General features: G+C 41.4%; 1 protein-coding gene across 2 annotated transcripts; it reads left to right on the forward strand.

The window, feature by feature from the left end:
• Positions 1-7710: 7710 nt before the first annotated feature.
• LOC140732819 (adhesion G-protein coupled receptor F1-like) lies at positions 7711-110418 on the forward strand. 2 transcript variants are annotated; one of them, XM_073055450.1, is made up of 18 exons: positions 7711-7811; positions 20297-20413; positions 22572-22626; positions 23209-23370; positions 28213-28386; positions 54759-54868; positions 61210-61268; positions 65400-65536; positions 70043-70261; positions 80364-80591; positions 81296-81442; positions 86320-86525; positions 94899-95090; positions 100325-101659; positions 101747-101788; positions 101883-101918; positions 107173-107236; positions 109290-110418. In XM_073055450.1, the coding sequence occupies exons 2-17, from the start codon at positions 20318-20320 to the stop codon at positions 107233-107235; spliced, it is 3261 nt and encodes a 1086-aa protein (XP_072911551.1). In that variant the 5' UTR covers positions 7711-7811; positions 20297-20317; the 3' UTR covers position 107236; positions 109290-110418. The 2 variants fall into 2 exon arrangements, with proteins under 2 accessions (XP_072911551.1, XP_072911552.1); XM_073055451.1 differs by having other exon boundaries at positions 107173-107231.
• Positions 110419-111858: the final 1440 nt, after the last annotated feature.

Raw genomic sequence — 111858 nt, forward strand, 5'->3', positions numbered from 1 at the left:
GAACACCTTCCAATAATTTACCTACTACTGATGTCAGGCTCACTGGCCTATAATTACCTGGTTTACCTTTGGAGACTTTTTTAAACAACAGAACAACATGAGCTATCCTCCAATCCTCCGGCACCGCACCCATGGCTAAGGACATTTTAAATATTTCTACCAGGGCCCCTGCAATTTCTACACTAGTCTCTCTCAAGGTCTGAGGAAATATCATGTCAGGCCTGGGGGATTTATCTACCTTTATTTGCAGTAAGGCAGCAAGCACCTCCTCCTCTTTAATCTCTATATGTTCCATGACACTACTGCTTGTTTCCCTTCCTTCTCATGTATGCTATGCCAGTTTCCTGAGTAAATACTGATGCAAAGAAATAGTTTAAGATCTCCCCCATCTCGTGAGGCTCCATACATAGACAACCACTCTGATCTTCTAGGGGACCAATTTTGTCCCTTACTATCCTTTTACTCTTAATATACTTGTAGAAACCCTTCGGGTTTACCTTCACATTATCTGTCAAAGCAACCTCATGTCTTCTTTTTGCCTTCCTGATTTCCTTCTTTAGTATTTTCTTACATTTTCTATACTTTTCAAGTACCTCATTTGTTCCTTGTTGTCCATACCTGCTATACACCTCTCTCTTTTTCTTAACCAGATCACCAATATCCCTTGAAAACCAAGGTTCCCTATGCCTGTCAACTTTGCCTTTAATCCTGGCAGGAACATGCAAACTCTGCACTCTCAAAATTTTGCCTTTGAAGGTCTTCCACTTACTGAACACATCCTTGCCAGAAAACAACTTATCCCAATCCACTCTTCCTAGTTCCTTTCTCATTTCCACAAAATTGGCCCTTCACCAATTTAGGACATCAGCTCGAGGACCAGACCAATCCTTATCCATAATTAACTTGAAACTAATGACATTATGGTTACTGGGCCCAAAATGTTTGCCTACACATAATTCTGTCGTCTGACCGGTCTGGTTCCCTAATAGGAGATCAAGTATTGCATCCTCTCTCATAGATACCTCTATATATTGATTTAGAAAACTTTCCTGAACACATTTGACAAACTCCAAGCCATCTAACCCTTTCACAGTGTGGGAGTCCCAGTCAATATGTGGAAAGTTAAAATCCCCTACTATTACAACTTTCTGTTTCTTACACTGGTCTGCTATCTCTCTACAGATTTGCTCCTCCAGTTCTCTCTGACTTTGGGGTGGTCTATAATACAACGTTGTTAGTGTGGTCACACCTTTCCTGTTCTTCAGTTCCACCCGTATGGTCTCTGTAGACAAGCCTTCTGGGCTGTCCTGTCTACGCACAGCTGTGATATTTTCCCTGACTAGTAATGCCACTCCTCCCCCTTTCATATCTCCTCCTCTATCACGTCTGCAACAGCAGAACCCCGGAACATTAAGCTGCCAGTCCTGCCCCTCCTGCAACCAAGTCTCACTAATTGAAATAATGTCGTAATCCCACGTGCCAATGCACACCCTAAGCTCATTTGCCTTAGTTTACAATACTCCTTGCATTGAAATAGATGCACCTGAGAACATTTCTATCACATACAAACCTTTGAATTCTGTCTATACATGCAGTCCTCGCATGACCTTTATCCTCCTCCACCTCACTACTTGCTCTAACACTCTGGTTCCCCTCCCCCTGCAAATCCAGTTTAAACCCCCCCGGAGCAGCACTAGCAAATCTACCCGCAAAGACGTTAGTGTCCCTCCAGTTCAGGTGCAAACTGTCCCGTCAGAACAGGTCCCACTTTCCCTGGAACAAAGCCCAATTGTCCAGAAACATGAAGCCCTCCCTCCTGCACCATTTCCTTAGCCACGTATTTAGCTGCATTATCTTCTTATTTCTAGCCTCACTAGCACGTGGCACGAGTAGCAATCCTGAGATTGCAACCCTGGAGGTCCTGTCTTTCAACTTGGCACCTAATTCCCTAAACTCTCTTTGCAGGACCTCCTCCTCCTTCCTATCCATGCCATTGGTCCCTATATGGACCATGACATCCGGCTGCTCACCCTCCCTCTTGAGAATACTGAGAATCCGAGATATCTCAGACCCTGGCACCAGGGAGGCAACAGATCATCCGGGATTCTCGATTGCTCCCACAGAACCTTTTATCTGTCCCTGTAAATATCGAATCCCCTATCACTACTGCTCTCCTCTTTTCCCACACTCAAACGCATCTCTCCCATTTCCCGCACATCTGCCCTCACCCCATCCACCCGCCACCCCACTCGGGATAGGGTTCCCCTTGTCCTTACCTACCACCCCACCAGCCTCCAGGTCCAACGTATAATTCTCCGTAACTTCTGCCACCTCCAACGGGATCCCACTACCAAGCACATCTTTCCCTCCCCCCACCTTTCTGCTTTTTGCAGGGATCGCTCCCTATGTGACTCCCTTGTCCACTCGTACCCCCCATCCCTTCCCACTGATCTCCCTCCTGGCACTTATCCTTGAAAATGGAACAAGTGCTACACCTGCCCTTACACTTCCTCCCTCACCACCATTCAGGGCCCCAGACAGTCCTTCCAGGTGAGGCGACACTTCACCTGTGAGTCGGCTGGTGTGGTATACTGTGTCCGGTGCTCCCGGTGTGGCCTTTTATATATTGGTGAGACCCGATGCAGACTGGGAGACCGTTTCGCAGAACACCTACGCTCGGTCTGCCAGAAAAAGCAGGATCTCCCAGTGGCCACACATTTTAATTCCACATCCCATTCCCATTCTGATCTGTCTATCCATGGCCTCCTCTTCTGTTAAGATGAAGCCACACTCAGGTTGGAGGAACAACACCTTATATACCGGCTGGGTAGTCTCCAACCTGATGGCATGAACATTGACTTCTCTAACTTCTGTTAATGCCCCTCCTCCCCTTCTTACCCCATCCCTGACATATCTAGTTGTTTGCCTGTTTTCCATCTCCCTCTGGTGCTCCCCCCCTTTCTTTCTCCTGAGGCCTCCCATCCCATGATCCTTTCCCTTCTCCAGCTCTGTATCACTTTTGCCAATCACCTTTCCAGCTCTTAGCTTCATCCCACCCCCTCCGGTCTTCTCCTATCATTTCGCACTTCCCCCTCCCCCCACTACTTTCAAATCTCTTACTATCTTTCCTTTCGGTTAGTCCTGATGAAGGGTCTCGGCCTGAGATGTCGACAGCACTTCCCCCTATAGATGCTACCTGGCCTGCTGTGTTCCACCAGCATTTTGTGTGTGCTGTTGTTTGAATTTCCAGCATCTGCAGATTTCCTCGTGTTTGCTCTCCTCTTTTCCCTCCTTCTTTTCTGAGCTGAGAGTCCAGTCTTGGTGCCAGAGACACGACCACTGCAATTTGTCCCTGGTAGGTCGTCCCCACCAACAGTATCCAAAACGGTATACTTATTGTTGATGGGAATGGCTACAAGGGTGCTCTGCCCTTCCTGTCTATTCCCCTTCCCTCTCCTGACAGTCACCCAGCTACCTGCCTCCTGACTTTTAGGGGTGACTATCTCCCTGAAACTCCTGTCTGTTTCTGCCTCTGCCTCCCGAATGATCCGGTTCATCCAGCTCCAGCTCCCTAACTCAGTTTGTTTGGAGCTGCAGCTGGATGCACCTTTTGCAGGTGTAGTTATCAGGGACAATTATGCTGTCCCTGACTTCCCACATACTGCAAACGGAGCACTCAACTGCCCTAACTGCTGCCTCCATTACCTACTCCTAAGTTAATTAAATTAATTAAAGGAACTTACCCAGCCTTACCTCACTGGGAGCAAGCTCGTCCTCAGCCTCTGCTCACCGAAGCCTCTCGAGCCAAAGCCTCAAAACTCCACTCTTACCCTGAGCCACTCACACACTGGCCACTCTTCTTCAGTTACCCCTCCTTTATTTGTCCCTCCCAATTATCTCAAGTACTCACTCCCTCTAATAAACTAATCAACACTCTGTTTAACCCTTCAGTTGCTCCCCACACTCCTTTTAAAGCACTCTCATCTCAGCTCCTCGGCTGCTTCCCAGCGCTCAGCGCTCTCCCGAGCCCCTGGCTCCTCCTCCGGATACAATGTGGAACAAGCCCTTCTGGCCCAATGAACCACACTACTCCGTAACCCGAGCTTAATCATGGGATAATTTACAATGACTAATTACCTACTAACTAGTATGTCTTTGTACTGTGGGAGGAAACCAGAGCACTCGGATGAAACCCACATTCTCATGGGGAAAACATACCAACTCCTTACAGATGGCACCAGAATTGAACTCAGAACTCCAGAACACCCAAACTATAATAGCATTTAAACTTCGTTTCAAACTTATTAACCTTATTAATCATGTTCAATAAATTAATTCTTCTTGATTGCTTTAAATTCTAGAGAGCATCGACCCCATCCATTAACCTTTCCTCAAATAATGCAGGGATCAATCTGGTGAACTTTTGCTGCATGCCCTCAGCAACCTCCACCTCCAAAATACCAGGATAAATTTCCTCAGGTATCCTGATATGCTATAACAATCTCTTTGACCCCGTACCACCAGGCAGGAAGTACCATAGCATCAGGACAAGGACATGGGAAACAGTTTCTTCCTCCATGAAACTACGAAACTACTGAACTCTTCCCGTCGCCACCCAGCTCTCACCACATTTCAAATGCCAGTAGCATTATACTGTTTACTTTTTTTAATGCACCTTACTACCAGTTAGTTTATTTGTGGTAATATTACCGTATGTGTTGTGTGTGAGTTATATGTATTTCCTCAGTCTCATTTGCCAGTACTGTATACATGTACGCAGTTGAAATGTCAATAAGCTTGAACTTGAACTTGGGTCTGGTATGGCATTTTGAATGTAAGAAGCTGCAGTGGAGAGTGGATTCTGCCCAGTAAATCATAGACACTTCCCCCCCCCCACCCCCACCAGGAGGTGCTACCTGAAGAAGTCAACATTTATTAGCAAAGATTGCCATCATCCAGGCCAGGCCAGCTTTCCTCAGCTAGCACTGGGCAAGAGGCCTAGAAACCTGAAGACCTGCACAACCATATTCAAGAACAGTTACTTCCCTTCAATTATTTAGTGCTTGAACCAACCGGCAAAACCCTAATCGCCATATTTTAGCAATGCCATGACCACTTTAATTACCATGCTCTAAAACAGACTGTTTCTGTTCTAATGGTATGATTCATTTTATAATTTTCCTGTGAATGACACTGTGTGCCTAGAAGTCAAGTCTCTTTGAATGTTTAAATCCAAGCCTTGAACATTTATCAACGATGCAACATACTGGTTAGATAGATAGATAGATAGATAGATAGATACTTTATTCATCCCCATGGGGAAATTCAACTTTTTTTCCCAATGTCCCATACACTTGTTGTAGCAAAACTAATTACATACAATACTTAACTCAGTAAAAAAAATATGATATGCATCTAAATCACTATCTCAAAAAGCATTAATAATAGCTTTTAAAAAGTTCTTAAGTCCTGGCGGTAGAATTGTAAAGCCTAATGGCATTGGGGAGTATTGACCTCTTCATCCTGTCTGAGGAGCATTGCATCGATAGTAACCTGTCGCTGAAACTGCTTTTCTGTCTCTGGATGGTGCTATGTAGAGGATGTTCAGAGTTATCCATAATTGACCGTAGCCTACTCAGCACCCTTCGCTCTGCTACCGATGTTAAACCCTCCAGTACTTTGCCCACGACAGAGCCCGCCTTCCTTACCAGCTTATTAAGACGTGAGGCGTCCCTCTTCTTAATGCTTCCTCCCCAACACGCCACCACAAAGAAGAGGGCGCTCTCCACAACTGACCTATAGAACATCTTCAGCATCTCACTACAGACATTGAATGACGCCAACCTTCTTAGGAAGTACAGTCGACTCTGTGCCTTCCTGCACAAGGCATCTGTGTTGGCAGTCCAGTCTAGCTTCTCGTCTAACTGTACTCCCAGATACTTGTAGGTCTTAACCTGCTCCACACATTCTCCATTAATGATCACTGGCTCCATATGAGGCCTAGATCTCCTAAAGTCCACCACCATCTCCTTGGTCTTGGTGATATTGAGACGCAGGTAGTTTGAGTTGCACCATATCACAATCTATCTATCTATCTATCTATCTCTGTGGCTGTACTCAGCAAAGCATTACTTCAATATCCATAAGGCTGTACATCTCAAAAGGGAAGTTATGCATCAGTTACATAGGGCATGGGTGAGAGTGCATCTGGAGTATAGTGTACAGTGTTTGTCACCTCCTTTCAGGAAGGGTGACAATCCAGTGGAACCAGTTCAGAGTGGATTTACTCGACAAGTACCTGGAATGCGGGTTCCTCATCAGGAAGGCATGTAACCACTGAAGTTTAAGACAGTGAAAGGGGATATGAATAAAATAGGAATGCAATTTCAGGTTACAATCAGACAAATTGCAACTAACAGCAGAAATTGTTGGTTCTGATACCAAGAGGGCGAGGTTATCTGACATTATGATATTCTGATATTCAATTATGAAGGCTATCCACCTGTAATATTAATGTTTTTTTTATCTCCACAGAACTTTCCAAAGTTCTTTCTTTAAGGTTCAGGGTCACCTACATCCCTGATCTAACATGCCTTTTTGTTGGTTTTCTCTCTCACTATCTTTCTTCATTAGGCAATTAGACAGATTGCTTCATAAATATAGAAAACATATTGACAACCTTGACCATACTCTATCAAATATATTCTATTTGGTTTATCCTATTCCCCCAATTTTTGCAACTTAAAACTAGCTTGTGTTCTCTTTACCCTATTGAGAAGAAACTTTAACTCTGTTTTTCCTCTTCACAGAGTCTGTCTGTCTGACCTGAATTTTTTTTTTAATTTGTAAGACCTGTGGTCAGCCAGACCACTGGGTTAAGAGAAAAAAAGTGAATTTAAAACCACCCCACCAGATTCTGATCTGTGAACTAGAGTAAAGATAACGCTGTTTGGGAGTTTGTATGAATTCTCACACACACACACACACACACACACACACAATGTAATCTTTCCTTCCCTCTTTTTTTTCTCTTATTATTTATCTAAGTTGATTCCAATACTTCTTCATAATTCTGCAAAACTTTGGTTGGTATGACTGATATTCAGTCCCATCATTTTCCAGGCTCCAATTTTTCAGTTTATCCTCTTTGCACTACCATCAGCTTCCTCTTCTAGATACTGTACTAAAGGGCAAAGGAATAAAGTACTGAAGAATGATGGAGAGGATAAGAACCAGGTTTATCGGAGTTTTATCCACAGTTTCCCACAAGGAAACTATGCATATTCCCCAGCCCTTACAAACAATTGCAGATGAGAGTAAATCATGTTAAAAAAATTTAAAAATTGGTACTTTCTTTTAGGTGTTTAATTATTTGTGTCTGTAGTAAGTGTTTGTAAGGTAATTGTTTAATAAAGAATTAAATATAATGTATCTTTTTTAGTTTAAAAATATTTTCTAAATTTCACTGCGAATAGATTTTAACTGCTTTGAATATCATAGATGGTGTTGTCCAGTTTGTCACAGTTTGCTAAAAGGTGTCGTGCATAGGGATACAGTATTCATATTACGGAATTGCATCACATCACATTAATGAATATATGCCATTCTTCCACATGCAAATAAGTTTTTTTCTAATATCCTGCTGAACACGACCCACAGAGGTTCTATTGTAAAATTCAAGGTTACAGTCCACAGATGATCAAGTAAACCGGTAGATTGTTTAAATCTGTACTTGTTTAGTACATCTATTGTGAGGGGAATGGTGAAGGATTGAGCACAGCAAAGCAGAACCTACAGTCCTTACAGAAATTGTAAGTAAAAATTATTGGTTTTTAAATAACATTAAGAAATTAAGGCACTTAATTGACGAGGAGGCATAATTTTAAGGTGATTACAGGATATGATCGGGGAGAGGTCAAAAGCATGTTTTTTTTTGATAGATATCGGTGGGTGTGTGAAACGTTTTACCAGGGATGGTGGTAAATAGCATTAAAAGATTGACAGATGGGTGGGTAGATAATAGAAAAATGGAGGGCCAAATGGGGGTGAAGAGTTAGGTTGATCTTAGAGTAGGTCTGATAATTCTGTTGAAAAGTTCAGAGTTAAATTATTTTATTCTTGGACAGAAGGAATGTTCATGTATATTTTCCTAAAATCTCAATCTTTAAATAAAAATCCTCACCACAGCATACCCTGCATTGGAATATAATCTTATTACTCATAAAAATGGGTGAATTATAGAGTTGTAAAAACATTATGGTCTTGCAGCCCAGTAGAATTGTGGTTAGCACAACACTTCACGGTACAGGTGACCCAGGTCCAATTCCCGCTGCTGCCTTTTGTATATTCTTTCTGTGATCACGTGGGTTTTGTCCAGGTGCACTGGTTTCCTCTCACAGTCCAAAGACATACCGGTCTATCGGTCATTGTAAATTGTCCTGTGAGTAGGTGAGCGGTGAGTTGGGGGATTGCTAGGAGGTGCGGCTCGAAGGGACAGCAGGACTTGCTCCGCACTGAATCTCAATCAACCAATCAATAAATAGCAGCCTATAACATCTATGTTGGCTGAGTAGAAGTTTTCCAGGCTAATCCCACCTTTAAGCACTATTTGTAAGCCTGCTGGTCACAGGTTAAGTATAGACCCGGAGATCACATACCATCTTTACCATCCTTTCATGCTTTGCATCTGGACACATAACATTCCCTGAATCCATCCTTCTAGTCCTTCTACCAGTTACTTTAAATCAATGCCTCCTATTGTTTTTACACCATTGCCAAGGGAAAGGAGTCTTCCCATTTTACTTTAAACCCTACGTAATATTATAGATAGATAGATAGATACTTTATTCATCCCCATGGGGAAATTCAACTTTTTTTCCAATGTCCACTCACTCAGAACCAACCCTGCCCACAAAGAATTTTATACAATTATTATTAAGATCTAAGCATTTCTAGCAAAACCTTTATTTATTTACTTATTTTCCATGTGAAGCTGATACAAGAATTATCTCTTATTTTGAAGATGGAGTATCAAATGCTACAGATAGAAGCACTGAGCAATTGTTCAGGTACACTATAGTGAAGTTCCTTCTATTCTGCTCAAGTAATATCTGACTCTACAAGAACATCTCACATCACTGCACTATAATATGATTTTTGCCTCCAACTCTAAATATCAGTTGGCTTTTCTAAATGATTGTTAATTTGTGGGAGTTCATTTTGCCAAGGTCCTATGACAACCTCGATTTTTCAGACTTGGCAGTATTTGTTCAGGCTACGGTTAATACTTCCACACAGTTGCGATGGGTTCCAGGCAAGCTGGGACTAAATGAGACAGAATCAGAGGAGAGAATCGAAAAGGATCTCTGTAAGACGGTGGAAAATGTAAAGCAGTCAGTAATAATCCAAAATAGTTGAATTCAACATTGCATGGAGTGCTGTAAAATGCAGCAACATTTCTCCAAGCATCAGTGAGCTAAATTGAAGCAGGTCTGCAGGCCAAGCATGGGCTGTGGATGGGACGGTCAGGGCTCAGAGATTAGATGAGGTGACAGTGTGGCACGGTGAGTAGAGCCTCACACAGTTATGATCAGTCTTAACTCCTGGTGCTGTGACTGTGCTATTCTTACTGTTATCATCTTAGGTCCCAAAGGGACACCAATTTCCTTTCACTTTCCAATTCTGCACTAGCCTGTAGGTTTTGGGTTCTCGTTAAAATTACTGCTGGTTAGGTGGATCGTAGGAAAATTGGGAAGAGTTCATGGGAATGGATTGACATTGATGAAGCAGCAGTTTAGATCTAGGCCACTGCACTGAGAAATGTGGTGGCATCCAGTCCAGTATAATCATGTTTCTTTGTGAGTGGTATGACTCTAAACTTTGGAGAATTATTCCTTTGAACTCTATTAACCTCAGTGGTGTTCTTGGGATAACTCTCAATAGGTTTGTTAATTCCACAATCAGTGAGGTCCTGCCTGGGTGTCAATAGTAGCCATTTTTGCCTCTTTCCTGCATTTGGGACATGGCCCTAATGAGGTCTGAGACCAAGTAGACCAGGCAGAACCTCATCTAAACATTTGTAACCAGATTATTGGTGAGTAACTTCAGTTTCTGTTTGATAGCAGGGTAGATGGAAATTTCCAGCAGATGGTGGAATAGATGACTTTGTTACTAAGTTTGCAGATGTTATGAAGATTGGTGGAGGGGCAGGTAGTGTTGAGGAAACAGGTAGGCTGCAGAACATAGAACGTAGAAATCTGCAGCATATTACAGGCCCTCCAGCCCACTATGTTGTGCTGACCATGTAACCTACTCTAGAAACTGCCTAGAATTACTCTACTGCATAGCCCTCTATTTTGCTAAGCTCCATGTACTTATCTAAGAGTCTATCCTCCTCCACCACTGTTGCTGATGGTGCATTCTACACACCCACCACTCCCTGTGTGAAAAAACTTATCCCTGACATGCCCCCTGTACCTACTTCCAAGCACCTCAAAACTGTGCTCCCTTGTGTTAGCCATTCAGCCAAAAGCCTCTGGCTATCCACACGATCAATGCCTCTCATCATCTAATACACCACTATCAGGTCACCTCTCATCTTCCATTTCTCCAAGGAAAAAAGGCCAAGTTCACTCAACCTATTCTCATAAGGCATGCTCTCCAATCCAGGCAATATCCACGTAAATCTCCACTGCACCCTTTCTATAGTATCCACATCCTTTCTGTAGTGAGGTGACCACAGTACTTCAAGTGGAGTCTAACCGAGGTTTTATCTAGCTGTCATATTACCTCATGGCTCCTGGACATAAGGACTTTACCTCAAGGACAGACAGATTAGGAGAATCGGCAAGAGCGTGGCAAATGAAATACGATATTGGAAAATGCATGGTCATGCACTTTGGTAGTAGAAATAAATGTGCAGACTATTTTCTAAATGGGGAGAAAATCCAAACATCTGAGATGCAAAGGGACTTGGGAGTCCTTGTGCAGAACACCCTAAAAGGTTAACTTGCAGTTAAAGTTGGTGGTGAGGAAGGCAAATGCAATGTTAGCATTCATTTTGAGAGGTCTGGAAAACAAGAGCAGGAATGTAAAGCTGAGGCTTTATAAGGCACTGGTGAGGCTTCACCTTGAGTATTGTGAGCAGTTTTGGGCTCCTCATCTAAGAAGAGATGTGCTGGCATTGAAGAGGGTTCAGAGAAGATTCACAAGGATGATTTCAGGAATGAAAGGATTATCATACGAGGAATGTTTGATAGCTCTGGGTCTGTTTTCACTGGAATTTAGAACAATGGGGGGGGGGGATCTCATTGAAACCTTTCGAATGTTGAAAGGCCTGGACAAAGTAGATGTAGAAAGGATGTTTCCCATGGTGGGAGAGTCTAGGACAAGCGGGCACAGCCTGAAGATAGAGGGACATCCATTTAAAGCAGAAATGTGAAGAAATTTCCTTAGCCACAGGGTTGAGGAATTTATTACCACAGGCAGCTGTGGAGGCCAGATCATTGGGTGTATTTAACACAGAGCTTGATCAGTTCTTGATTGGACATGGTTATGGGGAGAAGACCGGGAGTGGGGCTGAGGAGGGAAAAAAAGGATCAGCCATGATCGAATGGCGGAGAAGACTCGACGGTCTGATACTGCTCCTATGTCTTATGACCTTATGTTGTCAGAGAGATGATAGACAGAGTTTATTCCAGGCAAGTGTGTGATGTTGCACTTTCAGAGATTAAGTGTAAAAGGATAGCACACAATTAGTGACAGGACCCTTAATCATCAACACAGTTGCTGTACAGCGGGAATTTCAGGTCCAAGTCCATAGCTTCATGAAAGTGGCTGCACAAGTCAATAGGGTGGTGTGATAGCCTTTATTGGTTGAGCCGTTGAGTTCAAGTATCAAGAAATGTTGTTGCAGCTTTATAAATCTCTGGTTAGGATGCATCTGCAGTATTGCATCCATTTCTGGTCTCCACTTTACAGAAAGAATGTGTAGACTGTAAAGGATGCAGGAGAAGTTTACTGGGATGCTGCCTGGATTAGAGAGCAGGTGCTATAAGGAAAGGATGGTAAACTGGGGTTGTTTCCTCTGGAGTGGCAAAGGCTGAAGTGAGACCTGATAGGTTTATAAAGTATTTATTATGATCCAGGCATTTCTAGCAAACCATTGCTTAGTGATAACAGTAGGGCAGAAGCTGTATTGAGTTCTGTGGTTTGTGTTCTCCGGCTTTTGTATTTTCTGCCTGATGAGAGAGGAGAGAAGAGAGAATAACCAGAGTAGGAGGAGTTCGTGATTATGTTGGCTGCTTTCCCAAGACAGCAGCAAGAGGAGATGGAGTCACTGGAGGGGAGGTCAGTTCATCAAGTTCAAGTTAACCATTCAGCCATACATGAATAAGCCGAATAAAACAGTGCTCCTTCGGGGCCAAGGTGCAAAACATACACAGCACAATATAGTACATACAAGACAGCAAGCAAGCATACAGTGATGCAAAAAAATGTATGTATAGCCCAAGTCCCTGAGTGACATGTCCCACAAACTAATGGTGCATGGGTGTCACCAGTAAGAAAAAACAGACACCAGCAGTCAACAGATGATTGCACGCGTGCGCACGCACGCACACACACACACACACACACACACACACACACGTGCACGTGCAATCCAGCTTGTCACTCCATTGATCAAACACTGGAGGGCAGCACCGAGGGAGAGGCCAACCCCAACTGAGTATGAAAGCCCTGCTACATTGCCTTTCCTGGACTGCAGCAACAGGCAAGCCCACAGCATGGGGCGCAGTCCCCACTACGACCAAGGCCATACAGCTCCCCTCCTGTCTGTTGCACCAACAAATACAGGAAACAGGCCTGACGTATCTTACATTATCAAAGTCCAACAGAGTCTTGTGATGACAAGGGAAATGTCTGAGACAATCACTCGCCATTCTACTGCATGCCACCTTCACGCACCAACTCTGATGCCTTCAATACCTTCCTGTAGCAGGCCACAACAGGCCGCAGGCGGATTGGACAGGCTAGATGCAGGAAGATTGTTTCCGATGTTGGGGAAGTCCAGAACGAGGGGTCACAGTTTAAGGATAAAGGGGAAGCCTTTTAGGACCGAGATGAGGAAAAACTTCTTCACATAGAGAGTGGTGAATCTGTGGAATTCTCTGCCACAGGAAACAGTTGAGGCCAGTTCATTGGCTATATTTAAGAGGGAGTTAGATATGGCCCTTGTGGCTAAAGGGATCGGGGGTATGGAGAGAAAACAGGTACAGGGTTCTGAGTTGGATGATCAGCCATGATCATACTGAATGGCGGTGCAGGCTCAAAGGGCCGAATGGCCTACTCCTGCACCTATTTTCTATGTTTCTATGTAACATGGCCTATGCCAAGTACAGCTCATCTGCCAAGGAGCAGCTCACTGAAGGGGTAGACCTGCAGTACAAAAAAATTCTTAAAGTCCAGCATTGTCTTGCGATTGTAAATAAAGACAAAAACACCTTTGGTTGGCCTGCAGGAGGTCATGGCGTCTGAGCGCACCACCATCCATGTTTATATTGAATGGTGGAGAACATGAGGGCAATGAATAGCTCATTTCTGTTTCTATATTCTTTCAATGTTCCTTTCTGAGAAGATAAATTTTAATCCCAAGGTCTACAATGAAGTTATCATACCCTGCATGTATTTCCGCAGTCTTACTCATCTGGACTTAATACGCTGATTAATTTCCACATTGCATACATTTGAGGAACTCGTCTGTTTTGGAAAAGCTATTCAATGTATGTTTCAGATAATTTTAGCATTGGTGGTGATGAAGGAGTGAGGGAATTTTTGCATCTGAAATGCCAAATGTCTACAATATTCAATTCTGCACACAACAGCTCATGGATCCCAAGTTTTAAACTGCAAGCTCTATTTTCACAGTGATCATAGAGTCATAGAATGGTACAGCAGAGAAAAAGGCCCTTGTGTTCCAGCTCATCCAAAATGATCTCACGATCCAATTTTTTTAGCATGAATCCATATCCCCTTGAAGTCTCCCTTTCTAAGTACCTGTCTAATTAGACATATTAATTGTACCTGCCTTTGCTCACTCTTCTGGCCCCTCGGATATTCTCCACCCACCGTGTGGAAAGTTTACTCTCGGACTTCTTTCAGATTTCTCCCTTTTCACTTTAAGCCTGTGCCCTCTGGCTTTAGACTTGTCTGCCTTGAGAAAAGCATTCTGACCATCCAATCCATTCCCCTCATACTATAAAACTCCCTAAGTTTACCCATCGTCCTCTATATCCCACTAAGAATAAACTTAGTCTATTCAATCTCTCCTCATAACTACAGTCCTCCATTCCTGGCAATATCCAAATGAACTTCTTCTGCACTCGTGCACTCAAAATAAAGACAAAACTTTATTTCGATAATATTTATGTGACAGTCACACCTATCAACAACGGCATGATTAACTACATTTGTGAGAGTCGGCAATGTAAAGACTAGATGAAGAAAGCTATATCCTTGTGTTGGTTACTTCCATGCAGCCAAGTCTAGAGGTCAGGCAGAACAGTCACTGGTGGTACAACTGAGCCACTTTTGGTAATGGATAACAAAGATTTCTCAGAATGATACACAAAGCGGAAGGAGCAATGATGCACCCCAGGTTTCTTTGCACTTTAAAACCAAAAGACCCTGCAGTTCAGGGATTCCCAAGAGACCATACGCCTTCTTAACAACATTGCCAACCTGCACAGCAGCTTTGAGTGTCCTATGGACTCAGACCCCAAGATCTCTTTGATCCTCCAAACTGCCAAGAGTCTTACCATTAATACTATATTCTGCCATCATATTTGACCTACCAAAATGAACCACTTCACACATCTGGATTGAACTCCATCTGCCACTTCTCAGCCCAGTTTTACATCCTATCAATGTCCCGCTGTAACCTCTGACAGCCCGCCATACTATCCACAACACCCCCAACTTTTGTGTCATCAGCAAACTTACAAACCCACCCTTCTACTTCCTCATCCAGGTCATTTATAAAAACCACGGGGGGAGGGGGTGGTCCCAGAACAAATCCCTGTGGAACACCACTGGTCACCGACCTCCATGCAGAATATGAACCATCTACTGCCACTCTTTGCCTTCTGTGGGCAAGTCAATTATCTGACTATCCTGCTGACTATCCCTCTCTAAATGCTCATAAATCTTGCCTCTTAGGAGCTTCTCCAACAACTTGCCCACCACTGATGTAAGACTTTCTGGTTTATAATTTCTTGAATGGTTCCAGAAGACTGGAAAATTGCTAATGTTACTCCACTCCAAGAAGGGAGAGAGGCAGAAGAAAGGAAACTATAGGCCAGTTAGTCTGACCTCAGTGGCTGGCAAGATGTTGGAGTTAATTATAATGATAACGATTACTGTATAAAGACTTCTATAATTTCCTGGGTTATCTCTTCTCCCTTTCTTGAACAAGGGAACAACATCCGCAATCCTCCAATCCTCCGGCACCTCTCCCATCCTCATTGATGATGCAAAGATCATCTCCAGAGGCACAGCAATTTCCTCCCTTGCTTCCCACAGAAGCCTGGGTTACATCCCGTCTGGTCACGGGGACTTATCCAACTTGACACTTTCCAAAAGCTCCAGCATATCCTCTTCCTTAATATCTACATGCTCAAGCTTTTCAGTCTGCTGCAAGTCATCACTACGACTACCAAGATTATTTTCCATAGTGAATACTGAAGTAAGGTATTCATTATGTACCTCTGCTATCTCATCTGGTTCCACACACTTTTCCAATGTCACACTTGATTGATCCTATTCTCTCACGTCTTATCCTCTTGCTCTTCACATACTTGTAGAATGCCTTGGGGTTTTCCTTAATCCTGTCCACCAAAGCCTTCTCATGGCCCCTTCTGGCTCTCCTAATTTCTTTCTTAAGCTCCTTCCTAGTAGCCTTATGACATTCTAGATCTCTATCATTACCTAGTTTTTTTAAACCTTCTGTAAGCACTTCTTTTCTTCTTGACTAGATTTACAACAGCCTTTGCATAACATGGTTCCTGTACCCTACCATCCTTTCCCTGTCTCATTGGAATGTACCTATGCAGAATCCCATGTAAATATCCCCTGAACATTTGCCACATTTCTTCCGTACATTCCCGAGAACATCAGTTTCCAATTTATGCTTCCAAGTTCCTGCCTGATAGCCTCATATTTCCCCCTACTCCAATTGAACGTTTACCTAACTTGTCTGTCCCTATCCCTCTCCAATGCTATGGTAAAGGAGATAGAATTGTGATCACTACCTCCAAAATGCTCTCCCACTAAGAGATTTGACACCTGACCAGGTTCATTTCCCAATACCAGATCAAGTACAGTCTCTCCTCTTGTAGGATTATCTACATATTGTGTCAAGAAACCTTCCTGACCACACCTAACAAACTCCATCTCATCCAAACCTCTTGCTCTAAGGAGATGCCAGTCAATATTAGGAAAGTTCAAATCACCCATTGCACCATTCCAGAATCTGCCTCCCTATCTGTTCCTCGATGTCCTTGTTACTATTGTGGGATCTATAAAAACACCCAGTAGAGTTATTGCCCCTTTCTGTATCTGATCTCGACCCACACTGACTCAGTGGACCATGCCTCCATGACTTCATCCTTTTCTGCAGCCTTGACATTATCCCTGATTAGCAAAACCATGCCCCATCTCATTTGCCTCCCCTGAGGTCCTCTTTAAAACATCTAAAGCCTGGCACACTCAGCAGCAATTCCTGCACCTGAGATATCCAAGTCTCTGTCTCACTTCTACAGGCCACCCCTTCCTCAGAAAAGGTTCTAATGATCCAAGAATTTGAAACCCTGCCCTCTGCACCATCTCCTCAGCCACTCATTCATCTGTGCTATCTTCCTGTTCTGTCCTTCCCCAGCTTGTTGCACCTGGATTAATCCAGAGATTACCACTTTGGAGATCCTGCTCCTTAGCCTCTTCCTAACTCCCTACACCTACTGCACAGGACCTCTACACCCCCACCACCCCCTGTGCCTATGTCACTGGTACCAACATGTACCACAACCTTTGGCTGCCCACCCTCCCCTTCAAGAATATTCTACAACCCCTCAGAGATATCCTGGCTCCTAGCACCTGGGAGGCAAAACACTATTCTGGTGTTCCTTTTACGGCCACAGAATCTCCTCTCTGTCCCCCTAACTATCGAGTCCCCTATGACTATTGCTCCGCCTGGTTTCACCCTACCCTTCTGAGGCTCAGAGCCGACCACAGTGCTGCTGCTGCCTTGCCCAGAGAGGTCATCCCCCTCAGCAGTATCCGAAGGGGTTTACCTGTTGCTGAGGGGAATGGCCCCGGGGGCCCTGCCCTGACTTCCTTCTCCCTTTACCTCTCACGGTGTTCACCCATTTCCTCCATGAATTCTGCACTCTGGGTGTAACCAACTGCTCAAAAGTCTTAGCTATCAATTGCTCTGCCTCCTGAATGATCCTAAGTTCATCCAGCTCCAGCTCCTTAAAGCCCTCTTTCAGGGGCTGGAGTTGGCTGCACTCCTCACAGGTGTAGACATCAGGGAGACATCAGGTTCCATGAGTTCCATAATCGTACGGGAGGAGCATTCCACTGCCATATCTGTTGTTCTGCCTGCACTGTACTACGGTCAACCAAGACCAAATCAGCAATAACAAAAGGAAAAACCTACCCTTCTTACCTGTTTCTTTGGCCTCAGCCTCTTCTCGTCAGAGCCTCTTGAGTCAAAGCCTCCAAGTTCCCACTCTGACTCTAGCCCCCACTCTGATGATGGCCACTCCACTAGACCCTATCTGACTTTTATGGTTTAAAAAAATCAGAAAAACCCCTACACAAGGAGAAAGAACACACTGCGTTTGGTGGTGCTCCCCCTTCCTTCCACTGCCACCGATGTCTCTGACACTTCCCGCGCCTGCGCACTGGCTACTGTTCTTAAGAAAAACCGCCACGCAAGGAGAAAGAACTCAGTGCATTTGGTGGTGTTCGATCTGCCTTCCGTTGTCATCAACATTTGACGGATTCACAATCCACATCATTATAACCTTGCACCTTATTGTCGATTTGCACTGCACGCTTTCTGTAGCTATTACACTCTATTCTGAATTCTGTTACTGTTTATCCCTGAATGTACTGTGAAATGAATTGATCTGTATGAATATGAGGCAATATAAGCTTTTCATTGTACTTCAAAACATATGACAAAAATAAACAGTGCCAATTGCTAGCTTAATTTGTTCAGTGGAAAATCGCAGGTGATATTAAACAAGAGGATATGCTGGAGATTTCGGAAAATGTCAATTTGGATAAATTACTGGGACCGGACGGGATGTACCCCAGGCTACTGTAGGAGGCAAGTGAGGAGATTGCTGAGCCTCTGGCGATGATCTTTGCATCATCAATGGGGATGGGAGAGATTCCGGAGGATTGGAGGGTTGCGGATATTGTTCTATTATTCAAGAAAGGGAGTAGAGATAGCCCACAAAATTATAGACCAGTGAGTCTTACTTCAGTGGTTGGTAAGTTGATGGAGAAGATCTTGAGAGGCAGGATTTATGAATATTTGCAGAGGCATAATATGATTAGGATAAGTCAGTATGGCTTTGTCAAAGGCAGGTCACCTTACTAGCCTGATTGAATTTTTTGAAGATGTGACTAAACACATTGATGATGGTAGAGCAGTAGATGTAGTGTATATGGATTTCAGCAAGGCATTTGACAAGATCCCCCATGTAAGGCTTATTGAGTAAGTAAAGAGGCTGGGATCCAAGGGGACATTGCTTTGTGGATCCAAAATTGGCTTGCCCACAGAAGGCAAAGAGTGGTTGTAGACGGGTCATATTCTGCATGGAGGTCAGTGACCAGTGGTGTGCCTCAGGGATCTGTTCTGGGACCCCCACTCTTCGTGATTTTTATAAATGACCTGGATGAAGAAGTGGAGGGATGGGTTAGTAAATTTGCTGATGACACAAAGGTTGTAGGTGTTGTGGATAGTGTGGAGGGCTGTCAGAGGTTACAGCGGGACATTGATAGGATGCAAAAATGGGCTGAGAAGTGGCAGATAGAGTTCAACCCAGATAAGTGTGAGGTGGTTCATTTTGGTAGGTCAAATATGATGACAGAATATAGTATTAATGGTAAGACTCTTAGCAGTGTGGAGGATCAGAGGGATCTTGGGGTCTGAGTCCATAGGACACTCAAGTCTGCTGCGCAGGTTGACTCTGTGGTTAAGAAAGCGTACGGTGCATTGGCCTTCATCAATCATGGGATTGAGTTTAAGAGCCAAGAGGTAATGTTGCTGCTATATAGGATGCTGGTCAAACCCCACTTGGAGTACTGTCTTCAGTTCTGGTCACCTCACTACAAGAAGGATGTGGAAATCATAGAAAGGGTGCAGAGATTTACAAAAATGTAACCCGGATTGGGAAGCATGCCTTATGATAATAGGTTGAGTGAAGTCAGGTTCTTTTCCTTGGAGTGATGGAGGATGAGAGATGACTTGATAGAGGTGTATAAGATGATGAGAGGCATTGATCGTGTGGATAGTCAGAGGCTTTTTCCCAGGGCTGAAATGGCTAGCACGAGGAGACACAGTTTTAGGGTGCTTGGAAGTAAGTACAGAGGAGATATTGGGGTAAGTTTTTTACTCAGGGAGTGATGAGTGCGTGGAATGGGCTGCCGACGATGGTGGGGGAGGCGGATATGATAGGGTCTTTAAAGAGACTCCTGGACAGGTACATGGAGCTCAGAAAAATAGAGGGCTATGGGTAACCCTAGGTAGTTCTAAGGTAAGGACATGTTCGGCACAGCTTTGTGGGCTGAAGGGCCTGTATTGTGCTGTAGGTTTTTCTATGTTTCTATGAACAGTGTGTTCCTATGCTGTATTATTCTGTGATCTGTGTTCTTAGAGAAGATGCAGTTCTTTCAAGGAAATGCAAATAAAAGATCTGCTGTTTTACATTTGTTGCTGAATTTACTGTCACTCTGCTTCCAGGGCACTCAATTTCAGGATAAGAAGATCCACAGTCAGTTTACCTCGGGGCTTGTTCTGTATTCCAACCACTGTGCCGCCCACACCACCTTTGCCTTCTTCTCTAATTTTCTCTTTATCTCCAGGTGATTAGAAACATCTAACGGAATAAAATAAGGATGTCTTAACACTTATAAATTATAGCACTAATAATTTGCAATGAACAGCTAAAGGAACATCATTAACTCCATATTAACTTAGTCCCCTTAATGTTTTTCTTTACTCTAGACAAAGGCTGAAGTGCTGGAAATGATGCTCCATATAATCTTTGCCTTTTGGCTTTTGCTGCCCTTTTCTGATTCAATGGCAGAAGCAAATCAATGTTCTTCAGCTCAACCATCAATGGTAAGATATCACAGTTTTTAATATAGATTTCGGTGAAACTCAGTGAAGATTAAGGGTTGCTTTATCCAGCATCCTTGCTCCAACTGCCAGATCAACCAGGATCTCTCAGTGGCCAAGCATTTTAATTTGATTTCCAATTCCTATACCAGCATATCTGTCTTCAGCCTCCTCTACTTCCACGTTGAGGTTAGACACAGACGAGAGGAACAGCATCTCATATTCCACCTTTGTAGTCACCAACCTGATAGCATGAGCATTGATTCCTCCGAGCTCCCTTAATCTCATTCCACTCTGTCCCTTTTTCACTCTTATCTCACTGTCCTCATTACTGCATTTCTTTAGTCTCCACTGCCCTCTCACAGATTCTCCCACCAATCTTCCCCTTTACCTTCTTCCCTTTATTCCACAGTCCAATGTCCTCTCCTTCTGCTCTGTCACTTCCACCTATCACTTGCCAGCTTCTAACTGCATTCTTACTTTAACGCTTCCCTCACCTGCCTATCATATTCTAACCTGGATCCACCCATTACCCACCAGCTCCTAATCCACCCTCCACCACCTTTTTTCTACTGTCTATCTCGTCTTTGTTTTTCTCCAGTCCAGATGAACAGTCTTGACCCAAAATGTTGACTGGACATTCTCTCCAAAGGTGCTGCCTGACCTGTTGAGTTCCTCCAGCACTTTGTGTGCTTCTTCTTTAGCAGTTAAACAGCAGCATTTGTTGTAAAATACTCTCCAATACTTCTACCTCTAAATTTGTGGTCTGCTGTCTCTTGGGCCAATGACTGTATTCAAGTGTTGGACCAGGAAGCGGAAAGCTGTGGACTATAGGGACATGAATTACAGAGAGGATAGTAGAGGTGAATCTAGCCCACTTTCGATTAGAATAACTAATTTATATACAAATTTATTGATAATCCCAGAAATAGACAGCTAATAATATTAGCTCCTAACAGCAATGAAGATCCACCTTTACCACTTTTTGGATATCGTCCTTGTGACCTTCCTTCCCTGAGCACTAACCATTATTGGTCTGATCAAAGCAGCACTGTCAAATATCCATATTTAACAGTGCAAGGGCACATTTTGAATATCAGAGATACGTCAGAGGTTCCAGAGATGTTTCATAGATGACACTAGTTCTGGTCTAACTATCGCTGCCCACTATGTTGGTTAAGGCTAACCAGATTGAAGCATTTGATATACATAGATTCTAGTCTAACCACCTCTCCTCACTATGTTAGTCAATGCTCCATCAGTGTTAGGTGTTTGCCACACTTAGATGTTATAATATGACTGATTCTAGTCTAATTACTACTCCTCAATAACCATGAGGTATCACAAATGGAACTTCCCGGTGCCCAAACATTTTAATTCTAATGCTCGTTCCCTTTCTGGCATGTTGGTCCACGGCCTCCTCTTATGTCTAGATGAGGCCATACTCAAAGTGGAGGAGCAACACTTAAATTCCATTTGGGTAGACTCCAACCTGATGGCATGAATATCAATTTCTCCTTCAGGTAAAAAAAAATTTCTCTCCCCCTCCCCTCCTCCTCTATTCCCCACTCTGGCTTTAACCTCTTCTCACCTGCCTATCACTTCCCAGTGGGTCCCCTCCCCTTCCCTTTCTTCTATGGTCCTCTCTCCTCTCCTATCAGATTCTTCCTTCTCCAGCCCTTTATCTTTTCCACCCAACTGGCTTCACCTATCACCTTCTAGAAATACTCCTTCCCTACCCGTCTTTTTATTCTGGTGTCTTCCCTCTTCCTTTTCAGTCCTGAAGAAGAGTTTCAGCCCAAAATGTTGACTGTTTATTCATTTCCGTAGATGCTGCCTGACCTGCTGAGCTCTCCCAGCATTTTGTGTGTGTTCCTACCCATTATGTTGGTCAAGAGTTATTTCAGTAATGCACCTATTGCCGCAGGTTAGCCTTTGTCTTCATCATAGTGATCTGTCTTTGTCCTTGGTGTCTATCGAAACCTCTTGCTAAACAGGAACCTCCTCCAGATTCTACTTGTGTTTCCATATTTGCCTCGCTCCGTAACTCTTAAGCACAGATTATTGTAAGTACATTTATGGCTGCTGAATCAGCAGCAAAGACACAATACAGTGAATACTGTTTCATCAACTATGATATCATTATCTATCTCATTTGCAGGACCAATTCAATTCATTTTTTCAACTGTTTGATGGACATCAGTTCCAAGTCAATGGTAAGAAATAAAAAATACAAAGAAATCATATTACCCAGAGACTTAGACATTTTGTTTCTGAAATATTGCAAGATCATAAGCAACAAGTGTAATAACGGACATTTCAAAAGAATCAGTTCCACAAATATAAAAGTGCTTTTTTTCCCCCCACATTGTATTTTAGTGTTAAAATCTCAGACAAATCAGTAAGAAAAATTGGTGATAGAACCTTGAAAACTGTTAATTGCAACAAGGAGATTTCGCTTATTTGCTTTTCTTATCTTGTCAAAGAGTTGTCAATTACATAATCCATGACAAATTATTAGACAATACATTTTAGAAGTTTTGCTTAAAAAGACTGTAAATATCAGTCAGTAAATTGCTATAATTTTTCTTCACTTTAGTTGAGTAACAGGTAATGTCTTGGTTGAAATTTCATGTAAAGGATGCCATTTGACAGTATGTAACACTTACTCCTGAATCAGTCATGAACTGACCTTTATTCAATGAAAACAAAATAGGATGAATATTATGCAGCTTATTCTGTACTGCTTCCCTCAATAAATAACTTTCTTTTCCTTTATCTGGTTGCTCATATTCCAGTTATACGAAACTCAAAAAGATCTTACCATTCTAACATGAATTTTGAAAAAGTTCATTTTGACTTGGTCACTGAATACATGAAGAGACTGATTTTCCCTCTGAATGTTTCAATCAGTGGAAGGGATGCTTATCTTATCATCCTTAATATTAGCACCAAAATCGGTAAGTTATATATGCTACTGAACCAAGATGCTAATATGTATGTAAAATATTGGTACTTTACTTTTGGAAGGATGGCAAATCTACCCAGGAGCTGAAATTGCTCAGATTATAACTTCTTCTTCTTAGGCAGTCCCTCGGGACTGGAGATGCTTTCACTCAAGTATTGTGGGTTCTAAGGGTAATGTGGGAACCGAGAACTCTTCCGAGGACAAGCCAAAAGGTGGCTGGTGGAGCAGGCTGGGGGAAGGAAGGAGGGGCTCCATCTGCCGCTTTCTCAGGGCTTCTGTGTACACCTGATGCATGTCCTGGAGGTTCCCAATACCATCCTTCTCCATTCTGAGCAGTCATGAGCCTGGAATTCCCAGAATGCACCTTTTCAGGAAACATTGAGCACATCTATGCATCTTCTTTGAGGCCCTGACTGATCAGGAAACTGCCAACTTCCACGGATCCACGGATTTCACCTCCACCACAGTCTGTGGCAAAGCATTCCACAGATTCACTACTCTCTGGCTAAAATAATTCCTGCTTACCTCTGTTCCAAAAGGTTACCCCTCAGTTTTGAGGCTGTGCCCTCTAGTTCTGGATGCCAAAACCATAGGAATCACCCTCTCCACATCCATCCTATCTACTCCTTTCAACATTCAGCATTCAATAGGTTTCAAAGAGATTTCCCCACATTCTTCTAAATTCCAGCGAGTAAGTCCAAAGTTGCCCAACACTCCTCATGTGTTAACCTCTTCATTCCTGGAATCATCCTTGTAAACCTCCTCTGAACTCTCTCCAATGACAACACATCCTTTCTGAGATATGAGGCCCAAAACTGTCGACAATACTCAAGTTCGACCTGGTTAGTGTCTTATAAAGGCTCAGCATTATCTCCTTGCTTTTATATTTGATTTCCTTTGAAATAAATGCTAACATTGCATTTGCCTTCTTCACCACAGACTCAACATGTAAATTAATCTTCTGGGAGTCTTGCACGAGGATTTCTAAATCCCTCTGCTCTCGGATGATTGAACCTTCTCCTTATTTAGATAAATGTCCGCACTATTGTTCCTTTTACCAAAATGCATTATCATACATTTCCCAATACTGTATTCCATCTGCCACTTTGTACCCACTCTTCCAATTTGTCTATGTCCTGCTACAATCACATTGCTTCTTCAACAATACTAACCCCTCTACCTATCTTCGTATCATCCACAAACTTTGCCACAAAGCCATCAATTCCATTATCCAAATCACTGACAAACAATGTGGAAAGTAGCAGTCCCAATACTGACCCCTGAGGAACACCACTAGTCCCTGGCAGCCAACAAGAAAATGCCCCCTTTATTTCCACTCAATGCCTCCAGCTTGTCAGCCATTCCTCTATCCATGCCAATATCTTTCTTGTAAAGCCATAGGATTTTATGTTGTTAAGCAGCCTCACGTGTGGCACATTATCAGATGTCTTCTGAAAATCCAAGTAAGTGACATCCACTGTCTCTCCTTTGTCCACCCTGCTGGTTACTTCCTCGAAGAACTCTAACAGGTCTGTCAGGCAAGTTTTCCCTTCACACAAACCATGCTGACTTTGACTTATTTTGTCATTCCAGTTTCTAAGCACCCTGAAACATTACCCTTAATAACACTTTCCTAACCACTGAGGTTAGGCTAACTGGTCTATAATTTCCTTTCTTTTTGCTTACTCCCTTCTTAAAGAGGAGAATGACATTTGCAGTCTTCCAGTCCTCTGGGAACATGCCATCATCAAATGATTCTTGAAAGATCATGACCAATGAATCCGTTGTCTCTTCAGCAACCTCTCTCAGGATTCCGGGATGCAGTTCGTCTGGTCAAGGTGACTTATATACCTTAAGATCTCTGAGTTTACCTAGCACTTTTTCCTTACACAGACCTCTGGCACACTGCTAGTGTCTTCCACAGTGAAGACTGATGCAAGGTGCATATTAAGGTCATCTGCCATTTCTTTGTCCCCCATTACTACCTCACTCACCAGCATCATTTTCCAATGGTCCAACATTAACTCTTACCTCCCTTTTTTTCTTTTATAACCAAAAAAACTTTTAGTATTCTGCTTTAATTTATTGACTAGTTTGCCTTCATATTTCATCTTTTCCCTTCTTATAGCTTTTTAGTTCAATTTGTTGGATTTTAAAATCTTCTTACTCAGCGAACTTCCCACTCACTTTTGTTATCTTATATGCCCTTTCTTTGGCTTTTATACAGTCTTTTCTTCCTTTGTCAACCACAGTTACCGACCCCTGCCATTTAAGAACTTCTTCTATCCTGTGCCTTGGGAACTATTCTCAGGAACTTCAGCCATCTCTGCTCTGCCATCATCCCTGCCGGTATCCTCCTCCAATCCACTGGGGCAAGCTCCTCTCTCATGCCTCTGTAATTTCCTTTATGCCATTGTGATACTGATACATGTGACCTATGCTTCTCCCTCTCAAACTGCAGTCTGAATTCAATCATATTATAATCACTGTCTCCTAAGGGTTCCTTTACATTAAGCTCCATAATAAGATGTAGTACACAACACCCAATCTAAGACAGCCTTTCCCTGAGTAGGCTCAAGCACAAGCTGCTCTAAAAAGCTATCTCCTAGGCATTCAACAAAATCCCTCTATTGTGATCCGACACCAACCTGATTTTCCCAACCCCCTTGCATATTGAAGTCCCCATTACAATCGTGTCATTACATGCCTTTTCCAGCTCCCTTTGCAATCTCAACCCCACATCTTGCTTACTATTTGATGGCCTATATATGATTCCCATAATAGAATTTTACTCTCACAGTTTCTTAACTCCACCCTCAAAGATTCAACATTCTCTGACCCTATGTCACCTCTTTCTAAAGACGTAATTCCATCTCTTACCAACAGAGCCACGCCACCACCTCTGCCTTCCTGCCAGGCCTTTCAATACAAAGTATATCCTTTGATGTTAGACTCCCAACTATGGCCTTCTTTCAGCCACGACTCAGTGATGCCCACAATGTCAAACCAATCAATCTCTAATTGTGCCACGAGTTTGTCCCCCTTTTTCCAAATGCTACATGCATTTAAATACAGCACTTCAGTCCTCCGTTCTTTGCCCTTTTGAATTTTACCTCTGTGGTACAATTTAACTTTTTGCTCTGTCTGCACTTGTACTCAATTATTGGCTTGTCCTTCTTTACTTTCTTGTACACCCATCATTTACTTGTAAACCTGCTGGCTGATCCTCAACTCTATCATCTCGGTCGCCATTCCTCTGCCATATAAGTCTAAACTGCTCCCGACAGCTCTAGCAAACCTGCCCGCAAGAATATTGCCCCCCCCCCCCCAGATAGCTATTAAATATAGAAAGACCAAGGGTGCTGGTGAAAGAAAAAGGTTTTAACTCCACCCCCATGAAAAAGAAAAGAAACAAAACTTACAGACCCCAATATTTACCCCTCCCCTGCAGCAAAAAACAGCCACAATAACTATCACTGACCCTCTACACAAACAAACCCTGACACCCTCACTCACAGAAAAATACAACGGTAGAAGCTAAACACCCAACCACAACCGCCCCCCCCCCCGCACACACACACACACGCACAAACAGATCACCGACCCGCCAATTGGCCACAAGAAATAAAACACCGAAAAACTGAAGGAAACTCAAGTACAGTCCAAAAATCAGGTAAATCTCAGAATAGGGGAAACGTCTTTTCATCTGCATACAGGGGAGAGCGGCCCACTGCTCCTGAACCTGACAGTGACAAGCCAAGAGCCCTGCACCTCCCACCCGACAGCTACAGTGAGAAGTAGTCCAGTCGAAAGCAGGCAGATGGTGCTGAACACCTGTACGTTTTCCACTCTCATCCTCAACAATTTTAACCTTGCTGGACACTTTAACTGGTGCACAGTAATGGAACCGACCACTGGTTCCAGTTCTGACATCAGGAATCGTTGCAGCCGCGGTCACCAATGGCCATGCCTGCACTCTCCGCACTCATCCTCACCGAATGCCCCAGGGGATCGCAAAAGCACCAGATCGTTCAGTCCGCCCAAAAAGAAATCCTTAAGAGGGACCTTACAGGCTGCAATCGATCACAGTTCTGAAGAATTACATCTAGAAGTAGAAGTGTATCTAGCTGTTTAGTGAGCCGTCTGCAACGCCATCAGTGATCGCTAGACCCATTTTGTCTCCTCACGTTTGCCTCTTGTTTCCTCATTTGTACTCAAATTGGCCTTGCAAGTAGGCAAACTGGAACTATGAATCTAATTGTCTCTCTAGTTGAACATATTTGCTTGGATCCAGGTGCCAATTTAATTGCAATCTGATAAAATGCAACTGTTTTAGAGTAACACTCTTCTCCAACTCAGAGCCAAAGAAATGAAGCTACATCCGGCTTCTGAATCATTGCCCCTTGCTTTGTCAGTCAAAATCTAGAATTTTGGGGTTAAAGAATGTGGGTGTTGCTGGGATTGATGGCAGGAACAGTCATGTTCACACGGGGTGAACTGGAAGGGCTTATTCCCGAGGTTAAAAGGTTCTGTTGCCAAATAATAAATGGATTGGACTCCATGGATTTGGGATAAAACATTTAAACACATTAGACTTTAAAATGGTACACACTTCATACAAAGATGCTGCTAGACTTTTTGTAAACAGCCATTAAGCTCCTAAAGAATTTGTGGAAGTAAAATGACTGATAATACTCTGCAAGGTCATAGCTGCAGGAAGAAGTGCAGTTAACATTAGAAAAATGCCGTGCATACTGCAAGAATATTTATTATGTTTTAAAGCATTATTTTACAATTTTAACAATGCTTATCTATTTACTGTATTTTTTTTTAGAATGCAAGTACATAGGGAATGGATCAAAGTGCTTTTTCTGGAATGAAACTATCCAGGAATATAATACATCTGATTTGCCAGAATGCTCAAAATCTTCCAAGTGTAATTGCAGTTACTCAATGATTAATGGAGTAGGATTCTGCCGTCAAAATGCAACAAATCTACTTAATTCAGGTAATTCAATCATCATTTTGAATATATCGGGCTTCACTTTTTAAATTTTCTTGCAGAATTCAGTAGACTTGAACTTTTCTTTTTTGTTTTCTCAATGAAAGCTCAATGTTCAACTTGTGCATTTTTTTATAAACACTTGATAAAAATAATTTAGAAAAGGAAAACATACTAAAAACTTAAATTATTGAATGAAGATATTTTTAAAGACTGTTGCATTTTTCAATGTGTGCACAGTAATAAAATATAGTGGGAGCTTCCACTTTGGATACAATTTGCAAAATAGTCACAAGTAGTACTCAAAATTGAATTTGCTTTGAACAAGCTTAGTTGCATTATCAAACACGTTTCCTGAAAATTCTAATTGTGCAAACATTTTTAGAGTCATTTATCATTTAATGTAAGCTTCAATTTGAAACCAAGTTATGATGCTTAAGAGCAACACACACAAACTGTTGGAGGAGCTTAGCAGGTAAGACAGCATCTATGAAATAATTAAACAGTCGATGTTTCGGGCCAAGACCCTTCTTTAAGAACGGAAAGGAAGAGGGAAAATGCCAGAATAAAATGCTGGGGGAAGGGAAGGAGGACTACTGAGAAGGTGAGAGGTGAAGGTGTGTGGATTGGAATGGTAAAGGGCTGGAGAAGAAGGTGTATGTTTGTAAATGAAATGGCGGAGGCATTTTAACTTTAAAGGAAACCGTAATAACTCCTTCTTTGTCCTCCAAACACAGACCATAAAGACCATAAGATAAAGGAGCAGGAGTAGGCTGTTCAGCCCAGTGAGTCTCCTCCACCATTCAATCGTGGGCTGATAAAGCGCGATAAAACTTCATGTCATTACATCATCATGTAGACCAACCTCTTAACGTGAACCCCAACTCAACGCTGGTGGTTGTGAATTATGCATAACATCTCTACCCATTACATTACCTTATAAAAGAGTCTGAAAGGAGAGGAGAGGGGACTATGGCAAAAATGGAAGAAGCAGGGGCACCAAGGGGAGATAATAGGCAGGTGAGGAGAAGAGGTAAGAGGCCAGAGTGGGGACTAGAAGAAGGAAGGCAGATAAAAAAATAATTACACCAAGGAGAAATAAATATTCACACCATTAGGTTGGAGGCTACCTAGACAGAGTATGAGGTATTGCTCCTCTACCTTGAGAGTGGCCTCATTGTTGCAAAAGAGGAGGCCATGGACCAACATGTTGGAAGTGGAATGTGGTTTGGAATTAAAATGGTTGGTCATGGGGAAGTGTCGTTTTTGGCGGATGGAGCAGAGGTGCTCAACAAAGCCGTCCCCCAGTTTACATTCGGTCTCACCTGTTATGTATTTAATAATTCAGTTAAATTTGAGAAATATTGTAAAATATTGTTTGATTAAGCATTCTTTGTTGTTTGTGTTTTTCATTATGGTTTACATGTAAGAAGTACATGAATGGCATCTGTCATTAAACTATCATTTCATAAGTGTGTGCTTCAGTACGTGAAAATGAAGTACACACGTAATCCTGGACTCCTGTGTTTTTAAGAAGGCCTAAGGTTGCCCTAGCAGATAAGGTGAAGGAGAATCCTAAGAGATTCTACAGATATATTAAGAACAAAAGGACTGCAAGGGACAAAATTGGTCCTCTGGAATATCAGAATGATAATCCATGTGTGCAGCCAAAGTTGGGGGAGATCTTCATGGATCTTCATTGTGCGGCGGTAACTGAGCTCGATGAAGGAGTGCTTCTCGCAGGTCAGAGGTGGTTATTTAAAACAAGAGCTTCGTGGGCGTAAGTCCATTGTACATGGCCCATCAGCAGCGGCAACTGAGTTCAACCAACTAAATAAAAGTACAGAAGGGCTAAGCGGAGCGGCAATTGTCAGGAGTAGGCCAGTGGCCAGAGTAGAAACGACAGACTTTGGTTCATTCAGGCTTCGGTGAGGTAAGTGGGAAGGTGGACTTCTTTTTTGGTTTTTCTTGAGGAATAGAGAGCATGTCAGTAGGGTTAGTATTTTGCTCTGAGTGTCGGATGTGGGAATCCTGGGAATCTTCCAGTCACCCAGATGGCCACATATGCGCCAGGTGCACCGAGATGCAGCTCCCGAGAGACCATGTTAGGGATCTGGAGCTGTGGCTCAATGACCTACAGCTTATGAGGGAGAGCGAACAGGAGATAGACAGCAGCTACAGAGAGTTAGTCACCTGAAGGCTGCAGGAGTTGGATAATTGGGTGATGGTCAGGGAAGCGAAATGAAGAGCTCAGACAGTAGAGAGCACCTCTGTGACCATCCTCCTCAGTAATCATGAACTTGTTTTGGATGCAGTTGAGGGGTGTGACCTGACAGAAGACGACCACAGCTCTTGGGTCTCTGGCACTGAGCCTTGTTCCGTGGTGCAGAAGGGAAAGAGGAAGATGAGGAATGCGGTAGACATAAGGGATTCCATAGTGAAGGGGACAGACAGGAGGTTCTGTCAGCCGGATAGAGATACCTGCATGGTGTGTTGCGTTCCAGGTGCCAGGGTACGGGATGACTCGGATCAGGTGCAGAGTATTCTAAAGGGAGAGGGTGAACAGCCAAAAGTCTTGGTACACTTTGGTACCAATGACATAGGTAGAAAAAGGGAGGAGGTCCTGAAGAGAGAATTCAGGGAGTTAGGTAGGAAGTTGAAAAGCAGGACCTCTAGGGTAGTAATCTCAGGATTGCTGCCTGTGCCACATGCTAGCAAGTGCAAGAACAGCATGATCAGGTGTGTTAATGTGTGGCTGACAGACTGGTGTAGGGGGCAGGGCTTCAGATCCTGGATCACTAGGACCTCTTCTGGGAGAGGTACAGCCTGTACAAAAAGGATGGGCTACACCTGAACCCAAAGGGGTCCAATATCCCAGCGTGCACAGTTAATAGAGCTGTTAGGGAGGGTTTAAATTAATCTGGTAGGGGGTGGGAACTGGAGTGATCGGGTTGAGGAAGGGGACAGCAGAAATAAATCAAAGATAGGGTGCAACAGAGATTATAGAAAGAACAGGCAGGAGATGAGTTACAGGGCAATAGAGGTGTGGTTCAGTTAAAACAGAAAGCTACAAAAACTGGACTGAAAGTGTTATACTTGAATGCATGCAGCGTAAGGAATAAAATGGATGTTCTTGAAAGTCGGCTACAGATTGGCAAATATGACACTGTGGCCATCTCTGAAACTTGGGTAAAGGATGGCTGTCATTGGGAGCTGAATGTCCAAGGATATACAGTGTATCGGAAAGATAAGTTATTAGGCAGAGGGGGTGGTGTGGCTCTGTGTACAAGAAGTAATATTAAACATTAGGAAGAAATGACATAGGATTGGAAGGTGTAGAGTCTCTACAGGTTGAGTTAAGAAATGACAAGGGTAAGAGGACCCTAATGGCAGTTATACACGCCTCCAAACAGCAGCCGGGATGTGGATTACAAATTACAGCAGGAGATAGAAAAGGTGTGTCAGAAAGGCAATGTCATGATAATCATTGGAGATTTTAACATGAAAGCGGATTGGGAAAACCAGGTCAGTACTGGACCTCAAGAGAGAGAATTTGTAGAATGTCTAAGGCATAGCTTTTTAGAACAACTTGTTGTTGAGCCCAGTAGGGGATTGGCTGTGCTGGATTGCAATGATCCAAAAGTGATAAGAGAGCTTAAGGTTAAGGAACCCTTAGTGAACGGTGATCACAGTATGACTGAGTTCACATTGAAATTTGAGAGGAAAAAAAATAATATCCAATGTGTCAGTATTTCAGTGGAATAAAGGAAATTACAATGGCATGAGAGAGGAACTGGCCAAAGTTGACTGGAAAGGGACAACAGAGCAGCAATGGCTGGAGATTCTGCAAAAAATGAGGGAAGTGCAAGACAGATATATTCCAAATAAGAAGAAATTATCAAATGGAAAAAGGACACTACCATGGCTCAAAAGTGAAGTCAGAGCCAAAGTAAAAGCAAAAGAGAGGGCATACAAGGAAGCCAGAGCTAGTGAGAAGATAGAGGATTGGGAATCTCCTGGACCTGATGGAATGCACCCTTGGGTTCTGAAAGAAGTAGCTGGAAAGATTGCGGAGGCATTAACAATGATCTTTCAAGAATGATCTTTCAAGAATTGATAGATTCTGGCATTGTACCGGATGTCTGGAAAATTGCAAATGTTACTCAACTATTTAAGAAGGCTGGGAGGCAGCAGAAAGAAAACTATAGACCTGTTAGCCTGACATCAATGGTTGGAAATTTGTTGGATTTGATTGTTAGGAATGAGATTACAGAGTACTTGGAGGCACATGACAAGATAGGCCAAAGCCAGCATGGTTTCCTGAAAGGAAAATCCTACCTACTGTAATTCTTTGAGGAAATTGCAAGCAGAGTAGACAAAGGAGATGTAGTTGACGTGATGTACTTGGATTTTCAGATGGCATTCGACAAGGTGCCACACGAGGCTGCTAAGCAAGATAAGAGCCCACTGAATTACAGGGAAGTTACTAGCATGGGTGGAACATTGACTGATCTGCAGAAAACAGAGAGTGGGAATAAAGGGATCCTATTCTGGCTGGCTGCCGGTTACCAGTGGAGTTCCACAGGGTTTGGTGTTGTGGCACTGCTTTTTATGATGTATGTCAATGATTTGGACCATGGTATTCATGGATTTGTGGCTAAATTTGCCAATGGCACAAAGATAGGTGAAGGGGCAGGTAGTGTTGGAGAAACAGAGAGCCTGCAGAGAGACTTAAATAGTTTAGGGGAATGGGCATAGAAGTGGCAAATGAAATACAAGGTTGGAAAGTGTATGGTCATACATTTTGGTGGAAGAAATAAACGGGCAGACTATTATTTAGATGGGGAGAGAATTCAGAATGCAAAGATGCAAAAGGACTTGAGAATCCTTATGCAAGATACCCTAAAGGTTAACCTACAGGTTGAATTGGTTGTGAAGAAGGCAAATGCAATGTTGGCATTCATTTCTGGAGGTACAGAATATAAGAGCAGGGATGTGATATTGAGGCTCTATAAGGCACTCATGAGACCACACTTGGAGTATTGTGTGCAGTTTTGGGCTCCTTATTTTAGAAAGGATATACTGACATTGGAGAGGGTTCAGAGAAGGTTCACGAGAATGTTCCAGGAATGAGAGGGTTACCATATGAGGAACATCTGGCAGCTCTTGGGCTATATTCCATGGAGTTCAGGAGAATGAGGGGGATCTCACAGAAACATTCCGAATGTTAAAGGCCTGAACAGATTAGATATGGTAAAGTTATTTCTCATGGTAGGGGATTCAATGACAAGAGGGCACGACTTCGGGATTGAAGGACATCCTTTTAGAACTGAGATGCGGAGAAATTACTTTAGTCGGGGGTGGTAAATCTGTGGAATTTGTTGCCACGAGCGGCTGTGGAGGCCAAGTCATTGGGTGTATTTAAGGCAGAGATAGATAGGTTCTTGATTAGCCAGGACATCAAAGGTTATGGGGTGAAGGGAGTGGGGATGACTGGAAGAATTGGATCGGTCCATGATAGAATGGAGGAGCAGACTTGATGGGCCGAATGACCTACTTCTGCTTCTATACCTTATGATCTTTTGGTCTTGTGAATTTTTGCATCTGTATTTACTCAGGAGATGGACACAGAGTCTATAGAAGTGAGGCAAAGTAGCATCAACTTCATGGACCCGAAGGAGATTACAGAGGAAGAGGTGTTTGCTGTCAATTAGCAAATCAGGGTGGATAAATCTCCAGTGTCTGACAAGATGTTCCCTTGGACCCCGTGGGAGACAAGTACAGAAATCGCTGAGGCCTTAGCAGAGATATTTAAATCATATTTTGCAGCAGGAGATCTATTAGAGGATTGGAGGAAGCCAATGTTGTTCTATTGTTCAAGAAAGGCTCTAAAAATAAACCAGAGAAATTATAGGCTGGTGAGCCTGACATCAGTATTGGAAAAGTTAAATTGGAAGGTATTCTAAGGGACCAGATATATAAGTATTTGGATAGACAGGGATAGTCAGCATTACTTCGTGTGTGGTAGCCTTGTCTTACCAATCTCATAGGAAAGTGGACGAAGGAAAGGCAGTGGATGTTGTCTACCCGGACTTTAGCAAGGCATTTAACAAGGTTCCACATGGGAGGTTGTTCAAGAAGGTTCAGTTGCTTGACATTCAATATGAGGTAGTAAATAGGATTAGATATTGGCTGAGGGAGAAGCCAGAGGTTGCCTCTCAGACCAGAAGCCTGCGACAAGTGGAGTACCGCAGGGATCAGTGCTGGGTTCTTTGTAGTTTGTCATTTATATCAATGATTCGGATGATAATGTAGTAAACTGGATCAACAAATTTATGGATGACACCAAGACTGGTGGTGTCATGGACAGTGAGGAGTATCAGAGCTTGCAGCGGGATCTGGACCAGCCAGTAAAGTGGGCTGAAAAAAAAATGGCAGATGGAACAGTGCAAGGTTTTGCATTTCAGTCAGACCATCCAGGGTAGATCTTACACGGTGAACAATAGGGCACAGAGAAGAGTGGTAGAACTAAGGGATTTGGGAATACAGGTCTATATTACATTGAAAGTAGCGTTACAGGTTGATAGGATCATAAGGAAAGCTTTTGGCATGTTGATCTTCATAAATCAATGTATTGAGTACAGGGGACGAGATGTTATGTTGAACTTCTATAAGACGTTGGTGTGCCTTAAGTTGTAGAGTTGTGAAGACAAGAAAATCTGCAGATGCTGGAGGAACTCAGCAGGCCAGGCAGCATCTATGGAAAAGACTATGTTGGTCCAAAACGTTGACTATTTACTCTTGTCCATACATACTGCAAGCCTGTTGATGGCCTCCAGTATTTTGTGTGTGCTGCTTGGAGTACGTGTGCAGCTTTGGTCAGAGGAAAGATGTAAATAAAGTTGAAGGAGTACAGAGAAAATTTACAAGGATGTTACTTGGACTAGAGGACCTGAGTTTTAAGGAAAGATTGAATTAAAGTTAAGGACTTTATTCCTTGGAGCATAGAGATTGAGGGGGAGATTTGATAGAGGTATACAAAATCATGAGGGTATAGTTAGGGTAAATACAAACAGGTTTTTTCTTTTGAGGTTGGGTGGGACTGCAATGAAAGTCATGGGTTAAGAGTGAAAGGTGAAAAGTTTAAGGGAAACATAAGAGTCATGAGAGTGTGGAATGAGGTGCAAATATAAGTGGTGCATGCAAGCTTAATTTCAACATTTAGGAGAAGTTTGGATAGGTTTATGGAGGCTCCTTATCTTAGAAAGAATGTACAGAAATTGGAAAGGGTTCAAAGGAGATCATGAAAATGACTGCAGGATTGAATAGCTTGTTATATGAAGAGTGTCTGATGGCTCCAGGCCTCTATTTGCAGGAATTTAGAAGAATGAGGAGTGACCTAATTGAAACCTATAAAATGCTGAAAGGCCTTGATAGAATGGATGTGGAAATGATGTTTCCTATGCTGGGAGTGTCTAAAACCAGAGGGCATAGCTTCAAAATAGAGGGGAGTCTATTTAGGATGGAGATGAGGAGGAATTTTGTTAGCCAGAGACCGCAAGACCACAGGAGCAGAATTAGGCCATTTGGCTCAATGAGTCTCCTCCGCCATTCAGTCATAGCTGATTCTTTTTCCCTTTCCTCAGCCCCACTCCCCGGCCTTCTCCCCATAACATTTGATGCTGTGTCCAATCAAAAAAGCTCTGCCTTAAATATACCCAACAACCTTGCCTCCAGAGCTGTCTGTGGTAATAAATTCCACAAATTTATCACCCTGTGGCTAAGGAAATATTTTCACATCTCTAGTCTAAATGGACACCCCCTTGCCTGAGGCTGTGCCCTCTTGTCCTAGACTCCAACACCATGGGAAACATCCTTTCCACATCGACTCTGTCTAGGCCTTTCAACATTCGAAAGGTTTCAAAGAGATCCCTCCTTATCCTTTTAAATTCCAGCAACTACAGACCAAGAGCTATCAAATGTTCCCTGTATGATAACCCTTTCATTCCCAGAATTATCCTTGTAAACTTCCTCTGAATCATCTCCAATGTCAGCTCATCTTTTCTTAGATGAGGAGCCTAAAACTGTTCACAATTCTCAAGGCGAGACCTCTCCAGCCTCAGCATCACATACCTGCTCTTGTATTCAAGACCTCTTGAAAGGAATGCTAACATTGCATTTGCCTTCCTCACCACCGACTCTACCTGAAAGCTAACCTTTAGAGTGTTCTGCACAAGGATTTCCAAGTACCTTTGCATCTCAGATTTTTGGATTTTCTCCTGTTTAGAAAATAGTCTGCACATTTATTTCATCTACCAAAGTACATGACCATGCATTTTCCAACATTGCATTTCATTTGCCACATTCTTGCTCAATCTACTAATCTGTCTAAATCCTTTTGCAGCCTACCTGTTTCCTCAACACTATCTGCCCCTCCACCAATCTTTGTATCATCTGTAAACTTGGCAACAAAGTCATCTCCTTTACCTCGTAATGTCCCAGCATATCAACACACTCAGCACTGATCTCCTGATCCTCCACATCCTTCCTCTTGGTAAATACTGATGTAAAGGACCTCACCCACATCCTCTGCATCCAAGTAAATGTTACCCCTTTATCGTTGAGTGGTCCCACCCTCTCCCTAGTTGTCCTCTTGATGTGCAGCATGTATAGAATGTCCTGGAATTCCCTTAAATCCTACTTGCCAACAATTTTTCATGGCCTCACCTGTATTTCCTTATTCCCTTCTTGAGTCAATTTCTTTATAATCCTCAAGGGCCCATTTGATTCTAGTTTCCTAAACGTTATATACTTTTGCTTTTTCTTCTTGACTAAATTCATCACCACTGATGACATCCAAGGTTCTCGTACCTGACCATCCTTGCCCTTCCTTCTGACTGGAACGTATTTATCTTGGCCTCTGTGCCAATGGTCTTTAAACACCCTCCACATATCAGATGTGGACTTGCCCAAAAAACACCTGCTCCCAATGAACTCTCCCTAGTTCCTATCTAATGCTTTAAGGCTCCAATTTAATACTCTCCCGCAAGTTCCATTCTTATCCTTATCTGAAGATATCTTAAAAATTAAGACATAATGATCACTGTCCCCTAACTGTTCACTCACTGAAAGGTCAGTCACCCAGCCAGACTCATTACCAACACCAGTACAGTTTTATTGGACTATCTACATGTTGATTTAAGAATCTCTCCTGGATGCACCTAACAAATTCTGCCCCATAAAAGCCTCTTGCACTAAAAAGGTCCCAGTTTCAGACACCCTGAGCCAATAGGCTGGTCCTGGACTTATTTCCACTTGGCATAATTTACTTATTATTATTAAATTATTTATGGTTTTATATTGCTATATTTCTACACTATTCTTGGTTGGTGCGATTATAACGAAACCCAATTTCCCTCGGGATCAATACAGTATGTCTGTCTGTCTATTCCATCATCTAAATCACTGATATACAGCATAAAAGAAGCAGTCCCAATGCCAACCCCTGTGGAACACCACTAATCACTGACAGCCAACCAGACAAGGATCCTTTTATTTCCACTTGCGGCTCCTACCAATCAGCCAATGCTCTAACCATGCCAGTAACTTCCCTGTAATACCATAGGCTCTTAACATGGTAAACAGTCTCATGTGTGGCACCTTGTCAAAGTCCTTCTGAAAGTCCAAAGATACAATATCCACTGTATCCCCTTTATCTGTCCTTCATGTAATCTCCTCAAAGAATTCCAACAGGTTCGTTAGGCATGATTTTCCCTTAAGGAAACCATGTTGACTTTGTCCTATTTTGTCCTGTGTCACCAAGTACTCCAAAACTTTATCCAGAACAATTGGCTCCAACATCTTCACAACTCCTGAAGTCAAGCTAACTGGTCTATAATTTCCTTTCTGCTGCCTTCCTATTTTCTTAAAGAGTGGAGTGACTTTTGGAATTTTCCAGTCCTCTGACACCATGCCAGAGTCCAATGATTTTTGAAAGAGTAATAGTAATACTATCACAATCTCTAATGCTATCTCTTTCAGAACCCTAGGGTGCAGTTCTTCTGGTCTGGGTGACTTATATATCCTTAGGTCTTCCAGTTTTTTTGAGCACCTTCTCCTTTGTAATAGAAACTGCACTCGCTTCTCTTCTCTTACACTCTTCAGCATCTGGCACACTGCTAGTGTCCTACACAATGAAGACTGATGCAAAATACTCATTTAGTTCATCTGCCATCTCCTTGTCCCCCGTTATTATTTCTCCTGCCTCATTTTCTAGTAGTCCCATATCCACTCTCATCTTTTATTTTTTTTACATAATTGCAAAAGTTTTTACTATCCACTTTGATATTGTTTGTTAGCTTGCTTTCATCTTTTCCCTCCTAATGATTCTTTTAGTTGCTCTTTGTAGGGTTTTAAAAGCTTCCCAATCCTCTGTCTTCCTATTAATTTTTGCTTTGTTGTATGCCCTCTCTTTCACTTTTACATTGGCTTTGACTTCCCTTGTCAGCCACAGTTGTACTATTTTGCCATTTGAGTATTTCTTTGTTTTTGGAATACATCTGTCCTGCACCTTCCTCATTTATTTCCTAGAAACTCAGCCACGCTGCTCTGCTGTCACCCCTGCCAGCATCTCCTTCCAACTTACTTTGGCCAACTCCTCTGTCAAATCACTGCAATTTTCTTTACTCCACTGAAATACTGTTACATCAGACTTTACTTTCTCCCTATTAAATTTCAAGTTGAACTCAGTCATATTGTGATCACTGCCTCCTAAAGGTTCTTTGAGTTCTTTTACATTAAGCTCCTTAATCACCTCCAGTTCATTACATAACACCCAATCCAGTATAACTGATCCCCTCGTCGGCTCAATGACAAACTGCTCTAAAAAGCCATCTCCCTGGCATTCAACAAACTCACTCTCGAGACAAATTCCCAACCTAATTTTCAGAATCGACCTGTATGTTGAAATCTCCCATGACTATCATAACATTGCCCTTTTGACATGCCTTTTCTATTTCCTCTTTTAAATCTGTGGTCCACATCCCAGCTACTTTTGAGAAGCCTGTATATAACTGCCAGCAGGATACTTTTTGCAGTTTCTTAACTCAACACACAAGAATTCAACATCTTCCAATCCTATGTCACATTTTTCTACTGATTTGATGCCATTCTTTACCGGAAGAGCCACGCCACCCCCTCTGCCTACCTTCCTATCCTTCTGATAATAACATGCAGCCTCGGGCATTCAGCTCCCAACTACAACCATCCTTCAGCCACGATTCAGTGATGGCCACAACATCATACCTGATCATCTGTAAAAGTGCAACAAGATCATCCACCTTATTTCTTGTACTCCGTGCATTGAGATACAACTCTTTGAGTACTGTATTTGCTACCCTTTTTGATTCTGCATCCCTAATGCACTGATACTCACCCTGCTGGCTGCAATTATGTCCTATCATCAGCCTGCCCTTCCTGACAGTCTGACTGCACACTATCTTTGCTTTTTAACCACCCATTCTATCCTGAGTCTTCCACTCCAGTTTCCACCCTCCTGCCAAATTAGTTTAAACCCTCTCCAACAGCTCTGACAAACCTGCCCATGAGGATACCATAGGGTCTTTTGGATGCAATAGGGTCTTTTAAGAGACTCTTGGATAGGTGCATGGAGCTTAGAAAAATAGAGGGCTGTGGGTAACTCTAGGTAATTTCTAATGTAAGTTCGGCACAGCATTGTGGGCCGAAGAGCCTGTATTGTGCTGTAGGTTTTCTATGTTTCTGTGTTTCTAATATTGGTTCCCCTCATGTTCAAGTGCAACCCGTCACTTTTGAACAGGTCATACCTCCCCCAGAAGAGATCACAATGATCCAAGAACTTGAAGCCCTGCTCCCTGCACCAGCTTTTCAGCCACGCATTAATTTGCCAAATCATCCTGTTTCTATCCTCACTGGTGTGTGTCACAGGCAATAATCTCAAAATTACAACCCTGAAGGTCTTGCTTCTCAGCTTTCTATTGAGCTCTCTAAATTCTCTTTTCAGGACCACTTTGCTTTTCCTTCCTATGTCATTGGTGCCGATATGTACCAAGACATCTGGCTGCTCTCCATCCCTCTCCAAAATGCTGTGGATGCGATCCTAGACATCTCCAACCCTGGCACCTGGGAGGCAACATACCATTCAGTTGTCCCATTCACATCCACAGGATCTCCTGTCTATTGCTCCGACTATTGAGTCCACTATCACTACAGCTCCCCTCTTTCCCTTCTGCACCGTGGACCCATGCTCAGTGCCAGTAACCTGTTCTCCTTGGCGATCCCCTGTGAAGTCACCCCCCAACAACAGTACCAAAATAGTATACTTATTTTTGAGGGGAATGGCCACAGAGGTGCTCTGCACTAACTGCCTATTCACATTTCCATTTCTCCTGACAGTCACTGGATACTCGCCTCCTGCATCTTCTGGGTGACTACTTCCCTGTAACTCTGATCGATGATCTCCTCACTCTCCTGTACAAGCCGAAGGTCATCCAGCTGCTGCTCCGGATCCCTAACATGGTCTCAAGGAGCTGCAGTCGGATGCACTTCATGCAGTTCTAGTTCCCCGGGATACTCTGGGTCTCCCAGGGCTCCAGCATCCAGCATGAAAAACACACAACAGCCATTTCCTACTCTAGGTACAGTCAGAGAGAGTGAATAAAAGGAACCTTCATAGAAGCTTAGCCAGAGCTAACGCCTCTTTTGAGCTGAAGCCTTATTTGAGCCAAAGCCTGACAATCCTGCACTGACTACTGGCCTACTCCCAACAATGTTATCCACCCTGCTTGTCCCTTCAACACTTTTAAACAAGTGCTGCCCACCTGCGAGAAACCTCGTTGCTGTGGCCTGCTGTTGCTGCTGGCTGAGCTGTCAGTGAGTAACGAATCTGTGGAATTCTTGGCCACAGGCAGCTGAGGAGGCAAAGCCTTTATGAATTTTTAAGGCAGAGGTTGATAGATTCTTGATTGGTTGGGCCATGAAGGGATATGGGGAGAAGGCAGGAGATTGGGGCTGAGAGCAAAAATGGATCAGCCATGATGAAATGATGGAGCAGACTCGAAGGACCAAATTGCCAAATTCAGATCCTATATCTTATGGTCTAATGCGTTTTCTCCAAACTTGCTGTCAGATATTTTCATTATTATAATGAACACAGAGAGGCTTGTTATTATTGTTCTGCATATCAAATTTAGGGCCAATATATTTTAAAGGATTATGGTACCTCTTCATGCTCTCATGCTGAGCTCATCAATTTCATTATCGTTGCCTCCAATTTCCACCCTGCCCTTTCAATTCATTTGGTACATTACTGACATCTCTTTCCCCTTTCTTGATCTCTCTGTTTTCATCTCTGGCGACAAACTGCCAACTGACATTTTTTATAAACCTATGAATTTCCACAGCTATCTTGACAATACCAATTCCCACCCTATTTCCTGTAAATATCACTATTCCCTTTTCTCAGTTCCTTCTTCTCTGCCACATCTGTTCACAAAGATGAGTATTTCCTTTCTAGGACATCAGAGATGTCCTCCTTCTTCAAAGAACAGTGTTTCCCTTCCTCTGTCATTGATCCTGCCCTCAACTGCATCTCCTCCATTTCCCACTCATCCACACTCACCACATCTTCCTACTGCCTAAACAGTGATAGAGTTCCTCTTGTCCTTACCTACCACCTCGTGAGCCTCTGCATCCAACACATCAATCTCTGCAACTTTCACCAGCACCAAAGAGATCCAACCACCAAACACATATTTACCTCTCCCCCACTCTTCACCTTCTGCAGGGATTGTTCCCTCTGTCCTTTCCATTCCTCTCTCTCCACTAACCTCCCTTCAGGAACTTATCCCTGCAAGTGGCTAATGTGCAACACCTGGCCATTCACCTCCTTCATTTCCATTCATGGCCCTTAATAGTCATTCAAGATGAACAAATCACTTCACCTGTGAATCTGCTCCCAATGCAAACTCCTCTATATTGGTGGACCCCATTGTAAATTGGATAATCACTTCCTCTGGCTCCTCCACTCCATTCTCTAAAAGCAGAACTACCCGGTGACTAAACATGTTAATTCTGATTCCCATTCCCTTTCTGACATGTTAGTACATGGCCTCTTCTTGTGCCATTGTAAAGCCACCTTCAGGGTGGAGAGGCAATGCCTTACATTCCAACTGGGTAGCCTCTAACTTGATGGTATGAATATTGTATTCTCTTTCCAATATTTTTCACTCCCTCTCCTTGTATTTCGCACTCTGGCCTCTTACCTCTTTTTACCTGTATATCACCTCTTCCTCGTGTCCCTCCTCCTTTCCTTTCTCCTTTCTAATCCTATTCCTTCCCAGCCCTTTACCTTTCCCACCCACCTGGCTTCACCTTCCTCCTTTCCCTCCCCCTTCCTTTCAGTACTGAAGAAGGATCACAGCTAAAATATCAACTGTTTGTTCATTTCCATAGATGTTGCCACACTTGTTGAATTCCTCGAGCGTTTTACGTGTGTTGCTTTGGATTTCCAACATCTGCAAAATTTATTGTGTTTATATTTTAAAAGATGTTTAAAATTAGAATTTAATTGCATCTGTCTGAAACATGATCATAGGCAATGGACTACAATGAAGTTGCCTACAAGTTTATATTCAACTACCCAATGTTCCACTGGTCAACCCCTCAACATCTAGTTTCCATAAATTTTTGATTTATCCATGACTCCGTGCTCAAGTACATACTCATATCAAATCCTATTCTTCAACCAATGACATGCTTTCTGGTTTGCATTTGCCCTCTGACTGTTCACACAGATGTCAATCCATCCACATTCCTAAAAAGATTGTTTTATGTATATTCCCCTCTTCCTGTTAACTGCATAGGCATTTGCTTTTGGGAATATTAATAGTTGTTCACTGTAGCTTTGATTCCCCTCCAACTTTGAACTCCTGTGAACGCCAAATTTCAACATTCCACGATTGGTCTTCAGTTGCCTAAACTTTAAGCTCTCTGAAAATTACTCTTTACTCTGAAAATCTCTACCTCACAACCGTCTCTTTAAAACCCTCTTGCACGAATATCTTTTTTTCCGGTGCTTTGCTAAGGACCTTTCAGCATTTAATTTTGTCAAAGAAAGGATGGCGGTGATAGAATGGTGGTGAGACTTGAACCCCTAAAATCAAACTCAATGGAGTAATTACGTAAGTGCCTTCAGTATAGAATTCTTCCTGGCACATCAACACAACACTACTGGCAGCTGATGACTTGGGTTTCACTCCCACAGGTTATTATTTCTTCACATCAGTTACAATGCTGGCATTATAACAGCATATTTCCATGCAAAGTACATATGTAAATATAAGGTATTCAATATCCAAGTTGATCACGTAGTACAGATGTGTTATACAAATAATCTAACCTTCTTATCAAAAGGAAAGCTCGTTTGCGCTTTTCCTCACTGTGTTGATTTGCATTTTGTTAAATCACCTAAGCATTGCATTATAAACTGTCTAAATATCCTGATCTGCTTGCTAATAATTTATGGATTTATTAATAATTAATAATGTGTTCATAATACCACACCCCACTTTGATTTGCTTGGCACCCAGATTAATTTAGCTGGAGAAGTATTTGAAATAATGGCAGTACTAGTTTAAACAATACACACAGAATGCTGGTGGAACGCAGCAGGCCAGGCAGCATCTATAGGGAGAAGCGCTGTCGACGTTTTGGGCCGAGACCCTTCGTCAGGAATAACTGAAAGGAAAGATAGTAAGAGATTCGAAAGTAGTGGTTGGAGGGGGAAATGCGAAATGATAGGAGAAGACCGGAGGGGGTGGGATGAAGCTAAGGGCTGGAAAGGTGATTGGCGAAAGTGATACAGAGCTGGAGAAGGGAAAGGATCATGGGACGGGAGATCTCTTGCTATCTTTCCTTTCAGTTATTCTTGACGAAGGGTCTCGGCCTGAAATGTCGACAGTGCTTCTTCCTATAGATGCTGCCTGGCCTGCTGTGTTCCACCAGCATTTTGTGTGTGTTGTTTGAATTTCCAGCATCTGCAGATTTCCTCGTGTTTGCAGTACTAGTTTATACTCTTTACTGCAAATGTTTCAGGAGTTCAGACAACTAAATGCATATCAAATTCTTCTGTTATTGCACTGCCTACTAGACTATGTTCATAAATAAATAAATAAAAATTGATGTCACAAAGAGTTTTAGAGTAGACCGAGTTTGGTCAAGTCGTTTAAAAATTGATCTTCTCATGCATTAAAATTATCAGTGGCTTGTTTGCACTAATCTACAGAAGTTCACATGCAATGAGCTTCCACCATCTACAGCCAGGTCCTAACATCAATGAGTGAACAATGCTGCTATTTTGAATATGAACCTTAATGCCCTCATCATTGAGCCTTAAAGCCAGAGAGTGATACTACACAGAAGCAAGCCTTTATCACACCAGGTCCAAGCTGGCCATCTAGCACCTATCAATAATAAATATCTCATTTATCAGCACTTAGTCCATAATCTTCTTTGGCAATTCAAATACTCATCTGAACAGTTCCTAGTGGTTATGAGAGGGTCTGCCTCCACCCCCAATGCAGATCCAAATTCCAGATACCATGCAGGTTAAAAGGTTTTTCCTCACATCTGCTCTAATCCTCTGACCTCCTACACAATGTCGTCCTTTAGTTTCAGATGTTTGTCTTTTTGGGACAAGTCTCCTACTATCCACTTTATTTAAAACCTCACTTTGACCTCATGGTCCGAGATGCAAGGAGCAATGAAAACCACCTTTCTACAACTCACTTCCTCACTTGCATCATTAGAAGGGATCATCGTGACTATTGGGTTAAAGTTTTTGGCTCTTCCTATAATTACTTCAAGTTGCAGAATTTAATGGAACGTGATTTTCCAAACATTTTTGCATAGGTGTACATTAATAAATAAATAAATAATGATGTCGCAAAGAGTTTTAGAGTAGACCAAGTTTGGTCAAGTTGTTCAAAAATTGATCTTCTCATGCATTAAAATGATCAGTGGCTTGTTTGCACTAATCTACAGAAGTTCACATGCAATGAGCTTCCATATTTACAGTAAATATGTTGTTCAATTTTGCTTGGATTACATTGTAATTGTGCGACCGAACAGAAGGTACACAGAATAGGATAAACCGTTGGCATAGAGACAAGGGGAGTATGATATTTGGGCAAATGGCCGGGGTTATGGATCTCTCAGAGTAGCTACAGAATATTCTAGGGGTGGGGGGGGGGGTTGGGAGTGAGCTGCTAAAAGTTGTGGTGCACTTTGGCACCAATGACATAGGTGGAAAGTGGAATGAACAGTGAGTATAGGGAATTAGGGAAAAAAAACTGAAAAGCAGGATTTCAAAGATAGTACTCTCTGGATTACTCCCACTGCTACATGCTAGTCAGGGCAGGAATAGAAAGGTGGAACATTCAGATGCTTGTCTGAGGAACTGGTGCATGGGGCAGGGGGTCAGGTTTTAGGATCAGTGGAGCTTCCCTCTAGGATAAGGACAGCCTGTGCAAGGAGGACGAGTTGTATCCTGAAAAGGTATCCAGTGCTTTCCCAGCATATATGAAGAATAAATTTATCTCAGGTTTCAACACCAGTACAGGTGTTGGTTTTAACCAATGTTTCGGTGACAAACTCTGCCATCTTCATCAGGGGTCATGCCTGGGCATGCCTGGTCTGGTGGTATCTATGATGCCATTGTCCATCCTTCCAGATTGGTTAGTCCTCATGCAATCAGGTTTCCGCTGTACCACTTGTTTAAAGTGGCCAGGTTGGGGGTTGGCGTTGCACTATTAATAAGGAACAATATCACAACTGCACTCACAGGGAATATAATGGAGGGCTCATGGGTAAAAATCAAAAAAAAGAAAGATGCAAGCACACTAATGGGCTTATACTACAGACACCCCCACTAGCCACTGGGACAATGAGGAACAGATATGCAGACAGATCAAAGAAAGTTATGCAACCCCCTCACTGGACCCATATGCAAATTTGACTCGTTAGCCAGCTCTGCTAACAGCCACAGGACCCAATGGTGAAAAGGCCACCTTTTATAAATGATATACATCTAGGGTCAATATGATTTGAGGCTCAGCCAATCAGGAACATCGTGATGTTCTGATTAAAGACACCTCGATTTGAGCTAATGCTGTGTAAATACTGCCCATACACAATCATCAGTCGGCACAAAATAACAGACTGCGCACCACATAAAATTTTAAAGGAAGTATATTTACAAATTTCAGCTTTATGGAACAGTTAGTTGACAGGAAAAGAAAAACTAAATAAAAGGGCCCATTACAGTTAACCCAGTCCAAATCTGCACATAAATTTGGAGCTCATCTTGAAGTTGTCCTTTCACTCATGTGCTGAACTTGCGGCCTGCGTAAAAGCACACAGCACATTTTGAACGTCGCTCGAAATCCATCTCAAACGAATGGGTGCTCTCATCGGCCTTTCCTCCTTGGAGCCATCTATCTTCACAAAGCACTTTGTGCAGAGGGGACGCTCCTTCCCAATGACATCCTCAGCCAAGTTCCCTCCTGTCCTCTCCGCAGCTCCCATCAAAACCACACTGTCTGTCACCAATCTCTCTGCCCTGCTCTTCGAAACTTGCTCCTGATTCCACCATCATGACTGATGATACATTTTTTAAAAAATTTTCTTTATTAATTTTCTAACAAAAAACTAACAAAAAAAGCACATCCACAAAAACCACAACCATAGCAAAATCAAATTAGAGCAGCAAAAGAAAGAAAGATATAAAGGTGAAAGTGAACATACACAGCAGAGGTGCACCGCACCAAAAACCTCAGTCCTCACCCTGTAAGAAAGTCCAATACTGGGCCCCATATCCTTTCAAAGATGTCCCCTCTGTCCTCATTACATAGTCTCAGTCTCTCCAAATGTAAAGTATTTGCCAGTTCTCTCAGCCACAGATCGTACATAGGCACAGAGTCTATTTTCCACATTTACAGGATTAACTTCTTAGCAACCACCATTCCAAACAATACAGCCATTTTTTCATACTTATTGGCTGAAGATAGGAAGCTTGTTGCTCCAAGGATGGCTATGAGCGGGTCTGTTTCCCACCACTTCCCATAAGCCTCAGAGAAACAGTGAAAAATGCTTTTCCAGTATGCATAAAGCTTACAACATGACCAGAATGAATGTGACAAGTTACTGTTCTCAGATTTACATCTATTACAAACTGGTGAAACATCAGGATAGAAGCTGTGCAACTTTTCTTTGGAATAATGGAGTCTATGTATTGTTTTAAACTGTATAAGTCTGTGTTTGATGTTGACCAAACAATCATGTATACTCTTTAAACACTCATCCCAGACCTCCTCTGTCAGTTCTATACCCAATTCATCCACCCATGCCTGTTTAAGACCTGCAGTATTCACCCGAGCTCCATTATGTAGGATCTGATAAAAGTAGGATATGGCACTACAAGTAACAGGATCAAATTTATTTATTGCCTCCAGGGTCTCATGTTTGTCTAAAACCTCGAAGTTAGGTATATATTTCCTAACATAATCTCAAATTTGTAAATATCTAAAAAAAACTAGATGGAGGAATATTGTAAACTATTTATAACTGGCAAATGTGGCAAAGTTTTCATTAATATATAGGTCAGCTACACTACAGATGCCTCTCTGTTTCCAGGTGGAAAAAAACAGTATCATTCAGGCCAGGCAAAAAGGAATGATTGTCACAGATCAGACTGTCGATACAAGTTTTTTGGGGCCTTAATGTGTAGTTGAATCTGCTTCCAAATTCTTATAGTGCTGCCAACCACAAAGCTGTTACTAAAATGTGACTTATTAACTGCAGTGGGGCTATTAAGGAGAGCTGGTAAGGAAGTCTTCTTACAAAGCACTCGCTCCATGAGTAATCATGCTGGGCACGAGTCGGAGGTAGAGGGTGGGCCTTTTTTTCCACCATGCAAGAATGGATAGGTGGGCAGCTCGGTAATACATTTTAACATCCGGTAGGGAAAAACCACTTGCTTTCCTTGGGCTTTGACAAGTGATTTTTAGTAATTCTAAAGGCTTTATAATTCCAAATGAAGGGTATAATAATTAAATCCATTTGCTTAAAATATGGCAGAGGAATAAACCATGGAATTGACTGGAAAAGATGAAGAAATCATGGCAGTAAAATCATCTTGATTGCGTTAACCCTCCCCACCAAAGAAATTGGAAGGGTTTTCCAAAAGTCAATATTGCATTTTACCTGCTCAACTTTGTTTCGCCAATTCACTTGCAAAAGATCAACTGGGTTTTTGTAATAGTAACACCAAGATAGGAAAAATTATCAGAAATTATTTTAAAGGGATGGGACCGTAAATACGCTGTATTGACACGATGCATATCATATTTATACTGAGTTAAGTATTGTATGTAATTAGTTTTGCTACAATAAGTGTATGGGAGATTGGAAAAAATGTTGAATTTCCCCATGGGGATGAATAAAGTATCTATCTATCTATCTATTAACTACTGCTGTGACTGGCACTAGTTCACTCTTATCCCAATTAATAGAGAAACCTGAGAAACTGCCAAAATTATTAATTAGAGTCAGAAGGGCAGGTATTGATGTTTATAGGCTGGAGATGTATAAAAGGACATCATCAGCGTATAATGAAAGGTGATGTTTATGTCCGTGCATATCTGATGCTAACAGCCAGTGGCTCAATGATAACTGCAAACAAAAACGGAGACGGGGCAGCCTTGACAAGTCCCACGATGAATTGCAAAAGGGGAGGAAATATTCTGATTAGTGATTATAGAGGCAGATGGGTGTGAATAAATTATTTCAATCCATTTGATGAAAGATGGTCCAAATCCAAATTTCTTAAGTGCAAACATCATATATGGCCATTCCACTTGATCAAACGCACATTGTGCATCCAATGAGATGACTACATGCTTTGTATATAAAATATTGAACAGAAGGTGCAGATTAAAATACATGTCTACCTGGTATAAAGCCAGTTTGGTCTGGATGAATGATAGAACAAATGTGTTCTTTTAAACTATTGACCAGGACTTTCCCAAGAATTTTGGTTTCAATGGACAGCAGCGAAATGGGGCAATATGATGAAACCACCTTGGGATCACAGCCTGGTTTTGGAATCAGAGAGCCATTGGCATTACACAAAGTGGGTGGAAATCTGGAAGCTAACCTAGAGTGATTCAACATTCATAAGCAGCGACAATTTTGGACCAAATACTTTGAAGAATTCCATGCTAAAACCATCTGGACCCACTGCCTTATTATTGGGGAGGGAGGAGATAACTTCCTTGATCAGCATCAAGTGCCTTTACTGAATCTACTGACAGTGTGGACAGATTCAGATTATCAAAACATGTTTCCATAGCTTCAACGTCCGGATCGCCTTGTGATTGGTGAACATTAGCATAGAACTCCGCAAAACTCATTAATTTTTTCCGGGTCCATCAATAAAAAGCCATCTTTCGCCTTTATACAATGTACGTCCCTGGAGGCCTGCATCTGTCTTAACTGATGGGCTAATAACTTATGGGGCTTTTCACCAAGCTCAAAATACCTCTGTCTGACTTGTGTCAGTAGTTTTGAAACACTCTTGGACATTATAGAATTATACTCATACCATAAGGCAGTAATCTTATTAAGTAATTCTGCTTCAAGGTTTATTTTGTAAGAAACTTCCAGATTTGCCAACTGATCATCTATTTCACTTAACCTTTTCTTGAATCTTCTTTTTTCTGCTGTCTCATATACCTTTATGCAACCTCTAATAACCGTCTTCATGGCCTCCCAGAGAGTGGAATCATCAACATCGCCCACATCATTGGTATAGATCTATCTTATGTGAAAGATAAGAGAAAAAATCCTTATCCTTTAGCAAAGCATTATTTAAACACCAACTATATTCACTTCTTTTGTGATTCAATTTAAATATAAGGGAGACGGGAGTATGATCTAATATACCGTAGATTCCGGATTTTAAGCCGCTACTTTTTTCCCACATTTTGAACAGCTTTGAACTCTGCGGCCTTTAATCCAGAGCGGCTAATGTATTATTTTTTTTCATGCCGCCGAAAATATTTTGCCTCGTAACAGTAGACCAATAAAATTGATGAGTAGTTCACAGAGGTCCAATGAAATTGTACGATAAATCAAGCGCACTTTCACAATTAAATTATTGTAAATCAGTCATTTGTACTCACCCTCATCAACATGGAAAACACTCAAAGAAAAGCATTGTGCTGCCTTTATGGCAGTTATTTAGTTTATAATATTTTCGCTTAGTAATTCATTTTCTAGTTAAAGTTAGAAGAGTTTTAACTATATTTGTTTTCTGTACTACATCGCGGGATGCTATGATGTCACACCCGGTTTCGCCGCGTCTTGTGGGAAAACGCCGGTTTGCGATAAACGGGACGGTGGGGGGGGAGCGGCATTACGCGAGCGGAGCGGCGGAGCGAAAACGCTGCTTTTAAGTTAAAGGCGATCAATAACTTTTCCTGGTAGGCTGCAGTATATATATTTTTTACCAGTCGTTAGGAGATATTGGAATGTTGTTCAGTAAAGAAGTATACGCAACGTATATTTAAAAGTAGCCGCGTTATGGGCACGGTTCGAAAAAAAGCATTTGCAATATGTATTTGTTTTTGTTACCATATGGATTTAATTAAAAGTTAAAAAATCCTCACGTGTAATATCTTTCTGTGTAAATATCTCATATTACAACGTGGGACACCTGCGGCCGAAAATCCGGTGCGGCCTAAAATCCGGTGCGGCCTTTACAAGTAAAAAATTGATTTTATTTCTAAAATTAGAGCCAGCGGCTTTTAATCAGGTGCTCTCTGTAGTCCGGAATCTACAGTAAGTATATTATGGAAGTGAAACCGACTACTGACAAGACCAATTTCGAATCTAACAAAGAATAATCAATCCTAGAGTAGGAATTGTGTACTGTGAAAAAAATACAAAAAATCCTTCTTCATGGGATTAAGAAGCCTCCAAATATCTACTATGTTATACGATTGCTGAGATTATTAAGAGTTACACTATTTTTAAGTGAACAAACTTGGGGATGTTGTCTACCTAGGAGGGAGTTTAAGATGCAATTAAAGTCTCCGCCTGCAATTATGTTAGAGTCAGACAGATTAGGCATGGCCTTAAAGAGGTTCTGAAAAAAAAATTGGATCAAATTTGGGCCCGTACTCATTCACTAGTGTCAATGGTATGGAGTTTAATATTCCACTTACCATTACATATCTGCCCCTCAGGTCAGTGATAGTTTGTGTGTGAATAAACAGCATGCTTTTTTTTATTAGGATTGCAACACCTCTAGTTTTAGTACTAAAGTTCGACTGGTAGACCTGAGATGCCCAAAGCACTTTCGCCACTGTTTTCTTAATGTGCGCTTCTCGGAGAAAACAAACATCAGCTTTGAGTGTACGAAGATGTGCATACACCCTCCCTCTCATCACTGGACTATTCATCCCCTGTACATTCCAGCTGACCAGTTTAATCTCACCAATGCTGTGCATATGTAGATTAGATGTCATGTCTGCTGCTTAACAAAAAAATATGCTGTATGGTCATGACATAACACAAACAGATGTGCTGTAACAACCTCTTGAGAAACACAAAAAATCCTCCCAAAAATAAGAACACACCAGGAGTAGTACTTCCATACCCTTAACCTAGAGTCAAGCTAAATCCAAGAGCCAACACATGGCCCGGAAGAGCAAGGTAACTACCCATTACTCACTAAACACGGGAGAAACGCCTCTTCACAAATGCACTATGAAACAGAAAAATAAACAAAAGCAATCAGCCCTCACCCACATCTCAGTGTGAGCTTATTTTTCAGTTCCTCATGCGCTGAACATACTAAATAGTCTCCAGATGAAGCCGTTAGCGATCAACAACAAAACCAGTATCCCAGTGTTAATCCGTTTTTTGGTTGATATGGTGTCAGAATATCCATTTTTAACTTCTCAGCTCAGGAACTCCTCAGCTATGGCTGCAGTGCTGAATGTACTGGTGGTGTTGTTAACTGAAACCACAAACCTCGCCGGGTACCAGAATCAGCTCCTAATTTTCCTGGCTTTGCATTTCTCCTTGATGTGCTGAAAATCCTGATGTTTCCTCATGGTGGCCGAGGTTAAATCCGGGTATATGAACACCGGGCGCCCGTCATATAGCAGCGGAGCTCGCTCCCTAGATAGCCGTAGCACCAGCCCTTGAAGTGGTGTAGCCTAGCAATAGTAGCTCTTGGCCTGCCATTTTTTGCCGGTGCTAGGCTCCAGTGGGCACGGTCCACTTCAATCAGCTGGTGGAAATGTTCTTCCCCCAGCAACTTCAAAATCAACGTGGCTACAAATTCCGTCGGCTTATTGTTTTCGGCTTTCTCCTGAACCTCGATAATGCAAATGCTTTGACGGCAAGACCGGGCTTCAAGGTCATCCATCTGAGCCTGTAGCTGCGTGTTTTGGGATATTAGGCTATCAAGCCGCCTCTCATATGAATCGACGGTATCCTCCATTAGAGAAACAGGCTTACCGACTTCGGCTAGAGGAGCTGTTAGGTTCATGATTGACTTACCGTGCTCAGCATGTCTCCTGTCTACCAAACTGTACAGCTTGTTTACTGCCACAAGGACTTCTTCAATGGTAGTTGGGACCGGGGCCTAACAGCTTCAGCTTCTCCTGGGCCCACTAACTTCGCGGAGCCCTCACCAGAATCTTCTTCTCCTGCGCCCTTTTCTTGTTTCTTACTGTTACCTGGCTTCGTCATTTCGTTCAGCCCGTTACAACTCACTTCAGTCACTTAAAAAATAGAATTAACTGCTATTTGGGTGAGGGAAAAGGTGAAGGTAGGTGCAGCTCCCGGGACACACGTCTACTCCATTACAAGACCCCACGTGACCCCCCGATACAACATTCTTAAGTTGAACATCATAGCCCCTTATATTTTAGCCAAAAGCAAAATATTCTAAAAGTAGAAGACACTGCTTTTACAGAACTGCTAAAACGAATACCTACAGCTTAGCAGTAAAAATGTTAACTAGGGCATTACAGTTGCAAATACAACAGATTTGTTGTTACAGGTGATTTCAATTTCCCCACTGTAGACTGTTTTCCTTCAAAGATGTACTGTTCAGGGTAGTGAGTTGTGGGCATGCTATTTTGGTGCAGAAAATGTCAACACTTGCAGCCTGCCCAATACAATCCTTGCTAATCTATTTTGACACAAATGACATATCAATATACATGTGGCAAATAAAGGTAATCTTTAATCTTTAAATGAGTAAAACCATAAGAGTAACTCAGGTAATTTTGTTTAACTCTTAACTACAAATCCAATTCAACTTCTAACCATACCAACAAATCTAGTCTAATTCAACTAAGAGAACAAAACACAAACTTTTTTAAGAGCAAACACGAGGAAATCTGCAGATGCTGGAAATTCAAACAACAACACATACAAAATGCTGGTAGAACACAGCAGACCAGGCAGCATCTATAGGGAGAAGCGCTGTCGACGTTTCGGGCCGAGACCCTTCGTCAGCTGCTGCCTGGCCTGCTGTGTTCCACCAGCATTTTGTGTGTGTTGTTGTACAAACTTTTTTATTTGATTCTTCACCAATAAATCAAACTCAAGATTGCATGCAATTCATTGTGATACTTCTCAGCAATAAATACTTAACTGCTTGTATATTCTTAAACACTGTGCTGGGGAGCCCCAACTCTCAGACAAGACATGACGGGGCATCAAGATCACCAGGTATTCGTCACAATCCAGCCCGTGGAGAGGCTAAAAAAAAATCCCTTGAAACAACCTTGCTATTATACTGTTTAGGGTCTCCCTATCTCCCCTACGAGTGAATAACACTTCCATATAAGGCAAGACCACTGGTATGCAATTTACTGGAAAATACCACATGATTTCCAGTGAATCATCTCATACAGCCCTACCTGCGCAACAAAAGCCTAAAACTAATTTGAGTCAATTGTCTTGTCAATATATTCAACAATTTTATAGCTAATGCAACAGAGAAATCATTAATTATGCTTCATCTTACCACAGCATCTTACCAGCATTCTTTTACTATACTCCCACCCCAGTTTCCCATTATGTACACAATGCCACTGGTGTTTAAATTAAGTAGCTCTGCAGTGAATACTAAGAGCAAAGGTTGCTCCACATCATATCCACAGCATTTCAGAAAGTGAATCTTGGGATTTAATTATATCCCAATGTTTGTATTATTTTTGGATGATAGCCAAAGCATTGATCTTTTCCTCTGTTTTTAGTTGCAGCACACGGCATGTTTAAGCTACCGGTAAATGAAAGCCACCATGATGATCTTCAAAATAAATCATCAAATGCTTATAAAAAACTAGAGAATACTTATTCAAATAAGGTATGTACATCATAATAAAATCCAAAAGCAAGGGTAAGCATAACCAATTCCTATGGTTTTTGCATGAGTAATTGTATGTATATACTTTAAATCTCTAATTAATATTCTTATTTCAACATCTCATCTATTGCTTAGTCTCCAATTACGAGATTAAGATTAGATTTAAATGCATTATGAAAAGAAAAACACTCCTGCCAACTGATCTAATAAAAGGTAATGTTCATAGTGATGTTTTATTGTGATATATTTACTTCTTTAAAATACTTTTTTAAAATCTCTATTTTTGAGTTCGGCTCTTGCTCTATTATCCTTGACATGCACTGCTCCTCATCTCTCAGGTTGCAATCGTGGGGTGGGGGGGGGGGGGTAGTTTATTAGCTGCTTTTGCATCCTAAAGTGAAAAACTATGTTTCCGGAGGCTGCAGAGTGATGGGTGGTTGGGTGGTGAAGGAAGAAGCCTCCAACGTTTCATGCTGGCGAGCAGGGGGGAAAATATGGGTTTAGTTTTAATAGATTTTAGGCGTCTTGGCATTCAGAGAATTTTATAAAAATAGTAACACTGAAAAAGATTTAAAACTTAAACAAAAACATTCTATTTTGATGATACACAAACATTTAGTAAAAAAAAACAAAAATCACATAACACTCAAAAGTGATAATTAAAATTATAACCTGTTTTCCTCTGTCCACCCAACCTCTAAAACAGAAAATGCTGGAAGTATTTTGCAGGTCAGGCAATAAACAAAGACACATAGTCAACATTTCAGGTGACTATCAACATTAATACAGCATCTCTCCACAGATGCTGCCTGACCTGCTGACTGTTTACAGCATTTTCTGCTTCTATTTCAGATTTCCATAGAGTTGAAGAGTCATAGAAAAGTACAGCACAGAAACAGGTCCTTCAGCCCATCTTGTCTGTGCCGAACCATTCAAACTGCCTACTCATAGACCGCTGCCCTCCTTACCCCTGCCATCAATATACCTATCCAAGCTTCGCTTAAACGTTGGAAACCAAGCTTGCGAGCACCACTTGCACTGGCAGCTCACTTCACACTCTCACCACCCTCTAAGTGAAGGAGTTTCCACTCTTGTTCCCCTTAAACTTTTCATCTCTCACCCTTAACCGATGATACTAGTAGTAGTCCCACCCAACCTCAGTGGAAAATGTGCATTTACCCTATCTATACCCCTCATAATTTTGTATAGCTCTACCAGATCTCCCCTCAATCTTCTACATTCCAAGGAATGAAGTCCTAACCTATCCAAAGTTTCCCTATAACACAGGTCCTCCAGTCCCAACAACATCTGTGTCAATTTTCTCTGTACTATTTCAAATTTATTTATGTATTTCCTGTAAGTAGGTGACTGGAACTGCACACAATACTCCAAATTAGGCCTCACCAATATCTTATACAACTTCAACATAACATCCCATTTCCTGTACTCAATACTTTGATTTATGAAGGTCAATGTGCCAAAAGATTTCTTTACAACTCTATCTGCCTATGCCACCACTTTTAATGAACTATGGACCTGTATTCCCAGATCCCCTTTTTCTACTATACTCCTCTGAGCTCTACCGTTCACTGTAAGACCTACTCTGGTTGGTCCAATCAAAGTGCAACACCTCGCTCTTATCTGCATTAAATTCCATCTGCCGTTTTGCAGCACATTTTTCCTGATTGTCTTCCTCACTGTCCGTTACACTCCTCGTCGTGGTGTTATCCACAAATTTGCTGATTCAGTTGACCACATTATCGTCCAGATCATCAATATAGATGACAAGCAGCAACAGACCCAGCATTGATCCCTGTGGCATTCCAGTAGTCACGGGCCTCCAGTCAGAGAGGCAACTGCTGCTTGCTGGCTTCTGCTGCTGAGCCAATGTCTGATCCAATTTACTACTCAACTTGAATGCCAAGCGACTGAACCTTCTTGACCAACCTTCAATGTGGGATCTTGTCAAATGCCTTGCTAAAGTCCCTGTAGACAACATTCATTGCCTTGACTTCATCCATTTTCCTGGCAACTTCCTCGAAAAACTCTATAAGATTGGTTAGACATGACCGACCACGCACAAAGTAATGCTGACTATCCCTAATCCGTCCATGTCTATCCAAGTACTCATATATCCGTTCCTTAGAATACCTTCCAATAGCTTTCCCACTACTGATGTGAGGCTCACTGGCCCATAATTTCCTGGTTTATTTTTAGAGCCTTTCTTAAACAGTGGATCAACATTAGCTATCTCCAATCCTCCAGTAACTCACCTGGCACTAAGGATATTTAAATATCTCTGCCAGGGCCCCAGCAATTTGTGCACTAGCCTCCCACAAGGTCCAAGAGAATACTTTATCCAGCCCTGGGGATTTAGCCACCCTAATTTGCATGAAGACAGAAAACATCTCCTCCTCTGTAATCTCTTTAGGGTCGATGACCTCGCTGCTGCTTTACCTCACTTATAAAGTCTCGGTGTCCATCTCCCAAGTAAATATAGATGCAGAAGATCGATTTAAGATCTTCCCCCATCTCCCAGTTTTTTTCAGTTTTATTCTCCAATTTGTTCGCCTAATTGCAATCATTGAAATCAATGGAGCATCAGTTTGGCCAGCACTATTGGACACTTGAAATACAGCAGTGCAACAAGTAAAATTAGCTTTCCAAATCCATCAGGAATTGCCACAGTTCCACGCTTCACAATGCACATATATAAGTCTGTGTCTCACTACAGTCACAATACAGAAACACTGGTGATACAGTTTAAAAAGGTCAGACTATGCTACCAAGATACAACTCTTGTTAAAAGAAAATATGGGACCCATTCTACCCATTTAGGAAAAAACTGTACCCTCCGAAATACATACCTTTCCTCAAGCAAATGCTCAATCTCTTATGAAATGATACAGCACCGAAGGATATTATCCACACTATCTTCCCTATGCCAGTTCAATTCAAGAAACATAGGGACTTACAGATCAGAGATGGTTCCTTATGATCCATATTGTCTATGTTGATTGTGGTGCCCATCTACACCTGTATTCATCAACTCTTTCCAGGTCCAAATTTCTTCTAAAGACTTACATAATTAGACCCACGCCCATGCTATTCCATATAACCTTACAATTATTCCCCTTCAAGTATGCATCCCTTTTGAAAAATACTTTTGAATTTACTTCTCCTAGAAAGTTTATTACAAATTCATTAAATTTAAAACATTACCTTTATCTCCCTCGTGGTTCCTTTACCCATCTTTTTAAACTTGCTCGTTGGCTATTGATCTCTCCAGAGAAACAATTTCTTCCAGTTTAACCTCTTATAATTTTGAACCCACCAATTAAACTTATCTTTAATCCTTTTCTGCTCCGAAAGCAACTTTTCCAGGCACTCTACAATGTCCTTCCTTCCTAACACCATCTTGGTAAGTCGGTTCAGTACCCCCTCTAAGGCTTTGACATCTTTCTAAAATCAAGTTTGCCAAACTGAGCAGATTAATTGACTTGAGGTTCAACCAAAGATTTTGAAAAGTGTAGTTTCTTTTTTTCTCTCTCTGTAAATCTTTGTAACAACAAAATCTTTTTGATTTTTTGTACTTTCTTCTCAGCTTGCTCCATAATATTCAAAGAGTTCAATGCGCCTCTGCATTTTCATCCCTTTCCAGGGAGTATTACATAGTTTAGAAACATAGAAAATCTACAGCACAATACAGGCCCTTCAGCCCACAAAGTTGTGCCAAACATGTCACTACCTTAGAAATTACAAGGCTTACCTATAGCCCTCTATTTTTCTAAGCTCCATGTACTGATCCAAAACTCTCTTAAAAGACCCTATCATATCCGCCTCCACCACCGTCGCCGGCAGCCCATTCCACGCACTCACCACTCTCTGAGTAAAAAACTTACTCCTGACATCTCCTCTGTACCTACTCCCCAGCACTTTAAACCTGTGTCCTCTTGTGGCAACCATTTTAGCCCTGGGAAAAAGCCTCTGACTATCCACATGATCAATGCCTCTCATCATCTTATACACCTCTATCAGGTCACCTCTCATCCTCCTTCGCTCCAAGGAGAAAAGGCCAAGTTCACTCAACCTATTCTCATAAGGCATGCTTTCCAATCCAAGCAACATCCTAGTAAATCTTTTCTGCATCCTTTCTATGGTTTCCACATCCTTCCTGTAGTGAGGTGACCAGACTGAGCACAGTACTCCAAGTGGGGTCTGACCAGGGTCCTATATAGCTGCAACATTACCTTTTGGCTCCTAAATTCAATTCCACGATTAATGAAGGCCAATACACCGTATGCCTTCTTAACCACAGAGTCAACCTGCACAGCTGCTTTGAGTGTCCTATGGACTCGGACCCCCAGATCCCTCTGATCCTCCACATTGCCAAGAGTCTTACCATTAATACTATATTCTGCCATCATATTTGACCTACCAAACTGAACAACCTCACACTTATCTGGGTGAACTCCATCTGCCACTTCTCAGCCCAGTTTTGCATCCTGTTAATGTCCGCTGTAACCTCTGACATCCCTCCACACTATCCACAACACCTCCAGCCTTTGTGTCATCAGCAAACTTACTAACCCATCCCTCCACATCCTCATCCAGGTCATTTATAAAAATCACGAAGAGTAAGGGTCCCAGAACAGATCTCTGAAATACTCCACTTGTCACCAACCTCCATGCAGAATATGACCTGTCTACAACTACTCTTTGCTTTCTGTGGGCAAGCCAGTTCTGGATCCACAAAGCAATGCCCCATTGGATCCCATGCCTCCTTACTTTCTCAATAAGCCTTGCATGGGGTACCTTGTCAAATGCCTTGCTGAAATCCATATACACTACATCTACTGCTCTTCCTTCATCAATGTGTTTAGTCACATCCTCAAAAAATTTCAATCAGGCTCATAATGCACGACCTGCCCTTGACAAAGCCGTACTGACTATTCCTAATCATATGATGCCTCTCCAAATGTTCATAAATCCTGCCTCTCGGGATCTTCTCCATCAACTTACCAACCACTGAAGTAAGACTCACTTTTCTATAATTTCCTGGACTACCTCTACTCCCTTTCTTGAATAAAGGAACAATATCCACAACCCCACAATCCTCTGGAACCCCACTGATGATGACTTAGCAATCCTCATTCTTCTCTCTGCCCTCATTCCAAAACAGCTATATGACATTTTATTTTCAAAAAGCTTAAAAACTGAAGATGCTGGGAAATCTGAAATAAAAGCAGAGAATGCTGGAACTACTCAGCAGTCATCAGTACCTGTGAGGAGAGGAAGAATTGATGTTTCAGATCAATGACTTGTAAACAATTTTATGTCATTGTATGTGCACTTATACTTTACAAGAACTGAATATGATTTTATTTTGAACAATGCATTTATTAGTACAGTCTGCCCTTATCTGCGGGGGATTGGTTCTGGGCCCCTCGCGGTTACCAAAATGCACGGATGTTCAAGTCCCTTATGCAACCTGTCTCAATCCGGCGGATCTTAGGACCCAGAGGAACCCCAGACCTTATTTAACCTGTCTCAGAGCAGTGGACATTAGGACCCAGCGCCAGAGCTCTGACTGCGCAGTGTTTCTGTTCACAAGAATAATCACAATCATGATTGAAAATAAAGTGGAAATAATAAAGCGATCAGAAAGAGGTGAAACACCATCGGTCACTGGAAAAGCGTTAGGCGACGTCGGTCAACGATCAGAACAATTTTAAAGGATAAAGTGAGAAAGGCTCTGCCCCGATGAAAGCTACAATTATTACTAAGCAACGCAGTGGTTAATTATTGGGTTTTGGGTTTTTGGGTTTTTGATCCTCCACATCAACCTGGAGCGATCTGTCCTGAGTCCCGAGAACTTCCGTTCCCAAGCCCGGCGCTGAAACATACGTTCTTAAGTGTTTTATATGCATAGAAAGGTAAAATATATACTATATACTAAGACAAACATTTGACTAACTGACGCTAAATAATACCGGTTGTACCTGTTTCGACTTACCTAGTAAGAGAACTTCCGATTTTTTTCGATCCACGCACATCCTCCCATATACATTAAATCATCTCTAGATTACTTATAATACCTAATACAATGTAAATTATATGTAAAATGGTTGTTATACTGCATTGTTTAGGGAATAATGACAAGAAAAAATGTCTGTACATGCTCAAACAAGAAGTGCTGGAAGAGCACTTCCTGGTTTTCGCGATCCGCGGTTGGTTGAATTCGCGCATGCAAAATCCGCGGATAAGAAGGGCCAACTGTAATTGTCAAAACTCAGTATAGAATTGTATTCCAAAAGATAACCTTTACTTTGTACTTCCAGCTTGCCAGATCCTTCAGCATATTGAATGGGTTCCAGTGTGTCAAAATAACGAATATTAGGTAATCGCTTTTAACTGATCTGATTTAAAGTCCTCTACAGCAAAGAATATATTCTTCCAAATCCATTAACTTTAACAGCGGTGTAACTTTTTAAACCTATGCTGCTTTCACATCTTTTCTATGTTCAATTTGGGATCAAACCTCAGAAATTCTATCATGTGGTGCACCAGTGATATGTTGCCAGACTGCAAAGCACAATTAATTACACTCTATGGCTTTCAGCGTCTGTGACTTCATTTCAAAACCCCTTTTGTGAGTGTTAGTCATTTCAGTAGTGTCTAACAGAGTGCAACAACCATTAGGACTGGATTTCCTTGGGACTCATAGGTACATTTGAGCCCACAGAAGGTGTGGGCCAGGCCTACACAAATTCCCTGAAGCCTGCTTCAGTAAAACTTACTTGAGCAGAATACTGCATAATGGGGCTGCACTAATGGAAAACAATTTTAAATTAAACTCTTGCAGTGTGTTCCAACACCCTTCTTACCCTTGATTGTGACTTCCAGCTGTTGAACTGGATCAAATCCCCTCCAATCTGCTCACACCCTGGGATATGGTGTACAATTTTGGTTGCCATGTTATGAAACTAGAGAGAGAGTGCAGAGAAGATTTATGGGAATGCTGCTAAGGTTCGCAAGTCTGAAATATAGGGAAAGGTTAGTCAGACTAAGGCTTTATTCCTTGGAGCACAGGAGATTGAGAGGTGATCTTACAGTAGCGTATAAAATCAAGAAGAGCCAAATGCAGGAAGTTGTTTGGTTAGCCCCGTGGTCAGCATGGATGAACTAAGCAAGAGGGTCAGTTCCCATGCTGTATCACTCTATGACTGAATGACCTCCCTAACCTCGGATCCTGGCACTGAAGCCATCAATAACCCCCTGGCAGCTAACCATTTCCACTTCTGGTGCCACCACCAATACGGAATTTCTCAAAGCTCATCATATCCCTACCACCTAACTCCACCAAGAAAAAATGAACTCCCCAATCCCTCACCCACCAAGACAAATGAACTCCCCAATCCCTCACCCACCAAGACAAATGAACTCTCCAACCCCTCACCCACCAAGACAAATGAACTCCCCAATCCCTCACTCACCAAGAGAACTGAACTCCCCAATCCCTCATCCACCAAGACAAATGAACTCCCCAATCCCTCACTCACCAAGAGAACTGAACTCCCCAATCACTCACCCACCAAGACAAATGAACTCCCCAATCCCTCACCCACCAAACAGAAATGAACCCCCCAATCCCTCACCCACCAAGAGAACTGAACTCCTCAATCCCTCACCCACCAAGAGGACTGAACTCCCCAATCCCTCACCCACCAAGAGGACTGAACTCCCCAATCCCTCACCCACCAAGACAAATGAACTCCCCAATCTCTCACTCACCAAGAGAACTGAACTCCCCAATCCCTCACCCACCAAGACAAATGAACTCCCCAATCCCTCACTCACCAAGAGAACTGAACTCCCCAATCCCTCACCCACCAAAACAAATGAACTCCCCAATCCCTCACCCACCAAGACAAATGAACTCCCCAATCCCTCACCCACCAAGAGGACTGAACTCCTCAATCCCTCACCCACCAAGACAAATGAACTCCCCAATCCCTCATCCACCAAGAGGACTGAACTCCCCAATCCCTCATCCACCAAGAGGACTGAACTCCTCAATCCCTCTGATTGCTGTTTGGTGACCTCCAACTTGATGGCCTGAACATCGATTTCTCAGATTTATGATAATGCCCCCCAACACCCCACTCCTCTTCTCCATTTCCCATTCCCTTTTCTCTCTCTCTCACCTTATCTCCTTGCCCACCCATTGCTTATCTCTGGGCTCCTTCTCCCTTTTTCTTTCCTCATGGCCTTCTGTCTCTTTAACTAATCAACTTCCCAGCTCTCTACTTCATCCCTCCCGCTCTTGGTTTCACCTATCACCTTGTGTTTCTCCCTCCCCTCCTGCCACCTTTCAAATCTAGTCCTCAGCTTTTTCTCGCCAGTCCTGCCGAAGGGTTTCGGCCCAAAACGTCAACTGTGCATTTTTCCATAGATGCTGCCTGGCCTGCTGAGTTCCTCCAGCATTTTGTCTGTGTTGCTAGGAACTCATGATGTATAGATTCTGCACTGCCTGTTGATTGCATATAGATCAATGATCTGCACAGAATTAATAAAGACATTGAAGTAAAGAAAGATTAACAAAAACTTACCTGTATTTGTATTCATGTACCTGGAGTTCATACAAAACTGAAGGGTCAGATATGAAGTGTATTCACCATCTCTCCTCAACAGCTTACAGAATGATGTTGATCTCAATGGTGAGTTATGGGACAAAAAGAAAATTCAGATGCATATGTGGCCACTGGATCCCTGAATTCCATAAACAAATTGCAGCAGGTTCTGCATTTTGTTAGCTGTTTTCTCAAGTTCAAGTTAATTGTCATAGGCATAAATACACAAGGTATAAAAATCACAAGAATTAACTTCTCGCTACACAGCATAGCACATTATACACATAATAGACATTAAGTTAACATCAACTTATATTAACATAAGTTATTCTTAATTTGCACAACAAAATAAATATAATGAGCGCAACTTAAGAGTTAGAAAAGTGTTTGGCAGTGGGGAAGAAGCTGTTGTTGAACCTTGAGGTGTGGGTCTTCAGGCTTCTATACCTCCTGCTTGATAGCAGCATTAAGAAGAAGGGACGGCCAGAATTGCTGGGGAAGGGGATCCTTAATGATGAACATTGCATTCCTGAGATTTTGCCTTTTGTAGATGTGTTCAATGTTGGAGAGAGCTGTTCAGGTGATAGAAATGGCTTAGTCCACTACTGTCTGGCACCTTTTGCATTCCTGTATATTGGAGAGTTCTGAGCAGCCCGTGATGCAACCATTCAGAATACCTTCCACCCTACATCCATAGAATTTTGTCATAGTCAAATAATGTGCTGAATCTTCTTAAACTTCTAGGAAAGTAGAAGTTGCATCTCTGTGCTGGTCCCATATGAGGAGTGTTTGGCAGCTTTTGTCATGTACTCATTGGAATTTAGAAGAATGTGAGGGAGATCTCATTGAAACCTAACAGATGTTGAAAGGGCTAGATAGGGTGGGTGTGGAGAAGATGTTTCCTGTGGTGGCATTTCCTGAACTAGAGGGCTCAGCCTCTTAGAACAGAGTTAAGGAGGAACTTTTTTAGCCAGAGAGTAGTGAATTTGTGGAATACTCTGCCGCAGATTGCGGTGGACGCCAAGTTCGTGGGAATATTTAAGGCAGAAGTTGATCGTTTCCTGTTCGGTCAGGGCATCAAAAGATATGGTGAAAAGGCAGGTGTATGGGGTTAAGTGGGATCAAGGATCAGCCATGATGGAATTGTGGAGTAGACTCGATGGGTTGAATGGCCTAATTTCATGGTTTTATAGTCTTGTATAACCACCACTCAGTCTCCCCATCCATACATAACTTGTAAAAGATTTTTTTTAATTCTCAAATTGAAATTTAATTCTCTCCATTCCAAAAATTCCTCCTACCCAACCCCCAGCCCTCATGATATGCACCTGTGCTTTCCGTAGGCATTTTCAGAATGAAGCACCTTATCCGTGAATTGACAACATTGATAGGCTACCTTCACTGGAAAGCAGATGACAAGCAGACATTTAGATAGATAGAGATAGATAGATAGATAGATACTTTATTCATCCCCATGGGGAAATTCAACTTTTTTCCAATGTCCCATACACTTGTTGTAGCAAAACTAATTACATACAATACTTAATTGTACTTAATTTGATTTGATCAGCTGTGGAGATAGTGTCAACAGAGTTAGACAACATGGGAGGGATGGTTGTTCATAACCTTCCACTGCTTTGACACACTTAATCAGTCATGCTGCCTAACACATATGCTTCAGATTCATTGTTCTCTCCGAGCAAAGTGGCCTTGAATTGTGTTAATACGGGGTCTACAGAAGCCAAATGGACACTACAGCTCCCCAAGAGTTACATCAGTTCTGCCCTTCTTCCATCAAGTAGAGGGACTTAAAATCCTTTATGGTAAGTTATTACACAGTAGCTCTGAATTTATTTGATTGGAAGCTCATTTTTATTTTATATTTTATATATAATTAGCAATCAAAGCACCATTGTGGAATTTCAACTCAACATCAATGGAGAATTAAAATCTGAACGTTTTCTAAGTCAATCCAAGGATGCAATTTCTCTGATCAATGAAGATGCTATAAATACCTTGAAACTGTCCATTACAGGTATGAGCTTGATGCTGTAAATATTGAAAATCACTGTCAAAACATTGAGTACAGAAGTTGAAATGTTATGTTGGAGCTGTACAAGGCATCAGTGAAGATGCATTTGGCATATTGTGTTCAGTTTTGATCAACCATTAAGCTGGAAAGAGTGCAAAGGAGATTTACCAAGATGTTGCCAGGATTCGAGGGACTGAGTGACTGAGTTATGGAGAGAGATTTTTTACAATCAATTAGTATATTAATTTGTCACTTGGGCAATTAGTAGGTTAATTGGTCGCAAGGGTGTAATTGGGTGGCAAAAGATTGTGTCAATAGTCTTGTGCTGACTAATTACACACATGTGACCAATTAACATACTAACACATGACATCTTTGGAACATGGGAGGAAGTCAGAGTATCAAGAGGAAATCCACATGGTCATGGGGAAATGCTCAAACTCCTTACAGACAGTGGCTGAACTGAACAAGTCATTGGCACTGTAATAGTGTTATGCTACTGTACCACCCCAAATGAGCAGGTTTGGATTTTTCAAAGTAAATATATTATCAAAGTACATAAATGTCACCATATACACACCTGACATTTGTCTTCTTGTGGGCATACTCAGAAAATCCAAGAACCATAGCAGAATCAATGAAAGACCACACCCAATCAGGCAGGCAACCACTCAACATGCAAAAGACAATAAACAGAAATAATAATAACAACAATAAGAAGAATAAATATGCAATCAATATCAGGAACATGAGAGAAAGAGTCCTTGAAAGTGAGTCCATAGGTTGTGGGAACAATGTAGTAATGGGTCAAGTGCAGTTGAATGAAGTTATTCCCATTGGTTCAAGATCCTATGGTTGAGGGGTGACATTGATTCCTGAACCAGGTAGTGTGAATCCTGAGGCTCTTGTACCTTCTTCCTGATGGCAGTAGCAAGAAGAGAGCATGGATGGGTCCCTAATGGTGGATGTTGCTTTCCTGTGACAACATTCTGAGTAGGTGTGTTCAATGGAGGGAGGGCTTTACCCATTATGGACTGGGCCGTATCCACTACTTTCTATAGGATTTCCCATTCAAGGGCATTGGTGTTTCTGTACCAGGCTGTGATGCAACCAGTCAATATACTATCCACTACACATCTATCGAAGTTTGTCAAAGTATTAGATGTCATGCAGAATTTTCGCAAACGTCTGAGGAAGTAGAGGTGCTGCCATGCTTTCTTCATAAATGCACTTGCGTGCTGGGCCCAGGACAGGTCCTCTGAAATGATAACACCAAGAATTTAAAGTTGCTGACCCTGTCCACCTCTGATCCCTGATGAGGACTGGCTCAGGGACCTCTGGTTTCCTCCTGCTGATGTAAACAATCAGCTCCTTGGTCTTGCTGATACTGAGTGAGAGGTCATCGTTCTGGCACCATAGCCAGATTTTCAATCTCCCTCCTATATGCTGACTCATCACCACCTTTGATTCAACCAATGGCAGTGGTGTCATCAGCAGGCTTAAATGGGGCATTGGAGCAGTGCTTAGATACAGAGAGTAAAATAAGTAGAGCAGAGGGCTAAGCACACAACCTTGTGATGAACATGAGCTGATGGAGATCATGGAGGAGATGCTGTTGTCAGTCAAAACTGACTGGGGTCTGCAAGTGAGGAAATCACAGATCCACTTGACAAGGAGGTATTGAGGCCAACTTCTTGAAACTTACTGATTACTTTTGAGGGATGATATTATTGAATGGCAAATTGTAGTTGATAAAGAGCATCCTGAGGTAAGTGTCTTTGTTGTCCAGATGTTCCAGGGTTGAGTGAAGAGCCAATGAAATTACATCTGCTGTGGATCTGTTGCTCTCATATGCAAATTCAGATTAACCCAAGTCACTTCTTGGGCAGGATGTGTTTCATCACCAATCTGTCAAAACACTTCATCACTGTGGATGTAAGTGCTACTAGATGATTGTCATTGAGACAGGTCATCACGTTCTTCTTAGGCGCTGGTATAATTGAAGCTTGCTTGAAGCAGGCGGATAACTCAGATGAGATTAAAGACCTCAGTGAACATTCCAGCCAGTTGATCAGCACAGGTCTTTAATACTCGGCCTGGTATCCCATCTGGGCCAGATGCTTTTTGATGGTTTGCCCTCCAAAAGGATGCTCACACATCAACCTCAGAGACTGAAGTCACCAGGTCATTGGGCACTGTTGGAGTTTGTGAGTATTGACAGTCAAAGTGAGCCTAAAAGGCACTGAGCAGATCTGGAAGTGAAGCCCTGTTGTCACCAATGTGATTTGGTTTCTCTTTGAGAGATGTAATGGCATTCCATCCTGCCACCGATATCAAGCATCCTTCAGTGATTCATGTTTAGTCTGGAATTGTTACTCCGCCCCTGTGAAGGCTTTCCTGAGATCATACCTGGACCTTTTGTATCTAACTGAATGCTTCTGATCTGGCCCTTAGCAGTTTTCTCATTGCTCATTCTGAGCTCCTGGTTAGGGAAGACTCTGAATGATTTTGTCAGGACACACTCGTCTATGACTTTTTATAAATGTGTGATGACTGTGGGGTAATCATTCAGACCCACAGATAAGTCCTTCAACACAGCCCAGTCCACTGACTCAAAGCAAACCCACAGATGTTCCTTTGCCTCCCACAACCACCTCTTCATTGTCCTTATTTCTGGGGCCTTGCTTTTTAGCCTCTGCTTGTATGCAGTTAAAAAGAGGACAGTCAAGTGATCATATTTCCCAAAATGTGGTCTGAGCATGGAATGGTAGGCATACCATATCATAGTATAGCAGTGGTCTAGGACGTTGGAACTTGGTGCTACAGATGATATGCTGACGGTAACTGGGCAGAAAATTTTTCAAACAAGCCTGGTTGAAGTCCTCTACTATAATTTGAAATGAGTTGGGGTGGACTGTTTATGGTTTGGTGCCGGCAGCATGCAGTATCTCAAGCACTTGATTATAATTGGTTGTTTGTGGTATGTTAGCTGTGGTCAGGATCAAGGAAGTTAATTCTCTTGGTAAATAGAATGGTCAGCACTTGATCATTAAGTGTCTCAGATCAGAGGAACACGAGTATGACAAAGCTGCCACATTGGAGCACCACAGACAGTTTATCATGAAACACAGACCCCCACCTTTTACTCAATGTTTTTTACTAAGTAATATATACTACTATTTAAGTCAATGTAATTCAAACAACCCATGGGGCCAAAGAGATACAGCACATGGTGGCCTTTGACCACCATCCACATCAACCATAGAGTCATACAGAGCAGAAATCAGCCCTTCGGCCCTACTGATCCATGCTGAGCACAGGATCATCCTGCTAGTCCCAGTTCCCTATATTCAGCCCATAACTCTCCAAACTCCTCTTCTCCATGAACCTATCCAAATGCCTCTTAAATGTTGTAATGATACCCACCTCGACCACTTTCTCCAGCAGTTCCTTCCAGGTAATCTCTGCTCTCTTTTTGTGTAGAAGTTACCTCTCAGGTTTCTGTTAAATTTTTCCCTTTATATCTTGCACATGTGTCCTCTAGATGTGGATTCTCCAGTCCTGGGGAAAAAGCTATGACTACCCCTCAGGATTTAAGAACTTCTGTGAGGTAACTTCTCACTCTCCTGCACCCCTGGGAATAAAAATCCAATGTGGCCAACCACAAATTTACACTAACTTTGCATTAAACTCAATGCTTTTAGCCTTCCCACATTTTCACCAACAACCCCACCCTCCACCTCACAAGCAGATGCACTTACTATACACTAGTGGCTAACTAACCTACTAGCCTGGTGGGAAACTGCAGCTTCCAAGAGGAACATACAAGGCAATAGGGAGAATATGTAAAACTCCACAATAAGAGGACCCAAGATCAGGATCAAACCCAGGTCTCTGGTGATGTGAGGCCACAGCTCTACTACCTGGGCTAGTTGTGTCACCCAAAATGGCCCACAGGTATAGCCAAGCATGTTAGGCAATTAATTACCCATTAATGTGGGACATATTGAAAATATGGTAAGTTGCAATATAAATACATGTTCTTCTTTATTTTTGTGGAATTATAGTGTGCAATAATCTAATATCCTTTGTTAAAGAGGAAAATAAGAAACAGTTTCTTCCCCCAGGCCATTAAGCTTCTGAGTTTGTATTTGAAGTGGCACTGGTTAATCTGTTCCATGCCTTACAATATTTGATATTAACATGCTTTAGTTTGTTATTTACTGTATGTGTGATTCTTCTGTAGATTTTATCCTTACTTTCATAAGTTATTATGTGCAAAGTGTGCTACTGTGCTTTACACCCTGGTTCGGAGAAACATCTCATTTCTATATACATTATATATGTTATATACATGTACGGTATATACTTTGTAGTTAAATGACAATTAACTTATCTTGACTTGATCAGTATTATTTCAGTGATGCTGAGAAACAGTAATTTCTGAACAGTGTTTCAAATGTAATGCGAAAATACTTACCCTTGTAACAAATGGCAATTTTCCTTTAGGACTTCTGAAGATGGAAGTCACTCCTGCGGTTGTTCATTATAATAAAAAATTTACGGTGAACTGCATCATTAGAGACTTAGCTGAAGAATCAAAGTGGTTCATCAAGGCACCAAAAGATAAAAAAAATGCACCCATTTCTAAACGTCTCTATCAATTTCAGAAAAATGTTGAACAATCTACAAGCAGATTTGAAGTGCATGCAACTTCAATTTGGGAAGGTAAATTGAATTAACAAAAAGTTTGAATAAAGTCTAAGACACTACATAGTAGTTTTCTATGATTGCTCTAGCTTTTGCAGCTTTGGCCAACTGAATGTTATTTTCTTAATAGGGAAGGGTTTTGGCTGTCTTTATTGCAAGATGTTTGCTACAGTATATTTTTCCAGAAACGTAGGAGAAGTCTTATACAAGATAACAAAGTGGCATTCACTGAAGTAGTAAATTGACCAGGTATAAATAATGAAAAGAAATAAAATATCAAAAGCTGAAAATCTTAGAGATAAGCAAAGATAAATATTGAGCAAACTGGGTTTCCTCACTATTTTGGTGAACTTGCAAATATCTGAATGAAGAGCTCAATCAGAGGCAGGATACTTGGGAGTGTGGAGGAGCAGAGGGATCTGGGGGTACATGTCCACAGATCCCTGAAAGTTGCCTCACAGGTAGATAGGGTAGTTAAGAATGCTATGGAGTGTTAGCTTTCATAAGTCGAGGGATAGAGTTTAAGAGTCATGGGGTAATGATGCAGCTCTATAAAACTCTGGTTAGGCCACACTTGGAGTACTGTGTCCAGTTCTGGTCGCCTCACTATAGGAAGGATGTGGAATCATTGGAAAGGGTACAGAGGAGATTTACCAGGATGCTCCCTGGTTTAGAGAGTATGGATTATGATCAGAGATTAAGGGAGCTAGGGCTTTACTCTTTGGAGAGAAGGAGGGTGAGAGGAGACATGATAGAGGTATACAAGATATTAAGAGGAATAGGTAGAGTGGACAGCCAGTGCCTCTTCCCCAGGGCACCACTGCTCACTACAAGAGGGCTTTAAGGTAAGGGGAGGGAAGTTCAAGGGGGATATTAGAGGAAGGTTTTTTACTCAGAGAGTGGTTGGTGCGTGGAATGCACTGCCTGACTCTGTGGTGGAGGCAGATACACTAGTGAAATTTAAGAGACTACTAGACAGGTATATGGAGGAATTTAAGGTGAGGGGTTATATGGGAGGCAGGGTTTAAGGGTTGACACAACATTGTGGGCCGAAGGGCCTGTACTGTGCTGTACTGTCCTATGTTCTATATGTTCATATACATGATCAAAATAATGTTATCAAAAACAGTAAATGAGAATAGTTCTAATGAATATCATAGCCATTACTTCAGGTACTGTATACACAATTTGTTGCTGAGGTGTTATGGAGTTACAGAGTCATAAAAAATTACAGCTCAAAATCAGGGCTTATGGCCCATCCAGTCCATGTCAAGCTACTTAAACTGCCTACTCCCATCCACCTGACTGGGACCATAGCCCTCCATACCCCTACCATCCATGCACCTACCCAAACTTCTCTTAAGCATTGAAATCAAGTTTGCTTGCACCACTTGCGCTGGCAGTTCGTTCCACACCCTCATGACCCTCTGCATGAAGAACCACCCTCCATGTTCCCCTTAAACTTTTCACCTTTCACCCTTAACCCATGACTTCTATTTCTCATCCCACCTAACGTCAGTGGAAAAAGCCTGCTTGCATTTACCCGACTTATGCCCCACATAATTTTGTATACCTCTATCAAATCTTCTCTCAAGCTTCTACGTTCCAAGGAATAAAGTCCTAGCCTATTCAATCTTTCCTTATAACTCAGGTCATCCAGATCTGGCAACATCCTTGAAATTTTTCTCTGCACCCTTTCAAATTTATTTACATCTTTCTTGTGGATAGGTGACCAAAACTGCACACAATACTCCAAATTAGGCAACAATGTCTTATGCAACCTCAACATAACATCTCCTTTACTCAGTACTTCCATTTATGAAGGCCAATATGCCAAAAGCTTTATTTGTGACTCCATCAACCTGTAGCGTCATTTACAATAAATTTTGGAACTGCACTTTGGTGGAAGAAATAAATGGGCAGATTATTATTTAGATGAGGAGAGAATTCAAAATGCAGAGATGCAAAGGGACTTGGGAGACCTTGTGCAAGATACCTGAAAGGTTAACCTCCAGGTTGAGTCAGTTGTGAAGAAGGCAAATGCAATGATGGCATTCATTTCTAGAGGTATAGAATATAAGAGCAGGGATGTGATGTTGAGGCTCTATAAGGCACTTGTGTCACCACACTTGGAGTATTGTGTGCAGTTTTTGGCTGATTATTTTAGAAAGGATATACTGACATTGGAAAGGGTTCAGAGAAGATTTACGAGAATGATTCCAGGAATGAAAGGGTTACAGTATGAGGAACATCTGGCAGCTCTTGGGCTGTATTCCCTGGAGTTCAGGGGAATGGGGGGGGGGGGGGGATCTCATAGAAACATTCAGAATGTTAAAAGGCCTGAACAGTTTAAATATGGCAAAGTTATTTCCCATGGTAGGGGATACTAGGACAAGTGGGCACGACTTCAAGATTGAAGGACATCCATTTAGAACTGAGATGCAAAGAAAATTACTTTAGTCAAAGGGAGGTAAATCTGCGGAATTTGTTGCCACAAGTGGCTGTGGAAGCCAAGTCATTGGGTGTATTTAAGGTAGAGATAGATAGGTTCTTGATTAGCCAGGGAATCAAAAGGTATGAGGTGAAAGCAGGGGAGTGAGGATGACTGGAAAAATTGGATCAGCCCATGATAGAATGGTGGAGCAGACTCGAGGGGCCGAATGGCTTACTCTGCTCCTATATCTTATGGTCTTGTGGTATTCCCAGATCCATTTGTTCTACCATGCTCCTCAGTGCCCAACCATTCACTGTGTAAGACCTACCTTGGTTGGTCCTACTGAAGTGCAACACCTCACTCTTGTCTGCATTAAATTCCATCTACCATTTTTCAGCCCATTGTTCCAGTTGGTCCAGATCCCGCCACAAGTCATGATAATCTTCCTCACTGTCCCCTCCACCATCAAATTTGCTGATCCGGTTAACCACATTATCATCCAGATATACATGACAAACATCAAAGCATCAATTCCTGTGCCACTCTACTAGTCACAGGCCTTCAGCCAAACTCTAATCCAATTTACTAGCTCATTTTGAATGCTCAGTAACTGAACCTTCTTGACCAACCTTCCATGGGGACCCTGTCAAATGCCTTATTAATGTCTGCGTAGACAACATCCATTGCCTTGCCTTCATCAACTTTCCTGGTAAGTTCTTCAAAAAACTCTGTAAGTTTGGTTAGACATGGCCTAACACGCACTAAGCCAGGCAGACTATCTTAAATCAGTCTATGTAGAAACATAGAAACACAGAAAAACTACAGCACAATACAGTCCCTTCAGCCCACAATGCTGTGCCAAACATGTACTCACGTTAGAAATTACCTAGGGTTACTCAGAGCTCTCTATTTTTCTAAGCTCCACGTACCAATCCAGGTGTCTCTTAAAAGACCCTATGATATCGCTTCCACCACTGCTGCTGGCAGCCCATTCCACTCACTCGCCACTCTCCGCGTAAAAAACTTACCCCTGATATCTCTTCTGTACCTACTTCCAAGCACCTTAAAACTGTGCCCTCTTGTGATAGCCATTTCAGCCCTGGGAAAAAGCCTCTGACTATCCACACTATCAATGCCTCTCATCATCTTGTACACTCTATCAGGTCACCTCTCATCCTCTGTCGGTCCAAGGAGAAAAGGCTGAGTTCACTCAACCTATTCTCATAAGGCATGCTCCCCAATCCAAGCAACACCCTTGTAAATCTCCTCTGCGCCCTTTCTATGGTTTCCACGTCCTTCCTGTAGTGAGGTGACCTGTACTGAGCACAGTACTCCAAGTAGAGTCTGACCAGTGTCCTATATAACATTATCTCTCAGCTCTTAAACTCAATCCCATGATTGATGAAGCCCAATGCATCGTATGACTTCTTAACCACAGAGTCAACCTGCGCAGCTGCTTTGAGAGACCTGTGGACTTGGACCCCAAGATCCCTCTGATTCTCCATGCTGCCAAGAGTCTTACCATTAATGCTATATTCTGCCATCATATTTGACCTACCAAAATGAACAACCTCACAATTCTCTGGGTTGAACTCCATCTGCCACTTCTCAATCCAGTTTTGCATCCTATCAATGTCCCGCTATAACCTCTGACTGCCCTCCACACTTACACAACACCTCCAACCCTTGTGTCATCAGCAAACTTAAGAACCCATCCCTCCACTTCCTCATCCAGGTCATTTATAAAAATTATGAAGAGTAGGGGTCCCAGAACAGATCCCTGAGGCACACCACTGGTCACTGGCCTCCACGCAGAATATGACCCATCTACAACCACTTTTTGCCTTTTGTGGGCAAGCCAGTTCTGAGTCCACGAAGCAAGGTCCCCTTGGATCCCATACCTCCTTACTTTCTCAATAAGACTTGCATGAGGTACCTTATCAAATGCCTTGCTGAAATCCATATACACTACATCTACTGCTCTTCCTTCATCAATATAGACTCAATGTGTATGTCTATCCAAATACTCATATACACGGTTCCTTAAGATAACTGCCTATAACTTTCCCAAAAATTATGTCAGGCTCAGTGACCAATAATTTTCTGGTTTAGTTTTAGAGCCTTTATTAAACAGTGAAATAACATTGGCTATCCTCCAGTCCTCCAGCACCTCACCTGTCATTAAGGTTTATTCAAATATCTCTGCTAGGGCTCTGATAATTTCTCCTCTTAAATTCCACAGGGTCCGAGGGAACACCCTGGCATATCATTCGGATTTATCCACCGTAATTTGTCTCAAAACAGCACGCACCTCCTCCGCTGGAACCTGTAGAGTCCATGGAGTTGATGCCATTTTGCCTTACTTCAGTAGACTCGCTGTGTGTCTCCTGACTAAACAAAGATGAAAAAATGCATTAAAGATCTTCCCTATCTTTTTTGACTCTATGCATGGATTACCAATCTGATCCTCCAGATATCCAATCTTGTCCCTTATAATCCTTTTGCTCTTAACATATCTGTAGAAAATCCTTCGGGATTTTCATTCACCTTGTCTGCAAGGGCAACTTAAAGTCTTCTTTTAGACCTCCTGATTTCTTTCATAAGTGTTCCCTTGCAGTTCTTATACTCCATGTAACACTTAACCAACAGGTTGGTATATGTCTAGGGGAAAAGGAGATCCAGCCACACACCAACCCCACCTCCCGTACACACAGGTGCTGTGAGAATCAAGTTTATGCCTCGCGCCCGCACACAGTATCAAACTCACACCAGGTACCGTTATGAAATACACTTTAAAGAGTTTACTAAAACTAAAAGAGTACTAGGCAATACAATATATATGAAAGGAAAGAAAAAAACAAAAGGCGCCAACTTATCAAAGTTCAGTCAGTTTAGTGCACATTGTTGGAGCTCAACCATCGAACCATTCAACCCCTCATCGCTTTCCTCCGACCTCCACGTCTTCGCACCTGGGACCACCCCCGGTGGTCAACCAAGCAGTGCAGCGCACGTCCACCTTCCTCGGCGTCTTCCTCTCGACTCTCCTCAAAAGACCGCGAAACCCCCCCCCCCCCCCCAAGTTCCCAGCCTCACAAGACAAAATAACATTCCCCATTGGTTAACAAATGAATACAATCCCCATGTCAGCAAGTCTAAAGCTAAACAACTGCGAGAGAAACACTTATCAGACAAAGAAGCATTCCTACTCTTAACAAGCCAAAGAAGCCATTTTGAGTAACATACACAGGACATTGTACATCCATAAGCACCTCATTAATTCCTATCTGCCTATACCTGCAATGCACCTCTTATTTTCCTAATCAAGGCCTCAAGATTTCTTGAAAATGAAGGCTCCCTAAACCTGTTATCTTTACCTTTTATTCTGATAGGCACATACTTTATACTCTCAAAATTTTATTTTTAAAGGCTTCCCACTTACCAAGTACAACTTTGCCGAAAAACAGCCTATTCTAATCCACATTTACCAAATCCTTGCTGATACCATCAAATTTAGCATTTCTCTAATTTATAATCTCAACCCGTGGATCAGACCCATCTTTTGCATATTTACTTCAAAACCAATGGCATTGTGATCACTAGTGCAAAGTGTTCCCCTACACAAACTTTTGTTTCCTGCACTGCATCATTCCCTACCAAGCAGAACCAGTATCGCACATTCTGTCTTTGGGACTTCTACTTACTGATAAAAGAAACTTTCCTGAACTCATTTGACAAATTCTATCCCATCTAGTCCTTTTACAATATGGGAGTCCTAGTCAATATGTGAAAAGTTAAAACCACCTACTAAAACAACCTTATGTTTCTGGCAACAGTCTAGGATCTCTCTACAAAACCGTTCCTTTAAATCCCTCGGACTGTTATGTGGTCAGTAATATAGCCCCATTAGTGTGGTCATATCTTTCTTCTAACTCAGTTTCACCCATGACGCCTCACTAAAAAGTTCTCTAGTCTGACTGAGCACTGCCATGACATTTTCCTTGACTAGTAACACCACCCCTCCTCCTTTAATCCCTCTCTTGCTGTCACATCTAAAACAACCCTGGATCACTGAGTTACCAGTCCTGCCCCTCCTGCAACCAAGTCTTACTACTGGCTACAGTATCATAATTCCAAGTGTTGATCCATGCCCTGAGATCATCTTTCTTTCCTGCAATACTCCTTGGATAGAAATATACACAGCCCATGATATTAGCCATACTACACTCAAACTTTTGATTCCTGACTTTGTCCGAGATCTGCCTCCACAACCTCTCCACTATCTGTTTGGGCAATGTTACAAAATTTCTCCCCACACCCTCCTTGACAGTCAAAATATATTACACTCTGAATTCTTAATTTCTTTCCGTTCCTTCACTTTTTTTTGTAATTTATTTTTTATTGAAGTTCATCATCAAACAAACATTTCCATAAGATGTATTTCAGATATTGTACATATATATCATATAGTCATATATGCCACAAATCTCCACATAATATTTATCTGAGTTATACTCTTATAGAAAAAAGAGGAAAGAAAGGACAAGCAAAAGGAGAAAACTGTACAAGTAGGGAGTGATCTTTTTTTTTACAACATATTCATTGATTTGTGAGAATAAAATCAGGCCTATGAGGCATTATGTAGTTAAGCCATTTTTCCCAGTATGAATCAAATTGTTCCAACTTATGATTAACAGATGCTGTTAACTTCTCCATTTTGTAAATGTCCATTGTAATTATCATCCATGCATTTAAGGTTGGGCTCTCCTGTGATAACCATTTCCTAGTAAGAGTCTTTTTACCAGCCACCAGCAGTATATTCATTAAATATTTATCTCTTTTTAACCATTCTTGAGGTATATACCCAAAATATATAGTCTTACTTTCTAAGGGTATTTCACATTTAAAGATGTCTTGTGTGGCATTGTATATCCCCTTCCAATAGTCTTTGATAATGGGGTAGTCCCAGAAAATATGACGGGTTGCATTTTGATTTCCACAATTTCTCCAGCAAACAGGGAGGTTACTATCATAATGGGATTTCTGAGAGGGTGTAAGTTTTCGGAAGACAGCCCTCACCCCCTCCAGAAGGGCCTTCCCTTCAATTTCAATGCCATTGATATCTTCCTTGTCCCTACCTACCATCCCCATCCATACCTTTACAGGAATTAGTCCAATTTCATTGTGTTATCCTTGAAGGACAACAGGACATTGCAGCACAAACTTTACTTATGTAGTGCTTTTAACATAAGAACGTAATCAAAGGTCAGGGAGGAGATTTTAATGTGGACATTCTCCTTGGCGAAACAGGTGCTTTTAATGAAGTTTTACAGAAAGAGAAGGTGGGTGGAGCCAAGAAGCTAAGCAGTAAGGTTATAGCAAATTCAACCTAGGTAGCTGATGACATCGTCAGTAAGAGTGGGATCAAAGAAAACATTAATACTCAAAAGGCTGGAACTGGAGAAGAGCTGTACAGCTTATTGTTTATAGTTTATTAACTTATTTACGGTGAATATTTTGCCTTCTGTGCTGTTGTGTGGACCATATTGTGTATCGTGGGTGGACTGTGGCCAGAGGAAAGTTTTTTCATTTGGTTGTATATATATACAGTCAGAGGACAACAAACTTGAACTTGAAGAGATCCAGAAATAACAAAAACTGTTGATAAGGGACTCAGAAGTAGTCGTGCATATGTACACGTTAATGTGTGTGAGGAATCTGACTGGCACACTTTCAGAAGATGTTGCCATGTAGCAATCAGAGAGCAGAAAATCTTTGCAGGATTTCAGTGTTATGGTGTGGGATAAGGGAAAGAGCAGATATATGCCCGAGCTGTTTTAGTAATGCATAAATGAGTAATGATGGAATTAAACAGGGAAGGTAAGACCATAAGACATAGGAGTAGAATTAGGCCATTCTGGCCATCAAGGCAGCTCTGCCATTCCATCATGGTTGATCCCAGATCCCACTCAATCCCATACACCTGCCTTCTTGCCATATCCTTTGTCGTCCTGACCGATCAGGAAACGATCAAGTTCCACTTTAAATATACGCACTGACTTGGCCTCCACTGCAGTCTGTGGCAGAGCATTCCACAGTTCACTACTCTCTGGCTAAAAAAATTCCTTCTTACCTCTGTTCTAAAAAGGTCACCCCTCAATTTTGAGGCTGTGCCCTCTAGTTCTGGATATGCCCACCATATGAAACATCCTCTCCACTTCCACCCTATCTAGTCCTTTCAACATTTGGTAGGTTTCAATGAGATCCCCGCACAGTCCTCTAAATTCCAGTGAGTACAGGCCCAAAGCTGCCAAATGCTCCTCATTTGTTAACTCCTTCATTCCTGGAAGGTGACTGGAAGGCTTCAGTTTGGAAGAGACGATTTGATGCCATGAAGGGATTTAGAAGAGTCATTATCATCATTATGTACTGTGTCATATGATGTGGACAATCGTGATCTTTGACCTTGATTGTTCTTGGCAAATTATTTTTCAGAAGTTGTTTGCCATTGCCTTCTTCTGGGCAGTGTCTTTACAAGACAGGTGACATCAGCCATGATCAATGCTCTCCCAAGACTGTCTGCCTAACCTCAGTGGTCGCATAACCAGGAATTGTGATATGCACCAACTACTCATTCGAGCATCCTCCACTGGCTCCCATGGCTTCACGTGGCCCTGATTGGGGGGCTAAGCGGGTGCTACACCTTGCTCAAGGGTGACCTGCAATGAATGGAGGGAAGGAGTACCTTACACCTCCTCTGGTGGAGACGTATCTCCACCCCACTACTCAGTTAGAAGACTGGGGGATGTAAAATAGAATAGAGTTCAGGTTTGGAAGCCCAGTGCCAACTGAAAAGTGAATAGTTTTTCTTGACCCCCCCACCCCACCACGTACAACAAGGTTTACTTTTCAAACTTGTTGATGACAGAAAGCCCAGAGGTTTAGCTATGTAGGTGAGAATAAAGTCTTGAATTGAAACATTGTTCGGCCTATGAGGTATCTTAACTATGGGTGGAAAGGAAAATAAATTTTAAAGGGACCCAAAGGGCAAGTCTTCCCTACAGGGGATGATGAGTATATGGAGTGAGGTGCTGGAGGAAGTAGTAGTAGAGACAGTAATAATTACAACATTTAAAAGATATTTGGCCAGGGACATAAAAAGGCAAAATTTAGAGGCATATAGGCCAAATGCAAGCAGATGGGACTGGCTCAGATAGTCACCTTGCCAACGGCACTGTTCCTTGCTCTATGACACTATGATTCTATGACTCTACCCATGTAAGCACCAAACAGTCCTTTATTTTTCCTTCAATTTCCATCAAGGTGGATCAATTAGAAAGATGTTCACATTCCTAACCCTTCACGGACGAAGGGTCTCGGCCCAAAACATCGACAGTGCTTCTTCCTATAGATGCTGCCTGGCCTGCTGTGTTCCACCAGCATTTGTGTCCATTATATTGGAGCCTGCATAAGCCTGTAGCACACTGAAAATGACACTGTAATTCTAAATTTTGAAGCCCTGTCGTTTCCTATTTTAGTTTCACTTTCAACCTCCTTTGCATGGAACTATGAAGCTTATTTGCAGTTTACAAAATGAAGACCAAATTATTCCCATGTTCTAGATATAAATGCACCACTTAGCTTCTAGTCATTCTCAAGTATATTTCTCTTGTGTGTTGTATTATGTAGGAAGTTATACCTGTATTCTGACTTTTGAAAATGGATCAATCACACATGAAGCCAGTTCTAATGTAAAAGTCCATCTTCTCCCTGAGGAAATAGTAGTTAAACCATTAAATTACACAGTGTTGCAAGAAAGAGTTCCTAAAGAATCTATTAAGTTTCAATGCTGCATCAAGAATGACAATGAAAGCTATGTTGTTTCAGTGAAACAAGATGGTGACACTGATGCAAAAGGTAAGTTTTTATTAATATTTCTGTGGAGTTTAAAGTTCAAATTCAAAGTAAATTTATTATCAATGTACATGCATGTTACCATAAACAAACCTGAGATTCATTCTCTTGCAGGCATTCACAGTAAATGCAAGAAACACAATAGAACTAATGAAAGACTGTCCTCAATGGGACAAACTATCAAAGTGCAAAAGGAGTAAAATATAAAGATGATCCATTCCTCTGTAACATTCTGAACTTCCCATAATCCAACCAATTGCATTATTTATACAATTTCCTCATTGACTAATGTGAATTATGGATGCCTTTTGTTACTTACTATTATCTGACACACACCTAGAAGTCCATGTCAGGCTCAGACCCCAAAGAAACTAAAATGTTGCCAGGGTCCGTCCGGTTCAGTTACTCACTCGACGATTCAGGACAGCTTGTTGCCCACTGCTATCAGATTTCTGAATGGGCATTGAACTCATGAGAACTATCTCACTACATTTTTCCCCTATTTTTTGCACTACTTAGTGAATTTAACTATTTAATATAGATAATATACTTACTGTAATTTCGTTTTCTTTTTTCTCTTTATTATTATGTATTGTATTGTACTGCTGCCGCAAATTTAACAAACTTCACAACACACATTGGTGATATTAAACCTGATTCTAAGTCTGATTCATAAATTAGTTTTATTTACCTTTCGCTCATAATAGTTTACAATCAAACTGAGACACTTGACGGAAACAAATGTTGGAGATTTGAAGTGAATTCAACAGAAAATAATACTGTCTATAAATGCACATTTCAAAATGATGCAAATCAGAGCAAAGATGCAAAATTCTCTATATATGTCCTAAAACGTAAGTAACAACTTTATTGCTTAGTTACAATCTAAAGTGATAAGACTAAAAGAAATACTCCAGCACAATTTGTAAGATAATCTGTGCTTTATCTGCTTCAAGTGCATTTATTTTTGCAACGTCTGTGCTCTTTGTTTCAATTTTGTGGATGAGAAATCTCTCAAATGTGGGAACTGCTGGACACATGACTGTTTCTTCTAAAAGTCTCTTCAGATGGATTCAGCAAGTGTTTGTGGATAATTGTTACAACACAAAAAGCAGGTGACGCCGTTTTTAATGAGATAGAAGTGTTAAAGCTAAGGCTTTAGCACTCTTTAACAAGAGTTAAAGTTAACTCTTTTATGGTTATCACTAAATACAATGCATTGCTTGGCCTTTTGAAAAGAACTCACAGATAAACGGCTTTATATATACGTACCTGTGTGTAGGAATCACAGGTCGGTCTCTCTCTCTCTCTCTCTCTCTCTCTCTCTCACACACACACACACACACACACACACACACACACACACACACACACACACACACACACACACACACACGTGCCTAAGGGATCTGTACTGGGACCCCTCCTGTTTGTGATTTTTATAACTGACCTGGATGAAGAAATAGAAGGGTGGGTTAGTAGGTTTGCTGATGACACAAAGGATGGGAGTGTTGTGGATAATCTGGAGGATTGTCAGATGTTACAACGGGACATCGATAGGATGTAGAACTGGGCTGAGAATTGGCAAATGAAGTTCAACCCAGATAAGTGTGAAGTGGTTCATTGCGGTAGGTAAAATTTGAAGACAGTATATAATATTAGCTGTAAGAGTCTTGGCAGCATGGAGGATCAGCGAGATCTTGGGGTCCATATCCGTAGGACACTCAAAGTTGCTGAGCAGATTGACAGTGTTGTTAAGAGGGTATACACTATGTTGGCATTCATCAACTGTGTGATTGAATTCAAGAGCCATGAGGTAATGTTACAACTATATAGGACACTGGTCAGACCCCATTTGGAGTACTGTGCTCAGTTCTGGTCACCTCACTACAGGAAGGATATGGAAACCACAGAAAGGGTGCAGAAGAGGTTTACAAAGATATTGCCTGGATTGGAGAGCATGCCCTAGGAGAATAGGTTGAGTGAACTTGGCCTTTTCTCCTTGGAGCAACAGAGGATGAGAGATGATGAGAGGCATTGATCGTGTGGATAGTCAGAGGCTTTTTCCCAGGGCTGAAATGGCTAACACAAGGGGACATTGTTTTAAGATGCTTGGAAGTAGATACAAAGGGCTTGTCAAGGGTAAGTTTTTCACACAGAGAGTGGTGGGTGTGTGGAATGCACCATCGGTGACAGTGATAGAAGCAGATACAATAGGGTCTTTTAAGAGACTCTTAGATAGGTACATAGAACTTAGAAAAATAGAGGGCTATGTGGTAGGGAAATTCTAGGCGGTTTCTAGAGTAGGTTACTTGGTCGGCAGAACATTGTGGGCCAAAGGGCCTGAAATATGCTGTAGATTTCTATGTTCTATGTTCTGTTTTCCTTTCTTTGTTCATGATCTCCTTCAAACTCAATACTCGTAACAGAAAAACAACTGAAGGATTCAATCAAATACTTCTTCTTCAACTGAACCTTGAGCAAAGCAGGTTTCTTGAAGAACAATATTCACAAGTGGTGCTCTGGGCCTTCCTGATATTGCTTTCAATCTACCTTTGGATTCTATGACTATGCAGTTATTTTTTCCTCATGCACTTGGATGGAGCTTAACCCCTTGTGGGTTTTGTTTCCTTTGGTACCTGTGATTTTCATTGTTACTTTGACTGATTTTATAGATGAGAAATCCTGTGAGTTTCTAGAATTTTTACCTTGTTTCTACAGCTTTTTTCTGTCATGTTCTTGGTGCACCCGTAAGCTTTGCATTTAGGGCTCTTTCCTGCTTTGTTAATTTCCATTAGAGTGTTGTCAATCTTACCAATGGAAAGATCATGATTAGCTTGTCTTGCTGAATCCTATGTCAATATTTTATCCAGGACTTTGCAAATGCAAATTCATTGTTCTCTAGTCATTTTGGATATCCCTGTAACTCTACCCTGTCCCTTTAGCAACCTCAGCAGAGTGAAGGCAAACAATTGCAAATCTTTTGTGGATGATTTCTCAGTATTTTGATTTATGATGCCTCTCTAAGAATATGAGAACAGAGAACTCAGTGCAGTGTGGCACAGGAACAGGCCCCTCAGTGCACAATTTTGTGCCAAAGCAAAAAAAAAAACCAATCAAATGGTCAACTAAAGTAATCTCCTCTGCCTACATATCCTTCCATGTTCATCACATTCATGCCTATCTAAATGTCTCTTCCAAGTCCCTAATGTATCTGCCACTAATCAGGTGGCACTAACACACCACTCTCGGTGTTAAAAAAAACAATTTACCCCCTCTCACTCTAGATGCAGGCCCTCTGATATTAGCCGTTTCAACCCTGGGAAAAAAAAGATTCTTTCCATGCCTCTCATAATTTTATCAACCTCAATGAGGTCTCCCCTCAGTCTACACCGCTCCAGACAAACCAACCAAAGCTTACCCAGCCTTTCATGGTAACACATGCCCTCTAATCCAAACAATATCTTCTGCACACTCTCCAAAGCTTCGACATCCTTCGTATAATGAGGCGACCAGATCCTATACAATACTCCAGATGCAGCCTAATTCGAGTTTGATAAAGCTGCAACATAATTTCCTGACTTTTGAACCCAATGCCTTGACTAATAAAGGCAAACATGCCAAATGCCTTCTTAACCACCCTATCAATCTCTCTAGCCACCCCTAGGGAGCGATGAACTTGGATTCCATGACCCCTCTGTTCATCAACACTGTTAAGGTTCTTGCATCTTGAAGCCTGATATTCTGAAGAAAGATTTCTGCTGATGAACGTACCGGTTGTTTAATACACAAGTATTAATCCCATGTTTACTTCTCCACATTTTACAATAAATAAACTTTTGTTGCCAGCTGAGACAGCAATAATGGACTGAACCTCTTTTGGTTGCAATCTTGTTTCTGAATCATTTTGCTTTCTGATTCAATATACAGGATGCCTTAAAATCCTGGCCCTTTACTAGAAGCATGAAATCTAATATTAATAGCATGTTCAAAAAGTTAGAAACATCAAGGATCAAAGACAACTTCCTTTACCACATATATTTATATATAACCATATAACAATTACAGCATGGAAACAGGCCATCTCGGCCCTTCTAGTCCATGCCAAACACTTACTCTCACCTAGTCCCATCGACCTGCAATCAGCCCGTAACTCTCCATTCCTTTCCTGTCCATATACCTATCCAATTTTACTTTAAATGACAATATTGAACCTGCCTCTACCACTTCTATGGGAAGCTCGTTCCACACAGCTACCGCTCTCTGAGTAAAGAAGTTCCCCCTCATGTTACCCCTAAACTTTTGCCCCCTAACTCTCAACTCATATCCTCTTGTTTAAATCTCCCCTACTCTCTACTCTCAATGGAAAAGCCTATCCATGTCAACTCTATCTATCTCCCTCATAATTTTAAATACCTCTATCAAGTCCCCCCTCAACCTTCTACACTCCAAAGAATAAAGACCTAATATATATATATATATATATATATATATTAGGAATTTTCTGGGTGCGCTGGTCAGGGTGTAACATGGAAAAAAAACAACATTCAACAACAGCACAGAAAGAAGATCTTTACCCTGTTGGATCCATACCAACCCTAAAACATTCACGTTTACACTAATCCCACACTAACCCATTTTATTCTCCCCATATTCCCATTTATAGAAACATAGAAAACCTAGAGCACAACGCAGGCCCTTCGGCCCCACAAAGCTGTGCCGAACATGTCCTTACCTTAGAAATTACCTAGGGTTACCTATAGCCTTCTAGTTATCTAAGCTTCATGTACCGATCCAGAAGTCTCTTAAAAGACCCTTTTGTATCTGCCTTCACCATTGCCGGCAGCCTATTCCACGCACTCACCACTCTCTACGTAAAAAACTTAGCCCTGACATCTCTTCTGTACCTACTTCCAAGCACCGTAAAACTGTGCCCTCTTGTGCTAGCCATTTCAGCCCTGGGAAAAAGCCTCTGACTATCCACATGATCAATGCCTCTCATCATCTTATACACCCAAGAAATATTACATTATATCATAGCCAAGAAATTCCAGGGGTCTGTTCTCCCCCAGCATCGTGGTGTGTCATCACCTTATACACCCCAGATCTTACTAACACACACAGGACAATTTACAGTGGCCACCAACCAATACATTTCAGTTATGTGGCAGGAAACAGGAACAGCCAGAGGAAACCCAGGTAATCAGAATGAGGATGTGCAAACTCTACTGATGCAGTCAGGTTTGAACTCAGTCACTGGAGCTTGTTCAGTAGATATAGTTTGTGTCATCGTGTATCTTTTTTAGAATGTATTTTATTAAATTAGATATATATATTCATTACTCAGTAAAAAAAGGGACTGGATGGAAACATGAGAATATTTATAATAAGCAGAAAGCAGACCAGTGTTGTGATGTAATACATGGGTCAACAGAATCATACAGTACAGAAACAGGCCCTGCAGCCCACCCTCTCTACACTGACCATCAAGTGTACATCTATACTAACCTACCCTAACGGGAAAATAGGGAATTGATCATGGTGATTTAAAAAAAACCGAGCAGACCACCAAGGACAGAAGCTTCCCAGCAGGATGCAGCTCAGATGCAATACAATTTAGAGATGATCACCAAAGAAGGAAATGCATTGTATAAAAATATGATGCAAAGAGAACCGGTCCTTCACAGGTTACTCAACAATGTCTCTTCCCTTCCTTTGAATATCTATCTAGAGAATGCTAAAACATGCAGCGAGGAGATGAAGAGTGAGTACCATTGGGACCGTACCAAACCCAACTCGTATATGGAAGCTAACGCATCCTGTCCAGCAAATACTTCTGGGAAAATATTAAGATTTTGCAAGGAAAATGGCGATTGGGACCAAGTGTTTGAAAATTGCACATCAAAATATTTGCTGAATTTATTGTATATGGCAACGGTATTAGCTTTTAATTCATTTTGATAGAACAGTACTGTTTGTGGGGTTGTCAATAAATTCTGAAAAATTGAATATTATCGTGAAGAAATTCCAGGAGTCTGCTCTCCCCCAGCATTGCAGTGGGTCTCAACTTGTCTCTCTCTGACTCAATTTGTAATTCTGAATATATGTCCAATGAATTGTAGATATGGGAAGCTATGTGACTTCCCCTCCCCCACCCCTTTTCCTCTTTAGAATCCTTGATTATGTTGGAACCATTGAAAACCTCATAATTACTGACAGAGGAGATTTACCAAATGCTGCCTGGATTAGAGAACATGTTTTATGAGGAAAGTTTGAGCAAGGTAGGGCTTTTCTTTATGGAATGGAGGAAGATAAGAGATTCCTTGATATAGGGATGTAAGATTCTAAAAAAGCACAGATAGAGTGGACAGACAAATTCTTTTCCCCAGGTGGCAATGGCTAATACCAGAGGGTATCCTTTGAAGGTGAGTGGAGAAAAGTTTGGAGAAGATGTCAAAGGTTTTTTTTACCATTTCCACATGTGATAGTACAGGTTGATATTTAAGATACTCTTGAATAGGCATATGGATGAAAGAAAAATGGTGGCTTATGGGTTATGTATGAGGGAAGGTTAGATTGTAACCTTAGTGTTTGTAGTAGTGTTAGATTGATTGTGGAGTGGGTTAAAAGGTTAGTACAACATTTTGGTCAAAGACACTATTGTACTGGACTGATCTGTTTTATGTTCTTTTATTTTAATCATCTCCACCTGAGCACTGCAGCAATCATAGAAATAACCTCTACGTCTATAGGTCCATTCTTTTTTAAGTCTGTCTAGAAACATTGATAGAGTTGATCTCACTGTCATCCTCCAAAGCTTCTCCATTGTCACCGCCTGCTTCTATTCAAATCTATCCAGCTGTAGTCCAAGAATTACCTGTAATACCTTCTCTTCCCATTCTCACACTGCTATCTTCAGAGAGGCAAGAACACTTTTGATAGTTACATTGTATTTCTCAAGCATTGATTTTAGAACTATGGGACTATTGCTATTCAGGTTGGAGGAAGGCCCTTTGGTCCACTAGGCTGACAAAGTTAAATACACGGGATCCAAGATGAGAAAGCAACTTGAATATAGAGGGTGGTGCGGGGTCCTATATATAACTAATCCCCTCATCAAAATTAAATACTAATCAGAGTCTTGACACAACATCTACATTTTGTTGGAGCAAAAATTTTTAGATTTCCTTTCTTTTGTGAGAAGTACGTCTTCCTGATTTCTCTTCTAAGTGACCCAAAACTAATTTAAAGGTAATCCCAATGTTTCTGCTATTTTGCAAGAACCAATTTTTAAGTATTTGTGCTATTGCATTCTTTGAAATAGCTAAGCTAGATCACTCCATATTCTTTGAAACATAGAATATAGAAATCTGCAGCACATATAGGCCCTTTGGCCCACAATGTTGTGCCGACCATTTAACCTACTCTAGAAATTGCCTAGAAAATATCCCTACCGCATGCCCCTCTATTTTCTAAGCTCCATGTACATATCTAAGAGACTCTTAAAAGACTCTATTGTACTGTCACTGACAATGCATTCCATGCACCCACCACTCTGTGTGTGAAACTGAGCTCTGACATCCCCCCTGTATCTACTTCCAATTACCTTAAAACTATATCCCCTCATGTTAGCCATTCAGCCCTGGGAAAAAGCCTCTGGCTATCCACACAATCAACGCCACTGGTCATCTCTCATCCTCCATCGCTCCAAAGTGAAAAAGCCAAGTTTGCTCAACTTATTCTCAGAAAACATGCTCTCCAATCCAGGCAACATCCTCGTAAATTTCCTCTGCACCCTTTCTATAGTTTTCACATCCTTCCTGTGGTGAGGTGACCAGAACTGAGGACAGTACTCCAAGTGGGGTCTGACCAAGGTCTTATATAGCTGTAACATTACCTCAAAGCACTTGAACTCAATCCCATGGTCGATGAAGGCCAACACATCATATGTCTTCTTAACTAAACTGACAACCTCCACAGCAGCTTTGAGTGTCCAATGGACACAATGCATTTGATAAGGTCCCACATAGAAGATTGGTGGGTAAAATCAAAGCTCAGGGCATCGGGGGGAAGGCATTGACATGGATAGAAAACTGGTTGGCAGATAGAAAGCAAAGGGTAGCGGTGAATAGGTGTTTCTCGGAATGGCAGGTGATGACTAGTGGGGTGCCACAGGGCTCGGTATTAGGACCACAGCTGTTTACCATTTACATTAACGATTTGGATGAAGGCATAGAAAATAACATCAGCAAATTTGCTGATGATACTAAGCTGGGTGGCAGTGTGACATGTGATGAGGATGTTAGGAGAATTCAGGGTGACTTGGATAGGCTGGGTGAGTGGGCAGAGACTTGGCAGATGGCGTTTAATGTGAATAAGTGTGAGGTTATCCACTTTGGGAGTAAGAACAGGAAGGCAGATTATTATCTGAACGGTGTAGAGTTGGGTAAGGGAGTAATACAAAGAGATCTCGGAGTCCTTGTTCATCAGTCACTGAAGGTGAATGAGCAAGTGCAGCAGGCAGTGAAGAAGGCTAATGGAATGTTGGCCTTTATTACAAAGGGAATTGAGTACAAGAGCAAAGAAATCCTCTTGCATTTGTACAGAGCCCTGGTGAGACCACACCTGGAGTATTGTTTACAGTTTTGGTCTCCAGGGTTAAGGAAGGACATCCTGGTTGTAGAGGAAGTGCAGCGTAGATTCACGAGGTTAATTCCTGGGATGTCTGGACTGTCTTATGCAGAGAGGTTAAAGAGACTGGGCTTGTACACGCTGGAATTAAGGAGATTGAGAGGGGATCTGATTGAAACATATAAGATTATTAAGGGATTGGACAAGATAGAGGCAGGAAATATGTTCCAGATGCTGGGAGAGTCCAGTACCAGAGGGCATGGTTTGAGAATAAGGGGTAGGTCATTTAGGACAGAGTTAAGGAAAAACTTCTTCTCCAGAGAGTTGTGGGGGTCTGGAATGCACTGCCTCGGAAGGTAGTGGAGGTCAATTCTCTGGATACTTTCAAGAAGGAGCTAGATAGGTATCTTATGGATAGGGGAATCAAGGGATATGGGGACAAGGCAGGAACCGGGTATTGATAGGAATTGATCAGCCATGATCTCAAAATGGCGGTGCAGGCTCGAAGGGCCGAATGGTCTACTTCTGCACCTATTGTCTATTGTCTATTGACAAGGACCCCAAGATCTCTCTGATCCTCTACACTGCCATATTATATTCTGTCTTCAAATTTGACCTACCAAAATGAACCTCTTCACACTTATCTGGGTTGAATTCCATCTGCCACTTCTCAGCCCAGTTTTGCATCCTAGTGATGTCCCACTGTAACCTCTGACAACCCTCCAGACTAACCACAACATCCCCAACTTTTGTGTCATCAGTAAAATTACTAACCCACCCTTCTACTTCCTCATCCAGGTCATTTATAAAAATCACAAAGAGGGATCCCAGAACAGATCCCTGTGGAGCACCACTGGTCACTGACCTCCATGCAGAACACGAACCAACTACAACCAACCTTTGCCTTCTATGGGCCAGCCAGTTCTGGATCCAAAAGCAAAGTCTCCTTGAATCCCAAGCCTCCTAACTTTCTGAATGAGACTTGCATGGGGAGCCCTATCAAATGTCTTACTGAACTCCATATACACTGCTCTACCTTCATCAATGTGTTTTGTTACATCCTCAAAGAATTCAATCTGGCTAGTAAGACATGACATGCCCTTGATAAAGCCATGCTGTCTAACCTTAATGAGATAATGCGTCTCCAAATGCTCATAAATCCTGCCTCTCAAGATCTTCTCCAACAACTTGCCCACCATTGAAGTAAGACTCACTAGTCTATAATTTCCCAGGTTATCTTGAATAACCCCTCACAGGTAGATTCCCTTGAATAACCCCAATTAAGAAATATCCCTTTCTTGAATAAGGGAACCACATTTGCAAACCTCCAATCTGCTGGTTCTTCTCCCATCCCTATTGATGATGCAAAGATCATTGCTAGTGGCTTGGTAATCTCCTCCCTCACTTCCCACAGTAGCCTGGGGTATATCTCGTCTGGTCCCAGCAACTTATCTAACTTAATATCTTTCAAAAGCTGCAGCACATTCTGCTTCTTAATGTCTATACACTCAAGCATTTCAGTCCGCTATAAGTCAACCCAACAATGGTGACTACTTCAGCAAAATATTTGCTAAGTACTTCTGCTACCTCCTCCAGCTCCATGCTCATATTTCCATTATCACAACTGATTGGTCCTATTCTCACACGGCTCATCCTCTTGCTCTTCACATACTTGTAGAATGCCTTGGGGTTTTCCTTAATCCTGCTCACTTAAGCCTTCTCATGGCCCCTTCTAACTCTCCTAATTTTATTCTTAAGCTTCTTCCTGACAACCTTGTAATTTTCTAGAGCTTTAATAGTATCTGGTTTCTTGAACCTTTCATAAGCTTTTATTTTCTTCTTAACTAGATTTTCTACATCCTTTGTACACCATGATTCTTTTACCCTACCATCTTTTCCGTCTCAATGGAACATACCTATGCAAAACACCATGCAAACATTCCCTGAACACTTGCTGCATTTCTGCTGTGCATTTCCCTGAGAACATCTGCTCCCAATTTATGCTCCAAATAGCATCATACTCCCCCCTACCCCAATTAAATATTTTCCCAAATTCCCCTCATTTCCCTTTCCAGTGCTATATTAAAGGAGACAATTTTTGTGATCACTACCTCCAAAATGCTCTCCCACCAAGAGATCTGATCTGACATCTGACCAGGTTCATTTCCCAATTCCAGATCAAGTACCACCTCTTCTCCAGTTAGCTTATCTACACATTGCATCAGGAAACCTTCCAGAACACACCTAACAGCTCCTCCCCATCCAAACCCCTTCCCCAAAGGAAATGCCAGTCAATATCAGGTAAGTTAAAATCACCCAATACAACAACCCTATTATTATTACCAACTCTGCCTCTCTATCTGGTCCTCGATGTCTCTGTTACTATTGGGGGATCTATTAAAAATGTCCAGTTGAGTTCCACCAACACAGACTCAGTAGACAATCCCTCCACGACTTCCTCCTTTTCTGCAGCCATGATACTATCCCTGATTAGCAATGCCACTCCCCACCCTGACCTTTTTGAAACATCTAAAGCCCGGCACACCCAGAAGCCATTGCTGCCCCTGAGCCATCCAAGTCTCTGAAATGGTCACGTCATAGTTTCAAAAATTGATCCACGCTGTAAGTTCATCTGCTTTGTTTATGATACTCCTTGCATTAAAATCGACACATCTCAAACCATCATCTCCCTCTCCTTCCTCACAATCACTCACAAACTGCCCCATCATCTGCCTCTTCACTTCAGAGCCCACCCCATTGCAAATGTAGTTTACATAGAACATAGAATAGTACAGCACATTATAGGCCCTTCGGCCCACAATGTTGTGCCGACCCTCAAACCCTGCCTCCCATATAACCCCCCACCTTAAATTCCTCCATAGACCTGTCTAGTAGTCTCTTAAACTTCACTAGTGTTGCTGCCTCCACCACTGACTCAGGCAGTGCATTCCATGCACCAACCACTCTCTGAGTGAAAAACCTTCCTCTAATATCCCCCTTGAACTTCCCTCCCCTTAACTTAAAGCCATGTCCTCTTGTACTGAGCAGTGGTGTCCTGGGGAAGAGGTGCTGGCTGTCCACTCTGTCTATTCCTCTTAATATCTTGTACACCTTTATCATGTTTCCTCTCATCCTCCTTCTCTCCAAAGAGTAAAGCCCTAGCTCCCTTAATCTCTGATCATAATCCATACTCTCTAAACCAGGCAGCATCCTGGTAAATCTCCTCTGTACCCTTTCCAATGCTTCCACATCCTTCCTATAGTGAGGTGACCAGAACTGGACACAGTACTCCAAGTGTGGCCTAACTAGAGATTTATAGAGCTGCATCATTACATCGCATCTCTTAAAATCTATCCCTCAACTTATGAAAGCTAACACCCCATAAGCTTTCTTAACTACCCTATCTACCTGTGAGGCAACTTTCAGGGATCTGTGGACATGTACCCCCAGATCTCTCTGCTCCTCCACACTACCAAGTATCCTGCCATTTACTTTGTACTCTGCCTTGGAATTTGTCCTTCCAAGGTGTACCACCTCACACTTCTCCGGATTGAACTCCATCTGCCACTTCTCAGCCCACTTCTGCATCCTATCAATGTCTCTCTGCAATCTTCAACAATCCTCTACACTATCTACAACACCACCAACCTTTGTGTCGTCTGCAAACTTGCCAACCCACCCTTCTACCCCCACATCCAGGTTGTTAATAAAAATCACAAAAAGTAGAGGTCCCAGAACAGATCCTTGTGGGACACCACTAGTCACAACCCTCCAATCCAAATGTACTCCCTCCACCACGACCCTCTGCCTTCTGCAGGAAAGCCAATTCTGAATCCACCTGGCCAAAAACCTCCGAAAATCTTTAGCAAACCTCTCTCCCAGGATACTTGTGCCTCTCCAGTGCAAGTGCAACCCATCCTACTTGTACAGGTCACCTCTTCCCTAGAAAGCATTCCAATGATCCAAGAACTTGAAACCCTGCTTCCTTCACCATCTCCTCAGCCACTCGCTCGGCTGTGCTATTTTCCCATTCTGACCTTCCCTAGCTCATTGCACCAGGAGTAATCCAGAGATTACCACCTCGAAGGTTCTGCTCTTCGGCCTCCTTCCTAACTCCCTAAACTTACCGCACAGGACCTCTACCCCTCTCCTGCCCATGTCATTGGTACCAAAGTGTAGCATGACCTCTGGCTGCTCAGCTTCTTCTTCAAGAATATTCTGCAACCACTCAGAGACATTCTGGACCCTAGCACCTGGGAGGCAACACACTATCCTGGAGTATCTTTTGCTACCGCAGAATTTCCTATCTGTCCCCCTAACTAACGAGTCCCCTATGACTATTGCTCTGCCTGCCTTCATCCTACCCTTCTGAGACTCAGAGCCGACCACAGTGCTATTGGTCTGGTTGCTGCTGCCTTGCCCAGGTAGATCACCCCCTCATCAGTATCCAAAGGGATCTACCTGTTGCTGAGGGGTTTGGCCCCAGGGGACCCTGCACTGACTTCCTTCTCCCTTTACCTCTCTCAGTATTCACCCATCTACTCCCTGACTTCTGCACTCTGGGTGTAACCACATGCTCAAAGGTCTTATTTATCAATTGCTCTGCCTCCCAGATTATCCTTAGTTCATCCAACTCCAGCTCCTTAATGCGGTCTTTCAGGAGCTGGAGTTGGCTGCATTTCCCACAGGTGTAGACATCAGGGAGACCATCAGACTTAATGATTTCCCACATCCTACAGGAGGAACATACCACTGCCATCCTGCATGTACTGTACTATGAGCAACCAAGACTAATCAGCAATAACGAAAGGAAAAACCTACCTTCCTTATCTCTTTCTTTGGCTTCAGCCTTTTCTCAATGAAGCCCCTTGAGTCAAAGCCTCGAAGTTTCCATTTGACTCTAGCCCCCACTCTAATGATGGCTGCTCCACTTGCCTTCTGCTGCCGCTGATGCCTCTGACATCGAAGTCAAAGAAGTCTAAATCAAGTTCATCTGGCCATTCTCAGGAATTCAACTCTAATCCCATCTAGTATCCTAATGAATCTACAATTTATTGGTTCTGGATGCAATAGCTTTCCCTGATATTTTGTGCCAATAATTAGACAAGATTCTGAATATAATTTCTGCTTCTCTCTACATCTGCACTTCTCATCCAGTTTCCTTCCTCATGCCTGTGTCATTGTTCCTTCATGCTGCTTCTCCTTTTTAATAATTCTTCTTCTCCTAGCCTTGCATCCCTTTGTCACCTCAATTTCTCCATGATCCTTTTTGTTCCTCTCCCGCTTTCCTTATTGTTTCATCTATTCACTTCATTGAGACTAATTATATTTTATCTTTCAACTGGATTATTGTGCTTGGAATTGATGCCAAGGTTGTATACTAGAGGCATCAACTGTATTTTAATACAGACTACTTACTTTCATAGAATATTGGAATTTACTTACCAAAGACATTTTTTTAAATCCATTAAAGAAAATGAAATTTTACTTCATTACTCACAGCAAATCATTGACTTTCTTGTGATCTTGGACATGAAATTCATACTCTAATTGCTTAAAAAAAATCACCCTCAGAAAATCCAAAACAGATCTTCAAACAAGAAGGTATAAACTAGAATGTGGACCAATACAGAATGACTTAAAAAAAATCTAATTTCAGTGGTTTGTGTTATCTCTCAGGAGATCAGGGAAGGACGTGGTAATGTGACAGAAGTGCTGACGGAAGTGCTGACAGATCTAAAGAATGGAATCAAAGATCTGAAATCCAGCAGGTTTGCTAATCCAGACTCTCGAGTTTCTGTTAGCATTCTAGATACACTTTCCGAAGTTTTAAAGAGAGAAGACGTTCGTGTTTCTAACCAAAGTTTTATAGTAAGTAATTTTATTCCATTTTTAAGAATAAAAATTCTAATTAAAAATAAAAATTACAAATAAAAATCCAAATGAAACATTCTGCTGAGTTCATTATTTGAATGTCTGCCTGTGTCCCAGTATAAAAAGATTAGTTCAATATCTCTTTAGAAAATGCAAAGAAATCTGCTGGCAAATACATTATTTGATTGATATTAATAATTTTGATTGAAAAGGATTGGTTACTTTTTGAATTGTTGCAGTCATCCCAGTGAAGATCCCGATTTTAGATGAAAGGTTTGTGAATTAATTCAAGGTCAGGAAGGTGACAAGGAGGGGCAGTGTAAGGCAGTGCTCCCATGTGCTCCCTCGCCTTTCTTTGTGGTAGAGATTTAAGGTATGACAGCTGCTGTCAGATTAAATTGAAAAGTAACTACAGAGGATTTTGTAGAGGGTATACATTGTGGTCACAGTAGTGGAGAAGGGAATGAATGTTTAGACTGTGAATGGTGTTGGAACCAAATACTCTGTTTTGTTCTGATTCTGTTTCCCAGCGGTAGGACTTGCAGTGGAATTGGTATAAAAATCCAAGCAATGTGATTTCCACACATTCCAGTCTGGCTGTAAACCAAACCAATTTCTTGGCTTACTTTTTTTTAAAGTCATCCTTGCTTAGAAACAGGGCACTAAACCATAAGACCATAAGACATAGGAGCAGAATTAGGCCATTCAGCCCAATCGAGTCTGCTCCACCAATCCATCATGGCTGTTCCACAGATTCACTCGGTCTCCACTGCAGTCTATGGTAGAGCATTCCGCAAATTCACTACTTCAAGCTAAAACATTCCTCTTTACCTCTGTTCCAAAGGGTCACCCCTAGTTCTGCCAAGTTTTTGCCCATTCTTCCAATTTGTCTAAGTCCTGCTGCAACTTCCAGCTACACCTACACCTACACCTCCAGCTATCTTCATATCATCTGCAAACTTTGCCACAAAGCCTTCAATTCCATTATCTAAATCAGTAACAAAAAAGTTGAAAAGCTGTGGTTCCAATACTGACCCCTGAGGAACACCACTGGTCACTGGCAACTAAGTAGAAAAGGCCCCTTTTATTCCCACTCACCGCCTCTTGCCTGTCAGTCATTCCACTAAACATGCCAGTATCTTTGCCGTAACACCACTGGATTTTATCTTGTTAAGCAGCATCTTATGTGGCACCTTATCAAACACCTTTTGAAAATCCAAGTAAATGACTTCCACTACCTCTCCTTTGTCCACCCTGCTTGTTACATCCTTGAAGAGCTCTAACAGATTTGTCAAGCAAAATTTTCCTTTATATAGAAACTATGCTGATTTTGACTTATTTTAGCATTAGTCTTCAATTAGCCCGAAACCTTAATCATCATTAATAATAGACTCCAACACTTTCCCAGCCACTGAGGTTAGGCTAACTGGCCTATAATTTCCTTCCTTTGGCATTCCTCCCTTCTTAAAGTGAGTGACATTTGCAATTTTCCAGTCCTCTTGGAGAATGCCGGAAAGATGTGATTCTTGAAAGATCATGACCAATGCATTCGTTATCTCTTCAGCCACCTCTCTCAGGTCTCTGGGATGTAGTCCATCTGGTCCAGGTGACTTATCCACCTTAAGACCTTTGAGTTTGCCTAGCATTTTTTCCTTTGTAACAGCAATGGTACTCACTCCTACACCCTGACACTCACAGACATCTGCTAGTGTCTTCCATAGTGAAGACAGATGCAAAGTATCTATTAAATTCATCTGCCATTTCTTTGTCCTCTATTACTTCCTCACCAGCATCATTTTCCAGTGGTCCAATACCAACTCCCACCTCATTTTACTCTTTATATAATTGAAAAAAAAACTTCTGGTATCCTATTTTACATTATTGGCTTTTCCCTTCTTATAGCTTTTTTAGTTACCTTCTGTTGGATTTTAAAAGCTTCCCATTCACCCAACTTTCCACTCATTTTTGCTACATTATATGTCCTTTCCTTGGCTTTTATGCAGTCCTTTATAAGCCACAGTTATAAGCCCGGCCATTTGAGAACTTCTTCCTCTGTGGACATATTTCTTCTGTGCCTTGTGAACTATTCCCTGAAACTTCCATGATTTCTACTTTGCCGTTATCCCAGCCAATATCTCCAATCCAATCGAGCAAGCTCCTCTCTCATACCTCTGTAATTCCCTTTATCCCATTGCAATACTGATAGACGTGACTTATGCTTCTCCCTCTCAAATTGCAGTATGAATTCAATCATATTATGATCACTGCTTCCCAAGGGTTTCTTTATGTTAAGCTCCCTACACAAAACCTAGTCTAAGATAGCCTTTCCCCGAGTAGGCTCAAGCACAAACTGCTCTAAAAATCCATCTCATAGGCATTCAACAAATTCCCTCTCTTGCAATCTGATACCAGTCTGATTTGCTTAATCCCCTTGCATATTGAAGTCCCCCATTACAATTGTGTCATTACCCTTATTACATGCCTGTTCCAGCTACCTTTGCAATCTCAAACCAACATCCTGGCTACTATTTGGAGGCCTATATATGATTCCCATAATGTTATTTTCACCCTTGCAATTTCTTAACTCTACCCACAAAGATACAACGTTCTCTGACCCTATATTACCTCTTTCTAAAGAGGTAATTCCATCTCTTACCAATTGAACTACACCACCGCCTATGCCTTCCTGCCTGCCCTTTCAATATAAAGTATATTCTTTGGTGTTAAGCTCCCAGCTATGGCTTTCTTTCAGCCACGGCTCAGTGATGCCCACAATGTCAAACCGACCAATCTCTAATTGCTCCATGAGTTAATTCACCTTATTCCAAATGCTACGCGCATTTAAATACAGCACCTTCAGTCCTGCATTCTTCTCCCTTTTGAATTTTGCCTCTGTGGTACAATTTAACTCTTTGTGCTGTCTGCATTTGATTGGCTTGTCCTTCCTTACATTCATGTTACTTGTAACATGTAATATTGATACTTCCATCATCTACTTGTAAATCTGCTGGCTCATCGTCAGCTCTATCACACTGCTTCCCATCCCCCTGTCATATTAGTTTAAACCATTCCCAACAGCTCTAGTAAATCTGCCCGCAAGAATATTGGTCCCCTCGGATTCAAGTGCAACAGATCACACCTGCCCCAGAATAGGTCACAATTATGCCAGTGTGAGCAGTAAGGGATTGTTTCTGAAGAGTAAGGGGCATTGTCTGTGAGGATGATTGTCTCAGGCTGTTTTTTTGATTAATCTGTAGGATGACCCTACCTAGTTGGATACAAGTAAAGTGGACTTTACAAAGTTGACAGTGTGGAGATTGATTTTGCAATGTTGGAGTCCAATGCGTAGACCATTTCTGGGTATAATTATATTGTAGACTTGTAAAAGGAAAAATGCTAGCACACATTAGGTTGGGTCCCTTGAGACAAAGGATCAGCCTTGATCGAATGGGCCAAATTGCCTAATTCTGCTCCGATGTCTTAAGATCTAAAATTAAAACTTTCTGATCCTGGTTGCTCTGTAAAGGCCCTGTCACTACTTCTGTGCTAGTTCCTCACAGCCTTTAATTCCCTGATTATTCAAAAATTTATCTACTTCCTCTTTATATATTTCCAATGATTGAGACTCCACTGCCTACTGAGATAAAAAGAACTAGACATTCAGAAGGAAGTTCTGTCATGCCACAGTTTCAAATGACACAACCTCACCTCCAACCCTGCCCTAATATTGCAACAATATCCCTTTTTTGAGTTTCTCCCACTGGTGAAACCATAGACCGAACCTTGAGAATTTATACTGGGGAATAAAGTGACAGTGAAATTAAACATACCTTTCATTTATGTCTTTACTGGAGTAACAAGCAAGGAAGGTAAGAGGGCAAGTTCCCAGTTAGTTTGACATAGGGAATAAGGAAAATGTAGAAAAATATTATTATGAAAATGATAACAATTCCCTTCTAACATAATAATAGGACTAAGCAGAGCTGATATGGATTTATGGACAGGAAATCTTGTCAGATAAATCTGTTGTCATTTCTAAAGCTTTAACTAGCAGAATGGATAAGTGAAATGAGATCAGGTGTATTTCAGATGATTGTTGATAAGGTGCCACACAAGAAATTATTAAACAAAACTGGATCACACAATATCTGGAGTAATATACTGGCATGGACTAAAAATTAGTCAACAGAAAATCAATAAATGAGTCATTTTTGGATTAGGAGGCCATCATCAGTGAAGAGCCACAGGGATCATTTCTGTGGCTCCGGCTATTCAAACAGTATATCAGAGGTGTGTGACAATGTGACAACTGCAACGTATTCATGCCTGATGATTGACACAAAACTAAGTGAAGGGTGAGCTGTAAGGAATATGCAGAGATGCAGGTGTTGTTAATGGTGGAAAATGTGAAATCAACCATTTTGATGGAATTTCACAGTGAAAGCAGTTCAGGTGAGAAACTAAAAGTCTCAATGAAGACAGTCTGACGCCTTGGTCAGTTGTGATGCCTCTGAAGGTTGTTTTAGAGTAGGCTCTTACAGAAGGCATGCTTTCCCTTCCTGCACTAGTTTCATGTCCTTACCTTCCTGTGACCACAATGATTCATCCAATACTGGAACTCTGCCAATGATATCAGTACTGAGCTCCTCCCAACTTTCCCCATTCAAGCACCTGCCATTTTTCACCACCACCATGGGATGTGTATCTCAGTAACTACATGCTGGAGAAGCACTTCATTAGCTGTGGCCTCAGAAGATACTTGAACAGCATGTAGTCACTTGTGTCATTACAGAGGCAACCGTCCAGCTTTCAACAGACCCTCTCCTTAAAAAGCAAATTAAGCGGCAAATCTGAACAAATATGCTTCAGAGACTAATCAATTGCAGCCAATTTATGTAAGAGTGGATAAAGTGAGTGTGTTAGATGAATAGTAAAGTCATTGAGAAGGTCCCTGATACCTGGTAAACATCGAGGATGCTAATGTAAATAACGCATGGTAGTGCCTGGCTCACTTTCATTGTGACAGCAGTTCTATCTCAAAGTGACTGCCAGCACAATCTATTTCGGATTAATTCAATCTTTACATGAATAGAGATTAAAAGTAGGCTCAGATTGATTCAGATTCTTGTCTTTTATTCACAGTCAAAAGTTAACCATTATAATCCTGATGTGATAGACTTCTCCCTGTGTTCTATTATGATGGCACTTGTGCTTTTTTGTTTTTTTTACAGGATTTAATTGCCATTTCAAACAGCATTCTTCTTCAGAAAACAGGAAGTAATGACACAGATCTGAACTCCAACACATTACTGATGTCCATTGAAACATTTGCTGCAGCTTTACAGCCCGATGCTGATGTCAATAGCACAATGAACCAGATTACAATAAGTACAGAACAGTTTAATACTACTAGTAAGGATTATCACTTCCAGATGATTTCTAACAGCTCTACCTCAATAAATCTGACTGGTTGGACACCACAGGATAATGTCACTTTCCAAGTACTGAGTGTTCTCTATGAAGATTTGGATGAGATTTTAATTCCAGAAGAACAAGAAGCAGAGCAGTCAAAAGAGCAGGTCAAGGCGCAAACCAATATTTTAACAATAACAATGAATGTCGTTCAAAACAGAAGCCTACTGAAAATACCAAACATTACAATTACATTCCCTCCAAAAAATGCGCAAGCTGATCTGAACACTGCAAAGTGTGTATTTTGGAAACAACAAAGCTGGTCAAACGAAGGCTGTGAGTCCAAGAGGATTGGGGATAAAATACGCTGCACGTGTAACCACTTAACATCCTTTGCTGTGCTAATGGCAACAAAGGAAAGAGACATCCCATTTCTTGAAGAATTGACCTACATAGGATTAAGCATTTCCATTCTATCACTATTAATATGGATCAGTATTGAAAAAATAATGTGGCAGACAATCACTAAAACAACCATTGCCTATTCCCGGCACATTACTCAGTTTAACACTGCTATTGCTTTGTTATTTGCCCAGATTTCATTTGTATTTGGTGCAATTGAGCTGGTTAAAAAAGATAAGTCACTTTGTATAACGGCAACCATTTTCACTCATTATTTCTTTCTCTCGATGTTCTTTTGGACATTAAATCAAAGTCTAACTCTCCTCCATCAGATTATCTTCGTTTTCCATCACATTAGAAGGGTACCCTTTCTGTCATTTTGTTTCATCCTCGGCTACGGTTGCCCATTGGTAATAGTAATTTCTGCAGCCTCAATATTCCTGAAGAAAAACAATTATAAGCTTAAAAATAACTGCTGGCTAGCGCTTACTCCATCCTTCTCATTCATCATTCCAGTTGGATGCATTGTTAGCATCAATATGATTATCCTGACAGTAGTCATTCTGAAACTGCTGAGGCCAAAGATTTCGGAAGGATTAATGGAGCAGGACAAAAAAACAATTAAAAAAATCATTAAAGCTGTCCTTATTCTCACTCCATCTTTTGGATTGACCTGGATCATTGGATTTGCCCTGGATGAAGAGTCGCATGATATTCTGCATTATATATTTGTCTTGTTAAACACATTGCAGGTAATGGAGAGCATACCATTTCAGTTATGAAACATTCTGAAACTTGACAAATGTATCCTAATGCATTGTATTCATTTTCTCTTCAAGGGTTTCTTTATGTTAGTAACTGCTGGATTCACAGAGGCGAAGGTGAAGCCTTTGAACAACATTTTGAAATTTTCAGCATTTGTTGCTGCTTTTGTACCCAACTGTTTTTAAAACTTACTTATTTCATTATTTTTAGATGCGGGAAACATTCTTTAAAAATTTCAGGTCAATGGTGAGTACGGTTTCTAAATATAAAGTTACATTGCAGATAATAAGATTTACTTGCAATATTATTGGAGAAAAATATCAATTGAGGTCCCACAAGATCTATCAATAAATAAGCCTGTTATCAGGTAACAGCTGAACTGAGGCCTTCCACTCAACAGGACACTAAACAATGCCCACCACAGTAGCAATGGATGAAATCAAAGTTGGGTTTATTTTCATATTCCTGAATGCAAGTATACTCAGATGTAATGAAAAACTTACCTGCAGCAGCATCACAGAGACATAGCAGCAGATTAGCAGAATCCACAAGAAAATCAGAAATGATACCCATGCACCCCTCATACAATCTCTTCTCCCTCCTGCCGTCTGGGAAAAGGCTCCGAAGCATTCAGGCTCTTACGACCAGACTGTATAACAGTTTCTTCCCCCAAGCTATCAGACTCCTCAATACCCGAAGCCTGGACTGACACCTTGCCCTACTGTCCTGTTTATTATTTATTGTAATGTCTGCACTGTTTTTGTGCACTTTATGCAGTCCAGTGTAGATCTGTATTCTAGTATAGCTTTCTCTGTGTTTTTTAAAATTACGTAGTTCAGTCTAGTTTTTTGTACTGTGTCATGTAAACCATGGTCCTGAAAAACGTTGTCTCATTTTTACTGTGTACTGTACCAGCAGTTATGGTTGAAATAACAATTAAAAATTGACTTGATTTTACAAGAATGATACAAGTGGAGCTCAGCAAGACAAAACAACCTTCTGGAAATTTCACAGCTCTCAAGCAGGGAAATTTGTCTGCTGAACCTGTAACAGATTAAAAAGTGAAGAAAAACATGAATGGAGAGAAATAGAATCAGATTTATTATCACTGACGTGCATGACATGATAGGTGTATAGTGCAAAGCATAAAATTACTCTTAGAAAAGCAAACATAAGTAATAGAAATAAATTAAGAACAAGGTAATGTTCCGGAATCTGATGGCAGAGGGGATTCTGAGTTGTTGATTGTAGGCCTTTCAGCTCCTTTACCTCCCTTCTGATGGTAGCAATGAGAAGAGGGTACATCTAGATTGGTGGGGGGGGGGGGGGGGAATCATTAGTGATAGATGCCACAGTCTTGAGGCACCATCTCTTGAGGATGTCCTTGATGGTGATCATAGTTGTGCCCATGAAGAAGCTGACTTCACTTATAACCCTCTGCAGCCTCTTGCCGTCTGTGCGCTGGAGCCTCCACACCGGGCTGTGATGCAACTGGTTGTATTGCTCTCCATTGCATATTTATAGAAAGTTGTAAGTCGTTGATGACATACTGATTCTCCTCCATCTCCTAAAAAAATAACAAGATAAACTGCTGGGAGATAGTTCTGTTAAAATTCCTATTGGATTTAATTAACTTAGTTTCAATGTTAATACTTTAAGTCTATTTGTAGTTTTAGTCTTAAGTTTTTTTAAAATGTTTATTTAACGTATTTGTAAATGAGGTCCCAATAACTTTAAATGCTTATGAACTTCAAAATTTTCCACAAGTATTTTGTATCTACTGTCCGTGTTTCATAGGCTGTCATAATCTGTTGATGGAACCAGCCATTTATGCTGGGAGATTAATTGGCTACAGAGGTAATTTTCTCCAGCCAGTCATGCTACCAGCAAGCTATTAGGATGTGGGAGACACCTGCAGCAGCCACAAGAAACTTGTGCAGTCACAGAGAAAATGGGCAAACTGCCTGCAGACACACCCAAGGTCAGGAAAATAACTAGGTTCAGCAGAAGCATTAAATGCAACATGGCCTTCTCCAATGAGAGGTTTCAAAGAAAATGACACATTTGTACAACTCATAGAATTTTTGAAGCTCTGCTACTTAGCCCCCTGAGTCCATGCCAGATCCTTGCAGAACAATTAATTCTATTTTCTCCAATGCCCTACCAATGACCAAATTGCAATTAGTTTCTGAACATCAATACTTGCACTACTATTTCCACCAGCCTTATAGTATGAGTTTCAGATCATAACTACATCGCACAAAAATGTTTTTCCTTACATTCCCCCTCATTCTAGCTTAGCAATTTTAATTGGTGTTCCCTGCTCCTCAAACAAACCACCTATGGCTTAGCACTTCGCAATTTGCCAAACATAATCAAATACACCTCCATCGTATCCCCTGTCAGTCTTCTTTGCTTGAAGAAGAACAGCTCCAGCTTCTCCAGTCCAGCCACAGATGGAAGGCATCATCCTTAGAAAACACAAAGTACACTGCAGATGCTGTGGTCGAATCATGACGTACAAACAAGCAGGATGAACTCAGCAGGTTGAACTTGTGAGTCCTGACGAAGGGTCTCAGCCCGAAACGTTGACTGCTCCTTTCAACGGATGCTGCCCGACCCTCTGAGTTCATCCAGCTTGTTTGTACGTCTTGATCATCCTTAGAATCTTTCCATTCAATGTCCTGAACATTGTCCAGCATCTCCACAACTTTCATTAGAAGCAATCACCCAATTTACAAGTCTACAATTTTAGCCTATACCACTTTTTTGTTAAGTTGCAATATAACTTCCATGCATTATATTCAATGACTATTTATAGAGTCTATGAACATATTTCTGTATAAGTTTTTCCCTCAACATTCCCTGCAACATATAATGAATTGTAAAAATAGATCAAGGGCCTTCAGTTCCTTTAGAGCTGCTCCCATTTAGTTTATACTGTTCTTGTACTATAATCTTTTCATTCCTTTTGCCAGAATGCATCTCTTCATATTTCTCTGTAGTAAATTACACGTGTTTCTCAACTGTACATTCTTCTCGGCTGAATATGTTCTCCTCAATGACAAATTTCAGTATCTGCATACATTGAAACACCTAATGCATAAGTTTTATCCCATATGCTCTTATCCAATTCACTAAAGCAATTGCCTGCTGCTGAACATGATGCCATCTTGGGTTTTCTGGGATAAAATGTTGGTATAGGAAGTTACCAATATTTTATCCCAGAAAATCTAACAATATCAGCTGTTCAACGCACCAGAGGAGAAGTAATTAAAATCTATTTTGCTGGCAGAGCAATTGTTTTTTTTCTGTTGGTGAGATGTATGCTGTTCATAGTCCTATATTTAAGTTTGAAAGCAAACATTCAGTACCCTCCTGAAGCAGGACCCAAGGAAAAGCTTCAAAATGCCTGCTGCCCAGGCTGGAACATGAAAAAAAACACCTTAGAAAACGAGTACACAAGGCTATAGTCATTAATATTCTCAAAAGTTTACTACAGTTACCTCCCTTTGCCACCTTTTGCTAGTCTTTTTTTAAAGTGATTTTTTAGCTATATCAGCTGGCTTTGTGAATGAGTGGAGAGGCAGCAATCTATTCTTTTTATACTGGAACACAAATCATTGAACATATTCAAAGCAGAGTTTGACAAATGTTTGATCTATAAGGTGATCAAGGGACAAAGAGAGAACACAGTAATCTCATGCTGAAACCAAGTTACATAAGAACATAAGAAATAGGAGCAGGAGTAGGCCATCCGGCCCATCGAGCCTGCTCCACCATTCAATAAAATCATGGCTGATCTGGCCATGGACTCATCTCCACCTACCTGCCTTTTTCCCATAATACTTAACTCCCCTACTATGCAAAAAATCTATCCAACCTTGTCTTAAGTATATTTACTGAGGTAGCCTCCACTGCTTCATTGGACAGAGAATTCCACAGATTCACCTCTCTGGGAAAAGCAGTTTCTCCTCATCTCCTTCCTAGATCTACTCCCCCTAATCTTGAGGCTATGTCCCCTAATTCTAGTCTCACGGACCAGTGAAAACAACTTTCCTGCCTCTATCTTATTTGAAATAGGACTAGGAATTCTTGGCCCTTTCATAATTTTTATTGTTTCTATAAGATCTCTTTTCATTCTTCTGAATTCCAGCGAGTACAGTCCCAGGCGACTGAATCTTTCCTCACAGTCTAACCCCCTCATCTCTGAAATCAACCTGGTCAACCTCCTCTGCACTGCCTCCAAAGCCAGTATATCCTTCCTCAAATAAGGAGACCAGAACTGCACACAGTACTCCAGGTGCGGCCTCACCAGTACCCTGCACAGTTGCAGCATAACCTCCTTGCTCTTAAATTCAATCCCTGTAGCAATGAAAGCCAACATTTGCCTTGTTGATACCTTGCTGCACCTGCAAACCAACCTTTCATGCACAAGCACTCCCAAGTCCTTCTGCACAGCAGCATGCAACAATTTTTTTACTATTTTAATAACAGTAATAATACATCAGACATGACTGGAACTGCATGCTTGAGTGGAAAACTAGCTATCCCTGGTCCTATTTGAAATGCTTTTACGTATGCTCTTAAAAGAACGGAAAATACACTAGAATGTAAAATAGGGAGATAGTGTCTAAGACATGTCCAGAAAATAAACATTATAAATGGATTAGAAACGATGTTGAAGTTTTAAGTCAAGTTGTGTTTATTATCATATGCACAGGTAAGGTACAAGTACAATGAAAAACAGTACCATTATATTTCAGCATCACAGACACATAGATTCAGACAAAATACAGAACATACTGTAAATACTGTGAAACGGAGACATCTCTTTCTCTCTTATTGGGGGGGGGGAGAGAGAGAGAGAGAGAGAGAGAAACTGTTATGTCGAATACCAGGTGAACGAGTAGTCTTTGGGGGACTGCAAGTCTGTGTCTTTGCTGTTGCTTTGCTGCGCAATTGACTGCTCGGTGGTGGGTGCCGATGCTTTTTTTGCTGGTGAGGTGGAGGGGGATCGTTGCTCGCTGCTGCTTATGTGCGGGAGGGAGGGGAGCTGGGCGGGAGCTTTGGGGTTCTTACATTTAACTGTCATTCATTCTTCGGGGGCACTCTTCTGTTTTCATGGATGGTTGCAGATAAAAAGTATTTCAGGATGTATATTATATACATTTCTCTGACATTAAATCTACCTTTGAAACTTTGAAGCCTTTATGCATAAATTATACAAGACAGTTAAGTGCAAAAAAGTCTGTACAGAACAAGATATTTGTGCAAAAAAAATGCTCAGAGACATGTCCATGGTCATGCAAGAGATGGTCTGATGTTTTCTGTTGCTGAAGGAGGATTAGAAACTATATGTTTCACTATAATGAAATCACAAAGTGAGTTCTTAATAATATACAGGGTCTGGAGAAACAAAGCTACAGAAAGGACCTGGTAATCTGCTTTTTAAAAATGACTTTTTAGGACAAACAATAAGATTCTTTTTTTCTTTCAGGTCTCGCGAAGTACATCCGAAGTTGTCACAACAAAGCAATCCTTTCAATCAAGCACAAAGTAAGGCAAGTGAAATTGGTGAGGAAAGGTGCATTGATTAAGAGAAGGTCATTTGTCAGAGTAGTTTCTCAGTTTGTCAATCTACCATATGTACAGCAGCAAACCCATTTGGGGTGAATTCGGCTTTTAATGAAAAATGTAGGTTTGAGTACATTGAATGAAAATGACAGCCAAATTAGCTGGATCAGAAGGAAATAGGTTCACTGAACTAAATGGAGAAAACATGGAAAGAAAGGACATGATATAATGTGAGCTAAAACATTTACAGAACAGAAAATCATTATCACAAGAAAACCCAAAAAAAAAGATCAAGAGTCAATATTGCAAGATAATGGGAGTCATGAAAACAGAAATTAGATTGGTCCTGATGAAGGGTCTCAGCCTGAAACGTCAACTGTTCACTCTTTTCCATAGATGCTGCCTGGCCTGCTGAGTTCCTCCAGCATTTTGAGTGTGTTAGTTGAATAGGTCAGTCAAATGGATGTATAAAGTTATTCATTTTGAAACAATAATAGTTACGAAGGGGTAAAGACAGGATAACTGAATTTGATATATTGCGGAGATTTCAAACTGACCCAGAATTTACAATTAATTTAAACATAAGCTCACTGCTTGACGAATGTAACATTTGGAAAAGGCTGCAGCAATCGCAATAGAAACAATACCTGCTGGAAAGCTCAAATGGCAATTAAGGGTCAATTGCAATCCACAATATTGAATCTCTGATTGGCTGAAGGGTTGATTAGTCTTCCTCACACTCTCAAACAAGAGAAAATCTGCAGCTGCTGGAAATCAAAGCAACACAAGGGTGTGTTCCTCACACTCAGTTACTTTACAGTCTTGTGTACAATTCAGGTAACCATAATGGTACCTGTTAGGATCAAGGTTGCTCCAGGGAATTCTCTGTGGTGACTTGAGTTTGTCATGGAAGTGCAAAAAAATAGGATGAAGGGTTGAGGCAGGTTAAAGAGTCGGGGGTGGGGAGATTAAGAAGGGTTGGGGAGATGAAGGGATAGAAAGCAGGGGGTGGGTGAAATTTGGTGGGGATATAGGGAATCATGATCAAATGTTCAATAGCTTATGAAAGTAGGACAAGTAGGAGAAAGTATCACAATTCAGTCGGGGCAGTGTCTGCACCTTCTGGTGTAGGCAGCTGCATTGAGGATCACTGAGCAAAAAGCGTATACCTTATTAATTATATAATCAACATCCTAATGATATCAGGGTATTACTAACAGTATATAATTAAGGTTACTCACTATTAATGTCCCTCTAAATCATGTTTGATTCAAGACTTCTGGCATGAAATGTCCCTTGTTGAACAGAATGTTAATAATGCAGGCAATTGATTGCAGCTTTTCCTACTTAGCTGCCATTCAGCCAAGAAAATATACTTCACAACATTCCCAAAGAATCATAGTCATGCAAAATGTATCAGTAAATATGGAAGAAAATAAGTTTTCTCTAATCCAATTTCTAAGATCATCTCTTGCGAGTTATAATTTTCTCTAAGACTTATGAATTCAAAGTGCAAAGTAAATTTATTATCAAACTGCATGTACGTCACCATATACCACACTGGGATTCATCTTCTTGCAGGCACTCACAGTAGAGCCAAGAAATACAATAGAATCAATGAAAAACTACACAAACAAGAACTGACAACCAATGTGCAAAAGCAGACAAGCTGTGCAAATATAAAAAAGCAAATGAAAATAATAGTAAATAAGTAAATATTACTGAGAACATGAGTTGCAGAGTCTTCGAAAGTGCCCTAGTTTGTGGAATCAGTTCAGTGTTGAGGTGAGGGTAATTATCTACACTAGTTCAAGTGCTTAATAGTTGAAAGGCAATAACTGTTCATGCTTCTGATGATGTGGGACCTAAGGCTTCTGTACCTCCGTCCCAATACTAGCATTGAGAAGAGAGCATAGCCTGGGTGCTGCTTATTTATAGCAGTGCTCTCCTTGCAGATGTGCTAAATGGTGTATTAATATATTACTTTATATCTTATAGTGCATTACCGTTATTAATTTAAATGAATTACATCCCCAACAGATAATGAAGAATGGAAAACAAGAAATTCTACAGCAAATCATTTACTCAAATCTTTGATGATTATCTTAGTACAGTTCTTAATAAAATTCTTAGCTTCTGTATGTACCAGCCTTCTAATATGGTTTTTGTAAACTATATATTTCAAAACTAGGAATGAAACAAAATGTCAAGCATTAGTTAAATTTGGTTTCTTTAAATACTGTTTCCAAGATGAGATTGAAATTGTTTTGTTTATCTTTCATCATATTCTATATTTAACTGTTATAACTCATTGAGAATAGAAGCATAAAATGACTTTAATTACATTATTGGTGTCTGGGGATACATTTATTCCCCACACTAAAATGCACCTGAGAATTTGGTAATGACTCCTTAATCATGTAGATTGAAACAAAACTCAACACTAGTTTTGATTAGTTAAAGCTGTATTAATCTATAAACATTTTCTAGAGTTAGGAATTACCTTTTGATTATTTACTTCATATTTATTTGTCTGATAATAGGATTGGATATTTGCCTCTTTACCTTTTAGAGGATAAAGAGAGGAGAACAAGGTTCTGGTAAAGGATAATGGTTATTATCTTTTATCCTAGGATAAAGGATAATAGTTATTGAAATGTGCAATGTTGTACCCACATCTAATTCAAAATTACAAAAAAAATTACCAATAGCTTTCTTACAATACACAACTTGGTAGCTTTTCCCATTAGGCTTTAAATGGAGTTAAGGATTTTAAATCAGCAATACACGAATGATGAAAAACTGAGTTAAAAAATAGAAATCCATTCAAATTGCAGTTCATCCTCAAATTCAGCCAAACCTCAATAAGGATTTCCATTTGTGATCTCAAAGTGCACCTTTGAAGCCTACAAAAAATGCAATCATTTGTGAGCCTACACTGAGTTTTGCTGAAAATGGAAATTGGCTGCTTGAACATTTTTCTGCCTATTTTAGTAAAGTAACAACATATAACACTTTTGTGTACTTTTAGATTGAATAGGAATAGGATTACTGTAACTGATATAAATGCCTTATGTAATCGTGTGGAGTTGTTTTGGTTGTTATTAATATTCAAAGAAAATACCTTTCATTAAAAATTTAATGCAAAGTGTAATGTTTCATTCTTGACATAGAGGATTAAAATAAACAAATAACTTTGTGAGATAATAAACTTACTATGTATTTCTTTTATTAATATTATGCATTGAGCAGAAAGTTCCATTTAAATGCAATATATTAATTTTAAAAAACAGGTGCAAGAAAAACTATGTCAGTAATTTCTTCCAAAGGCTGTCATTTTTTTCTACCACACCTTACTATAGCTGAAGGAATATTTTCAGTCATGTAGTAGTTATACCTTTACAGAAATCAGCCTATTATCTAACATCTTAAGCAAACAAAATAACAAAAGAATATACTTGGGGGAGAAATTTGTCTTTTCCTGATCATACTGCACAGTTTGGGAACTAATTCTAATCAGCTCCGCACACATGCCATGAACATAATTTTCATATAGTCAAATATATTTGCCACAGCTTTGACTATCTTATCAAGCAACTATCTTATCTGTGATTGAATGCTCCCTTCACACCATTCACAATGGCACCTCTGATAAACCTCTGAACATGACATTGTATCCAATACTGGGTGTCATTCCTTGTTGCATTATAGCAGAATTTTTCCAATCTTTCCACGTGACATAATCTTCCTATTGCAAATTAGTGTAGTACTTTGACAATGTCCATAATCAGAAAGAATTGTGGCAGAGGACAATATTGATTTGAACTCAAGGTCAGGATCTGAGTCTCGATCTGAAGTTTCATCTCTCATTCATCCAACTTGTTATTGCCATGTTATGCATTCTGGCCTCTATCTGTAAAGGTGACCATTATTTGGCAAATGATGAACACAAGAGGTTCTACAGACACGGGAAGTCATCAGAAATACATACAAAATGCTGGAGGAATTCCAGCGTTTGGCAAATGCGGTAGAACTGTTACTTTAAACACCCAGCTGCAATTTACCTGATACTGTAACCATGGGGATATCGCACAAAACTCTTTAGAACCATAGAACATTACAGCACAGAAACAGGCCTTTTGGCCCTTCTTGGCTGTGCTGAACCATTTTTCTGCCTAATCCCACTGACTTGCACCTGGCTTATATCCCTCCATACCCCTCTCATCCATGTACCTGTCCAAGTTTTTCTTAAATGTTAGAAGTGAGCCCACATTTACCACTTCATCTGGCAGCTCATTCCACACTCCCACCACTCTCTGTGTGAAGAAACCCCTCTAATATTCCCTTTAAACTTTTCCCCCTTCACCCTTAACCCATGTCCTCTGTTTTTTTTTCCTCCCATAGCCTCAGTGGAAAAAGCCTTCTTGCATTCACTTTATCTATACCCATCATAATTTTATATACCTCTATCAAGTCTCCCCTCATTCTTCTATGCTCCGGGGAATAAAGTCCTAACCTATTCAACCTTTCTCTGTAACTCAGTTTCTCGAGTCTCGGCAACATCTTTGTAAACCTTCTCTGCACTCTTTCAACCTTATTAATATCCTTC

The sequence above is a fragment of the Hemitrygon akajei genome, chromosome 9, assembly GCF_048418815.1.
Source record: "Hemitrygon akajei chromosome 9, sHemAka1.3, whole genome shotgun sequence".
In the NCBI taxonomy this organism is placed as follows: domain Eukaryota; kingdom Metazoa; phylum Chordata; class Chondrichthyes; order Myliobatiformes; family Dasyatidae; genus Hemitrygon; species Hemitrygon akajei.

Bases quoted from the DNA above. Each gene is read 5' to 3' on its own strand.
- LOC140732819 (XM_073055450.1), top strand. From the start codon at position 20,318: ATGATGCTCCATATAATCTTTGCCTTTTGGCTTTTGCTGCCCTTTTCT. The intron at 61,269-65,399 runs GTAATCGCTTTT...ATATATAATTAG, and splicing joins GTCAAAATAACGAATATTAG to CAATCAAAGCACCATTGTGG. The intron at 101,919-107,172 runs GTGAGTACGGTT...TTTTTCTTTCAG, and splicing joins TTAAAAATTTCAGGTCAATG to GTCTCGCGAAGTACATCCGA.